Source organism: Gorilla gorilla, chromosome 13, assembly GCF_029281585.2.
Source record: "Gorilla gorilla gorilla isolate KB3781 chromosome 13, NHGRI_mGorGor1-v2.1_pri, whole genome shotgun sequence".
Taxonomy (NCBI): domain Eukaryota; kingdom Metazoa; phylum Chordata; class Mammalia; order Primates; family Hominidae; genus Gorilla; species Gorilla gorilla.
The window spans coordinates 101,948,099-102,092,277 of NC_073237.2; the positions used below are offsets into that span (position 1 = coordinate 101,948,099).

Below are 144,179 nucleotides of genomic sequence, written 5' to 3' on the forward strand. Positions count from 1 at the left end.
ACTCACTTCCCAGAATTGTAATCTTCGTTTCGGAACTGCTCTCGCACGGCAGCTATACTTCTCAGTACCTGCTTTTGTACCATTATGTGCGTTTTTTCTCTTTTTATAAAAAAATCTCTTTCAGGGAACGCATAGTTCTTGAGGGCAGGATATTACTGTTTTATTTTTATATCTCCAGTAAGTCACAGTGTGACTTGCACTGTGGTTGCTCGATAAATGTTAGGTGAATGACATCAATTTACAGAAATAAATCCAACTCTGAGCGTCTCCCCTTGAGGACCGTGAGGACCGTGTTTTGTTCATCTGCACGCTCTCCAGGTCCTGCACTGCGCCCAGGACCAAGAAGACGCTGGACCCTTACTAGGAGAACCGAGGCAAGAGCCGCTGGAGCCGCCGGGAACCCGCTCGCCCCTCCCACCCGCCTAGCGCCGGTGAGCCTGCGGCTCCCTCGAAGCGCGGCCCCGCCCCTCGGCGCCAGGGCGCACGCGCGGAGCTGGAGCCGGCGCGGAGGAGCGGGCAGCCGCGGCTGTGCCCTCGCCTACTCTTCATCGCGCGCGCGCGGGGAACCAGTAGCCGCGGCTGCTTCGGTTGCCGCGGTCGGTGGTCGTTATGGATTCTCCATGGGACGAATTGGCTCTGGCCTTCTCCCGCACGTCCATGTTTCCCTTTTTTGACATCGCGCACTATCTAGTGTCAGTGATGGCGGTGAAACGTCAGCCGGGTGAGTGCGGGGCGCCGCGGGCCGGACCCCTCAGAGTGCTCTGACGGCGAGGACCGTCTAAGTCGGGTGGGTCGGGTGGGCGGCTGAGTGGCCGCTAGCCCAGACAGTTCGATGGTAGAGTTGGAGGGGCGCCAAGGGCCGGTTGGTCTGACTTACTGAGTGCAGATGGGGAAACAGCGCGGGGGAGGACGGAGGCTCTAGTACTCCTCAAAGGAGGCGTGACCTGGGGTCCGCGACGCGGTAGCCTGGGCGAGCAGGGCCGACCTTGCCAACCGCCCGCAGAAGTCCCAGGACTGACAGAAGCTGCCGCAGCGTTTCGGAACCACAGATATCCGCGCCAGCCCAGGGCTTGGGCGGCCTCCTCGCGGTACCGCCACTCGCTCGCAGTGTTTGAAAGTCACGTGAGGAGACAGCAGGTTTCTGACTCAGTCTCTTGGAGTAATAGATGGTTGCGGACTACTCTCCAGTTATGAAAGTTGTACAAGCACTGAAACAAAAAGCCTCCTGTAGCCAGACCAGGATTCCCCTTCACGCAGTGTCCTAACACCCTGCCTAGCATGTGAGAAGCGAGTGCGTTCCCCTTTTCACAGTCACGACGGACACTGTACAAGCAAGAGTTACCTGGCGTAGTTTCACTATCTGCAGAATGGGGATATAGTCTTGAAACAGCATTTTGAGTTCTTTTAGCAATGCGATCAAGGGACAGTAGTTGTATTTTATTGGATTTTACACCAGGGTGCCTTTGCTCTAATACTGCTTTACTTTTGTAGTTATTCTACTGTCCTTTTAGTTGTATGGACCTCTTCTTTCTTTGAGGTCAGACATTTCTTTGCCTACTTTCTTTGTGTTCTTGCTGTCTTTCTTTTTTTTTTTTTTTTTTTTTATTGATCATTCTTGGGTGTTTCTCGCAGAGGGGGATTTGGCAGGGTTACAGGACAATAGTGGAGGGAAGGTCGGCAGATAAGCAAGTGAACAAAGTTCTCTGGTTTTCCTAGGCAGAGGACCCTGCGGCCTTCCGCAGTGTTTGTGTCCCTGGGTACTTGAGATTAGGGAGTGGTGATGGCTCTTAACGAGCATGCTGCCTTCAAGCATCTGTTTAACAAAGCACATCTTGCACCGCCCTTAATCCATTCAACCCTGAGTGGATACAGCACATGTTTCAGAGAGCACAGGGTTGGGGGTAGGGCCACAGATCAACAGGATCCCAAGGCAGAAGAATTTTTTCTTAGTACAGAACAAAATGAAAAGTCTCCCATGTCTACCTCTTTCCACACAGACACGGCAACCATCCAATTTCTCAATCTTTTCCCCACCTTTCCCCCCTTTCCATTCCACAAAACCGCCATTGTCATCATGACCCGTTCTCAATGAGCTGTTGGGTACACCTCCAAGACGGGGTGGTGGCCGGGCAGAGGGGCTCCTCACTTCCCAGTAGGGGCGGCCGGGCAGAGGTGCCCCTCACCTCCCGGACGGGGCGGCTGGCCGGGCAGGGGGCTGACCACCCCCACCTCCCTCCTGGACGGGGCGGCTGGCCGGGCAGAGGGGCTCCTCACTTCCCAGTAGGGGCGGCCGGGCAGAGGCGCCCCTCACCTCCCGGATGGGGCAGCTGGCCAGGCGGGGGGCCGAACCCCCACCACCCTCCCGGACAGGGCGGCAGGCTGGGCGGTGGGCTGACCCCCCCACCTCCCTCCCGGACGGGGTGGCTGGCCAGGCGGGGGGCTGACCCCCCACCTCCCTCCCGGACAGGGCGGCAAGCTGGGCGGTGGGCTGACCCCCCCACCTCCCTCCCGGACGGGGCGGCTGGCCGGGCTGAGGGGCTCCTCACTTCCCAGTAGGGGCGGCCGGGCAGAGGCGCCCCTCATCTCCCGGACGGGGCGGCTGGCCGGGCGGGGGGCTGACCCCCCCACCTCCCTCCCGGACGGGGCGGCTGGCCGGGCGGGGGGCTGACCCCCCCCCACCTCCCTCCCGGACAGGGCGGCTGGCCGGGCGGGGGGCTGACCCCCCCACCTCCCTCCCGGACGGAGCGGCTGGCCGGGCAGAGGGGCTCCTCACTTCCCAGTAGGGGCGGCCGGGCAGAGGTGCCCCTCACCTCCCGGACGGGGCGGCTGGCCAGGTGGGGGGCTAACCCCCCCACCTCCCTCCCGGACGGGGCGGCTGGCCGGGCGGGGGGTTGACCCCCCCACCTCCCTCCCGGACGGAGCGGCTGGCCGATCAGAGGGGCTCCTCGCTTCCCAGTAGGGGCGGCCGGGCAGAGGCGCCCCTCACCTCTCGGACCGGGTGGCCGGCCAGGCGGGGGGCCGAACCCCCACCTCCCTCCTGGACAGGGCGGCAGGCTGGGCGGTGGGCTAACCCCCCCACCTCCCTCCTGGACGGGGCGGCTGGCCGGGCGGGGGGCTGCCCCCCCACCTCCCTCCCGGACGGGGCGGCTGGCCGGGCGGGGGGCTGACCCCCCCACCTCCCTCCCGGACGGAGCGGCTGGCCGGGCAGAGGGGCTCCTCACTTCCCAGTAGGGGCTGCCGGGCAGAGGCGCCCCTCACCTCCCGGACGGGGCGGCTGGCCAGGTGGGGGGCTAACCCCCCACCTCCCTCCCGGACGGGGCGGCTGGCCGGGCGAGGGGGCTCCTCACTTCCCAGTAGGGGCGGCCGGGCAGAGGTGCCCCTCACCTCCCGGACGGGGCGGCTGGCCGGGTGGGGGGCTAACCCCCCCACCTCCCTCCCGGACGGGGCGGCTGGCGGGGTGGGGGGTTGACCCCCCCACCTCCCTTCCGGACGGGGTGGCTGGCCGGGCGGGGGGCTGACCCCCCCACCTCCCTCCCGGACGGAGCGGCTGGCCGATCAGAGGGGCTCCTCACTTCCCAGTAGGGGCGGCCGGGCAGAGGCGCCCCTCACCTCTCGGACCGGGTGGCCGGCCAGGCTGGGGTCCGAACCCCCACCTCCCTCCTGGACAGGGCGGCAGGCTGGGCGGTGGGCTAACCCCCCCACCTCCCTCCCGGACGGGGCGGCTGGCCGGACGGGGCGGCTTGCCGGGCGGGGGGCTGGCCCCCCCACCTCCCTCCCGGACGGGGCGGCTGGCCGGGCGGCGGGCTGGCCCCCCCACCTCCCTCCCGGACGGGGCGGCTGGCCGGGCGGGGGGCTGACCCCCCCACCTCCCTCCCGGACGAGGTGGCTGCCGGGCGGAGATGCTCCTCACTTCCCAGACGGGGTGGCTGCCGGGCGGAGGGGCTCCTCACTTCTCAGGCGGGGCGGCTGCCGGGCGGAGGGGCTCCTCACTTCTCGGGCGGGGCGGTTGCCAGGCAGAGGGTCTCCTCACTTCTCAGACGGGGCGGCCGGGCAGAGACGCTCCTCACATCCTGGACGGGGCGGCAGGGCAGAGGTGCTCCCCACATCTCAGATGATGGGTGGCCGGGCAGAGCCGCTCCTCACTTCCCAGATGTGATGGCGGCCGGGAAGAGGCGCTCCTTGTTTCCTAGATGGGATGGCGGCCGGGCAGAGAGGCTCCTCACTTTCCAGACTGGGCAGCCAGGCAGAGGGGCTCCTCACTTTCCAGACTGGGCAGCCAGGCAGAGGGGCTCCTCACATCCCGGACGATGGGCGGCCAGGCGGAGACGCTCCTCACTTCCCAGACGGGGCGGCAGCGGGGCAGAGGCTGCAATCTCGGCACTTTGGGAGGCCAAGGCAGGCGGCTGGGAGGTGGTTGTAGCGGGCCGAGATCACGCCACTGCGCTCCAGCCTGGGCACCATTGAGCACTGAGTTAACCAGACTCTGTCTGCAGTCCCGGCACCTCGGGAGGCCGAGGCTGGCAGATCACTCGCGGTTAGGACTGGAGACCAGCCCGGCCAACGCAGCGAAACCCCGTCTCCACCAAAAAAATACGAAAACCAGTCAGGCGGGGTGGCGCGCGCCTGCAATCGCAGGCACTCGGCAGGCTGAGGCAGGAGAATCAGGCAGGGAGGTTGCAGTGAGCTGAGATGGCAGCAGTACCGTCCAGCTTCGGCTCGGCATCAGAGGGAGACCGTGGAAAGAGGGGAGAGGGGAGAGGGGAGAGGGGAGAGGGGAGAGGGAGAGCTCTTGCTGTCTTTCATCTGCCTTGCCCTACAGATAGTTGATGAGTGAGGTCTGGAGGATGATGCTGTATCTTTCTTATGGACTACTTACTGGTTTTAAAAAATCCTTAGACCTCAGAAATATTTTTCATTTATGTTGAAGTTTGTAGCTCAGTTTAAATCGTTGGTACAAATTTTGACCTGGATGAGGATGGTATTACTGCATTAAAGTAGAACGCATTATCTGCATAAGATATTATTTCCTTGATTTGAAAAAAGTAAGTTTTGTTGCTACTACATGTTCAGAATTTGATTAAAAAAATTTTTTTTTGTATAGGCTGAATCAGATGTTCACATTGTGGTCCAGGGACCCATGGGATTCTCTGACACTGCCAGTTTAAAATTACTTTCATAATAATATGCAGATGTTATCTTTTTCACTCTCATTTTTTCAGAAGTGTACAGTGGAGTTTTCCAGAGGCTACCTGAGTTGTGATACTGTAACAGAAGGAAGTAGATATGAGAATCTAACAGTTTTCTATTTGAAGCCAGACATTTGTTAAAATGTACACAGTGTGATTCTTCTCACTAAATGTTTTTTGTTTTGGAAAAGTTATTTTTCATAAAGAATACATTATCATTATTATTATTATTATTATTTTTGGGACGGAGTCTCTCTGTCGCCCAGGCTGAAGTGCAGTGGCGCGATCTCGGCTCAATGCTGCAACCTGTGCCTCCCGGGTTTAAGCGATTCTCCTGCCTCAGCCTCCCGAGTAGCTGGGATTACAGGCGCCTGCCACCACGTTCGGCTAATTTTTGTATTTTTAGTAGTGGAGACGGGGTTTCGCCATGTTGGCCAGGCTTGAAGGATACATTATTTATGGTAACATTTAATACATTTACTTTTTAAAAAATGAAAACATGAAGAACAATTGTTGCATAGTGGACAGGTCTATGCAGTCCTATCCCCAAAGGCTGAGGAAGCTGAGAGGCTGAGGAATCCAGTTTCTTAGAAACCTTTAAAAGGGACTTAAGAACAGAAGCCATATCTTGGGTGGCCCCAAGGAGATTGTGGATCACCCCATTACCCGACCCCCAACCCCCAACCAGAGATGTGTAGGACAGTTGCTTAAGAGCAGGATTTATGGTAAGTGAAATAGCGTCAAGGTTGTTTGACCTAAGGGCAAGATCGGTAAGTGTATACTTTTACACAAGGAACAGTAGATAAAATATAAATCTTAGAGGCAGTCCCAGAACTGGGGTTAATCATAAGTCAACATGGCGGATGTTGGAGTTGCTTTAGCCGCCACAACTATTTAAAATTTTCTCAGTTATAATTTCTAAGATGCTAAGTATTGATACTTGTAGCCAACATAAACAAAACCTTTTGGGGTTGTCAAGAAATTTAAGTCCGATTTTTTAAAAGATGTAATTCACATAGAATCTGTTCACCATTTTTAATAAAAAGTTCTGTGTTTTTGGACAGACACATGCAGTCATTCAACTACCATCACAATCAAGATACTGAACGGTTTCCTCACCCACCCCAAATTCCTTCCTGCACTTTTGTGTAAGCTGTCCCCTATCCTTGGCAAGCATTAATCTGTTTACTAATTTTTAGGGATGTAGAGGGCTCCTAAGATTCCATAATTTGAGAACCACGTGATTATTGAATACTTATATAGTATCATACAGTACCAGTACTTGTAAAGAGGTAAAAATGATGGAATTCAGACACAAGAGTGAACAGTGTACCTGTTTAGCCTTTTACCCGAAGTGTGTTAGACTGCCCATTTCCTTTGACAGTTCTATTATTGGTCTTCAATATCTTGCCATTCTGATGATCAGAAAACAATTTTTCATTTATGTTTGTCATGGTACTCATGAGTTTGTGCCTCTTATTGGTCATTTGTATTTCATGTAAATTGCTTAATTTTTTTTTGTCCATTTTCTTATTGGGCTGTAGGTTATTGTCTTCTATTTACTGTCTTTGTGGATCATGGATATTCATTCTATTTATGTCTGTAGTCCTTTTTTCCCATAACTCTTGCTATCTTTTAACTTTGTTTATATTGTCTTTTATGGCAGAAGTTTAAAAAATTTCATAATATTTTTACTTTTTCATAAAAAAATCTATTAATTTTTTTCTCCTATGTCACTATTGGGATTTGTATATTTTAAGAAGGGGTTTCTCAGGCCTAAGGTTATAAAAATACTCGTCCTTGATCTTTTTTTAAAAAATCCTATAGTTCTATAAAAGTATAGGTTCGTAATCTATCTGCAGTATTTTTTGTTGTATAGATGGTCCTTTGCAAGTCTGGTCATGGCTGGATAGAACAGTTGGAACTCAATGATCTCAGCAGAGTATGCTCTATGCTCATTGAACTGGTTCTGCTCTAGACCTTTACTAAGATCATCCCACGTGCACAGACCTCTGGAATGTCCTTAGTTCTTGTTTGTTTTCTTTAGCGTCCCATTTTTTTTTTTTTTTCTGTGAGCTACTGAAATCCTTCCAGTGAATTCTTTATGGCTTAAGTTTGTTGGTTTTTGCTGCTTGTAGCCAAAAACCCGGGTTCCATTTCTTTTTCTAGCCTCTTATATATTAAAGAGTGTTTTGTTGAATACTAATGATAGTGAGTGACTTTGTCTTACTCCTGATATTCCTGAATTTAATGAGAATGCTTTTAAAGTTTTCTCAAGAGTGATGTTTGCTATAGGTTTTTATGAGGGACACTTTAAGGAAGTTTTACTTTATTCCCAACTTTCTAGGATATCCCTATATCTTTACACCATCCTGGTGGAGAAGGTGACATGTTTTATCAAGTGCTATTTTTTTTTCAAAATCTATTGAGATCATATTGTGTTTCCCATTTAAAAATGTAACGTAGTGAATTACATTATTACGTTTTTTAAAAAATGATGAATCATCCTTATATTCTTGGACTAAACTACTTGATACATTATTTTAATTCATTAGGGATTTTGATTTGGCAGTACTTCATGTAAAATTTTTGCATTTATGTTTATAATAGAAATGAGCCTATTAGGTTATTTTGTTGTGTGACCCTCAGTTTGGGCCCAAGGTTATGCTATTTTTGTAAAATAGATTGGGAAGCTTTCTATTTTTTAAGCTTGGAATGGTTTATTTAATAGGCATTGCTTGTTCTTTGATATTTGGTAGACTTGAACTATGTAGTTTTATGTTTCTTGGTATATTTTAATGGGTAAATCTTATTTTTTTCCCAATCCAGACTTAAGTCATTTTGGTAATTTATGTCTCTCTCAGGAATCATCTATTTCTTTTAGACTTCCAAGTCTATTGGAGTAAATGTTTACATTATATTGTAGAAAATTTGTCCGGATTCTTTGGTAGTTAATTCTTAAATGTTATCTATTTCACTTGAATCTTCTGGATCTTAATCACTTTATGTCCTATGGTAATTTTTTTACACCCCATATATGTCTTTTTTTCTTCTAACTCATTTTGAATAAGATACATTTGTTCAGGCTCTGTCAGTAGATGGAGTGAGTAGCTTGTATTACTCTCTATTTATGTGGTCAGCATTCCTTTTTCATAGTCAGAACTGAAGCTAATATGTGTGTACTCCTCCTACTCCAACACCACTTCTTTTAGATTTTTACTTAGAATATGTATGCATTACTTAATTGGCAACTTTTTCCTATCCCCCCAGTGATTGATTCTCTAGAACTCACACCTACAGTAAACTGTAATTCTCATATATACTACTGCCAGAGTTCTTCATATATTTACCCTCTCAGACGTGTTACTCCTTGAGACTTTATTTTGGTATGCACTCTACCACTAACAATACCTCACTCCGTACTTTCCCACCATTTATATCGGATCTTTTGTACTGTCTGCCTAGATCTTAAAAAATGCCACCAGAGGCAAAATGATAAAGGGGATTAACTCTTTTCTGCCTAAGGTGTGAAGGACTGCATCCCATTTTTGTTTGGTTCAGGTTTTCGGCTTTAAAATCCCAGGAAAGATAATACTCCTCCAGCCTTCTATGTAACTTTTGCTTCATAAGCAAAGACATAAAAGACATCAGGTAATACAAGTGGGATTAATTTTTTTCTTTGTTTACCTCCATTTGTCTCGTGAACAAACATGTGAATCCTCCTGAACCCTTGCGTGTGATTGGCTATAGTTTTCAGTTTGGGCTGATAGTGTAAGTTTTTTTTGTTTGTTTGTTTGTTTTTCTTTTCTCTGTCTCCTGGGCATTTTATTAGGAAGTTGGAATATGCTGTTTTGGTGGTTGCTAGTGAGAAGCCATTTTAACAGGAAGTTTACATCATTACTTTTAATCTATCTTATCTTACATTTTAAATGTCTCTTAAGTCTTCATTAAAATAAACACATTTCTTCAATCCTACATTCACATCAAACCACCATTTTATATAAGACTTGCTGACTACAGTAATTTCTATTACACACAAAATGTATTGTTTTACTCTAAATTCTGCCATGACTATTCTGCTAACCTCTCTCAAGTCATACATAATTAATTTTAGCAAATATTCATTGAAACTCTGTATTGGGCATTATATTAGATGTTTAGGATACTGCAATGAAAGATGCTGTTGTAGCCCTAAAGAGACTTATTGGTGCTTTTTCTTTATTTTTGATAGTGTCACATAAGGTTGCACTACCTTTTCTACACAATAATAGTAGCCATCATTGATTTTAGATACTGGGAGAACATTTCAGTATGTTAATTCTATTCCTCACACATTCCTGTAAGGTAGGTATTATTTAACTCATTTTATAGATGAGGAATAGTTTTAAGGGATAAAATAACCTCCCTTAAGTCACATGGTTTAGTAAATTATGGAGCTAGTTCTTGACTCCAGATCTGGTTAATTCCAAAATTTCTTACTATTCTGTGCCTTATCTTTGCATGACCATTTACTGTTCCTGGTTTCAATAATTAGCAATTTCTCAATAAGGTGTCACTTGACATGGTTATTTTCTTCAATGATTTCTGTCGTTTCTATGAATTAAATCCTGGAATAAAGTTTGTCATTGTTCCTTTCCTGTAATTTGTGGGAGATGAAAGTTTGTAAGTCTAGAATTTATCAGTTCTGGGCATCCTGGAAAGGTGGCAGCAGTGGTGGCAGCTGAGTTTTGCAATATCATTATGAATCCCCATGTAAAAACAGGGAAAAGTGCAAAAGTCATAAATGTACAGCTCAGTGGATTTTCAAACACACCCATATGCAGATAAAAATAGAACATTTATGACACTCCCCAAAGCCTCTTTGTTACATGATTTAAAGAGCCAGAGGCCATGTGCACGGGTTCACATGGCCTGTGGAGGAAACACCTGAGCAGTGTTTCCTCCACAGGGGGTCTCAGTTTGGGCTCTAAAGAGCTCCTCCACCAAGTTTCTAAATTTTAATAATTTCAGCCTATTGTTCCCCCAGAGTAGTAACTGCTTTCTGGAACTGAACTCTGTGATAACATAGTATTTACTTTTTGCCTTTTCAATAACCTAGTTAACAATTTTATACCTACTGAGTTCTATTTAAATAATGGTATTTTCTATCTCCTGACTGGACAGAAACCCTGGAGTAGGGTTTGAACTTCCTACTTTCTGGTTTGCATATATCTTATTAAGATAACTAAAGTACTTGCTACTTGCCACTCTTCAGACCCGGTCAGTGTAATGTCATCAGTGCAGCAGATCAGTGTGATGTGTGATCTCTCAATGTGATCAAAATCTCTGGACTATTTTAGAGAGCAAGAGTGTTAACATAGACCTGAAACAAGACCGTAATGGTTGAACAAAGCACAAAGTGCTTCTGAGATTTTTTGCAAATTAATAGGAAGAAAAAAGCATTTGCTTCCAAGTTATAAGAATTGTGTTGATTTGACCCCGTAAAAATACTACATCTTGAATACTAGCTGCAATTAGAGTCACGACTTTTCTGTGTTTATAATTCATAGCTATTCTCCAAGATCCATCTGTCTTATATTTAGATCAAACAGGTAAGTTAGTGGAATGTGATAGCTATCACCACCTTTTTGTCTTTGGTTGTGGCACCAATTTCTGTGGTATTGTTTTTGGTTATTTTGTTGGTGAGGAGAGGAATATCTAGGGGCTTCTATGTGGTCCATTATACCATATTGCTCCTTATGCCATAAATCAGAGAATCTATATGGGCATTGAGTCAGTTGCCAAGTATGTCTGTTCTAATTACTCATTAAGGAACTGGGGAATAACTACAAGGTGAGTATGTGGATCTACCTGGCCCACTATGATTCAAACTTGATCTAAGGCTGGGTGCAGTGGCTCACGCCTGTAATCCCAGCACTTTGGGAGGCTGAGGCAGGAGGATCACTTGAGGCCAGAAGTTTGAGACCAGCCTGGCCAACATAGTGAGACCCCATCTCTGAAAAAATTTAAAAAAATTTAAAAACCAAAAAAATCCCCCAAACTTGATCTAAAACTCCTTGAATTGTGTCATAGATAATCTGTAAGCCTCTGTTGCCTACGTGATTATTTTTAAATAATTTTGATGAAAAAGCATACTTGAGGCATATAGGATATGTTGTTCATTTTTCTCTCTTTTTAAAAAGAAGATAAATCTATAAAGGGGAAAGACTAAAGCAAAAGTAAACTAATATGCAATTTAAAAATATGTAATATGTAGAGTTGAAGTTTTAAGAAGGCTAGGACATTCCCATGCTTCTTTCTAGAAGTTATGTCAGCCACTAGCAAGTTGAATGTCAACTGTTTTGAAAATAGCTACAGTGCAAGTAGTTCTTAAAAACAGGGACACACTCTGGAACTAAAATAGACTGAGTACAAGAAAATAAAGAAGTCGTGTATGCAGTGCATTAACAAAATATCTTTCTAACTTTTGTTATAACTGTAAGTTCATAAAACTATTAAGCGTAGTCTAATGATTCATTTTGCCAGAATTTGGGATTATTTTGTAGATGTGATTTTAAGTGTATTTATGGAAGTACAGTGTGACTTTATTTTTCTTTGTAGCTTTCATTTCATGATGAAGTTATTTATTTATTATTTTTGATACAGGGTCTCACTCTGTTGTCTAGGCTGAGTGCATTGGCACTATCATGGCTCACTGCAGCCTGGAACTCCTGGGCTCAAGTGATTCTTCCACTTTAGCCTCCTGAATAGCTGAGACTACAGGTGTGTACTATCAAGCCTGGCTAATTTTTTATATTTTGTGGAGACGGGAGTCTTGCTATATTGCTCAAGCTTGTCTCGACCTCCTGGACTCAAGCAATCCTCCCAGCTCAGCCTCCCAAACCAAAGTGTTGTGATTGCAGGTGTGAGCCACCATGCCTGGCTGAAAGTATTTTGATATTAAAGTTCATATGTAATTATTTGCATTTTAAACATCTTATATTTGGAATTAGATTTAGGTCTGAATGTGACAAATGTTGCTAAGAATTTTGGGGAAAATAATTCTATTGATAGCGTATTTCAAACATCTTAAGGTAGGACAGAGAAATTTCTTTTTTCTTTTCTAAATGCCAGTACATTAAAATAAAATAATTTGAGTTGGAAGCCAGGTGTGGTGGCTCATGTCTGTAATCCCAGCAGTTTGGGAGGCTGAGGCGGGTGAATCACTTGAGGCCAGGAGTTCCAGACCAGCCTGGCCAACATGGCGGAACTCTGTCTCTACTAAAAATACAAAAATTAGCCTGGTGTGGTGGCGCGTGCCTATAATCCCAGCTACTTGGGAGGCTGAGGCACGAGACTTGCTTGAACTCAGGATGCTGAGGTTGCAGTGAGCCGAGATCACTCCACTGCACTCCAGCCTTGGCAACAGAGCGAGACCCTGTCTCAAAATAAATAAATAAGTAATTAAGTAAATAAATAAATATAGTTTGAGTTAGAGACATTGTTCATATCTAGAATGTTTTATTGGCCTTTTTTTGGGTGTTTTTTGACTTTGACATTTAAAAAATATAAGCCAGTTGTTGTTGTTGTTTGTTGTTTGTTTTTGTTTTCTCAGAGTAGCCCTCAGTTTGGGTTCGTCTGATTCGATTAGTTCAGGTTGTATATTTTTGTTAGAAATACCACAGAAGTGGCCGGGCTCGGTGGCTCACGCCTGTAATTCCAGCACTTTGGGAGGCCGAGGTGGGTGGATCACAAGATCAGGAGTTTGAGACCAGCCTGGCCAACATAGTGAAACCTCGTCTCTACTAAAAATACAAAAATTAGCTGGGCGTGGTGGCAGGCGCCTGTAGTCCCAGCTACTTGGGAGGCTGAGGCAGGAGAATTGCTTGAACCCAGGAGGTGGAGGTTGTGGTGAGCCAAGATCGCATCACTGCACTCCAGCCTGGGGAACAGAGCGAGACTCTGTCTCAAAGTAAAAAAAAAAAAAAAGAGATACCACAGAAGTGATGATGTGTTCTCAGTGTATCATATCAGGAGTTACTTGATGTTATTTACTGTTATTTACAGTGATGTCTGCAAGGTTTCCCCCACTCTCAAGTTATTATTTTCCTCTACAATTAATAAGTAATTAGTTAAGACTCGTGTTGAGGTAGTATAAATATCTATTCCTAAGAAACCTTTCACCTTTAGGTTTATTTTGTTACTCTGTTTCTCACCTGTCTTGTTGAAAGCTTAGTTTATTTATTTCAGCTTCTTTATTTTCCAATATACTTAAGATTGTAAATTTTTCTTAATAAATCACTTTGACATATTGTCTGGGAGTACTTACTGTAGGGTTTGGGATGGAAGGAGACAATAAGTGAGAATATCGTTTATAATAATCCATTACTAGGAAACTGGCAATGACAGCCTAAACAGAACAGAGTATTTTAAAGGTGCCAAAGTGCCAAAAATCACCCATTAACAAAATGTTTCCAGTCTTGCTTTAAAGAAGAAAAGATATGATTTTTAATGATTTTCACTGGCACACATATGAATAATAGTTGTTGAAAATTATGAATTTAAGAAGTTTATTTGTTTAGTGCAACTTGTACTTTGGGGCTTGTTTAATAAATGTATAATGATCACAGACCATATTTTACTTTACCATTTCAGGAGCAGCTGCATTGGCATGGAAGAATCCTATTTCAAGCTGGTTTACTGCTATGCTCCACTGTTTTGGTGGAGGAATTTTATCCTGTTTACTGCTTGCAGAGCCTCCATTGAAGTTTCTTGCAAACCACACTAACATATTACTGGCATCTTCAATCTGGTAAGCTGCCAGTATGGTGACCTATGTGACATTAAACAATTGTGTTGTAAATTGTTAGTAAAATGAATTTTTTTTCTTTGAACAATATTTTATGTGCTTGAAAAGTTAATGCATCTGCAAGGAAGGAACCCAAATAATGCTAAAGGGGGTTTTTTTTTTTTTTTTGAGACGGAGTCTCGCTCTGTTGCCCAGGCTGAAGTGCAATGGCATGATCTTGGCTCACTGCAACCTTCACCTCCTGGGTTCAAGTGATTCTTCTGCCTCAACCTCTGGAGTAGCTGGAATTACAGCACCCACCCTCATGCATGGCTAATTTTTGTATTTTTGTAGAGACGGGGTTTCACCATGTTGGCCAGGCTGGTCTTGAACTCCTGACCTGAGGTGATCTGCCCGCCTCGGCCTCCCAAAATGCTGGGATTACAGGCGTGAGCCACCGCACCCAGCCGTGCCAAAGGCTTTAAGTGTAAAGTATATCTCTTTCTTTTTTGTCTTCCCTTATCTTCTCCCAGAAGCAATTATTGTCTGCCATTGTCTTATGTACCTTTTTTGTTGTTGTTGAGACATAGTCTTGCTATGTGCAAGACTGCAAGTGCAGTGGCGCGCTCTCAGCTTGTTGCGGGATGCAGAGGATTAGAGAGACCAGTATGGGTGAATACAGGAGGATATTTATTGTGAGGTACACACCGGCTCAGTGGATTTACCTCCAAAAAGCTGGGCCTTGAATAAAGACAGAGCGAGGTTTTTATAAGCGGGCTTATAAGAGCAAAACAGAGGTAGTTAATCATATAGTGCATAACTTGTGGCCTTGCATAGCTGGTGGCCTTTTAGCTGTGTCAAAAGAAAAACAAGAACTGGCTAAATACAGGCATTTGTAAAACACCGTTATGCTTAAGAGGCAAGGGAAAGGAGTAACAATAAAGGAATTTGTCTTTCTCTTTTTTTTTTCCTTAACCTTGCTCTGGAGGGGGCGGGGGTGTCTGGAGCCCATTCTTCTGTCCTTGGCTTTTTGGACAGTGTTATAACTGTTCTTGAATTGAGCTGCTAAGCAGAGGAAAATTTTTTTTTTTCTTTTTAATCCTTATTACAGGCTCACTGCAACCTCCACCTCCTGGGTTCAAGCGATTCTCCTGTCTCAGCCTCCCAAGTGGCTGAGATTACAGGCATGCACCACCACGTCTGGCTAATTTTCTGTATATTTAGTAGAGACGGGGTTTCACAATGTTGGCCAGGCTGTTCTCAAACTTCTGATGTCAAGTGATCTGCCCGTCTCAGCCTCCCAAAGTGCTGAGATTACAGGCATGAGCCACCATGCCCAGCCTGTCTTATGTATCTTTAATAGAAGCATTTCCAATATGAAAGGGCATTAAGTATTTAGCCCTAGAGTTTATCTTGTGAACCTAACTGATACACGCAGATATACAACATGATAAAATCATGTATGTGACCAACTGAAACTAACCAAAAAGTCCAAATAATCATGGCTCATATTTAATTATTCTGCTCATACTCTGTTGATTTTATGAGATCTTTAAATTTTATAATTTTGAAGTGAAGAAAAAAATGTTACCCGGAATTGCTTTGAATTCTTGCAAATCCAAATTCGTTATCCTTAAGAGGATTGATCCATCAAGTTTAAAAAAATCTATAATACAAATTATAGTGTTTTTTTATGTATAAAGCAGAAACTGTTTTCAGTTAAGAACCATATCATTAAATATATAACAGGAACACTTACAGTTCATTTTTATTGTGATAATTTTAAAATGAATATGTAACCAGTTCTAAAAGGGATATTACAAATAATAGTAGCAATGGGAAAAAGTAATCCTGGGAACCTATGGCAGTGTTGAGTTGTTACCATATGTCAGTTAAGTTCTTTATATTCATTGTCATATTTAATCAGAGGAGTACTATAAGGTAGCTATTATTATTTCCATTTGACAAATGATAAAATTGAGGCATAGGGAAATGCTGCTATAACTTTCTTGTCTAGTAAGTGGTTGAGCTAGAATCAAAACAAGAAGTTTTTAACTTTAGAGTCTTCACACTTTGTAGCCACTATCTCTCACAGATTTGTTTAACCATCTCTTAAAGTGTAGTCTTCCAGTTGCTATGTGTTTTAAAAAACTTTCCCAAAGACTTTTATTTCTATAACAATATTTTTAAAAGTTATTAGCATTTTGGAAGAATTTTTTGATGTGTATAGATGCTGAAACTATACAAAAAGGAAGATATCCAGAATTTGATACTTTCTGTTATTTCTATTTCTGTTCCTATAATACTAACCTCCTTGATGATTGCAGGAGCTTCCTAAGTGGTCTTGCTGCTTCTTTGATTATCCCTTTGAGTCTATTCTTTATTCTTCATGGAGCAGACAAAATTATTACAGTTGGCCTTCTATACCCATGGGTTTTGCATGCTTGAATTCAACCAGCTGCAGATCAAAAATATTTGGAAAAAAATCCAATAAAAAATAACAATGCAACAATAAAAATAATGCAAATAACAATAATGTGTAACAACTATTTATATAGTATTTACACTGTATTAGGTATTATAAATAATCTAGAGATGATTTAAAGTGTAGTGGAGGATGTGTGTAGGTTATGTACAAATCCTCTGCTATTTTATATAGGGGCTCTCACATTCACAGATTTTGAAGGAGAATCCTGAAACCAGTCCCCTACAGATACTGAGGGACAGCTTAAGTTAGAACATGTCACTCATGTGCTCAGTAATTTCTTACCTTATTAAGAACAATATCCCAAACTTTTACCATGGCCTGTAAAACCCTGCAAAATATTCGCTTTCTCTTTCTTTTATGTAACGTCTTACAACTCTATTCTTTCTCAGTTTGCTCTAGTCACATGAGCTTTGCTATTTCTTGAAGGTTCCAACGTAAGGTATTCTTCTACCTCAATGCCTTTGTACTTGCTTTCTTCTCTTTGTAATCTTTTTTTCCTCAGAAGTCTCATATTTTGTTTTATCAGAGAGGCCTTCCCTGACTAAAGTGGCACTTCCTCTCCCATGACTATCACATCATCCTTCTTTATTTTTCTTCTTAGAATTATTGCTATCCAACATGTTATCTGTTGATTTTTTTTTATGTTGCTTTAACTATACTGGAATAATAGCCCATCAGAGAGTGAGCCATCATGCCTGGCCCCTGGCTAATGTTTAAAATTTTTATATTTGTTGAGATGAGGTCTCACTATGTTTCCCACATTGGCTATTTTTTTTTTTTTACTGTCAAAGTTATTTATTCACTATACATAGAACATGTCCCCTATAAAATGTACATGTAAATCACTAAAAAGTAAAATTTGGTGAACATTTTCTTAATTACAGAACATACTACATCAGTTGGGATAATAGCTGTCTACCTTAAAATAATCTAATTATAGCACCCAGTCTCCTTTATATCTAATGCAAAGTTAAATACTTATTTTGGGGGTTATTTCCTAGTATGTGTTTGGTGAGGCTGAGTAAACAATTTAATACAACTCCAGTATATTACAGTCACTGCACAATAAATCAGTTTATTACAGATTAAAACAAATCATTTTTAAATTAGTTGTAATAATGGGATCAGACAAACACTGGATAATTTTAAATGGCATATAACCACACAATTACTTATCTTTGGTAGTATATTGGGTTCTATAATTATATTAAGATATGAAAGGTGTAAAATATTGTAATGAATAATACATCGCAAACAAGACAATTAGGCCATACTGTAATCATTCACTAGATTGTACTCAGTAGACATTTACTGAATAAGGGAATTATCTATTTTTCTCCTCAATTAACCAGTACAATGTTTTGCTCACAGTGTCAGCGCTCAATAAATATTTGCTGAACATACTGACTAGGATAGAGGTGAGAAGAGATGGGCCCTCTTAGCTGGATGTCGAATATAATTAGAATTTACCTGGGAAGGAGAGTAGTTAAGGAAGATGTAAACTGCATGTGGTGTACAAGTAAATAAACGCAGATGCCAACAAAGCAAATGATTAAGCAGAAAACACTGACACCAAAATAAACAAAGGCAAGATTTGCCAATAATGGCAAAAATGGAACTTTTATATTGGACCATACCTTTTCCCACCTAAATCAGTTTGAGGCAGGCCAACAGAGGCACTGTAAGAGACTACGGCTGTCTTCTTTGATATTCAGACATCCTAGTTTCCAATAATTTATTATGGACCTATTACCCATGAATCAATATACACTTATTCATATTTAGGGATTAGTTTCTGCAAGTACAAAGTTGAATGTCCTTTTATTTGTCCTAAAATGCTTACTTTCAAACTTGAGGGGACTTCAATTATTCCATGTAGTTTTCGATAACATTCTTTCATCTTTTCAGACCAGAGTCAAAATATTTGTACAGTATTCATACTGCAGCACCTTCCACACACCCCTTTGTCACTTGAACTGCCCTTCTTTGGTTCTTTTTCCACTTTCAGATCTTTCTTGAAGTCTAGTAAGCACAACTGTACTGGATATTCCAGCTACAGTTTGGTCTGTCATTGTCGGAATGGCTTCTGCTACTCCGTGGTCTTCCAGCCAGTCTATTTCTAGGATTATATGATCTTCTATAGTTGTTATGAAAAGACTGACTTCTTGATCTCCTTCTTTCATAACTTCAGCTTCTAGGACGTCTGTATCTGTTATAATCATCATAGCGTGAAGAACTGTACGTATTCCTCCCTTCCTTGGCTTTCATCTGATTTGGTGTCTTCCGATCCCCCTGGGCAAACTGTATTTCAGTCTGCCCTCCACAAATCCACTTTCTGTCCAAATTATATAAAGTGTCTTCAGCATCACGAACACCCTCAAATTGAACAGAAGCAAATCCTCTCTTGGACGGTGAGTATGGAAATCAAGTGGAACATACACATCAACTATAGGATCGTAACGACCAAATTCACACCGTAAATCTTCAGACCTGGTGTCGTTGGCTATGTTCCTGACAAACAGAGATGTGTTGGGGGGACGGCAGGTAGTGGGACACGAAGGCTGCGTGTCTCCACTGGGTGCACTAACGGGCCCAGCAAACCGTCCATGGCTCTGGCTGCCAAGCCTCAGACACACACAGCCAGAGGGCTCCGCTATGGCAACCGCCTCTTTTCCTGAGACTTCACTCCCACCTCCGCTGCCCACCTCCTACCTCTGCGCAAAGCTGGGACCACAGTGGTTCTTTCTTTCCTGCCTGGTTCTTTCCAGGCAGCTGGTGATTTTTTTAAATGCAAAATTTCAAGTAATACTGAATTAGGTACAAAAAGTATTTATAAAGTTATGCAAAATAGAATTGTGATATAATGAAGTTATATATCCATCATTTAGATTAGGAAAAAAATTGTCACTTAAATAAATCTTTGTATTAAAAAGTGAAAATAGCTGGGCACGGTAGCTCAGGCCTGTAATCCCAGCACTGTGGGAGGCCGAGGTGGGCGGATCACCTGAGGTCAGGAGTTCGAAACCAGCCTGGCCAACATGGTGAAACCCTGTCTCTACTAAAATTACAAAAATTAGCTGAGTGTGGTGGCCTGTGCCTGTAGTCCCAGCTACTTGGGAGGCTGAGGCAGGAGAACAGCTTGAACCTGGGAGGTGGGGGTTGCAGTGAACCGAGATCGTGCCACTGCACTCCAGCCTGAGTAACAGACCTAGACTCTGTCTCAAAAAAAAAGAAAAGAAAAGAAAAAGGAAAATACAGAAAACCACAAAGCCAAACATAAGACCTAATGAATTATTATAGGGTACATCCTTGTAACCACTACCCAAATCAAGAAATACAACTTTGTGCCTGGGACAGTTGCTCACGCCTGTAATCCCAGCACTTTGGGAGGCCGAGGCATCGCTTGAGCCCAGGAGTTCGAACAACATGGTAAAACCTGGTCTCTACCAAAAATTAGCTGAGTGTAGTGACGCATGCCTGTAGTCCCAGCTATTTGGAAGGCTGAAGTGGGAGAATCACCTGAACCCTGGAAGTCGAGGCTGCAGTGAGCTGTGATTGCACCACTGCACTCCAGCCTGCAGGTAGGAGTGAGATCCTGTCTCCAAAAAAAAAAAAAAAAAGAAAAGAAAAGAAATACAACTTTGTCACTTACCTCCTTATCTTAGAAGTCCTTTTTGTGTGTCCCATTCCAATCATAACCCCCTTCTCTCTCTTTTTTTTTTTTGGAGACGGGGTCTTGCTCTGTCGCTCAGGTTGGAGTGGAGTGGCTCTTGGCTCACTGCAATTTCTGCCTCCCAGGTTCAAGCAGTTCTTCTGCCTCAGCCTCCTGAGTAGCTGGGACTAAAGGTGCATGACACTATGCCCAGCTAATTTTTGTATTTTTAGTACAGCTGGGGTTTCACCACGTTGGCCAGGCTGGTCTCGAATTCCTGAGCTCGAGTGAGCTGCCTGCATTGGCCTCCCAAGGTGCTGGGATTACAGGCTTGAGCCACTGTGCCCGACTGACTTCCCACTTCAAATAACCATTATGATAACATACCAGTATCCTGACTTTTATGGTAATCACTTTTTTGAGTATTTTAACAATTTTATCACTCAGTGCTTATCCTTAGATACTATAGTTTAGTCATGCCTATTCAAAAATTTCATTTGTTTCTTAAGCTTTTTAAAAAAATGGCTACCCCTTCATTTCTTTCTTTTCCTTAAACTTTATCTGTTGAAGAACCAGAGCCAGTCGATTTGCATTTTTCCATAGTCCAGAGTTTGCTGATTGCATAATCATGGTATAGATCATTATATTCTTCTGTTCTTTATGTTTCCTCACAGTTGGAAGATTGATGCAGAATCCAAATCAGATTTAGGGCTAGATCCCTTTACCAAGACTTCTAAGAGGTCCCATTTTGTGACATTAGCACCCTTTTACATTTAGTGCCTATTAATTAGGAATTGCAAAATGAAGATCGTCTAGTTTTATCTTTTCTTCTTATTTATTAGTTGGAATATTACTATAAATGATGACAGCCGCAGGCCATCTGGTGTGGCTGCTGCCATCATGTCAGCTGCTTCAGGGAGGGCACAGGGAGAAGGCGGACAGCCCCACACCCCCCACAGCCCACCAGCCACCCTTGGGGTCTCCATGATGGGGCTGGGCCAGGCTGGTTCCAGCACCGGCCGAGGGGGAGCTTCAGGTCGCCCCTGAGCTTTGGGGCCACAAAGGGAGCTTGCATGGCAATGTTGCCCCTGTCCCGGATGCCAGCCCAGGCCCAGTGAGGACCTGGAGCCCCCACCCTAGGCTGTGAGGGGACTTGGCCCAGTGCCATGCACCACTGAGCAGAGGGAGCTGGGGACATGCGGGAGCCCTGCCCCTTCCAAGTTGGTGGGGCTGGAGCTCCCCAGGTGCAACTGCCGCTGCCCAAGTCATGGCTGCAACCCAGGCACCCCTCTGCTCTTGGGAGCCAGGAGTAGGCAGTAGAGGGCGGGGCTGCAGCCTTCAAGTAGTGGCTGCAATCCCTGACCTGCCGCTCCATGGAGCAGGCAGGATCCCCGCTCCAAACCCCTCCCCGACAGCTGCAGCCCCCCAAACCGGGGCTGCAGACCCAGGCATACCTGCACTCTTGTGGGGTCTGGGAAGGGCCCTCTTGCTGTTGCAGGCTTGGAGGTGTCTGCTCCCGCTGCCTGGCCTCTCCCCAATCTTGGAGCAAGGTTGGGGCTGGGTTGGGGCTGAGCCTAGGCGCTGTCACAGCATGGCTGGGTGTGCCATTGCTTGGGGCAGTGCTGACGTGCCAGCCCCCTGCCACCTTGGCCCCCTCTGGACTTTGGGTGCTGAAGAGTGCGGGAGGGGAAACTGAGGAGTGGCTGAGGGTGGCCAGGCGCTGGCCTGCAGGTGCACCTTGGTGCCAACAGCCTGGACATGATGGATGACGCGGGAGGCAGACAGGCTCCTTGGGGGAAGGGGGTGGGTTCCCAGTGAAGCCCCACCTTCAGGCTCGGGCAGGTCTGAAGCCTGGAGCTGGGCTGCCAGTCCTGCCACCAGAGGCGGAACTCATAGTGCCTTTTCCTGGGCCTACCCATGGCTTCCCATGGCTGCTCGTGGACAAATCAGCATGCATTTCTCTCTTCTGAGGCCCATAAAAGCTCTGGGCTCAGCCAGGGCAGGGCAGAGTAGGAAGAGTTGACTGGCCAGTTGCAGAGAGGACCTACCCTCTTTGGGGCCACCTCTGCTGAGAGCTGTAGACATGGGGATGACCAGCTGCAGGGAGGAGCTACCCTCTCTGCTGAGAGCTGAGCACAGAGGAGTTACCCTCTCTGCAGGGCCTCCTCTCTGCTGAGAGCTGCAGATGTGGGGATGACCAGCTGCAGAGAGGAGCTACCCTCTCTGTTGAGAGCCGAGCACTTGTTGGGATGACCTGCCTACAAACCGCAGAGAGGAGCCTCCTCCCTGCTGAGAGCTGCAGAGACAATGGGAGGACCTGCTTGCAGAGAGGAGCCACCCACCTTCCTCTCTGCTGACAGCTGCACACTCAACAGGATGACCTGCCTACAAAGAGGAGCTACCCACTGTGGGTCTTCTCTGAGCTGCTCTAACACTAAACAAAGCTTCTCTTTGTCTTGCTCACCCTCCACTTGTCTGAATACTTCATTCTTCCTGGACGCAGGACAAGAGCTTGGTCAAGGGTGCCACCAGCCACAAAGGTTTCTGCCCAGAAAAGTGACATCCCAAAGATCCCAAAATACAAATAGATACTTCCTGTTTATCATCTATTTGGAAACCAGCTATACATTTCATACTGGAAAGGTAATGCTTGGTTCTTTCCCTTCATTTACCAGTTTTCAGTATAATGAACTGGATCTCTGTCATCGTCTAAAGATACCAGCTTAAATAAAATAATTATGAGCTCATGGACTAACCGTATTTCATTGGTTTCAATAAAATTTCAGTTATTTTCATATCGAAGCTCAAATTATCCCATCTTCAGCCAGTGGAAGCCTCTTCAGATAGACTCCTGAGACAGATTTTGAATTAGTTTACTTTCTACCTGGTGTTGTAAGATTCATCGTGTGCTTTTCTTCTGGAATCACTTGTTTCTCTAAGACCTTCTGGTTTCTTTTGGTGAGCAATGGCATTTCAAGACCACAATTTGATTGCTAGAGACGCTCACTGTTATTGGGTTGATCATTATGTCTAGGCCTTTTTAGTGAACAGAGCTAGGAAAAATGAAGATAAAATAACTCATGACTTCATATTCATATTTCTAATTCAAATTCAGGACCATATAGCTTTTTAAAATTTTTTCCCTGTTACATATATATCTCCTTTCTTCCACCCTAAGAATTTGGATTCTTAAGGACATAGGATGTGATTAAATTAATATATTCTAACATTACTGATTTTTTTCTGTATTATGCACACAGTAGTCTTAGAGTAATGTTAAAGACTACCAAAGCAATGATTACAGAATATTATTATTGCATATGTTCTATTAATTCTCCCATTTTAACAATAAATGTACTATTTTACACTGTCATTTTAAATGTATTACTCCATTTTCTTCTGGCTTAAAGCACTGCTGTGAAAGTCTGGTGATCTTTTAGTTTTCTTTCTCTTTTAAGATCTTTTTTTTCTAGATCCCTAAAGATTTATTTTTTCATTAAGGTCCAGTCATTTAAATAAAATATCTTGGTGTTCGTTGTTGTGCGACAGTATTCTCTTCTACATGGTGTGTTCTTTTTGGTACCTACACTTTTTTTTTAATTGAGAAAGTAATACTAGTATTTATATTCTTCCTTTGCATTGGTTAAGAACTCTTATTATTGGTATATTGGCTCTTCTTTGCCTTTCTTCAAGGATTTTTAAAAAATCTATATTTCTAAAAAAATTAACCTGCTTTTCACTTGTTTTTCTCTTTTCTCTTTTCTCCTGCTGTTTCTTTGAAGACACTATCTGTTATGTTTCTCTTTGTGTTTTCTGGTTTGTTTTTTATTTTGGAAATGATTTTTTTTCTTTTATCTCTTACTCTCCTGAGTGTTGAATCTTTGGTTCTCAGTTTTGCTTCTTCTTATGTGTGTTCTTTTATGTCTTATATGACTTTCTTAATGTCTTTAGCTTGTTTTGAAATCGTAGTTTACAGTTTTGATCTGTTTTGTTTGCACATTTTCCTGAGTGCTTACATTGTCTATAGGGATTTATTCTGCTTATTTTTTTTCTTGTAATAACTTTGTATAGGATTTGATCTTGATACTTTTGGTCATTTTTATATGAAATTGGCTTTCATAAACTTGCAGAATGTGGTGGAAATATTTTCTTGACTTCACAGAGCTCCTGCTTTTGTTTTTATGTAGTGTTCAAAAGATGAGGACCTGCTTTTTGATATTTCTTGGATCTCTTACCTTCCTTGGCTTGGTGTGGACCTTTTCTTTCTTCTGTTCTATTCTGCTCAGGCTTGATTCTTCTCAGTTTCTTCTCAGTGTGGGGCTTATTATAGAAGAGAGCCCTGGTGGGTCAGTTTCAAAAGCTTAAAGCTCAGAGGGACTAAATTGTTCCAGCCCTTTCAGAACTTCTTATCATGGGCTCTTTGTCTTATCTGGTATTAGAGATGCCAGAACCTCTGTCAGTTGTAGCATTTGTGTGTGTGTGTGTGTGTGTGTGTGTGTGTGTGTGTGTGTGTGTGTGTGTGTGTGTGTGTATTTCCAAATGAGTCTGCTCTGCTTTCCAGTGAATACCCGTTAGCTATTTTGGTATGATTTTGGTCTTAAGTTCATCAGTTGCCACCTTGTTGCTTTCTTCTTTCTGCCAAGTAGTACAGTGTTGTGGGTGTTAGTGATTTTTCTCTACCCACTTGCATTTTGGGGTTTGAGGGGATACCTTGTCACATAGTTTTGTTGTAAGTACAGTTGACCCTTGAACAACATGAATTTGAACTGTGTGAATCCACTTATGTGCAGATTTTCTTCTGCCTCTGCCACCCCTGAGATAGCAAGACCAACCCCTCCTCCTCATCAGCCTACTCTTTGTGAAGATGAAGAAGAATGGAGACTTTCATGATGATCCACTTCCACTTAATGAATAATAAGTACATTATCTCTTCCTTAACATTTTCTGTGGCTTAATTATAAGAATACATCGGGGACAGATAGGGGACAGTGAAAAAATTATGTAATACATGTAACATAAAAAAATCTGTTAATCACCTGTTCATATTATTGGTAAGGCTTGTGGTCAACAGTAAGGTATTAACAGTCAGATTTTGGAGAGTCAGAAGTTATATGTGGTGTTTTGATTGCATAGGGGTTGGCATCCCTAACCCCCATGTTGTTGAAGAGTCAACTATTGTGCATGGGATTTTGGTTTTCCTGTCTTGTTTCTCTGTATGTTTTTATGGGAATTTGAAGAGTATCAGAATGTATGCAGCCACTACCATCTTCTCAGAACCCTTACCATTAGTTTTTATGTCCCTTCTATGGTCTCCTCCCATTCCATCTCTTTTCTTCCGCCTTCAGAAGTAACCATTATCTTCAACTTCATGATGCCCAGAGAAATAACTAGAAGCAATAAAGATGCTCATCCACAGAAGAAAAAATATGGATATTAATATAATGGCATTACCTAATAGAGTTTAAGAATCACTTTCCTAAAATAAATCTTTAAGCATATAACAAGATAAAATGTTGCTTATGTACAGATATGTGCAAGAATGTTTTTAGAAACACTATTTATAATAGGGAAAACTGGGAACAACTCTCTGTCAGCAGAGAAATGATGGATAAATTATGGCATATTAATTCTGTTATGGTAAATACTGGTGAAAATTAGTAATTATAACCACACACAATAAGAATAAATCTCAGGAATAGAGCTTAAACAGAAAAATACATATGATTCTATTTATAAAACCTTTAACAACTATATTGTTTATGGATATAAACATATGCTAAAACTACATAAAACTAAGATTTGTATTCAGCATTATGTTACTAAGATTCATCTGTGTGTTTGTATGTAGCTGTAGAACATAACTTCCCCCTGCTGTATAGTCCATTATATTAATATCTATATTTTATTCTTTTGTTGATGGCAGTTTTCTTGGTTCTAGGTGTTTTGTTAGGCATTACAAAACAACAATAATAGCAATTACATAGCATTTACTGTGTCCCAGTTTTCTAAGTATTTTGCTTATATTATCTCACTTAAACCTGACAAGAACCCTGCGACGTAGGTATTATTTTATTCAATTACGTGTTAAAAAGCATGTAATTGAGGCATGGAGGGGTTAATAACTTGCCTAAGGTGTCACAGTTACTGAGTAGTTGAAGCTGGGATTCCAACCTGGCGCAGCTAGTCCTTTAATCTGTACTTACACAGTATATTGGTTTGTACTCTGGAAACAGGAATGTTATCTTTGTCTTCAGAGATCCTATAAAATTATGGCTTAAAGACATAGTGTATTTCACTATTTTCTTTTTCAAAGTTTTCATATTTAGAACAAATTTGTAATCTTTGCTTCATTTGAGGTTTTTTTTTTTTTTAGATGGGGTCTTGCTGTTGTTGCCCAGGCTGGAGTGCAATGGCACGATCTCGGCTCACTGCAACCTCCACCTCCTGGGTTCAAGTGATTCTCCTGCCTCAGCCTCCCAAGTAGCTGGGATTATAGGCGCCCACCGCCATGCTGGCTAATTTTTGTGTTTTTTAGTAGAGATGGGGTTTCTCCATGTTTTGTCAGGCTAATCTTGAAGTCTTGACCTCGTGATCCTCCCGCCTTGGCCTCCCAAAGTGCTGGGATTACAGGCATGAGCCACCGTGCCCTGCCCATTTGATTTTAATTTGAGAGATAAAATGATGTTAGAAATGTTTTTAAACAAGCAAGCAAGGTAATCTTTAGTACAGTAGCTCACAGTGTATACATCTGGAAATTAGCACCATCTACTGGCAAAGAGAAACAATAACTTGGTATGTCATAGTATTGTGTACACTTTCATAGGTTTTATTTGTTTTGAAAAGCTGTTCCCGGGGGAAATAAATATTTTATAATTTTTTAGTATGTTTATTTTTGTTTCCTATATATTTTTCTTAAAATTCCAAGTATCAATTACTTATATATGGCACATTTGTGTAACCGAGACTACATTTAGATGAGGAAAAATACAACGAAAGTTATCATTTTATAGTTGTCATTCTGTCTGTATTTGTCAAAGCATGTACAAAAAATTTTCAATTTGTTGGAGTGATAAGAGCAAGAACAAAGCTGTCATACTGGACTAACATGAACTGTATTTAGTTTATCATTGTGTTTTGTCTTAGTTAAGTGATACTGTCTTCGATAGAGGAGTGGAATTGATAGTAGAGTGAAAACAGAGTTCTCAGTGACTAAGCCTGGGAAGCTTCTCTCTGCCTAACTTTTTGTATATACCTAAATTCTACTCTCACTTATTCTTAAACTGGTTGAAATTTCATTTGTTTGTGGCCTAGGGTCTTGTTTGTATCCCGTTTGAGACGTTTATTCTTTCGTTATTTTTTCTCTCCATTAACTTAACCTATACAAGTTAAATGTATGAGAAGTCAGTTGTTTTCTCATTCCACTTCCTCTCTCATTTTGTGATATGTTTTCTTTAGGCACTTTACAAGTTAAAGTTACCTTGGATATGATAATTTTAGTTAAAGGTGAAATTATGTTTACAGAAGGGTTACAAGGTTATTACCTAATAAGTGTTGGTTGAGGGATTTATTAAAAGAATTTTAAAGGCTAATTTGTTATAGAGCAGGAATGGTTGTTGAGTGTGCCATTGGTCTGATATGTTTACTTGTAAGTCTACTGAGCACAATAAACAATTGTTCTTTTGCCCTGTGGCTACTTAACTCTCAAATGGAAACAGTTTTTTTGTTTAAAATGTTATCTTATTGTAGGTGTGCTTTAGAAAGATCTGATTAAATAGAAGAGTTGCAATAATTGCAAATTTTTTTATGTCTTATAGTATAATGTCACATAGTTGAATACAGAAGTCCAAGATTGCTATTGTTATAGTATAGGTTTTTAACTCACATTAAAGTTAGGCTTAGTGTAAGGAATGAAAATGGGTCATTTATAACATTCTTTTGGTTGTTTTTTTGAATATTTTACTTTTGGGTGCTCATTACTGCTAAGGTGAAAACAAATCCCCCTTTCTTAATGTAATCTATAATAGATATAAAAATACATTTAAAAATTAAGTGTGTATACTTTTCCCCCATTACCTAACCAACTTCTTAGAAATTAGTTCTATATTCAAAGAGAGAACTATACAGACTTTCAAATTTTCTATGAATGTGTAAAAATTTTAAATCATACTAGTTGTTTTTAAAAATTTTATAGAACATGTACAATTTTAAAGCCATACAAATGGTCTTCAGAAATCTTTTTACTACTCTCAGATAGTTTATTCTTTTTTCTCAAACTCTTTAATTATCAACTAATGCTTTGATTTGCTGTATTTTGGATTTTGAATCCAGATTGACTGCTAATAAATGATTTAATTCAGGGCTACTTTTCATCATGCTGAGTTTTAGGTTAGAGGGTAACAAGATGAATGATTCCTGTCATCTAAGAACTATTATAGTTCATTATGAGCATTATAGCCTTTATTTTATATTATAAAGAATAATGTAGAAAGAGCTATTTTTAGGCATAGGAACCAATTGGTTTAGTTTTACAGACCCATCAGAATGTAGTCTGAGCTGAGATGATAAAATAAAATAAGAATCCCAGAGTCAATGACTATGGTAATATTTGAGTGGCACCTTGAAGAATAGGAAGGAATTGGTAAGTGGAGATAAAGAAGAAAGGGTGCTTTAGGCTAAACAGACTATTGTATCTTTTTATTTAGTCGCCGAAGCAGTATTTTGGCAAACATTTCATATTTCATGAACATTGAAGAATTCTGACTTTATAAATCGTGAATTGCAATAAGATTAATAGCTTCTTTTAAAAGAGATATGATATTCTTTCATGCCATGTCTTTTATTTACCCCGTTAGAAAGAAGATATGTTCTACTTTAAGCACAAAATTGTCAGCCAGAGTATTTGGAGAATGGAGAGAAAAAAGCAGTATGTTTTCCAATAGATCTTACTGCTAGTATTTGAATAGATGCTTAGAACAAATGAAGTTTAAAAAAATAATTTACCATAGATGGGATGAATTATTTTTAGTCACAGTTTAATTTGGTTAAAACTTAAGCTTAGTGAACTAAATTAAAGAACAGCTTCATATTCTTTCAGCTGTATAGAAATGTGTTTTTCCTTAATACAAATCTGCCTCCTTGTGAGCCGTCATGTACCTTTGTATAGATTGTAGTTTATGTCCTGCACAGTGGGGCACAGGTGAATATGTTAGTTGAGATTGAAATGTAGCCCTTGCTGTTACCAAAGGACCCTTTCTCTAATTCATTTTCCCAGAGGACAAAGACACTGTGTAGGAGTTCCTACCCCTGGAAATGATTATACATTTGTTTTGTTACTGGATTCAGCACTTAGCTTCTAGAACAATATAGGCAGAAATTAAGAGCTCACTAAATATTTCATATATCTATAAAGTATTCAGAAGTCCACAATTTACACTCTTCTCTGATCATGACTTTTTGGCAGATGACATATGTTTCATGTGATTTAAAAAATTGCCTCCCTACCCAAGTTGTGCTTTTATTGAAATCAAGTTAAATGTTTATATGGAAAATTCCATTTGTTGTGTTTTGCCAAATTGTTATTGCTGTTAGGTTAGATTTTAATTTCTGTTCTTCTGATTCCATTAATATATTAAAATGTTACATTTTATTTTCAGGTATATTACATTTTTTTGCCCGCATGACCTAGTTTCCCAGGGCTATTCATATCTACCTGTTCAACTACTGGCTTCGGGAATGAAGGAAGTGACCAGAACTTGGAAAATAGTAGGTGGAGTCACACATGCTAATAGCTATTACAAAAATGGCTGGATAGTCATGATAGCTATTGGATGGGCCCGAGGTAATATTGACAATATGTGTTCATAAATATTCTGTTGTTGGTGTATTATTAATACCATTACTGAACAATTCTCTAGTTACATTAATGGATCACATACTTTAATAACAGAGACTTTTTGGAAGGTAAAAACCTTGTTTCTGTTGGCTGGTAAAGTTAATTCAAAACTAGTACTAGTCATAAGCCATTATTTTGAGACTGAGTGTCTTATGATAGAAAATTTTTATGATTGGTTTGATTAAGATCCCCAGAACCAGAAAGATTTATAGTTAATTAAGGTATAGTGCCTCTGTAAATAAAATAAGTTTACATAAGAAATTATGTGGTACATGTGAATAAAAAATATTGCTCTGTCTTTTCTGTGTTTTTTTCATTCAGAATTACTAGAAATAGTAAATATGATTGACTATGGGTTCATGATCATTGAACTTTACATCACTTGCCTTTTTGTTTTGCATGTAGGAATTGAACAAATCTCTGTAACCTCTTTTTACAGTATACTGCACCTGAAACCGGTCATATCAGGAAAGGAAATGATAAAGCAGAGGATTTTATTTTTCAGTTCTGAAACAAACCTCTAACCATATCTTTGTGCCCGAGGCCCCAGTTTTAACAGTTGACATGCTGGTGAAAGGGAAGAATTGCAGTTGTTTTAGTACCCTAAATGTACAAGGCAACTTTTTTCTTCTTTCCAAGAATTATATTTTGGGAATCCTCTTGGAATGTTTTATCAGGTGATAGAATTATGGCTCCCTTTAAATATGTTTTACAGGAAAATTTGGCCAAATATTCTTGTTTTATTTTCATATTTTTAGGTGCAGGTGGTACCATTATAACGAATTTTGAGAGGTTGGTAAAAGGAGATTGGAAACCAGAAGGTGATGAATGGCTGAAGATGTCATAGTAAGTTGGTATAAATTATACTGAGACCTACATGTTTATCCTTAGATCTTACCAAATTACTTTATAAGAACATTTTAGGGACTTTAAATGTGGGTGGAATATAGCTGAAAAAATAAATAGTAATGATAATGGGAAGAGAACTAGCAAATTTTGTTCTTTTAAAAAGTCTGCTTTCTCAAATGTAGTATGAAATATATGTTTTCCTTCTCTGTGGGTTTCTCTCCTTAGAAAACAAAACCAAACAAAAACCTCTAGATTATAGTAGAATTGTGGGAAAAGTATATATTTATGAAGTGAAAGCTACGTAGGAATAGACTTCTCTGGATGAAAATGAATTGGTGATAGGCTCTTGGCATTTTCATTAATGACTATGACATCATCCAGATTTCAGGCTATATATGTAGTTCTGATAGTAAAATGTCAAGTTTATGGGATCAAATCAATACATTATCATAAAGTGCTTTGAGTTGCTTTAAAAAATGTCAGTTGAGCTTAATTACAGATTAAAATAAGAGAAAGATTAGAGAAATAACCCATTGTGTGATACAGACTGCCTTTTGCACCTATTTAAGATAATCTGTTCTCTGAAGACACTGACTTAGTCTTATTTATTACTTTTTTAAAGAGACAGATTCTCTTTCTGTTGTTCAGGCTTTAGTGCAATGGTGTAGTCATAGCTCACTGCAGCCTAGACCTCTTAGGCTCAAGTAATCCTCCCACTTCAGCCTCCCAAGTATTAATAGTTGGGACTACAGGTGTGTGCTATCATGCCTGGCTAATTTTTGTATTTGTATTTTTTTTGAGACAGAGTTTTATTCTGTCACCCAGGCTAGAGTGCAGTCACTGCAGTCTTGATCTCTTGGGCTCAAGTGATCCTTCCACCTCAGCCTCCTGAGTAGTTGTGACTACAGGCATCTGCCATCATGCCCTGCTACTTTTTAAAATTTTTGTAGAGACAGGGTCTCATCTCAGTATGTTGCCTCGGCTGGTCTTGAATTCCTGGGCTCAAGCCATCCTTGTACCTTGGCCTCCAAAAGTGCTGGGATTACAGATGTGAAGCACCACACCCAGCTAGTATTTTTATTTTTGTAGAGATGGGGTCTTGCTGTGTTGCCCAGGCTGGTCTTAACTTTTGCCTCAAGTGATCTTCCTTCCTTAGCCTCCCAAGGGGCAGGGATTACAGGCATGAGCCACTGTGCCTGGCCGAACTCAGTCTTTATTTTGTTTTGAGTCAGAGTTTCGCTCTTGTCACCCAGGCCAGAGTGCAATGGCGTGGTCTCGGGCTCACTGCAACCTCCGCCTCCCAGGTTCAAGCAGTTCTCCTGCCTCAGCCTCCTAAGTACCTGGGATTTCGGGCGTGTGCCACCACGCCCAGCTAATTTTTGTATTTTTAGTTGAGATGTGGTTTCACCATGTTGGCCAGCCTGGCCTCAAACTCCTGACCTCAGATGATCCACCCACCTTGGCCTCCCAAAGTGCTGGGATTACAGGCTTGAGCCACTGTGCCTGGCCCAGACTCAGTCTTAAATAAGTCACAGATACATTTCTCATGTACCTAAAAATGAAGTAGAGAAGTATAGTTACTGTTCCCATAATTCAAGAAGGAAAAGACTTAGAGAATGGTGGCTATAATAAGCAAGGTGAGGAAAGACTTCATGTAAAAATAAGCTCATTTTCTAATTTAAATTGGATTAAAAATAGATTATAATGGATTGAAAATGAAGGTTGAGGCTGGGCACGGTGGCGTATGCCTGTAATCCTAGCACTTTGGGAGGCCGAGGCAGGCAGATCGCCTGAGCTCAGGAGTTCGACACAGCCTGGGCAACATGGTGAAACCCCGTCTCTACTAAAAATACAAAAACTAACTGGGTGTGATGGCATATACCTATAATCCCAGCTATTCAGGAGGCTGAGGCACGAGAATCACTTGAACCTGGGAGGCAGAAGTTGCAATGAGCTGAGATCGCACCACTGCACTCCAGCCTGGGTGACAGAGGCGAGACTCTGTCTCAAAAAAAAAAAAAGAAGAAGGTGGAAAGGCAGTACAAGTGATGAAGTACATTTGTGTGAACTAACAAATTTTGGGATATTTAACTTGAAAAATACCCCTTTAAGTTTGAATGAAGTAGTTTAGAAATAGAACAAAGGAAGCTTTGATTAATGATAAGTTATAAATAAGATATTCTTGATATTCAGGGGAGATTTTTCTCATTTTGAGTATATGCCTTGAAACACCTTCCATAAAACATTTTTTTGGGCTTTTATAACCAAAATCAAATTATGTTTCTACTTTGTTCAGAAACCTTGCATTGATTCCTCCAAACGGCCTATAAGGCCCTCCAAATGTGCCTTTCCTCCTTTCCAGTTTGCTTTGATTTCATCTCTTGTTATTATCTCCCTTGCTCACTCTACTCCATGCTTGAGCAAGTCAAGTATGGTCTAGTTTAGCACTAGCTTTTGTCACTACCTAGAACGATTTTTCTTAGATGGCTAACTCCCTTATCTACTTTGCTCAAAGTATTTTCTCAATGCTTCCTTCTCAGTGAGGACTACCCTGCTTAAAATTGCAACACCTCGTTCTATTTTACTTTTTTTACAACATTTATCACCTTCTAACATATTATGTAATTTACTTAATCATTATGTTTATTCTCCCCTCCCCTTGGCTCCTCCTCCCACCCTTCAAAGAATATAAAATGCTAGGGACAGAGATTTTTGTCTCTTTTGAATGCTCTTGTGTCCCAAGCACCTAGCACATAGTAGATAATACATACTAGATGACTGTATGAATTATCAACAACTGGGTCAAGTGAGATAGGTCACTGGTTCATTATGATGGTTTGTGTTTATGTATATAGTCATGTGTTGCTTAACGATGGGGATATGTTCTCAGAAATGTGTCATTTCATCATTGTGTGAATGTTATCAAGTATACTTACACAAACCTAGGTGGTATAGCCTACTACACACCTAGGCTATATGGTATAGCCCATTTCTGTTAGGCTACAAACCTTTACAGCATGTTACTGTAGTGACTACTATAGGCAATTTTAACATAGTGGTAGGTATTTGTGTATCTAAACATATCTAAACAGAAAAGATGTGGTAAAAATATGGTCTGAAAGATAAAAAATGATACACTTGTATAGGGTACTTAGCAAGAATGAAGGTGGCAGGACTGGAAGTTGCTCTCTGTGAGCCACTGAGCAGATGGTAAGTGAAGACCTAGGACATTACTGTGCACTACTGTAGACTTTATAAACACTGTACACTGAGGCAACACTAAATGTATAGAAAAAATTGTTCTTTAATAATAAATTAACCTTAGCTTACTGTAACATTTTTCTTTTTTAAAAAATTTCCCTTTACTTATTTTTAAAATTTTTTAAGTATTATGGGTACATAATAGTACATATTTATGGGGTACATGTGATATTTTGAACCAGGCATGCAGTGTGTAATGACATCAAGGTAATTGGGATATCCATCACTTCAAGCATTTATCATTTCTTTGTATTAGGAACATTCTAATTCTACTCTTTCAGTTATTTTGAAATGTACAATAAATTATTGTTAACTATATTGTACTACTATGCTACCAAATACTGGATCTTATTCCTTCTAACTGTAATATTTTTACTTGATAAACTTTAAAATTTTAAAAACTTTTTGAAGCTTTCGTAGTAACACTTAGCTTAAACACAAACACATTATACAGTTGTACAAAAATATTTTCTTTCTTTGTATTCTTATTCTATAAGTGTTTTTCTGTTTTTAAGATTTGTTTTTTACTTTTTAAACTTTTTTTGTTAAAAATGAAGACATAAACACACACATTAGCCTCGGCCTACGCAGGGTCAGGATCATCAATGTCATCATCTTCCACCTCCACATCTTGTCCCACTTGAAGGTCTTAGGGGCAATAATGCACATGGAGCTTTCATCTCCTATAATAACAGTGCCTTCTTCTGGAATATTTCCTGAAGGATCTGACTGAGGCTGTTTTACAGTTCACTTAAAAAATAATAAATAAAAAATAAATAAATAATAGAAAGAGGCCAGGTGCAGTGGCTCATGTCTGTAATCCTAGTACTATGGGAGGCTGTTGCAATCTCTATCTTTTAATTGGAGGGCTTGGTCCAATTAATTTGTAACGGGGTGATAAAATATATGAGTATATATGTTGTATTAAAATAACATAATTATTGATATGGTTTCATTTAGGTCTATGATTTTATTATTTATTGTTTCCTCTAGTCCTTTTTTGCCTTCTGTTGAATCCAAGAGAATATTTGTAGGAATTCCATTTTAATTTACTTGTTGGCTTATTAGCTATACTTCTTTGAATTATTATTTTTACTGGTTGTACTAGCAATTATATCTTCAATTTTTCATAGACTACTGAGAACATTATACTGCTTCATATTCATCATCTCACATAGTTTCTTATTTTGTGTGTGTGCAGCAGGAGCAGCCACAGTCTACCCATTTAACAAAGATCCTGAATACATTACACTATAATTAGCTATAGTCCTTGTGTTATACATTAGATCTTTAGACTTGTTCATCCTACATGTGTGCTTCTTTGTATCCACTGACCTATATTTCACATTTCCTCCCCGGACCCTGCCCACTGGTAATTGCTGTTGTATTCTCTGTCCTTGTATATTTGACTTTTTTTTCCCTGAGATCCCATGTATAAGTGAGATCATGCAGTAATTTTCTTTCTGTGTCTGATTTATTTCATTCAGCATAATGTCCTCTAGATTCATCCATGTTGTAGCAAATGGCAAGATCTCCCTTTATAAGGCTAAATAGTATTCCATTGTCTATACAAGGTGACTATCTCTTATTTGAAGTCGTTGGGACCAGAAGTGTTGTGGATTTCAGATATTTTTGGATTTTGGAATATTTGTATTATATACTTACTTGGTTGAGCATCCCAAATTCAAAAACCTGAAGACCAAAATGTTCCAATGAGCATTTCTTTTGATCATGTTGGTACTCCAAAAGTTTAGTATTTTAGAAGATTTAGAATTTCAGATTTTTGGATTAGGGATGCTCAACCTGTATATATCACAGTTTCTTTATCCATTCATCTGTTGATATGGTTTGGGTGTTTGTCCCCTCCAGCTCATGTTGAAATGTGATTCCCAATGTTGGAGGTGGGGACTGGCGGGAGGTGATTGGATCATGGGGGTGGATCCCTCATGAATTATTTATTACCATCCTCTTGTGATAAGTGAGTTCTTGTTCACTGAGTTCACACAAGATCTGGTTGTTTGAAAGTCTGGTTCCTTTCCCTCCTCGTTCTCTTGTTCCCAGTCTCACCATGTGATGTCCTCCCTTTTTGCCTTCTGCCATGATTGTAAGTTTCCTGAGGCTCTCACTAGAAGCTGGGCAGATTTTGGTGCCACTCTTGTACCTCCTGCAGAACTGTGAGCCAATTAAGCCACTTTTCTTTATAAATTACCAAGCCTCATGTATTTCTTTTTTAAAAATTATTATTATTATACTTTAAGTTCTAGGGTACATGTGTACAATGTGCAGGTTTGTTACATAGGTATACATGTGCTGTGTTGGTTGGCTGTACCTATCAACTCGTCATTTACATTAGGTATTTCTCCTAACACTATCTCTCTCCCAGCCCCCCAGCCCCCAACAAGCCCCCGTGTTTGATGTTCCCCTCTCTGTGTCCATGTGTTCTCATTGTTCAACTTCCACTTGTAAGTGAGAACATGCAGTGTTTGGTTTTCTGTTGTTGTGATGGTTTGCTGAGAATGATGATTTACAGCTTCATCCGTGTCCCTGTAATGGACATGAACTCATCCTTTTTTATGGCTGCATAATATTCCATGGTGTATATGTGCCACATTTTATCCAGTCTATTATTGATGGACATTTTCGTTGGTTCCAAGTCTTTGCTATTGTGAATAGTGCTGCAGTAAACATACGTGTGCATGTGTCTTTACAGCAGCATGATTTATAATCCTTTGGGTATATACCCAGTAATGGGATCACTGGGTCAAATGGTATTTCTAGTTCTAGATGCTTGAGGAATCACCACTGTCTTCCACAATGGTTGAACTAATTTACACTCCCACCAACAGTGTTCCTATTTCTCCACATCCTCTCCAGCATCTGTTGTTTCTTGACTTTTTAATGATCGCCCTTCTAACTGGCGTGAGATGGTATCTCATTGTGGTTTTGATTTGCATTTCTCTGATGACCAGTGATAATGAACATTTTTTCATATGTCTGTTGGCTGCATAAATGTCTTCTTTTGAGAAGTGTGTGTTCATATCCTTTGCCCACTTTTTCATGGAGTTGTGTGATTTTTTCTTGTAAATTTGTTTAAGTTCTTTGTAGATTCTGGATATTAGCCCTTTGTCAGATGAGTAGATCGCAAAATTTTCTCCCATTCTGTAGGTTGCCTGTTCACTCTGATGGTAGTTTCTTTTGCTGTGCAGAAGCTCTTTAGTTTAATTAGATCCCATTTGTCAATTTTGGCTTTTGTTGCCATTGCTTTTGGTGTTTTAGTCATGAAGTCTTTGCCCATGCGTATGTCCTGAATGGTATTGCCTAGGTTTCCTTCCAGGGATTTTATGGTTTTAGGTCTAACATTTCAGTCTTTAATCCATCTTGAATTAATTTTTGTATAAGGTGTAAGGAAGGGATCCAGTTTCAGCTTTCTACATATGGCTAGTCAGTTTTCTCAGCACCATTTATTAAATAGGGAATCCTTTCTCCATTGCTTGTTTTTGTCAGGTTTGTCAAAGATCAGATGGTTGTAGCTGTGTAGTGTTATCTCTAAGGTCTCTGTTCTGTTCCATTGGTCTACATCTCTGTTTTGGTACCAGTACCATGCTGTTTTGGTTACTGTAGCCGTGTAGTGTAGTTTGAAGTCAGGTAGCTTGATGCCTCCAGCTTTGTTCTTTTTGCTTAGGGTTTTCTTGGCTATGCAGGCTCTTTTTTGTTTCCATATAAACTTTAAAGTAGTTTTTTTCCAATTCTGTGAAGAAAGTCATTGGTAGCTTGATGGGGATGTCATTGACTCTATAAATTACCTTGGGCAGTATGGCCATTTTCACGATATTGATTCTTCCTACCCATGAGCAAGGAATGTTCTTTCATTTGTTTGTGTCCTCTTTTATTTCGTTGAGCAGTGGTTTGTAGTTCTCCTTGAAGAGGTCCTTCACATCGCTTGTAAGTTGGATTCCTAGGTATTTTATTCTCTTTGTAGTAATTGTGAATGGGAGTTCACTCATGATTTGGCTCTCTGTCTGTTCTTGGTGTACAGGAATTCTTGTGATTTTTGCACATTGATTTTGTATCCTGAAAATTTGCTGAAGTTGCTTATCAGTTTAAGGAGATTATAGGCTGAGACGATGGGGTTTTCTAAATATACAATCATGTCATCTGAAAACAGAGACAATTTGAATTCCTCTCTTCCTATTTGAATACGCTTTCTTTCTCTTTCCTTTTTGCCCTGGCCAGAGCTTCCAATACTATGTTGAATAGGAGTGGTGAGAGAGGGCATCCTTGTCTTGTGCCTGTTTTCAAAGGGAATGCGTCCAGTGTTTGCCCATTCAGTATGATACTGGCTGTGGGTTTGTCATAAATAGCTCTTATTATTTTGAGATACGTTTCAGCAATACCTAGTTTATTGAGAGTTTTTAGCATGAAAGGCTGTTGAATTTTTTTGAAGGCCTTTTCTGCATTTATTGAGATAATCACGTGGTTTTTTTGTTGGTTCTGTTTGGATTACGTTTATTGATTTGCGTATGCTGAACCAGCCTTGCATCCCAAGGATGAAGCCAACTTGATCGTGGTGGATAACCTTTTTGATGTGCTTCTGGATTTGGTTTGCCAGTATTTTATTGAGGATTTTTCCATCCATGTTCATCAGGGATATTGGCCTGAAATTCTCTTTATTTGTTGTTGCCAGGCTTTGGTATCAGGATGATGCTGGCCTCATAAAATGAGTTAGGGAGGATTCCCTCTTTTTCTATTGATTGGAATAGTTCCAGAAGGAATGGTACTAGCTCCTCTTTGTACCTCCTGTAGAATTTGGCTGTGAATCCATCTGGTCCTGGACTTTTTTTGGTTGGTAAGCTATTAATTATTGCCTCAATTTCAGAGCCTGTTATTGGTCTATTCAGAGATTCAACTTCTTCCTGGTTTAGTCTTGGGAGGGTGTATGTGTCCAGGAATTTATCCATTTCTTAAAGATTTTCTAGTTTATTTGAGTAGAGGTGTTTATAGTATTCTCTGATGGTAATTTGTATTTCTGTGGGATCGGTGTTGGTATCCCCTTTATCATTTTTTATTTTGTCTATTTGACTCTTCTCTCTTTTCTTCTTTATTAGTCTTGCTAGCCATCTATCTATTTTGTTATCTTTTCAAAAACCAGCTCCTGGATTCATTGATTTTTTTGAAGGGTTTTTTGTGTCTCTATCTCCTTCAGTTCTGCTCTGATCTTAGTTATTTCTTGCCTTCTGCTAGCTTTTGAATGTGTTTGCTCTTGCTTCTCTAATTCTTTTAATTGTGATCTTAGGGTGTTGATTTTAGGTCTTTCCTGCTTTCTCTTGTGGGCATTTAGTGCTATAAATTTCCCTCTACACACCACTTTAAATGTGCCCCAGAGATTCTGGTACGTTGTAGCTTTGTTCTCATTGGTTTCAAAGAACATCTTTATTATTATTATTATTATTATTATACTTTAAGTTCTAGGGTACATGCGCACAAAGTGCAGGTTTGTTACATATGTATACATGTGTCATGTTGGTGTGCTGCACCCATTAACTCGTCATTTACATTAGGTATTTCTCTTAATGCTATCCCTTCCCCCTCCCTCTCACCCCACGACAGGCCCTGGTGTGTGAGGTTCCCCACCCTGTGTCCAAGTGTTCTCGTTGTTCAACTTCCACTTATGAGTGAGAACATGTGGTGTTTGGTTTTCTGTCCTTCTGATAGTTTGCTCAGGATGATGGTTTCTAGCTTCATCCATGGCCCTACAAAGGACATGAACTCATCCTTTTTTATGGCTGCATAGTATTCCATTGTATATATGTGCCACATTTTCTTAATCCAGTCTATCATTGTTGCACATTTGGGTTGGTTCCAAGTCTTTGCTATTGTGATTAGTGCCACAATAAACATACGTGTGTATGTGTCTTTATAGCAGCATGATTTATAATCCTTTAGGTATATACCCAGTAATGGGATCGCTGGGTCAAATGGTATTTCTAGTTCTAGATCCCTGAGGAATCGCCACACTGTCTTCCACAATGGTTGAACTAGTTTACAGTCCCACCAACAGTGTAAGAGTGTTCCTATTTCTCCACATCCTCTCCAGCACCTGTTGTTTCCTGACTTTTTAATGGTCACCATTCTAACTGGCATGAGGTGATATCTCATTGTGTTTTTGATTTACATTTCTCTCATGACCAGTAATGATGAGCATTTTTTCATATGTCTGTTGGCTGCAAAAAAGTCTTCTTTTGAGAAGTGTCTGTTCATATCCTTCACCCACTTTTCGATGGGGTTGTTTGATTTTTTTTTTTTGAGACGGAGTCTCGCTCTGTCACCCAGGCTGGACTGCAGTGGCGCGATCTCGGCTCACTGCAAGCTCCGCCTCCCGGGTTCACGCCATTCTCCTGCCTCAGCCTCCCGAGTAGCTGGGACTACAGGCGCCCGCCACTACGCCCGGCTAACTTTTTGTATTTTTAGTAGAGACGGGGTTTCACCTTGGTCTCGATCTCCTGACCTCGTGATCTGCCTGCCTCGGCCTCCCAAAGTGCTGGGATTACAGGCGTGAGCCACCGCGCCCGGCCGTTTGATTTTTTTCTTGTAAATTTGTTTAAGTTCTTTGTAGATTCTGGATATTAGCACTTTGTCAGATGGGTAGATTGCAAAAATTTTCTCCCATTCTGTAGGTTGCCTGTTCACTCTGTTGGTAGTTTCTTTTGCTGTGCAGAAGCTCTTTAGTTTAATTAGATCCCATTTGTCAATTTCGGCTTTTGTTGCCATTGCTTTTGGTGTTTTAGACATGAAGTCTTTGCCCATGCGTATGTCCTGAATGGTATTGCCTAGGTTTCCTTCCAGGGATTTTATGGTTTTAGGTCTAACATTTCAGTCTTTAATCCATCTTGAATTAATTTTTGTATAAGGTGTAAGGAAGGGATGCAGTTTCCGTTTTCTACATGTGGCTAGCCAGTTTTCCCAGCACCATTTGTTAAATAGGGAATCCTTTCCCCATTTCTTGTTTTTCTCAGGTTTGTCAAAGATCAGATGGTTGTAGATGTGTGGTGTTATTTCTGAGGCCTCTGTTCTGTTCCATTGGTCTGTATCTCTGTTTTGGTACCAGTACCATGCTGTTTTGGTTACTGTAGCCTTGTAGTGTAGTTTGAAGTCAGGTAGTGTGATGCCTCCAGCTTTGTTCTTTTTGCTGAGGATTGTCTTGGCAGCGTGGGCTCTTTTTTGGTTTTGTGTGAACTTTAAAACAGTTTGTTTGAATTCTGTGGAGAAAGTCATTGGTAGGTTGATGGGGATGACACTGAATCTATAAATTACCTTGGACAGTATGGCCATTTTCACAATATTGATTCTTCCTGTTCATGAGCATGGAATGTTCAAAGAACATCTTCATTTCTGCCTTCATTTCGTTATTTACCCAGTAGTCATTCAGGAGCAGATTGTTCTGTTTCCATGTAGTTGTGAGGTTTTGAGTGAGTTTCTTAATCCTGAGTTCTAATTTGATTGTACTGTGGTCTGAGAGACAGTTTGTTATGATTTCTCTCCTTTTGTATTTGCTGAGAAGTGTTTTGCTTCCAGTTATGTGGTCAATTTTAGAATAAGTGCGATGTGGTGCTGAGAAGAATGTATATTCTGTTGATTTGGGGTGGAGAGTTCTGTAGCTATCTATTAGGTCTGCTCAGCTCTGGGCCTCATGTATTTCTTTATAGCAACACAAACAGCCATCTCTTGATGGACACATAGGTGGTTCTCCTATCTTGGCTATTTGAATTTGGTTTACTAATATGGTATTGAGGTTTTTTACATCAATTTTCATGAGAGATATTGGCTTGCAGTTTTCTTTTTTCTTTCTTTTTTTTTTTTGCGGTGTCTTTGGATTAGGCATGAGCTGATGCTGGCCTCTGAAAGTGTGTTAGGCATATTCCCTCTAGCTGTGTTTCCTTGGAAGAGTTTAAGAAATATTGATATTAATTCTTTTTTGAAAGTTGGTAGAATTCAGCTGTGAAGCCATCTAGTTCTGCACTTTTTATTCCCTTGGGAGACTTTAAGTTTATATTCCAGTCTCTTTGTTTGTTATTGACCTGTGCAGGCTTTGTACTTTTTCCTGATTTAATCTTGGTTGGTTGGTTTTTTTAAGGAATTTATTCACTTACTCTAGGTTATCCAGTTTGTTGGCATATAATTGTTCATAGTAGTTGCTTATTATTCTTTTTATTTCTGTGGTGTCTGTTGTAATGTCTCTACTTTTATTTCTGATTTTATTTAAGTCTTCTATGTTTTTTGCTGAGCGTAGCTAAGCATTTGTCAATTTCGTTTAGATTTTCAAAAAACCAACTCAGTTTGATTGATTTTTTTCCCCTATGTTTTTTCTATTTGATTTATTTCTGTATTCTTTCCTTCTTTGTGCTAATTTTGGGTTTACTTTGTTCTTTTTTTATTTCCTTGATGCATAATGTTAGTTATTTATTTGAAATATTTCTTTTTTTAATGTAGTTATTTATTGCTATAAACTTCCCTCTTAGACCCACTTTTGCTGCATCATGTAAGTATTGGTATATCTTATTTCCATTGTCATTTGTTTCAGAATATTTTTAAATTTCCTTTTTGATTTCTTCTTTGACCCGTTGGTTGCCCAGGAGCATCCTGTTTAGTTTTCACATATTTTTGAATTTTCTAAAATTCCTCCTGTTGTTGATTTCTAATTTTATACTATTATGGTCAAAATGACACTTGATGTGACTTTAATATTATTAAATTTGTTAGGACTTGTTTTGCAGCCTAGCATGTGGTCCATCCTGGAGAATGTTTTATGTGCACTAGAGAAGAATGTGTATTTTGCTGTTGTTGGATGGAATATTCTATAGATGTTTATTAAGTCCATTTGGTCTAAAGTATAGTTCACATTCAGTATTTCTTTATTAATGCTTTCTCTGGTTGATATGTGTTGAAAGTGAGGTATTGACGTACCCTACTATTATTGTATTGCTGTTTCATCCCTTCCTGTCTATTAATATTTGTTTTATATATTTAGTTGCTCCAATGTTGGGAACATATATATTTATAATTATTATGTCCTCTTGATGAATTGACTTTTTTATCATTAAATACTGACCTTTGTCTTTTCTGAAAGTTTTTGACTTGACATCTTTTTTATCTGATATAGGTATACCCAGCTCTGCTCTTTTTTGGTGACCATTTGCATGGAATATGTTTTCCATTTGTTTACTTTCAGCCTGTGTGCATCCTTAAAGCTAAAGTGAGTTCCTTGTAGGCAGCATGTAGTTGGATCTTTTTTTTTTTTTTTGGTCAGTTCAACCATTATATATCTTTTTTTGGGAATTTAATCCATTTAAATTCATCCTAGAAGAGGGATTTTCTCCTGCCATTTTGTTAATTGTTTTCTGTTTATTTTGTAGATCCTTTGTTCCTTTCTTCCTCTTGTTGTTTACCTAGCTTTATTTCATTTTTCTTTCTCTAATTTGCATATTTACTGTATTTTTTGTGTGGTTACCATTGGGCTGACATTAAGAATCTTTCAGTTAAAACAGACTATTAGACTATTTCAAGCTGATAACAACTTAACTTTACTCACATAAAAGTACTCTAGACATTTTCCCTATCCTTAATTTATATTTTTGTTGCCTTAATTTACTTTTTTACCTTTTGTGTGTTCCTTAACTTTGAATTATAGCTGTTGTTTTTGACCATTTTGGCTTTTTATATTTATACTGGAAGATTGAAAGATTTATATAGCACCATTACAGCACTGGGGTATTTTGAGTTTGATTTTGAAGTTACTTCTAGTTGTGAATTATATACTTTCACATACTTTCATGATAGTAATTATTGTCCCTTTGCTTTCAGTTGTGGCACTCTTAAGCATTTCAGTAAGACTCGTCTAGTGGTGATGAATTCCCTCAGCTTTTGCTTATCTGGGAAGGTCTTTATGTAACTTTAATTTCTGAAGAATAGCTTTGCTGGGTATAGTATTTTTGGCTGCAGTTGTTTTCTTTCAGCTGTCTAAGTGTATCATCCCATTTTCTCTTGGCCTGTAAGATTTCTGTTGAGAAGTCAACTAATGATCTAATGGAGATTCCCTTGTATGTGACATGTCTGTTTTCTCTGGATGTTTTTAGAATTCTCTCCTTGCCTTTTACTTTTGACAGTTTGGTGATTATGCATCTTGGTAAAGATGTCTTTGGGTTGAACCTGTCTGGGAAGTTTTGAGCTTCCTGGATGTGGATATCAGTATCTCAACCAAGACTTGGGAAATTTTCAGCAATTTTCATTTATTAAAAAAATTTTTTTTGGAGACAGTGTCTTGGTCTGTTGCCCAAGCTGGAGTGCAGTGGCATGGACATAGCTCACTGTAATCTCGAACTCTTGGGGTCAAGTGATCTTCCCCTCCTCAGCCTCTCAAAAGTAGCTGGTATTTAGAGATTGCTGCACCATGCCTGACTAACTAAAACACATTTTTTTTGTTTGTTTTTTTTGGTAGAGATAGGATCTCACTGTGTTGCCCAGGCTTGTCCTGAACTGGCCTGAAGCAGCCCTCTCATTTTGGCTTTCCAGAGTGCTGGGATTACACGTGGATTATTTTATTAAATAAGCTTTCTGTCCCTTTTACTGTCCCTTCTCCTTCTGTAGCTTTCATAATGTGAAAATTTGTTTGCCAGATAGTGTCCTATAAGTCCCATAGGCTTTCTTTACTCTTTTTCATTCTTTTTCCTTTTTCCTCCTGACTGATTAATTTCAAAAACTTGTTTTCAAGTCACAATTCTTTTTTCTACTTTTCTAATCTGCTATTGCAGTTCTATTTTTTTTTTAAATTCATTCATTGGATTCTTCAGCTCCAAGATTTTTGATTGGTTCTTTTTAAATGATTTCTGTCTCTGTTGAGCTTCTAATTCACATAACTAATCGTTTTTCTGGTTTTGTTGAATTATCTATCTGTATTCTCTTGTGTCTCACTGAGTTTCCTTAAGATCATTATTTGAATTCCTTTTTAGGCAGTTTATAACTTTTCATTTCTTTGGGGTCAGTTACTGGAGAATTACTGTGTTTCTTTTGTGGTGTCACATTTCCTTGCTTTTTCCTATTTTGTGTGTCCTGTCCAGCATTTATATCTGTACATCTGGTGGAATAATCACCTCTTCCAAACTTTACATAGTGGTTTTCATAGGGAAAGGCTTTCACCTGTATGTACCAGTTGGGCAGGTTATGGTGACTCTTGTTCTGAGTGGGCACACTGGTGTAGTTTCTGTGCAGCTTCTTTAACTATAATCAATGTCATTGATGACCTTGGGTGCCTAAGTGGCTTAAGCTTTTAAGAGCTTGTGGCAGCAGTACTGGCAGCATGAATTGTTAGGATCCTCAGTTGCAAGGACTTTTGGGGTCCTCTAGTTGTTGTTTTCCCAACAACAGGAGGGATCCTAGCTGAGGGGATCCTTCTTGGTGTCTGATCTGACATGGCCCACAGGCAGTCACAGCAGTGCTGGGCTGCAGGGTGCGTGCTTGGATTGGCCGTGGGGCCAATGTGCTGAGCTTGAAACTTCTGTAGCACCTTGGGCTGCACATTTACTCTATGAGGTCAGAGTAGATGCAGATCGGCCACAAAATTAGGGTCTGTGATGCTGAGGTTCACCACAGCAGTTTGTTCCCACGGGGCAGGGATGTAGCTGTGACTCTAATCCTGGGGGCAGGGCACAGAACTGGCATAGCTCTGGAGAAGAAGGGGTGCTCCAGAGGCCTGAGTCGCAGGGAGTAAGAGTCCCAGAGTCAAGAGTACACACCAGAAACTCAGCCCTGGGGCATGAGGCACTATGCAGTGGGGACTCTGGACCCTGGGCTGGTAGTACATGGCAGAGGCCCAAGTTTTGTCAGACCATGTGCAGCAACAACAGTTACCCAATAATGGTGGAGCACAGCTGTGTCTTGGGCCCTGGAGGGCAAGCAGTAAGTAGCACAATGACGACTCTACTCTCTGAGGAAGTGGGATGCCTCAGCAGCGTAGACTCTGGGGACTAGTCCAGTTCTGTGGAAGTAGGGTGTTGCATCCGTTCCACCTGGAAGACAGGGTGGTTCAGCTCAACCAATGCTCTATTTCCCTGGGATGCGGGGCCCTGCATGTTTCAGGTGCCAAGGGGGATCAACTGCTTGGCTAGACCAGTGCACGGGTTCCCTGGGAATTGGGGTGCCACGTCAGCTCTGGTGCTGCTTTGGCTCAGGTGTCAGAGGTGTGACTGCTCTGCTTGGCCAAAGTCCTTATTTCTCAGAAGGTGAAGTGCTGCATTAGCTTAGACCCTGAGGAGTAGGACACAGAAACAACTGGGATGCAGGGGATGGAGTGGCTCCATAGCAGCTTGACCCCAAGGGTAGGGCATTGTAGCAGGTAGGCTTGAGGATGGCAGGTCACCAGACAGGCATGGTACAGTGACAACAAAACCTCAGGGATGGAAGGGTACAGTAGCTATTTGCCTACAGAGCAGGATGCACTCCCAGAGAGGCTCTGCTTTCAAGATGGTGTAGCACAGTAGGAGGTTGGGCTACAGAAGATGAGGGAGGTGTAGGATTCTTCCTTGGAGTGAACACAGCCATATGGACTCTGAACAATTCCCTCAGCTGGGCTCAGTACCTATGAGGTCTGCAGAAGTCCACAGTGGTGAAGACTGTGGGTGTTCACGGTGGTGGTGAGGGTTGTTGGGGTTCTGTTGTTTACCTTTTCTTGGAAGAGAGAAGTCCCTCCTGGTTTCAAGCTGACCCTGTCAGGGGAAGTAGTGGTGGAGACAAGGTCTTTTCTTCCCTTCTCTACGTGGCCATACTGTGTTTTTGTGCTCTATATATAGAGTTGCTTCTACTCCTTTACTGCATTCTGGTACTTTCCTTTAGTTATTTTCATCAAGATGTAGTTATTTATTGTTTTGTTTGTTTGTTTTGGGGTGGGGGACAGTGTTAGGAACTTGTAGTTGGCCACCTTGCTAACATCACTCTATTTTCTTGTTTCTTATGCTTTTGATGTCAATTTTTGATGTCAAGAAGAATCCATTGACAAATCTAAGGTCATGAAAATTTTCCCATGTTTTCTTTTAAGAGTTATCTTAAAAGAAGCTCACAGATCCATATGAGTTAATTTTTCCTTTCTTTTTTTTTTTTTTTTTTTTTGAGACAAGGTCTCACTCCGTCGCCCAGGCTGAGTGCAGTGGTGCTGTCACAGCTCACTGCAGCCTCAACCTCCCAGCCTCAAGCAATGCCCCCATCTCACCCTCCTGAGTAGCTGGGACTACAGGCATATATTGCCACACCCAGGTAATTTTTATTTTTTATTTTTTGTAGAGATGGAGTCTTACTATGTCACCCAGGCTAGTCTCAAACTGCTGGATGCAAGTGATACTCCTGCTTAGGTCTCCCAAAGTGCTGGGATTATAGGTGTGAATCACTGTGCCTGGCCTGAGTTAATTTTTATATATCATATGAATAGGGGCTCACCTTCATTCTTTTGTATGTAGTTGTATAGTTGTCCTAGCACCATTTGTTGAATTCTTTTCCCACTGAATAGACTTGGTACCCTACTAGAAAATCAACTGAGCATAGATGTATGGGTTTATTTCTAGACTGTCTGTTCTATTCCATTGTCTATATGTTTATCATTGTGCTAGTGCCATACCATTTTGATTACTGTAGCTTTTTAGTTAAGTCCCCAAATTAGGCAGTGTGTGTCCTTTAACTTGGTTCTTTTTTTTTTTTTTTCCCAAGATTGTTTTGGCCATTCAGGGTCCCTAGTAATTTCACGTGAATTTGAGGCTTCCTTAAAAATCCTAGGTAATTTTTTCCATTTCTGCAAAACAAAAAAAAGTAACCAAGTGAAAAACAAAAACAGTGATGGAATTTTGATAGACATAACATTGACCCTGTAGATGGCTTTGGGAATTATTGCTGTCTTATAACAATATTAAGTGTTCCTTTTTCTTTTTTTAGACAGAGCGTCACTCTGTCCCCAGGCTGGAGTGCAGTGGCGTGATTTCAGCTCACTGCAACCTCTACCTCCTGGGTTCAAGTGATTCTCCTGCCTCAGCCTCCCAAGTAGCTGGGATTACAGTCAGGTGCCACCACGCCAGTCTAATTTTTGTATTTTTAGTAGAGAAAGGGTTTCACCATGTTGGTCAGGCTGGTCTCGAACTCCTGACCTCAAGTGATCTGCCCACCTTGGCCTCCTAAAATGTTGGGATTATGGGCATGAGCCACCATGCCTGGCCGGTTTTAAGTCTTCCAATGTATGAACATGGGATAGCTTTCTATTTAATTACGTCTTTTTAAACTTTTTTTTTTTTTTTGAGACAGAGTCTTGCTCTGTCACCTAGGCTGGAGTGCAGTGGTGCGATCTCGGCTTACTGCACCCTCTGCCTCCTGGGTTCAAGTGATTCTCCTGCCTCAGCCTCCCGAGTAGCTGGGATTACAGGTGCACACCACCACACCCAGCTAGTTTCTGTATTTTTAGTAGAGACGGGGTTTCACCATATTGGCCAGGCTGGTCTCGAACTCCTGACCTCAGGTAATCCACCCGCCTTGGCCTCCCAAAGTGTTGGGCTTACAGGTGTGAGCCACCACTCGTGGCCTTAAACTTTTTTCAGTAATGTTTTATAGTTTTTAGTGTGCAAGTCTTCCACTTCCTTCATTAAATTTATTCCTAGGTGTTTTTTGTTTTTTTTGAAACAGGGTCTTGCTCTGTTGCCCAGGCCAGAGTGCAGTGAAGTGATCTTGGCTCTCTTCAATCTCCCTGTCGTCCTCCCAGGCTCTAGTGATCCTCCCATCTCAGCCTCCCAGGTAGCTGGGACCACAGGCATATGCCACTGTGCCCAGCTAATTTTTGTGTTTTTTGTAGAGACCAGATTTCACCAGGTTGCCCAGGCTGGTCTTGAACTCCTGAGGTCAAGCGATCCACCCTCTTAGCCTCCCAAAGTGCTGGAATTACAAGCATGAGCCACCACGCCCGGCCCCTAGGTATTCTTTAAATGCTAGTACGTGGAATTGTTTCTTAATTGCCTTTCATATTGCTTATTGCTGCCAGTTCATTTAATGAAAAAATCTAGTCCTGCCAGAAACAAAGTCAAGTTGTCCCCTGTCCCCACAAGTAACTCTTTTAGAGTGTTTTCCTTCTTTTCCTTCTCCACCCCCAAGTTTTAAGAAGTAAAATAACGTATTGTGGAAAATTTGGGGAAATGTTAACATAAAAGAAACTTCTAATCTATTGTTTAGTGACAATTTCTGTTAATGTGTCAGTATATTTCTATATTTTTCTGCATAAATATATTTTTACAGTAAATAAATGCAGTAAGACTGAATAATGGTTTCTAAAGTTCTAATGGTGTTTAACCTTTGGAACCTGAAATGTTACTGATATGGGAACATGTTCTTTGCATATCTGCAAATTAAAAATCTAGAGATGAAGAGGTCCTCCTGGATTTCTGGTGGGACGGAATGCAGTCACATGTATCCTTATAAGAGGAAAACAGGGAGATTTGACCACACATCTGAGAGATTAGAATGCTATAGCCACAAGCCAAGGTAGCCACCAGAAGCTGAAAAAGACAAGGAATGGATTCTCTCCTAGTGTCTCCAGAGGTAGTGTGGCCCTCCTGATGCTGATTTTGACTGATACTGATTTTAAATTTCTCTGTTTTTAAACCACTGAACTTGTTATAATTTATTACAGTAGCCACAGGAAAGTAATAGAGATTTTGGTACAGGATGTGGTGTGCTGCTGTAACAGATACCTGGGATTAGATAATTGGTGGAGGCTAGAGGAATTTTGATGTGCGCAGTAGAATTATGGATGTTAAAGGCATTTCTGGTGAGGGGTCCGAAGGAAGGGAGGAGCGTATTAGAGCCTATAAATTTATAGTCTTTGATAATACATATATTGTTATAAGCAAAATGTACATGTAGGAATATTGTTAAAGGTGCTGGTGAAGACTTCGAAGGAAATAAGTAACATGATATTGGGAACTGGAGAAAGGTTATCCTTGTTATATTGTGGTGGAAACTTAGCTGCATAATTGTTTGCCACAGTTGTGTGGAAAGCATAACTTGTGATCAGTGAATGTGGATATTTTTGCTGAGGAAATTTCCAAGCAAAGTGTTCCAGGTACAGCCTGGTTTCTTCCTGATGCTTATAGTAAAGTGTAAGAGGGAAGAGTTAAATTGAGGGAATAAATGCTACTAACCAAACAAATAAAACCCCTCAAAACCAGGACTCAATCATTTGGGAAATTCTCAGCCTATTGAGATTGCAAAGTTGATAAAACTGAGATTCACTCTGGAGAGAAGTGAGGGTGTGGCTGGTCAACTTTTCCTAGTGTTGAAGGGATTGGATGTTTCACTCATGGATCCATTCAATTGTTACAGCAGAAGCCAGGGATAGAGAGGAGGTTATCCAAGAAAGATCTGTGGAAGACTCTCTTTGCCTAGTGACATGGATTGCTGTGCATACACAGGAGACCCACTGGGGATTTGGAAATATTGAATCAGAAGAAACACTGCCATCTTGGACTGAAAGGAGAAAAACAGGATTAAATGAAAGAAGGCTGTCAGACTTCTAAAATTCTGCATGCCAGAATCAGGCTGATAAAACTGCTCAGCTGCAAACATATGCTTGAAAAAGAAAGGGAAAGGAAGAATGACTTCATGGTAGGAGCTACAGGCCTAGAGGCCTGTGGCCAGGCCCATAGGCTGGATTCAGGTGCATAGGTCAGAACCACCAATGTAGAGGTTGAAGCTGTGGACTCACCTCAAGCCACAGAAGATTATTCCCAGGCTTTGAATCCTAATGGAATTTGCCCTTCTGGATTTCAAAATGGCTTGGGACTGTTGAACCTTTATCCTCCTCTTTTCTCCCTTTTGGAATGGCAATATCTTTAACTGTTATTCAATGCTTATTTCACCATTGCATTTTGGAAGCAGATAACTTGTTTGCTAGTTTCAGAGGAAACTAATATAGTAAGCATAAGAATTTTCTAAATGCATTCTAATCTTTTAAACAAATCCATACTCCAATTTAAAATGGACTTTTTCCTAAATTTAAGCCCTTCTCCAATGCCTTGCCCCAGTGCATTGTCTATGAAATCCTTGTTCCTTAGATTCAACCCTTAAGAGAATACAATCCAAAATGGTAGATGTGTATGCCAAGGTGATGCTCATAATGAGCCACTGTGGTGCAGAAAACAAATAGTGAGAAGGAAAGAGTAGCAGAATAACCTTAAAACAGATATAATTCCATGTTTTTATCTTATCCTTTTAAATTTTTAATTTTGTGTACATTTTATAATACAGTTATACATATAATTTCCAAATTAATTGATAACCATAATTTGGGAATGTTGTAAAACTTTTTTTTTAACCAATAGGAATGTACAATCAAAAAGGTTTAGAGACCACCGTTCTAAAACATGACTGTTGGCAGTGCATTTGGTGGTCCCGCTGTTCTGTTTCTTGCTTCAACAGTGTTTGGATGGAACAGATCTGGGGACTAAAGAAAAAAACAAATAAGAAGAAAACAATAAAATAAAACATGACTGTTACCCAATCATATTGTTAAGCGAGATCCAGAACCTGAAAAAGACAAGGAATGGATTCTTTCTTAGAGTCTCTGGAAGTAGTGTGGCCCTACTGACACTTTGATTTTAACTGAGTGATACTGATTTTAAATTTTTCTGTTTTAAGCCACTGAATTTGTTGTAATTTATTGCCATAGCCACAGGAAAGTAATACAAGTTTGGTCTGTTGTCCAAACCGCATCCTGTTTTGAACTCAGTCCTTAGCTTGCAATAATTAAATAAATAAAATAATAAAATGGCTTATAGGAACCTTTAGATTTGTCCTGTTTTGCAGTGTGGCATTCTTAGAGTTTATCATTTATCTTTTTTACTTGTAAGATAGAGAGTTAGACAATGATTTGTTACTGAGATATACTTTAAATATGTGGCAAATACATAACATGAAGTAATGCTTCTTATTTGGTAAATTAGTATCTTATTTTAGACTTTACAATTTAAGCATTAATATATTAGCTAAAACTAATATGCTGTCCTGGAGTTAGCTAAATGATGGGCTGGAGATGGCTTTTATCGTTTTATGAGAACCAGTTGTGTACATCTCTCCTCTTCCATACAGCAGCCTGACATTGGCCATGATGTGAGTATTTACATCATGGAAATGGGCAAATGCTAAAAATCCGGGCTTTCTTTTCCTGCAGTCCACCCTGTGAGCTTTTTAGCACTGTAAGGTTTTTAATGACTAATTCCAAATCATGCTGTACAATGTGGAACTTTGAAATCCTTTATGAAAAAATTGTTATATAGCCAAATATGTTTCAGAAATATTGTATATAGAAATGTACTCTTTTTGTTGGAGGGTCAGAATATGTATGGTTATTCTAAAATCTATAGTTTATGATGTGAGGAAAGGTATTTAACTTTGTATAACTCAGCATTTTCTTTTTTTTTATTTTTGCTAAGTTTAATTCCTTTGTTTGACAAAAGACATCATAAATAAATACCAAAACCGTGGGTTGGGATAAAATATTTATAATGGCTAAAACCAGCAAAGAATTCGTATGTAAAATATAATTTATATATAAAATCATAAATTAACAAGAAAAATATAAACAATAGAAGAATGGATGAAGGCTGTGTACAATTTACAAAAGATAATCCTGAATAACTTGAAATTTATAGGAGTAAAAAATGAGACATGTATTCATAGATTTTCTATTCTTTCAGTTGAATATGAGGAGTATATAGGAAGACAGTAAATGAGTATTGTCAACCTGCCATTTTTAACTTATAACCTGTTATTTTGCATCAATAATCTGAATATTTTTGCAAAGAATAGGATCGTAGCACTGTCTACGTATCCAAGTATGAAGGCATACTTGGGATGAATATATACTCAAGCTGCTTTTACTTTCCATCTAGTCCTAAGAAAAGATATTTATTGATTGTTTTAGCAATGTAATTTCTTTTTTTTATTTTTTTGTTTTTTATTTTTATTTTTTATTATACTTTAAGTTTTAGGGTACATGTGCAGAATGTGCAGGTTTGTTACGTATGTATACATGTGCCATGTTGGTGTGCTATACCCATTAACTCGTCATTTAACATTAGGTGTATCTCCTAATGCTATCCCTCCCCACTTCCCCCACCCCACGACAGGCCCTGGTGTGTGATGTTCCCCTTCCTGTGTCCATGTATTCTCATTGTTCAGTTCCCACCTATGAGTGAGAACATGTGGTGTTTGGTTTTTTTGTCCTTGCGATAGTTTGCTGAGAATGATGGTTTCCAGCTTCATCCATGTCCCTACAAAGGACATGAACTCATCATTTTTTATGGCTGCATAGTATTCCATTGTGTATATGTGCCACATATTCTTAATCCAGTCTATCATTGTTGGATATTTGGGTTGGTTCCAAGTCTTTGCTATTGTGAATAGTGCCGCAATAAACATACGTGTGCATGTGTCTTTATAGCAGCATGATTTATAATCCTTTAGGTATATACCCAGTAATGGGATCGCTGGGTCAAATGGTATTTCTAGTTCTAGATCCCTGAGGAATCGCCACACTGACTTCCACAATGGTTGAACTAGTTTACAGTCCCACCAACAGTGTAAAAGTGTTCCTATTTCTCCACATCCTCTCCAGCACCTGTTGTTTGCTGACTTTTTAATGATCACCATTCTAACTGGTGTGAGATGGTATCTCATTGTGCTTATCATTTGCATTTCTCTGATGGCCAGTGATGATGAGCATTTTTTCATGTGTCTGTTGGCTGCATAAATGTCTTCTTTTGAGAAGTGTTAGTTCATATCCTTCACCCACTTGTTGATGGGGTTGTTCGTTTTTTTCTTGTAAATTTGGTTGAGTTCTTTGTAGATTCTGGATATTAGCCCTTTGACAGATAAGTAGATTGCAAAAATTTTCTCCCATTCTGTAGGTTGCCTGTTCACTCTGATGGTAGTTTCTTTTGCTGTGCAGAAGCTCTTTAGTTTAATTAGATCCCATTTGTCAATTTTGGCTTTTGTTGCCATTGCTTTTGGTGTTTTAAACATGAAGTCCTTGCCCATGCCTATGTCCTGAATGGTATTGCCTAGATTTTCTTCTAGGGTTTTTATGGTTTTAGGTCTAACATTTCAGTTTTTAATCCATCTTGAATTAATTTTTGTATAAGGTGTAAGGAAGGGATCCAATTTCAGTTTTCTACATATGGCTAGCCAGTTTTCCCAGCACCATTTATTAAGTAGGAAATCCTTTCCCCATTTCTTGTTTTTGTCAGGTTTGTCAAGGATGAAATAGTTGTAGATGTGTGGTAGTATTTCTGAGGCCTCTGTTCTGTTCCATTGGTCTATATCTCTGTTTTGGTACCAGTACCATGCTGTTTTGGTTACTGTAGGCTTGTAGTATAGTTTAAAGTCAGGTAGCATGATGCCTCCAGCTTTGTTCTTTTGACTTAGGATTATCTTGGCAATGCGGGCTCTTTTTTGTTTGCATATGAACTTTAAAGTAGTTTTTTCCAATTCTGTGGAGAAAGTCATTGGTAGCTTGATGGGGATGGCATTGAATCTATAAATTAAGTTGGGCAGTATGGCCATTTTCACAATATTGATTCTTCCTACCCATGAGCATGGAATGTTCTTCCATTTGTTTGTATCCTCTTTTATTTCATTGAGCAGTGGTTTGTAGTTCTCCTTGAAGAGGTCCTTCACATCCCTTATAAGTGGGATTCCTAGGTATTTTATTCTCTTTGAAGCAATTGTGAATGGGAGTTCACTCATGATTTGGCTCTCTGTTTGTCTGTTATTTGGTGTATAAGAATGCTCATGATTTTTGCACATTGATTTTGTGTCCTGAGACTTTGCTGAAGTTGCTTATCAGCTTAAGGAGATTTTGGGCTGAGACGATGGGGTTTTCTAAGTATACAATCATGTCATCTGCAAACAGGGACAATTTGACTTCCTGTTTTCCTAACTGAATACTCTTTATTTCTTTCTCCTGCCTCATTGCCCTGGCCAGAACTTCCAACACTGTGTTGAATAGGAGTGGTGAGAGAGGGCATCCCTGTCTTGTGCCAGTTTTCAAAGGGAATGCTTCCAGTTTTTGCCTATTCAGTATGATATTGGCTGTGGGTTTGTCATAGATAGCTCTTATTATTTTGAGATACGTCCCATCAGTACCTAATTTATTGAAAGTTATTAGCATGAAGGGCTGTTGAATTTTGTGAAAGGCTTTTTCTGCATCTATTGAGATAATCATGTGGTTTTTGTCATTGGTTCTGTTTATATGCCGGATTATGTTTATTGATTTGCATATGTTGAACCAGCCTTGCATCCCAGGGATGAAGGCCACTTGATCATGATGGGTAAGCTTTTTGATGTGCTGCTGGATTCGGTTTGCCAGTATTTTATTGAGAATTTTTGCATCGATGTTCATCAGGGATATTGGTCTAAAATTCTCTTTTTCAGTTGTGTCTCTGTGAGGCTTTGGTATCAGGATGATGCTGGCCTCAGAAAATGAGTTAGAGAGGATTCCCTCTTTTTCTATTGATTGCTATAGTTTCAGAAGGAATGGTACCAGCTCCTCCTTGTACCTCTGGTAGAATTTGGCTGTGAATCCATCTGGTCCTGGACTTTTTTTGGTTGGTAAGCTATTAATTATTGCCTCAATTTCAGAGCCTGTTATTGGTCTATTCAGAGATTCAGGTTCTTCCTGGTTTAGTCTTGGGAGAGTGTATGTGTCGAGGAATTTATCCATTTCTTCTAGATTTTCTAGTTTATTTGCGTAGAGGTGTTTATAGTATTCTCTGATGGTAGTTTGTATTTCTGTGGGATCGGTGGTGGTATCCCCTTTATCATTTTTTATTGCATCTATTTGAGTCTTCTCTCTTTTCTTCTTTATTAGTCTTGCTAGCAGTCTATCAATTTTGCTGATCTTTTCAAAAAACCAGCTCCTGGATTCATTGATTTTTTGAAGGGTTTTTTGTGTCTGTATCTCCTTCAGTTCTGCTTTGATCTTAGTTATTTCTTGCCTTCTGCTAGCTTTTGAATGTGTTTGCTCTTGCTTCTCTAGTACTTTTAATTGTGATGTTAGGGTGTCAATTTTAGATCTTTCCTGCTTTCTCTTGTGGACACCTAGTGCTATAAATTTCTCTCTACACACTGCTTTAAATGTGTCCCAGAGATTCTGGTATGTTGTGTCTTTGTTCTCATTGGTTTCAAAGCACATCTTTATTTCTGCCTTCATTTTGTTATGTACCCAGTAGTCATTCAGGAGCAGGTTGTTCAGTTTCCATGTATTTGAGCAGTTTTGAGTGAGTTTCTTAATCCTGTAACTCAGCATTTTCAACACTTTTTAAAGTGTTTTAACAAAACTCATTTTTGCATTACATCTATTAATAACCCATTATGTTAATGTTTTGCAGTGCACTCTTTGAGAAAGATAGAGATATGTCATATTTGTTACTTGCTGATTTAAAATGTGTTTTATTTTCAGCCCTGCCAAGGTAACCCTGCTGGGGTCAGTTATCTTCACATTCCAGCACACCCAGCATCTGGCAATATCAAAGCATAATCTTATGTTCCTTTATACCATCTTTATTGTGGCCACAAAGGTAAGAATTCAAAGTACCTGTAATTATTACAAATCCTGTATAACTATTCCCCTTTGATACAATTTTGCATGCTGGGCAAGTAAGAGTAACATTTATTTATTATCTAAGAGGAATAATTTGGGGAGCTTTACTCAGCACATCCATTGACTTTCTGAAACTTAGCTTTTCTGTGATTTCTCATTTGCTTTATGCTAGGGCTATCAGGAAACAGTGGCAGATAGCCTAGTAGTATATTGGAGAAGACAGAGTAGTGGAAATAGCCAAGGCTGATCAGAGACTGCGAAGATGATACTGTCTCATTTGTAAAATGAGGCACTTGAGATAGATATTCTCTGAATTTCCTTTAAGCTCTAAAATTTCAAATATTTTATATTAGGACATATTTGTAGTCATTCTTTCCTATTACTATTGCCTGGGTCGAAGCTTTATTCCTTCCTGAAGATAGGTTAGAGACAGGCAGTCTTGGGTTCAAATCCCAGTTTTGCTGCCTAGTCCCTGAATAGGCAAGCCACTTAATGTCTCTGAATCCTGATTTTCTCATCTTCATTGTACGATTGTTGAGAGGATTGGAGAGGATGCGTGTCTTTCTGTCACTGTATCTCATGTATCTTACGAATTTTGTTTGCAGCTGTATCATGAGGCTAATTCTGACTATTCATACCATGATTAAGTATTGTTCCCTATTCACAAGTAGACGATTGATTTTGTAATAAGATTATTATTTAAGTCTAGAAAATTTTATGGCCACCTCTATTTTAGACTAGATATTTTTGGCTAAAAACTTATCTACAGGATTTTTAAAAGGAAAACAGGATAGATTATATAAATATGTGTCTTAGAATGAAGTCACTGTATGAATCATTTATTTTTGTTTCAGTAGTCTCTGAATTGGAAATGATCTGTGGCTGTAATTCAGGTAACAAATATTGGAGGCAAAATCTCTTCACATGTAGTCTCTTCCAGTCCTCAAATTTTGAGCTGTGTATATTTTTTCTAACAGCTTTATTGAGATATATTTTCCATACTGTGTTAGTCTGTTCTCATGCTGCTAATAAAGACATACCTGATACTGGGTAATTTATAAAGCAAAAGAAGTTTAAGGAACTCACATTTCCACATGGCTGGGGAGGCCTCACAATCATGGTGGAAGGCGGAGGAGGAGCAAAGGCACATCTTACATGGTGGCAGGCAAGAGAGCTTGTGCAGGGGAACTCCCATTTATAAAACCATCTGATTTTGTGAGACTTACTATCCCAAGAACAGCACAGGAAAGACCCTCATGATTCAGTTACCTTCATCTGGCCCTGCCCTTGTACAATTCAAGGTGAGATTTGAGAGTGGAGATATGAGTGATGTATGGTTTGAGCCAAACCATATCACATATCATACAATGCACTTAAAGTGTATAATTGAATAGTTTTTTAGTATATTCATGGAGTTGTGCAATTATCACTACAAATCAGTATTAGAACATTTTTATCACTCCAAAAAGAAACATCGTATTCTTTAGAAGTCATTTCACGTTTTCCCCAATATTTCCAGCTATAGGCCATTTATTTATCCACTCATCAGTTGATGGACATTTTGATTGTCTCACTTTTTGGCTAATATGGATAATGAGCTGTGAACATTCATGTAAAAATTTTTGTGTGGACATGTGATTCATTTCTCTTGAGTATATCATCTGTGAATGGAATTTTTAGGCCATATGTTAATTCTGTTTATCCTTTTGAGGAACTGATACATTGTTTTCCAAAGTGGCTTTATCTTTTTATATTCCCACCAGCAATGTATGAGATTTCCAATTTCACCACACCATTACCAGCACATATTGTTGTCTTTTTTATTGTAGCCACCCTAGTGGGTGTGAAGTGGCATCTCATTGTGGTTTTGATGTACATCTGAGTATCTTTTTTGTGCTTGTTAGGTATTTGTATATCTTCTTTGGAAAAATATCTAGTCAGATCATTTGCCCGTTTTCAATTTATATTTTGTTTTAGTGTTGAGTTGTAAAATTCTTTTCATATTTTGGATACTAGAATCTTACCAGACTTAATGATTTGCAGATATTTTCTTCCATTCTGTAAGTTTTTTTTTTCACTGATAGTTTCCTTAGAAGGATAAACTGGTAAAATTTTGATGAAGGCCGGGCACAGTGGCTCACACCTGTAATCCCAGCACTTTGAGAAGCTGAGGTGGGCAGATCCCCTGAGGTCAGGAGTTTGAGACCAGACTAGCCAACATGGTGAAACCCCATCTCTACTAAAAATATAAAAATTAGTTGTGCGCGCCTGTAATCCCCGCTACTCAGGAGGCTGAGGCAGTAGAATCACTTGAACCAGGGAGGCAGAGGCTGCAGTGAGACGAGATTGCACCACTGCACTCAAGCCTGGGCAACAGAGAAAGACTCTGTCTCAAAAAACAAAAAACACACATTTTTTTTATGAGTCCAATTTACCTATTTTCTCTTTTATTATGTATTCTTTGTGTGTCATAGCTAAGAAACCATTGCCAAATCTAAGGTCATGAAGATTTACCTCTATATTTTCTTCAAGAGTTTTATAGTTTTAGCTCTTGTATTTAGTTTTTATGATCTGTTTTGAGTTAAGTTTTGTGTATGGTATGACGAACAGTCCAAGTTTTCTCATGTGGATATATAGTTGTCTGAGCACTATTTATTGTAAAAACATTTCTTTTCCTTTGTGAATTGCCTTTACAATCTTGTCAAAAATCAGTTGACTGTAAATTTGAGGGTTTATTTCTAGATTCTCAATTTTATTCCATCCATATGTGTGCCCGTCCTTATGCTATTACCATTATGTCTTAATTGTTGTAGCATTGTAGTTAGTTTTGAAATCAAGACGTGTGACTCTGGTAGGATCCAAGATGGCTGATTAGAAGCAGCTGTGGTCCATGGCACTCATGGGGAGAAGTGAAAAGGGGCAAGTGAATTCAGCACCTTCAACTGAAATATCCAGGTTCTTGCATTGGGACTGTCTAGGCAGACAGCTTAACCCATGGAGAAGGAAGAAAAGCGGTGAGGTGGGGGACCATGGCCTACCTGGGAGCAGCATGGAGCCAAAGGAACCCCCATTGCCAGCCAAGGGAAGCAGTGAGTGATTATGCAACCTTGCCCAGGGAACCACGCTTTTCTCATGGACCTTTGCAACCCGTAGATCAGGAGATCCCCTCGTGAGCCCATGCCACCAGGGTCTTGGGTCCGATACACAGAGCTGTGTGGAGTTTTGGCAGAGCAGCTGCTCAGGCATACACAGAGACCCAGGAGTTTATATACTGTGGCCCTGGAGTGCTTAGCAAGTGAGGAAATCTATCTGTACATATTCCTAGGAAGAGGGCTGAATCCAGGGAACCAAGCAGCATTGTGCTGCAGGCCCCACTTCCATGGCATCTCATAATTTAAGACCCACTGGCTTGGGTTCCAGCCTGCCAACAGCAATAGGCTGGAATCTGCCTGAGACAGGTCTTGAGTTCCTGGGGGGAGGGGCGGCTGGCATCTATGCAGTTTGGTAGACTCAGCCGTTCCAGCCTTCCAGCTTTGGAGAATACAAACAGTCCAGATGAGGAAGGGTCCCCCACAATGCAGCACAGCTGCCTTGGCAGATCATGGCCAGACTGCCTCTTTAAGCAGGACCCTGATTCATTCCTCCTCATTGGGCAGGACCTTCCTGTGGGGCCTTTAGCCACTTCAAAAGGGTTCTATTGGGACGTAGCTCTCAGCGGGAGGAGTGGCCGCCATTTTTGTGGTTTGGTAGACTCAGCTGCTGTAGTCTGCTGGCTTTGGAGAATACAAATGTTACAGATGAGAAAGAGTTGTGCCACAATGCAGCACAGCTGCTTTGCTAGATCATTACCAGACTGCTTTTTTAAGCCGGACCATGATCCATTCCTCTTCACTGGAGAGGACCTCCCTACGGGGACTTCATCCATTCCAGCCAGGGTTCTCCAATCTCCCCCTGCGATGGAGCTCCCAGAGGGAGGGGCAGTCACCATCTCTGTGACTCAGTTGACTCATCCATTCTAGGCTGCCAGCTTTGGAATGCCCAAATGGTTCAGACAAGGAAGGTCTCCCCCAGTGCAGCACACCTCTACCAAAAAGCAGCCAGACTGCTTTTTTAAGTGGGTCCCTGATCTTGTTCCTCCTGACTGGGTGAGACCTCCCAACAGGGATCTGTAACCACCTCCTACAGGTGTGTTCGGTCTGGCAGCAGGTCAGAACCCACCGGGGGCAGAGCTTCCAGAGGAAGGAGCTGGCTGCCATCTTTGCTGTTTCATAGCCGTCACTGATGATACCTCCAGGTTTGGGAAAAACCAAGGTAACAAGGGTCTGGAGTGGACCCTCAGCAAACCGCAGCAACCCTATGGTAGACTGGCCTGACTGTTAAACAGGAGACAACAACAACATAAACAAAAAAGGCCCCACAAAAACCCCATTCAAAAGTCAGCAACTTCAAAGATCAAAGGTAGATAAGCCCACAAAGATGAGAAAGAATGCAAAAATGGTGAAAACTCAAAAAGCCAGAGTGCCTCTTCTCCCCAAAATGATTGCAACATCTCTGCAGCAAGGGCATGGAACTAGGCTGAGGCTGAGACGCCTGACTTGACAAAAGTAGGCTTCAGAAGGTGAGTGATAATGAGCTTCACTGAGCTAAAGGGGCATGTTCTAACCCAATGGAAAGAAGCTAAGAATCATGATAAAACGATAAAGGAGCTGATAGCTAGAATAGCCAGTTTAGAGAGGAACAGAATTGACCTGATGGAACTGAAAAACACAACATGAGAACTTCACAATGCAATCACAAGTATCAACAGCAGAATACATGAAGCCGAGGAAAGCAGCTCAGAGCTTGAAGACTGTCTTTCTGAAATAAGACAGGCAGACAAAAATAGAGAAAAAATAATGAAAAAGAATGAACAAAATCTCTGAGAAATAGGGGATTATGTAAAGAGACAGAACCTATGATTGGAGTACTTGAAAGAGACGAGGAGAATGGAACCAAGTTGGAGAACATACTTCAGGATATCATCCAGGAGAACTTCCCCCACCTAACAAGACAAGCCAACATTCAAGTTCAGGAAATCCAGGGAACCCAGTTAGATACTCCACGAGAAGTTCAACCCCAAGACACATAATCATCAGATTCTCCAAGGTCGAAATGAAAGAAAAAATGTTAAGGGCAGCCAGAGAGAAAAACCAGGTCACCATCAAAAGGAAACCCAGCAGACTAACAGTGGACCTTTCAGTGGAAACCCTGCAAGCCAGAAGAGATTGGGGGCCAATATTCAATATTCTTTTTTTTTTTTTTTTTTTTTTTATTTTTTTTATTATTTTTATTTTTTATTGATCATTCTTGGGTGTTTCTTGCAGAGGGGGATTTGGCAGGGTCACAGGACAATAGTGGAGGGAAGGTCAGCAGTTAAACAAGTGAACAAAGTTCTCTGGTTTTCCTAGGCAGAGGACCTTGCGGCCTTCCGCAGTGTTTGTGTCCCTGGGTACTTGAGATTAGGGAGTGGTGATGACTCTTAACGAGCATGCTGCCTTCAAGCATCTGGTTAACAAAGCACATCTTGCACCGCCCTTAATCCATTCAACCCTGAGTTGATACAGCACATGTTTCAGAGAGCACAGGGTTGGGGGTAAGGTCACAGATAACAGGATCCCAAGGCAGAAGAATTTTTCTTAGTACAGAACAAAATGAAGTCTCCCATGTCTACCTCTTTCTACACAGACACGGCAACCATCTGATTTCCCAATCTTTTCCCCACCTTTCTCCCCTTTCTATTCCACAAAACCGCCATTGTCTTCATGGCCCGTTCTCAATGAGCTGTTGGGTACACCTCCCAGACGGGGTGGTGGCCGGGCAGAGGGGCTCCTCACTTCCAAGTAGGGGCGGCCGGGCAGAGGCGCCCCTCACCTCCCGGACGGGGTGGCTGGCCGGGCGGGGGGCTGACCCCCCCCACCTCCCTCCTGGACGGGGTGGCTGGCCGGGCGGGGGGATGACCCCCCCACCTCCCTCCCGGATGGGGTGGCTGGCCGGGCGGGAGGGCTGACTCCCCCACCTCCCTCCCAGATGGGGCGGCTGGCCGGGCGGGGGGTTGACCCCCCCCACCTCCCTCCCGGACGGGGCGGCTGGCTGGCCGGGCAGAGGGGCTCCTCACTTCCCAGTAGGGGCGGCCGGGCAGAGGCGCCCCTCACTTCCCCGACGGGTCAGCTGGCCGGGCGGGGGGCTGATCCCCCCACCTCCCTCCCGGATGGGGCGGCTGGCTGGGCGGTGGGCTGACCCCCCCACCTCCCTCCCGGACGGGGTGGCTGGCCGGGCAGAGGGGCTCCTCACTTCCCAGTAGGGCGGCCGGGCAGAGGCGCCCCTCACCTCCTGGACGGGGCAGCTGGCCGGGCGGGGAGCTGACCCCCCACCTCCCTCCTGGACGGGGCGGCTGGCTGGGCAGAGGGGCTCCTCATTTCCCAGTAGGGGTGGCCGGGCAGAGGCGCCCCTCCCCTCCCGGACGGGGCGGCTGGCTAGGCGGGGGGCTGACCCCCCCACCTCCCTCCTGGACGGGGCGGCTGGCCGGGCAGAGGGCCTCCTCACTTCCCAGTAGGGGCGGCCGGGCAGAGGCGCCCCTCACCTCCCGGACAGGGCGGCTGGCCGGGCGGGGGGCTGATCCCCCCACCTCCCTCCTGGACGAGGCGGCTGGCTGGGCGGGGGGCTGACCCCCCCACCTCCCTCCCGGGCGAGGTGGCTGCCGGGCGGAGACGCTCCTCACTTCCCAGACGGGGTGGCTGCTGGCCGGAGGGGCTCCTCACTTCTCAGACGGGGCGGCTGCCGGGCGGAGGGGCTGCTCACTTCTCAGACGGGGCGGTTGCCAGGCAGAGGGTCTCCTCACTTCTCAGACGGGGCGGCCGGGCAGAGACGCTCCTCACATCCCAGATGGGGCGGCAGGGCAGAGGTGCTCCCCACATCTCAGATGATGGGCGGCTGGGCAGAGCCGCTCCTCACTTCCCAGATGTGATGGCGGCCAGGAAGAGGCGCTCCTCACTTCCTAGATGGGATGGCGGCCGGGCAGAGACGCTCCTCACTTTCCAGACTGGGCAGCCAGGCAGAGGGGCTCCTCACATCCCAGACGATGGGCGGCCAGGCGGAGACGCTCCTCGCTTCCCAGACGGGGGGGCGGCTGGGCAGAGGCTGCAATCTCGGCTCTTTGGGAGGCCAAGGCAGGCAGCTGGGAGGTGGTTGTAGCGAGCCGAGATCATGCCACTGCACTCCAGCCTGGGCGCCATTGAGCACTGAGTTAACGAGACTCCGTCTGCAATCCCGGCACCTCGGGAGGCCGAGGCTGGCAGATCACTCGCGGTTAGGAGCTGGAGACCAGCCCGGCCGACACAGCAAAACCCCGTCTCCATCAAAAAAATACGAAAACCAGTCAGGCGTGGCGGCGCGCGCCTGCAATCGCAGGCACTCAGCAGGCTGAGGCAGGAGAATCAGGCAGGGAGGTTGCAGTGAGTTGAGATGGCAGCAGTACCGTCCAGCTTCGGCTCGGCATCAGAGGGAGACCGTGGAAAGAGAGGGAGAGGGAGACCGTGGGGAGAGGGAGAGGGAGAGGGAGAGGGAGGGAGAGGGAGAGGGAGAGGGAGAGGGAGACTCAATATTCTTAAAGAAAAGAATTTCCAACCCGGAATTTCATATCCAGCCAAACTAAGCTTCATAATTGAAGGAGAAATAAGATCCTTTTCAGACAAGCAAATGCCGAGGGAATTCATCACCACCAGGCCTGCTTTGCAAGAGCTCCTGAAGGAAGCACTAAATATGGAAAGGAAAAACCATTACCAGCCACTACAAAAACACACTGAAGCACAGACCAGTGACACTATGAAGCAACCATATAAACAATTCTGCAAAATAACCAGCTAGCATCATGATGATAGGATCAAATTTACATAACAACAATACTAACCTTAAATATAAATGGGCTAGAGGCCCCAATTTAAAGACACAGAATGGCAGGCTGGATAAAGAGCCAAGACCCATCAGTATTCTGTCTTAAAGAGACCCATATTCCATGCAAAGACACACATAGGCTCAAAATAAAGGGATGGAGGAAAATTTATCAAGCAAATGGAAAACAGAGAAAAGCAGGGTTGCAATCCTAGTTTCAGACAAAACAGACTTTAAAACTAATGAAGATAAAAAAAGACAAAGAAGTGCATTACATAATGGTAAAGGATTCTAAATATATATGAACCCAATACAGGAGCACCCAGATTCATAAAGCAAGTTTTTAGAGATCTACAAAGGGACCTAGACTTCCACACAATAATAGTGGAAGACTTTAACACCCTACTGACAATATTAGATCATTGAGACAGAAAATTAACAGAGATATTCAGGACCTGACCTCAGCTCTGGATCAAGCAGAGCTGATAGATATCTACGGAACTCTCCACTCAAAAGCAACAGAATGTACATTCTTCTCATTGCCACACAGCACTTAATATAAAACTGACCACATAATTGGAAGTAAAACACTCCTCAGCAAATGTAAAAGAACTGAAATAATAACAGTCTCTCAGACCACAGATCAAATTAGAACTCAAGACTAATAAATGCACTCAAAACCAGACAACTTCATGGAAATTGAACAACCTGCTCCTGAACGACTCTTGGGTAATTAATGAAATTAAGGCAGAAATTAAGAAGTTGTTTGAAACTAATGAGAACAAAGAGACAGCATACCAGAATCTCTGTGATGCAGCTAAGGCAGTGTTAAGAGGGAAATTTATAGCACTAAATGCCCACATAAAAACCTAGAAAGATCTCAAGTTAACAACCTATCACCTCAACTGAAAGAACTAGAGAACCAAGAGGAAACCCCAAAGCTAGCAGAGGACAAGAAATAATCAAGATCAGAGTTGGACTGAAGGAGATAGAGACACAAAAATCCCTTCAAAAAAATCAACAAATCCATGAGCTGGTTTTTGGAAAACGTTTATAAATAGACTGCTAGCTAGACTAATAAAGAAAAACAGAGAAGAATCAAATAAACACAATCAGAAATGATAACACTGACCCCACAGAAATACAAACAACCATCTATATAGAGAATACTGTACTATATACTATAAGCAGAGGATACTAGAAACACCTCTATGCAAATAAACTAGAAAATCTAGAAGAAATGGATAAGTTCCTGGACACATACACCCTTGCAAGACTGAACCAGGAAGAAGTTGAATCCCCAAATAGACCAGTAATTAGTTCTTAAATTGAGGCAGTAATACATAGCCTACCAACCAAAAAAAGCCCAGGACCAGATGGATTCACAGCTGAATTATACCAGAGGTACAAAGAATTGCTGGTGCCGTTCTACTGAATCTAGTCCAAAATATTGAAAAGGAGAGACTCCTCCCTAACACCCACTGGGGCCTGTTGGGGAGGTGGAGGGAGGGAGAGCATCAGAAAAATAGCTAATGGATGCTGGGCTTAATACCTGTGTTATGGGATGATCTGTGCAGCAGTCCACCATGGCACACATTTACCTGTGTAACAAACCTGCACATCCTGTACATGTACCCCTGATGTTAAATAAAAGTTGAAGAATGAAGAAAAATAAATAATAAAAAAGAAGTGTGACTCCTCTGAGTTTGTTGTTCTTTTTCAGAATTGTTTGACTATTCTGGATCACTACCATTGCCATATGAACTTTAGGAACAACTTCACAATTTCTGCAAAGAAGCCAGCTCTTATTTTGATAGGGATTGCTTTAAATCTGTAAATTGATTTGAGAATAATTGTCATCTTAACAATAATGTTTCCTATTCATTAACACAAGAGTTCTTTTGATTTAGTTGGGCCATCTTTGTTTTCAATATACGAGTCTTACAGTTTTTTTGTTAAATTTATACCTAAGTATTTTATTCTTCGATTTTATACTAAATACAATTGTTTTAAAATTTCACTTCCGGGCTGTTTATTACAAATATGTAGAAATACAATTGATATTTGTATATTGATTTTGTATCCTGCAACCTTGCTGAACTCATTTGTTAGTTCTAATAGATGTTTTAAAAGGCAGATTCCTGGCTGAGCGTGGTGGATCATGCCTGTAATCCTAGCACTTTGGGAGGCCAAGGTTGGCAGATCCCTAGAGGTCAGGAGTTCGAGACCAGTCTGGCCAACATGGTGAAATCCTATCTACTAAAAATACAAAAACAGAGGTTTCAGTGAGCCGAGATCGCGCCGTTGCACTCTAGCCTGGGCAACAGAGCCAGACTCTGTCTCAAAAAATAAATAAATAATAAAATAGAAGGTCGATTCCTTAGGATTTTCTATATGCAGGATCATGGCATCTGCAGATAGAGATAATTTTACTCTTTACTTTTCAATCTGCAAGTCTTTAATTTTCTTGCCCAGTTGTCCTGGCTAGAACCTTCACTATAGTGTTGATAGAAATGGAGAGAATGAGCATTCTTGTCTTTTTCTTGATCTTAGGGAGAAAGCATTTGGTATTTCACTATTAAGTATAATGTTGGCTGTGGGTTTTTCCTAGATGCCTTTTAGTAGAGTAGGAAGTTAGTTCCCTTCTACTCCTAGTTTGCTGAATGGGTGGGAGCTGTATTATTTTTGAGTTTCTAACTTTAATCTTTAAAGAAAATGAATGTGTATTATGGGTTTGGTAAGAATAAATAGCACTGGTATCTTACATTTTCTTGAGTTACAGCATCAATTTTTGTTCATAGCCTAATTTGTGGAATAAAAATGATAATTTTTCTTACAATTGTTGCTGGATGTAAAGTTCTGTATTTTAACACCCAAACTTAAACACCATACTGCAATGTAATAATAATAAAGATATTTAAAAATAGGAAAACATACAATGTTGAACTTCTCTTATAATATTTCTCAACATTTTCCTAATTATAAAGTATATCCACCAGTTTCTAAATAGAATATTCATTTTTAACTAATTCATTTGCCTAAATCCCATTTAGATTTTACTGATACTGATAATATATTTAATAATCATAATGATTTTTTTATCTTTTATATTTTATTTCAATAGTTTTTGGGGAACAGGTTTTTTTTGGTTACATGGATAAGTTCTTTAGTGCTAATTTCTGAGTTTCGTACACCTGTCACCTGAGCGGTGTATACTGTACCCAATGTGTAGTCTTTTGTCCTTCATCTCTCTCCCACCCTTCCCCCCAAGTCCTCAAAGTTCATTGTATCATTCTTATGCCCTTGCATCCTCACAGCTTAGCTCCCACTTATAGAGAACATGTGATATTTGGCTTTTCGTTTCTGAGTTACTTCACTTTGAATAATGGTCTTCAACTCCATCCAGGTTGCTGCAAATGCCATTATTTTATTATTTTGTTCCTTTTTATGGCTGATTAGTATTCCATGGTGTATACATACCACATTTTCTTTATCTACTTGTTGGTTGATGGGCATTTAGGCTGGTTCCATATTTTTGCAATTGCTAATTGTGCTATAAACATGAGTTTGCAAGTGTCTTTTTCATATAATGACTTCTTTTACTTTGTGGAGATACCCAGTTGTGGGATTACTGGATCAAATGGTAGTTCTACTTTTAGTTCTTTGAAGAATCTCCATACTGTTTTCCATAGTGATTGTACTAGTTTATATTCCCACCAGCAGTGTAAAAGTGTTCCGTTTTCAACACATCTACACCAATATTTTAAAAATATTTAAAAATAAAAATTATTTGAAAAAACATTGAGAAGTGTCGGTTATCTATTGGCTGCTAAGTAAAAGGAGTAATTGTGAAATAGAGCTGTTGTGAAATAAAGCATAAGGAACGGTAAAGAATGACTAAAACTGAAAAGAGGCTGTTGGGTTTCGAAATTAAGAGATATTTGGTGACCTTAGTAAAAGCAATTTCAGTGGACTGGTAAGGGATAGAAAAATGATTGTAATCAATTGAGGTGAATAAAAAAGTGAAGATGAAGAGTATAAACTATTTTAAAGGGATTTGGAGGGAGTATAAACAGGAATAAAACTTGGGAGAGCAGTTTGGCAATATCTGACAAGGTTGAAGATTCACTCATCTTGTGACCTGTTAACTCTATTTTTAGGTATAACCAACAGCAGTGTTTCCCAAGGTATGGTACAGGGCACAACTTTTTCAGGACCACTTTAAAAAAATTCTTCAGCAGATGCTATTCAAATCGGCAGCAGGGCCAGTGGTTGTGCTGAGACTCGCTACTGCCTGGGCCGCTGGGCCTGAGTGTTGCCTTTGCTGCCATGGACACCAGTGGGCACTGACAGACCTATGGAGAGTTGGGGTGTGCCTCCCAGGCCTTATCTGGCCACCAAGCTGGAATGCCCTTCAGGCGGGCATGTATTATTAGTCCTACTTTACCAGTGTGGACACTGAGGCTCACAGACGTTAAATCCTTCTAAAGACACATCTACAGCAAGTGGCAGAGCTAGAATTCAGATCTTCCTGGTATGGCGAGCTTACATGGATTCTGCTACTTATGGAATGAAATTACCACATCTTTTCGAGCAGGAATGCCTCTAAGAAAACACAGACAACACTTTAAAAAATATGGCAGTTGTTTCACAGCAGGAGAAGCAGTGGATTGGCTTTATGACCTATTAAGAAATAATAACAGTTTTGGTCCTAAAGTTACAAGACAACAGACTATCCAACTGTTGAGGAAATTTCTTAAGAATCATGTAATTGAAGATATCAAAGGCAGGTGGGGATCAGAAAATGTTGATGGTACTAACCAGCTCTTCAGATTTCTTGCAACTTAGCCATTTAAAACTCTGCCACGAAGACATCCAGAATTGAGAAAAAACAACATAGAGAACTTTCCCAAAGATAAAGATAGTATTTTTAAATGACGAAACTTATCTTGTAGAACTCCTAAAAAGCATGGATTACATTTATCTCAGGAAAATTCCGAGAAAATAAAGCATGAAATAATCAATGAAGATCAAGAAAATGCAGATGATAATAGAAAACTAAGCCAGGAAGATGTTGAAGAAATGTGGAGATATGTTATTCTGATCTACCTGCAAGCCATTTTAGGTGTGCCATCCCTAGAAGAAGTCATAAATCCAAAACAAGTAATTCCCCAATATATAATGTACAACATGGCCAATACAAGTAAACATGGAGTAGTTATACTACAAAACAAATCAGATGACCTCCCTCACTGGGTATTATCTGCCATGAAGTGCCTAGCAAATTGGCCAAGAAGTGATGATATGAATAATCCAACTTATGTTGGATTTGAACAAGATATATTCAGCACAATCACAGATTATTTTCTAGATCTCCTTGAACCTCTCCTTACTTTTGAATATTACGAATTATTTGTGAACATTTTGGTTGTTTGTGGCTATGTCATAGTTTCATATAGATCCAGTGGGATACATAGAATCCAAGATGATCCACAGTCTTAAAAATTCCTTCACAATTTGAATTCCTTCAAATCAATGGAGTGCCTTCTTCTCAGTCTGCTTCATAGAGAAAAAAGAAGAATCAGATTCTACTGAGAGACTACGGATAAGCAATCCAGGATTTCAAGAAAGATGTGCTAAGAAAATGCAGCTAGTTAATTTAAGAAACAGAGGAGTGAGTGCTAATGACATAATGGGAGGAAGCTGTCATAATTTAATAGGGTTAAGTGGTATGCATGATCTGTCCTCTAATAGCAAACTAAGTTGCTGTTCTTTGGAAGGAATTGTAGATGTGTCAGGGAATTCAAGTAAAGAGGCATCAAGTGTAAAGAGGCATCAATCTTCCAAACATAGAAGGACAAAATACTAAACTGTTTTTAGAGTCTAAGCCCAAACAGGAATTCCTGTTGAATCTTCATTCAGAGGAAAATATTCAAAAGCCATTCCGTGCTGGTTTTAAGAGAACCACTACTTTGACTGCTCAAGACCAAGAGGAGTTGTGTAATGGGAAATGCAAGTCAAAACAGCTTTGTAGGTCTCAGAGTTTGCTTTTAAGAAGTAGTACAAGAAGGAATAGTTGTATCAATACACCATTGGCTGAAATGATCATGAAACCAAATGTTGGACAAAGCAGCACAAGTGTGCAAACAGCTATGCAAAGTGAACTCGGAGAGTCTAGTGCTGCAATCAATAAAAGACTCTGCAAAAGTTCAATAGAATTTTCAGAAAATTCTTTACTTCCAGCTTCTTCTGTGTTGACTGGTACACGAAGTTTGCTGCAACCTCATTTAGAGAGGGTTGCCATCGATGGGCTACAATTGTGTCGTTTGTTACTTCCGCCACCAAATTGTAGAAAGCTTCAACTTTTAATGCGTATGATTTCCCAAATGAGTCAAAATGTTGATATGCCCAAACTTCATGATGCAATGGGCATGAAATCACTGATGATACATACCTTTTCTCGATGTGTGCTATGCTGTGCTGAAAAAGTGGATCTTGATAAGCTTCTGGCTGGAAGATTAGTTTCTTTCTTAATGGATCATCATCAGGAAATTCTTCAAGTACCAACTTATTTACAGACTGCAGTGGAAAAACATCTTGAATACTTAAAAAAGGGACATATTGAAAATCCTGGAGATGGACTATTTGTTCCTTTGCCAACTTATTCATACTGTAAGCAGATTAGTGCTCAGGACTTTGAAAAGCAAAAAGTTTCTACCTCTCAAGCTGCAATTACAGAACTTTTAGACAATGTTATTAAAAACAAGAGTTTACCTCTAAAGGAGAAAAGAAAAAATCTAAAACAGTTTCAGAAGGAATACCCCTTGATATATCAGAAAAGATTTCCAACCACGGAGAGTGAAGCAGCACTTTTTGGTGACAAACCTACAATCAAGCAACCAATGCTGATTTTAAGAAAACCAAAGTTTTGTAGTCTAAGATACTAACTGAATTAAAAATTATGTAATACTTGTGGAACTTTGATAAATGAAGCCATATCTGAGAATGTAGCTAATCAAAAGGAAGTCTGTTATTAATAAGGTATTTCTAAATAAGCACATTATGTAAGGAATTACCAAAATAGTTATCAATGTGAGACTCCTAGGAGACTAACTAGATCTCAACTGAGAGCACATAACAATAGGTGATACCAAATACTTTTTGTTTTTAACACAGCTATCCAGTAAGGCTATCATGATATGTGCTAAAATTTTATTTGCTTGAATTTTGAAAATTGAGCTGTGTTCATCAAGATTAAACTATAATTCTGTTTTTAAAAGAAAATTTATCTGCATATGTGCAAGTTCTGAGATATTAGCTAATGAATTAGTTGTTTGGGGTTACTTCTTTGTTTCTAAGTATAAGAATGTGAAGAATATTTGAAAACTCAGTGATATAATTCTCAGCTGCCAAATGTTGCACTCTTTTGTATATTCTTTTTCCACTTTTAATCTATTTATATATATATGTATGTTTTTAAAATACGTGTATATTTTATCAGATTTGGTTTTGCCTTAAATATTATCCCCAACTGCTTCAGTCATTCATTTGTTTAATATATGTATGTTTTGAATTCTAATTTGCATAATCTATTAGAAGATGGGGACGTAAAAGAAGTATAAGGCAATCATATATTCATTCAAAAGATACTTATTTAGCAACTGCTATGTGTCTTTCATTGTTCCAGATATGCGGAGACAGTGATAAATAAAACATATAATCTCTTCTGTGAGGTATTTATTTTTAATCAAGGGAGATACACCTATCAGATGCTTAAAATAACAACATTACCTACTGCAGTCAGGGCATATAGAATCATTCAGCTCAAGACTGACTTCTATGATGATGGAACAGGTCTCTAAGCTAGTGGTTTTCAAATTGGTGCACATTAGAGTCACCCGAGGAGTTTTAAAACAGCCTATATGCCCAGGGCCTAACTTATACTAATTAAATCTGAATTTTAGGGATGTTGTATAAGGATTAGTATTTCTTTTAATCTAGGTGATTCCAGTATTCAGCCAACTGTGAGAATCAGTGTCCTAAATGCTTTTTATAAACATTTTTATAAGTGTCAAGATGGTGGCACATTGACTTTATTTTTTCATTGGAAGAAAATGCCTGCCGAGTATAAATGCCTCTCATCTTAAAACAAGGTTCTTCAGGTTTCTGCTTGATCGACTTGGTACAAACTTGAAGCAAGTCGCCTTCTATTTTTTACTCCAAGGTTTAATATCTATTCCTTAAGTGTAAAGAAATATATAATGCCTGGGTTGCAATAAAATCTTAATGTTTAATGACTATTCTCATTTCTCAATATAATTTCATAATATTTCTCTATAAAATGATAGTGTTCCATTTAACATTACTGATTTTTATTAAAAATCTGGACAGAAAATTATAAATATGACTTTATCCTAGAAACTGGCTATAAAAATTTTTTTTTAAATTTATTATTATACTTTAAGTTTTAGGGTACATGTGCACAATGTGCAGGTTAGTTACATATGTATACATGTGCCATGCTCGTGCGCTGCACCCACTAACTCGTCATCTAGCATTAGGTATATCTCCCAATGCTATCCCTCCCCCTCCCCCCACCCCACAACAGTCCCCAGAGTGTGATGTTCCCCTTCCTGTGTCCATGTGTTCTCATTGTTCAATTCCCACCTATGAGTGAGAATATGCGGTGTTTGGTTTTTTGTCCTTGCGATAGTTTACTGAGAATGATGATTTCCAGTTTCATCCATGTCCCTACAAAGGACATGAACTCATCGTTTTTTATGGCTGCATAGTATTTCATTGTGTATATGTGCCACATTTTCTTAATCCAGTCTATCATTGTTGGACATTTGGGTTGGTTCCAAGTCTTTGCTATTGTGAATAATGCCGCAATAAACATACATGTGCATGTGTCTTTATAGCAGCATGATTTATAGTCCTTTGGGTATACACCCAGTAATGGGATGGCTGGGTCAAATGGTATTTCTAGTTCTAGATCCCTGAGGAATCGCCACACTGACTTCCACAATGGTTGAACTAGTTTACAGTCCCACCAACAGTGTAAAAGTGTTCCTGTTTCTCCACATCCTCTCCAGCACCTGTTGTTTCCTGACTTTTTAATGATTGCCATTCTAACTGGTGTGAGATGGTATCTCATTGTGGTTTTGATTTGCATTTCTCTGATGGCCAGTGATGGTGAGCATTTTTTCATGTGTTTTTTTGGCTGCATAAATGTCTTCTTTTGAGAAGTGTCTGTTCATGTCCTTCGCCCACTTTTTGATGGGGTTGTTTGTTTTTTTCTTATAAATTTGTTTGAGTTCATTGTAGATTCTGGATATTAGCCCTTTGTCAGATGAGTAGGTTGTGAAAATTTTCTCCCATTTTGTAGGTTGCCTGTTCACTCTGATGGTAGTTTCTTTTGCTGTGCAGAAGCTCTTGAGTTTAATTAGATCCCATTTGTCAATTTTGTCTTTTGTTGCCATTGCTTTTGGTGTTTTAGACATGAAGTCCTTGCCCATGCCTATGTCCTGAATGGTAATGCCTAGGTTTTCTTCTAGGGTTTTTATGGTTTTAGGTCTAACGTTTAGCACTGATCCCACAGAAATACAAACTACCATCAGAGAATACTACAAACACCTCTACGCAAATAAACTAGAAAATCTAGAAGAAATGGATAAATTCCTTGACACATACACTCTCCCAAGACTAAACCAGGAAGAACTTGAATCTCTGAATAGACCAATAACAGGAGCTGAAATTGTGGCAATAATCAATAGCTTACCAACCAAAAAGAGTCCAGGACCAGACAGATTCACAGCCGAATTCTACCAGAGGTACAAGGAGGAACTGGTACCATTCCTTCTGAAACTATTCCAATCAATAGAAAAAGAGGGAATCCTCCCTTACTCATTTTCTGAGGCCAGCATCATCCTGATACCAAAGCCGGGCAGAGACACAACCAAAAAAGGGAATTTTAGACCAATATCCTTGATGAACATTGATGCAAAAATCCTCAATAAAATACTGGCAAAACGAATCCAGCAGCACGTCAAAAAGCTTATCCACCATGATCAAGTGGGCTTCATCCCTGGGATGCAAGGCTGGTTCAATATATGCAAATCAATAAATGTAATCCAGCATATAAACAGAGCCAAAGACAAAAACCACATGATTATTTCAATAGATGCAGAAAAGGCCTTTGACAAAATTCAACAACCCTTCATGCTAAAAACTCTCAATAAATTAGGTATTGATGGGATGTATCTCAAAATAATAAGAGCTATCTATGACAGACCCACAGCCAATATCATACTGAATGGGCAAAAACTGGAAGCATTCCCTTTGAAAACAGGCACAAGACAGGGATGCCCTCTCTCACCACTCCTATTCAACACAGTGTTGGAAGTTCTGGCCAGGGCAGTTAGGCAGGAGAAGGAAAGAAGGGGTATTCAATTAGGAAAAGAGGAAGTCAAATTGTCCCTGTTTGCAGACGACATGATTGTGTATCTAGAAAACCCCATTGTCTCAGCCCAAAATCTCCTTAAGCTGATAAGCAACTTCAGCAAAGTCTCAGGATACAAAATAAATGTACAAAAATCACATGCATTCTTATACACCAACAACAGACAAACAGAGAGCCAAATCATGAGTGAACTCCCATTCACAGTTGCTTCAAAGAGAATAAAATACCTAGGAATCCAACTTACAAGGGATGTGAAGGACCTCTTCAAGGAGAACTACAAACCACTGCTCAAGGAAATAAAAGAGGACACAAACAAATGGAAGAACATTCCATGCTCATGGGTAGGAAGAATCAATATCGTGAAAATGGCCATACTGCCCAAGTTAATTTACAGATTCAATGCCATCCCATCAAGCTACCAATGACTTCCTTCACAGAATTGGAAAAAACTACTTTAAAGTTCATATGGAACCAAAAAAGAGCCCGCATCGCCAAGTCAATCGTAAGCCAAAAGAACAAAGCTGGAGGCATCACACTACCTGACTTTAAACTATACTACAAGGCTACAGTAACCAAAACCGCATGATAGTGGTACCAAAACAGATATAGATCAATGGAACAGAACAGAGCCCTCAGAAATAACGCCGCATATCTACAACTATCTGATCTTTGACAAACCTGAGAAAAACAAGCAATGGGGAAAGGATTCCCTATTTAATAAATGGTGCTGGGAAAACTGGCTAGCCATATGTAGAAAGCTGAAACTGGATCCCTTCCTTACACCTTATACAAAAATCAATTCAAGATGGATTAAAGAAACTGGCTATAAAATTATTGGACCAAATTGAATTCTTTCTAAGGCATTTGTATGTTAAAACTTTTTTTGTTTATAGATATGTAAAATGTGGATTATTTTGCAAATTGAGATTAAAATTATTTGGGGTTTAGTAACAATTTAAAAAATGCTTTAGCAAAGTAGCATTTAATATTTATTGATGAAACCATTAGAAATGAGCTCCTTTAAAAATTTTTAAAAGTCAACTTTTTAGAAGTATAATTTATGCATATTAAACTATATTCATGGATAATAAAGTACCTTCAGTCTAGGAGTACATTTTGATGAGTTTTGACAAATTTGTATACCTGTGTAACTACTACCACAGTCAATGTATGAAACATTCCTATCACTTTGGAGCATTTCCTTGTACCTTACTCTAGTAAATCCCAGCCACTACCCATAGCCCCAGTATACCATTTATCCACTTTATATCACTACAGATTAGAGTTGTCTTTTCTGTAGTTTCATATAGAGTCATATAGTATGTACTCATTTTGTTTTTGAGATTTACCCATGTAATTACATATTCCTAAGTAGTATTAGGTACCAGAATTTGTTTTTCCAGTTATCTGTTGATGGGTTTTGGTGTATTTCCAGCTTTTGATTATTTGAATAAGGTTGTTATAAATAAAGCTGCTATGAATATGTGTACATATATGTCTATACATAGACACATATTTTCTTTTTTTTCTTTTTTACTTTTTTGAGACGGAGTCTTGCTCTGTCACCCAGGCTGGAGTGCAGTGGTGTGATCTTGGCTCACTGCAACCTCCGCTGCGTGGGTTCAAGTGATTCTCCTGCCTCAGCTTCTCGAGTAGCTGGGAATATAGGTGTGTGCCACCACGCCTGGCTAATTTTTCATATTTTTAGTAGAGACGGGGTTTCACCATATTAGCCAGAATTGTCTCGATCTCCTGACCTCATGATCCGCCTGCCTCGGCCTCCCAGTGCTGGAATTACAGGTGTGAGCCACTGTGCCCAGCCAGACATGTATTTTCGTTTCACTTAATAACTAGGAGGAGAATTGCTAGGTCATCTGAAAAGCATATGTTTAACTTTTTAGGAAACTGCCACACTATTTTGCAAAATGGTTGTATCATTTTACATTCCCACTAGCAATGTATGAGAGTTCTGATTGTCCTAGATCCTTGTTAATTATTTGGTATTATCAGTCATTTTAATTTTAGCGTTTTATAGGTATGAAGTGATATCGCATTATAGTTTTCTTTTGCATTTCTGTGATGGCTAGAGATTTGAGCGTCTTTTCATGTGTTTACTGGCCACTCATATATGATCTTTTGAATAGTGTCTGTTTAAATATTTTGTCCATTAAAAATTGTATTATTATTGAGTTGTAACAGTTCTCTGTATATTCAGGATGTCAATCCTTGGTGAGATATATGTATTGCAAGTAATTTTCTCCCAGTTTATGCTGTTCCTTTTTCTTTGTTTAGTGTTGTCTTTAGAAGAGCTGAAGTTTTAAATTTTGATGAAGTTTATTTTACTAGATTTTCCTTTCATGGCCCTTCTTTTTGTGTCCTATTTAAGAAACTATTTTATTCCTCAAGGTTTTGAAGAGTTTTCACCTGTTTCTTCTAAAAGTTTTATAATTTTTGCTTTTTTTTCTGTTTTCTTTTTTTTTATTATTATACTTTAAGTTCCGGGATACATGTGCACAATGTACAGGTTTGTTACATATGTATACATGTGCCATGTTGGTGTGCTGCACCCATTAACTCGTCATTTACATTAGGTGTATCTCTTAGTGCTATCCCTCCCCCCTCCCACACCCACGACAGGCCCCGGTGTGTGGTGTTCCCCACCCTGTGTCCAGTTGTTCTCATTGTTCAATTCCCACCTACGAGTGAGAACATGCGGTGTTTGGTTTTCTGTCCTTGCTCAGAATGATGGTTTCCAGCTTCATCTATGTCCCTACAAAGGACATGAACTCATCCTTTTTACTTTTAGAGTCTGTGAACCGTTTCAAATTAAGTTTTATGAGTCCTACAAGGTAAGGGTCAGGTTTTTTTTTTTTTCCTCCATATGAATATGAAGTTGTTACAACACTGTTTGTTGAAAAGACAGTTCTTTCCCTCATTGAATGATCTTGCCACCTTTGTTGAAAATCAGTTGGCTTGACCTATGTGGGTCTATTTCTAGACTATATTCTGTTCTATTGATTTATATGTCTATTTCTAGCCAATACTAAACTGTCTTAATTAACATAACTTTATAGTAAGTCTTAAAATCAAGCAGTACAGTTTCTCCAACTTTATTTTCTCAATATTTCTTAGGATAGTCTACATCTTTTATATTTCTAAATAAGTTTTATGATTAAGTTGTCACTTCCTATGGAAAAAACGCCTTCTGGAATTGTTTTTGAGATTGCATCTATAGATTAATTTGGGAAGAAATCAGATCTTAAAAAGATTTAGTCTGTTGATCTCTGAACATGGTATGTTTCTCCATTTATTTAGGCCTTTAAATTTTTGGAGTACTATTTTGTGGTTTTCATTGTTTTATATGTATCTTGTTAAATTTAAATTTATCCTGAAGTAGTTCATATTTTTGGATGCCTTTAGAAGTAGTAGTTTTTCAAATTTCAATTTGGAATTTTACATTGCTTGTATGTACATTGCTTGTAAGAACAATCTTACACATTGTTCTTGTATCCTGTGACCTTGCTAAATTGCCTGTTGGTTCTGGTAGCTTTTGTGTAGATTCTTTAGCATTGTCTATATACATGGTTTTGTCTATGATAAAGATAGTTTTACTTTTTGCTTTTCAACCCCGATGCTGTTTTTTTCCTTGCCTTATTATATTGGCTAGAATGTCCTGTACAATGTTGAAGAGAAATGGTGAGTAGACATCTTTATTTTGTTTGTGACCTTAGTGGGAAAACATTCAGCCTCTTACCTTAAATAAGATATTAGCTATTAAGCGTCTTATACATATCCTTTATGAGATTAAGGAAGTTCTCTTTTATTTCTAGTTTGCTGAAAGTGTTTATCATGAATGGGTGTGGGATTTTGTCAAATGCTTTGTTCTGTATCATTTAAAATAATCATAGGGGTTTTCTCCTATGTTCTGTTAATATAGTGGATTACATTGATTGATTATTGAAATGCTACATAAATCTTTCATTCCTGTGATAAACCCCATTTAGTCATGATGCGGTATCCTTTTTGCATATTACTGAATACATTTTTTAAAATATTTTCAAGGATTTTTTTCCTGTGTGCTAATGGATATTGGTTTGTAGTTTTCTCTGTAATTTTTTTCTCCTTTTTGTATTAACATAAAATTGGGCTCATTAAATAAATGGAAAAGAATTTCTCTATTCTCTGAGTTTATGTAGGTTTGATATTATTTATTGGTAAATGTTTGATAGATTCACTAATGAAGTCATTTGGGCCTAGAATTTTCTTTAAAGGAAGGTTTTTGATAACAATTTCTTACATAGATATAGGGCTATGCAGATTTTCTATTTTACTTGTGTCTGTTTTACTAAGTTATATTTATTACGGAATTTGCCATTTCACTTAAGTTTTTTATTGTTGGCATGAAATTGTTGATAATAGTTTTTTGTTATCCCTTTAATGTTTGTAGAATTTGTGGTAATGTCTCCACTTTCATTCCTGATATTGGTAATCTGTGTTTTCTTTTTCTGTCTTTTAAAATCACTCTACCTAGAGGTTTGTCAGTTTCATGGATTTGTTTCAAAGACCCAGCTTTTGGTTTCATTGGTTTTTCTGTTTTAGATTTCATTAATTTCAGGTCTTTTTCATATCCTTCCTTCTGTTTACTTTGGGGTTTACTTGGTTCTTCCTTTACTATAAAGAAAAGATTGATAAATTTGACTCCATAAATTGTTTTTTAAAGTTGCATGGCAAAAGCCACTGTGGACAAAGTCAAAATATAGCTATCAAATAGCTGTGATAAAATACTTACAACATATATCAGAGGGCTGGTATGCCTGATATATAACAATCTCTTAAAAATTACGGGATAAAGGACCAAAACCTGATGGAAAAGTTAAAGAAAGTTATCAACAGACAATTCACACAGAAAAGATCAGGAAATGTTCCTCAAACATATTAAAAAATGTGGAACTCATACTTGAGAAACATTAATTAAAATAACACTGAGATACCATTTCTCATTCATCAAAACTGGCACAAAATTTTAAATTTGTATTTTATTTTAGTTTTGAGACAGGGTCTCGCTCTGTTACTCAGGTTGGAGTGCAGTGGCATGATCACGGCTCACTGCAGCCTTGACTTCCCAGGCTCAAGTGATCTTCCCACCTCAGCCTCCTGAGTAGTTGGGACTACAGGTGTGTGCCACCATGCCTGGCTAATTTTTGTATTTTTTGTACAATTTTGGTTTCACTATGTTGCCCAGGCTGGTCTCAAACTTGGACTCAAGCAACCTTCCCGCAAACGAAAAATTTAAAAGTCTGGCTACACATTCTGTTGATGAGGCTGTGGAGAATCAGGCACTCCTGCAAATGTTCTTTTTCAGTGTTTTCTGGATTTCTTCTGTGTTTGTGTTTTTTTCAATGTATTTTTAGCTATTCTTGTATATTGATATGAACTTTAATAGCAGTTTGTCTAGCTCTGTAAAAAACCATGTTGATATTTTTATTGCAATTGTGTTTATTGTTTATTGCAATTTATAAGCTAATTTAGGGAGGCAGTTATAGGAAGAAAAGCATGGAATGAGACAGGAGTGAGGACAGAGCCATAAAGTTCTCTAATATTTAGAGAAGGGAAATCTAGAATGGGAAATGGAAAAGGGGTGGTTGATGAGAGTTTTAAGGAGGAGGAGATAGTTTTAAGGAGCGTAGATGTGCTGAATACTGATGAGAAGTGTCTTCAGGTAATGTATTGTTTAATACATGAATGAGGGATACTGTTCTTAGGCCCTTTTGGGGATCCAAATGATCATATATACATTGAATAAGGTGTAATGTATACATTTTATTCATTGATGCATTGAATAAGATGTAATGTATTATTGAATACATGAATGAGGGACACTGTTCTTAGGTGCTTTTGGGGATATGAATGATTATATAAACATTGAATAAGACCCAAATCCTATTCTTAAGATATTATTGTCTAAAAAGGAGCAGGAGATATGCTAACTTGACTTTTAAACTTTATGAGGAGAGGTACTAAGTTTGCAGTATTCATCACTGCATCCTTAGCATTGAGTCTAGTGTATATAGTTGATTTTTAATATGTATTTGTTGACTGACAAATGATCAAAATGCTCTTTCACAGGTTTATTTAATTATTCCACACTTAAAGATATACATTGAATAAGGTATAATGTATACATTTTATTCATTGATGCATTGAATATTATTCCACACTTAAAGATATATACCAGAAATGAACAGTTCATTCACCTAGGTTTTTTTTTTACATTTGTTAAAATGTAAACCCTATGATTTTAATTTATTTGAATCATTCATGTTAATAATTAGCGAAGTCTGAGGGAATAACATAATCTATGGAGAAAGCATAGAGTGATCAGAAAACCTACTTGAATATGCCATGTGCCGTTAGGGATTCATTTTAGGGCCAAGTGACTTTCATTGGAAGATACTGATAAGGGCCTATTGGAATAGACACGAGTTACACTGAAAAGGATTATTTGAATTTGGGCAGGTGGAGACAGGAAGAAGTATGTTCTGGATGAAGAGAGAGATTAATTGTGCAAATTTTTCTTATATAGATATATTTCAGTATGCTTTGAATTATTGCTATGAAGTAGATGTTATATTTATTCATTCAGTGTATTCTCAGTGCTAGGCACTATAGAGAATATCAAAGTAGGTATAAGTGCCATATTGTGTGTCACATTTTACTGGACATTTTGAAATGGTGTAACTTGAGATATAAAGAATGTGGCAGAGCTTTAAACAAATTTCTTTACCTGAATTAATTTATATTTTAGGATATGTTGAAAATGCCAAAATATTTTTAGGGCTTCTATTTTCTTTTGTTTCCTCTCCTTTTTAAGTAAGAGACTATGAAGCCAAATACTATTTAATTTAGGTAATATACTTTTTCTTTTAATAGTTTGCTAAATAAGGAGACAGTTTTATATTTTATTTGTAAAAGAATAAGGATTTATTCTATTTGTCACAAGTACGTTTGTCACCTTGTTAAATCAAGGTCTGATAAGAGGCTGAATTCACAAAATTTTGTCCTTGAACCTCATGTGTCTATCTCAGCAGTAATTTCTGATGCCAGCAATACTTCTCAACTGAGTGACAAGTCTTTTGGGAGTGGAGATTCTATTAAAACACTTGACTTTGAAAAATACTTATTATAGTTCATGTTCTCAGAAAATATTTTAAACCCTGACACTCTTCTCTTTTGGATTTTGTAAAAAAGACGTTGCTGTTTTCCTGACAGTAGACCATTGTTTTTGATTGGAATTCTATTATATTTTATTTGCAGTTCCTTAAGTCAAGCTATGACCGAGGTAATTTTGCTAGTGTATCTCATTGTAACTATTTATTCTAAGGAATAATTTAATATAAAAAAGTCCTTAGATCTTATCCAATAATGGCATAAACTTGGAGGTTAATGTTATATTTGGACTCCTCATTTTACATTCTCTCCAGGTGTGTACACTCATATTTATGCATTTACCTTTCACTTGTATGATAAATGACTTCCAGATCTATATCTATTATTTAAATGTTCCTGGGAAATCTCTATTACTGCCCTTTCTCTTCTTTACTGTTTGGTAATTACTGATTTACTTGCCTGTCTCTGGCTAGTCTGTAAGCTCCTTGAGGGCAGGGATTACATTCAACATCTTCTGGAAGACAGTTAATGCACAAGCAGAATATTTTAATCATATTGTTAGTTTTAGACTTAGTGCTGTATTGTACTTCAGTTTGCCCTTCTACAGTGTAACCCTTTTGGGGTCTTACTTTAAGCCTGAAGTACATCCCTGGGCAGTTTCACCTTGTCTGACCTTGAATTCCAACTTATCTTCCCAGTAGCAGGCAGCTGGCTGCTAAAGTATCTGCTCAGCTCTTTGGCCTGTCAGCTATTGCTGTCTGCTAGGCTTTTGGATTCTCTTCCTTCTTATGTATGCAGAGTTTAGGGATTGGTAAATTCCCCCAGGGCGAATTGCAGGAGGATTTTAGGGCTCACTTCCATGCGATATCCTCCTCTTTGGGCTGTATTGACCTCAGGTCCTTACAGCTTTGGCCTTCTCACATTCCACCCTATGGCTCCTTATCCCCCCTGGACTTCTGCTTTCTATTCCCCTGTGCTGTGAATTTAGGTACATATCTTCACAAGAAAAAGCAAGGGTAAATGTGGAACTCACTTTATTCAGCTTTTTTTCTCTTGAATAGTAGCCCCATCAGGTTCTGCCTATTTCAGTTGTTTCCTAGTGTCTTTTAGCAGTTACTTTATGTACTTCTGTCTTTTGTTGATTTTGGTGAGAGACTGAGTCCTGATATAAGCTATTTAATCATGACTGGCCTGAAGTCCATGGGTATGTATTTAAAAAAAATTTTTTTAAAAATTGAGTTCAAATTCACATAAAATTAGCTGTTTTAAAATACAGATTTCAGTGACGTTTAGTACTCTCACAATGTTGTGTGTGGATGTGTTTTTAATTTATATAAATGATAGTACACTATGGCTCTTGTTTTGTGTCTCATTTTCACCTAACAGTATGTTGTAAGAATTTTTCACTTTTTCTTTTCTATTCTAAATATTGCATAGCATGCATTTAACTTATCTATTCCTTTTCTGATGAATATATACTTTTCTTCCACCTCCCCACACTGTATTGCAACTAGTGAGAATTTATTCTTGATACCATTTTCCCCAAGCAGGTAGGTTATGTAGGGGTCTTCTTTGAAAATTTGATCCCCAGAATTTCTAGTTTGAGTCATTATCTGTGTTCTGGAGGAACTGACTCTTGGGGAAATTCCTGGATTCTTTTGAGCTGTTCTAGACTTGAAAGTTCTCCTCCCAGATTTATTTTGGCATTAGCCTAATTTCTTGAGTGTATCTAAACATCTGTGAACACTGTGCATTTTGCCACATAAAGGAATAGGAGCACTCTCTACCCCTTGAGGTCTTGGTTCCTTTATATAAAAATATATGTGGAAAAAATTGGGGGACATTCTACAATCTGTTGAGGGTAGCATTCTGCAAGTCACTAAAAGTCTGTGACTTTAGATGATGATAGTCAGTGTATTTAGTAATTGAACTCAGAATCTGGATATTGCAAACTTCTTTACCACTTATTAGCTTTGTGACTTTGGGCAAGTTATTTAACCTCTCAGAGCCTTGGTTCCACATCTCAATGATGAGGGTAATAATAGAATAGTTGTTGGGTTAAAGTTAAAGAGAACGACAATGTAAAGCACTTATCTTAGTTCTGACACATGTTAAATGCATAGTAATGTTGATATTTTATCTTACTTCCTTTGAAGTAAGATACTTCTACTCATTTGGCACCCCAAAATATGGTACCTTGTATTATTTTTAATGAGTTGTGTTATTTTCCATTAAGTAGAATCTCATGGAGAACAGAGATTTTACCAGAATCTAGCTTAGATTGCTTCTCCTGGAGATTACATTAATAATGCATTTTGATTTTTTTTCCTTTTGTTTCTCTCTCTTGAGAAACAGAAATCATTTGTATTTAAATTCAAAATTAAACTTTTTTCCCCCAGATAACCATGATGACTACACAGACTTCTACTATGACATTTGCTCCTTTTGAGGATACATTGAGTTGGATGCTATTTGGCTGGCAGCAGCCGTTTTCATCATGTGAGAAGAAAAGTGAAGCAAAGTCACCTTCCAATGGCGTTGGGTCATTGGCCTCAAAGCCGGTAGATGTTGCTTCAGATAATGTTAAAAAGAAACATACTAAGAAGAATGAATAAATTTACGTGATGAGCTCTACAAGGCCAAAAATTTTTTTTCTTATCTACCTGTTAGATTGTGCTAATTTTTCTATGTATGTGATGTGAAATGAAGACTATATATATGGAATGGAGGTGACAGAAAGAAAGAAATTCTTTGTTTGAGGGAGACTTCCCCTTTCTGGATTGTAATTGTTGAGTGTGACGAGTGTATCATGTGATTATGCTTTACTGGTATAAGAGATTCTTTTGTGATTATTTGAATAGTTTTATATTAATAAAAGAAGACAAAATTTTTTAAATGTTAGAAAAAGCAGATTTGTCATTGCAAAGTAACAAAAATTTTAAGCTTCTAAAAATGTAGATATTTTCGTATTTTTAAAATTTGCATCTATTTGAGCTTTAGTTCAGCAGAATTAAATTTTTACTTGACATTATCATTAAAATTGCTAGGTATGGAGAACAATTCCTATTTTATTTTGAACACTGAGAAGAGTAAACTTTTCCTAAAACACTTTATATTATAAATGAAAATAAATTGCTAGTTTATATTTTAGATATAAACATCATATTTTTTATTAATACCTACATCAAATGGAAAATATCTGAAATTTTTTTTCCATAGCAGGTATTTTCTACTAGAAGTAGTTTTACTACTTTTCATTTAGAACAGAGTATGAGTCTTAATCTGAAGTCTTTTTCATGCCCTTGTTTTAAAAAAACTACTTTTTTTTGCCTCAAAAAAATCAAGGGTGTAATTTTTAATAAATTGTTAATCCTATGTTTTGTAATTTTCATTTTAGGAGCTTGACTTATTTTTTTCTCTCTCATAAAAACACATTTGTTTTAATTGTAGGAGAAATTACTTTTCTCAGCATTTTGCATGTTCTTTCTAATCTTCGTTGGTCTGAATATATTGGTGGTAATTACTGTAATTATTCAACAAAAAGTATATCCGTTCAAAAATTTTTCCACTATGTCTTTTTTCTAGTTGCTACTGTTTTAGTTTTCTAGTTGAATATCTCTGACAAGCTTTCATATGGTTTTGTTATATTTTCATCTACATGTAATGTGTTATTAATTTTATTAAATGAAAACTAATCACCTTCATGTGGAAATGCTCTGAGAATTGTCCTTAGGCATTTGGTAGTAACCAGCTAACCAAGAAGAAACAGAGAAACCAGAACTTCATATGGCAGTCCATTTAGATGAAGAATGATGATATAAAATCTGGTTCCCTCTTAGCAAAATAAAAAACAAACAAGAAAAGATACTAAATGATGTTAATTTTCTTACTTTATTATTTAGAAGTCCAGTTATAATATTACAACTCTGTGACATAGTTTCTTTTACCAAAACCATGAACCTACTCCCCGTGTCAGGTATTTTCGATGGTTTAGAAGTACTCGAGTCACGTTCAAGTTAGAAGTTTTTTGTTGTTGTTGTTATTTTAAATTTTTAACAAATATAAACACCAGCAGATACTATTACTTGCTTAAAAAATTGGGAGGGGGCACTTTTCATAGTCTTGGAGTGCTAAGAAGTTTATTTTTAATATTGTGACAGAAAGCTTTAAGTATTTAAGAGCTCTGTGTTATATTTGATACTCTTACAGTTAAAAACTTTTCAAAATTAATACATTGTTAATTATTGACCAGTTTTGAAGTTTCGGTTTAACTGTAGTTGAAATGGAAGGACTCTTGTTTTACACTTGTATTAAAGATAAATTTATTAAAATAAGTTATTTAGCACCAATGGAGTATTACATTATTTTTATGTGTGTTTTATATTTTTCTTGAGGTAGAGTTTCAGAACTCATCTAGTGTTTTGACTAATATAGTATATATTCAGTGATTACTGTTCAAATGGGACATTGGTAGAAACTTTATTAATCTATGCAAGTATCCTATAACCCTCAATTCAAGGCTCTTTTGTAAAAAATGTACTGGAGAACATGGCTTAGGCCTGAAACCCATCCTGAATCTATTCAGGTCACCTGTAGAGTCTTGACTTGGATTTGCAAAGCAGATTGTTAGAGTCCTTACCCAATGTGAAGCGTGAATAAGGCCTATAGGCCTGCCTCACACAGCTAATCAGAGGTGGCACTGAGAAAGTCAAGTCCTAATAGGTCTCCTTAAAAAAAAAAGGAGACAAAAAGCTGGCAAGAACATGAGCCAGCTTCCCTCAGTGCTGTCACTCTCAAGTAAAACATGGCCAAATGAATATCAAACTGGTTTATCAGATTAGTCACTCTTCCTTACTGAGGGAGTATCAAGTAAGGGCTGGAGAGAGACCAGATATGTGGAGTTGTTGGCTTTCAGTGGAAATGGTAGCCTCCCTGTGGGTAGAGACCAAAAGGTAGAGAGATGACAGAAGGGAGACTCTGATTAGTGTATTTCTTTTTTTGTCTATTCCTTAAAGCCCGGACACCTTTCCATTAAAATCTACTTCAAATCACAAGTTGATTACAATTGAGTGGAACATTCCATGTTGTAAATGGAATAATGTGTTCAGAATGCTCTTTCTTTCCCCCCAGTAAAGCCCTTTATAGTGTTTGCCCCAGGTGTAATTCACATCCTTGGTAATATTCATTCAGTTGTTTATTCAACAAATATTGAGTACCAGTTATGGGTCAATCATTGTCCTAGGCTCTGAAGATAAGAGAAGACAAGAAAAATGCTTTCTCCCTTGGAGTTTATATTCCAGTGGCGGAGAGACAGATAATAAACAAATATACTCTTGTGGTGGCAATAAAAGTTATGAGTAAATATTAAGTAGGACATAAGGATAAAAAGTGAGGGGAATGGGATTGTTTGTTACAATAGGACTGCCAGGCCTTTCTGTTAACATTGCATTTTAGCAGAGACCTGAAGGACATGAGGGAGCAAACCATGTAGACTTGTGGGTAAGTGTAAGGTTCATACTGATCCTTCATATACTTGATTTAAAGCATATATTCCCCCCAAATAATTGAATTTATCTTTCTTTTTTTTTCTTTGTTCTTTTTTTTTTATTATTATACTTTATGTTTTAGAGTACATGTGCACATTGTGCAGGTTAGTTACATATGTATACATGTGCCATGCTGGTGCACTGCACCCACTAACTCGTCATCTAGCATTAGGTGTATCTCCCAATGCTATCCCTCCCCCCTCCCCCCACTCCAACACAGTCCCCAGAGTGTGATATTCCCCTTCCTGTGTCCATGTGATCTCATTGTTCAATTCCCACCTATGAGTGAGAATATGCGGTGTTTGGTTTTTTGTTCTTGTGATAGTTTACTGAGAATGATGATTTCCAATTTCATCCATGTCCCTACAAAGGACATGAACTCATCATTTTTTATGGCTGCATAGTATTCCATGGTGTATATGTGCCACATTCTCTTAATCCAGTCTATCATTGTTGGACATTTGGGTTGGTTCCAAGTCTTTGTTATTGTGAATAATGCCACAATAAACATACGTGTGCATGTGTCTTTATAGCAGCATGATTTATAGTCCTTTGGATATAGTCCTTTGGGTATATACCCAGTAATGGGATGGCTGGGTCAAATGGTATTTCTAATTCTAGATCCCTGAGGAATCACCACACTGACTTCCACAATGGTTGAACTAGTTTACAGTCCCACCAACAGTGTAAAAGTGTTCCTATTTCTCCACATCCTCTCCAGCACCTGTTGTTTCCTGACTTTTTAATGATTGCCATTCTAACTGGTGTGAGATGGTATTTCATTGTGGTTTTGATTTGCATTTCTCTGATGGCCAGTGATGATGAGCATTTTTTCATGTGTTTTTTGGCTACATAAATGTCTTCTTTTGAGAAGTGTCTGTTCATGTCCTTTGCCCACTTTTTGATGGGGTTGTTTGTTTTTTTCTTGTAAATTTGTTTGAGTTCATTGTAGATTCTGGATATTAGCCCTTTGTCAGATGAGTAGGTTGTGAAAATTTTCTGCCATTTTGTAGGTTGCCTGTTCACTCTGATGGTAGTTTCTTTTGCTGTGCAGAAGCTCTTGAGTTTAATTAGATCCCATTTGTCAATTTTGTCTTTTGTTGCCATTGCTTTTGGTGTTTTGGACATGAAGTCCTTGCCCATGCCTATGTCCTGAATGGTAATGCCTAGGTTTTCTTCTAGGGTTTTTATGGTTTTAGGTCTAACGTTTAAGTCTTTAATCCATCTTGAATTAATTTTTTGTATAAGGTGTAAGGAAGGGATCCAGTTTCAGCTTTCTACATATGGCTAGCCAGTTTTCCCAGCACCATGTATTAAATAGGGAATCCTTTCCCCATTTCTTGTTTTTCTCAGGTTTGTCAAAGATCAGATAGTTGTAGATATGCGGCATTATTTCTGAGGGTCTGTTCTGTTCCATTGATCTATATCTCTGTTTTGGTACCAGTATCATGCTGTTTTGGTTACTGTAGCCTTGCAGTATAGTTTAAAGTCAGGTAGTGTGATGCCTCCAGCTTTGTTCTTTTGGCTTACGATTGCCTTGGCGATGCGGGCTCTTTTTTGGTTCCATATGAACTTTAAAGTAGTTTTTTCCAATTCTGTGAAGAAAGTCATTGGTAGCTTGATGGGGATGGCATTGAATCTATACATTACCTTGGGCAGTATGGCCATTTTCACAATATTGATTCTTCCTACCCATGAGCATGGAATGTTCTTCCATTTGTTTGTATCCTCTTTTATTTCCTTGAGCAGTGGTTTGTAGTTCTCCTTGAAGAGGTCCTTCACATCCCTTGTAAGTTGGATTCCTAGGTATTTTATTCTCTTTGAAGCAATTGTGAATGGGAGTTCACTCATGATTTGGCTCTCTGTTTGTCTGTTGTTGGTGTATAAGAATGCTTGTGATTTTTGCAATTGATTTTGTATCCTGAGACTTTGCTGAAGTTGCTTATCAGCTTAAGGAGATTTTGGGCTGAGACAATGGGGTTTTCTAGATATACAATCATGTCGTCTGCAAACAGGGACAATTTGACTTCCTCTTTTCCTAATTGAATACCCTTTATTTCCTTCTCCTGCCTAATTGCCCTGGCCAGAACTTCCAACACTGTGTTGAATAGGAGTGGTGAGAGAGGGCATCCCTGTCTTGTGCCAGTTTTCAAAGGGAATGCTTCCAGTTTTTGCCCATTCAGTATGATATTGGCTGTGGGTCTGTCATAGATAGCTCTTATTATTTTGAGATACATCCCATCAATACCTAATTTATTGAGAGTTTTTAGCATGAAGGGTTGTTGAATTTTGTCAAAGGCCTTTTCTGCATCTATTGAAATAATCATGTGGTTTTTGTCTTTGGCTCTGTTTATATGCTGGATTACATTTATTGATTTGAACATATTGAACCAGCCTTGCATCCCAGGGATGAAGCCCACTTGATTATGGTGGATAAGCTTTTTGATGTGCTGCTGGATTCGTTTTGCCAGTATTTTATTGAGGATTTTTGCATCAATGTTCATCAAGGATATTGGTCTAAAATTCTCTTTTTTGGTTGTGTCTCTGCCCGGCTTTGGTATCAGGATGACGCTGGCCTCAGAAAATGAGTAAGGGAGGATTCCCTCTTTTTCTATTGATTGGAATAGTTTCAGAAGGAATGGTACCAGTTCCTCCTTGTACCTCTGGTAGAATTTGGCTGTGAATCTGTCTGGTCCTGGACTCTTTTTGGTTGGTAAGCTATTGATTATTGCCACAATTTCAGCTCCTGTTATTGGTCTATTCAGAGATTCAAGTTCTTCCTGGTTTAGTCTTGGGAGAGTGTATGTGTCAAGGAATTTATCCATTTCTTCTAGATTTTCTAGTTTATTTGCGTAGAGGTGTTTATAGTATTCTCTGATGGTAGTTTGTATTTCTGTGGGATCGGTGGTGATATCCCCTTTATCATTTTTTATTGTGTCTATTTGATTCTTCTCTCTTTTTATCTTTATTAGTCTTGCTAGCGGTCTATCAATTTTGTTGATCCTTTCAAAAGAACAGCTCCTGGATTCATTAATGTTTTGAAGGGTTTTTTGTGTCTCTATTTCCTTCAGTTCTGCTCTGATTTTAGTTATTTCTTGCCTTCTGCTAGCTTTTGAATGTGTTTGCTCTTACTTTTCTAGTTCTTTTAATTGTGATGTTAGGGTGTCAATTTTGGATCTTTCCTGCTTTCTCTTGTGGGCATTTAGTGCTATAAATTTCCCTCTACACACTGCTTTGAATGCCTCCCAGAGATTCTGGTATGTTGTGTCTTTGTTCTCGTTGGTTTCAAAGAACATCTTTATTTCTGCCTTCATTTCGTTATGTATCCAGTAGTCATTCAGGAGCAGGTTGTTCAGTTTCCATGTATTTGAGCGGTTTTGAGTGAGATTCTTAATCCTGAGTTCTAGTTTGATTGCACTGTCGTCTGAGAGATAGTTTGTTACAATCTCTGTTCTTTTACATTTGCTGAGGAGTGCTTTACTTCCAAGTATGTGGTGAATTTTGGAATAGGTGTGGTGTGGTGCTGAAAAAAATGTATATTCTGTTGATTTGGGGTGGAGAGTTCTGTAGATGTCTATTAGGTCTGCTTGGTGCAGAGCTGAGTTCAATTCCTGGGTATCCTTGTTGACTTTCTGTCTCGTTGATCTGTCTAATGTTGACAGTGGGGTGTTAAAGTCTCCCATTATTAATGTGTGGGAGTCTAAGTCTCTTTGTAGGTCACTCAGGACTTGATTTACGAATCTGGGTGCTCCTGTATTGGGTGCATATATATTTAGGCTAGGTAGCTCTTCTTGTTGAATTGATCCCTTTACCATTATGTAATGGCCTTCTTTGTCTCTTTTGATCTTTGATGGTTTAAAGTCTGTTTTATCAGAGACTAGGATTGCAACCCCTGCCTTTTTTTGTTTTCCATTTGCTTGGTAGATCTTCTTCCATCCTTTTATTTTGAGCCTATGTGTGTCTCTGCACATGAGATGGGTTTCCTGAATACAGCACACTGATGGGTCTTGACTCTTTATCCAATTTGCCAGTCTGTGTCTTTTAATTGGAGCATTTAGTCCATTTACATTTAAAGTTAATATTGTTATGTGTGAATTTGATCCTGTCATTATGATGTTAGCTGGTGATTTTGCTCGTTAGTTGATGCAGTTTCTTCCTAGTCTCAGTGGTCTTTACATTTTGGCATGATTTTGCAGCGGCTGGTACCGGTTGTTCCTTTCCATGTTTAGCGCTTCCTTCAGGAGCTCTTTTAGGGCAGGCCTCGTGGTGACAAAATCTCTCAGCATTTGCTTGTCTGTAAAGTATTTTATTTCTCCTTCACTTATGAAGCTTAGTTTGGCTGGATATGAAATTCTGGGTTGAAAATTCTTTTCTTTAAGAATGTTGAATATTGGCCCCCACTCTCTTCTGGCTTGTAGGGTTTCTGCCGAGAGAACCGCTGTTAGTCTGATAGGCTTCCCTTTGTGGGTAACCCGACCTTTCTCTCTGGCTGCCCTTAACATTTTTTCCTTCATTTCAACTTTGGTGAATCTGACAGTTATGTGTCTTGGAGTTGCTCTTCTCGAGGAGAATCTTTGTGGCGTTCTCTGTGTTTCCTGAATCTGAACGTTGGCCTGCCTTGCTAGATTGGGGAAGTTCTCCTGGATAGTGTCCTGCAGAGTGTCTTCCAACTTGGTTCCATTCTCCCCATCACTTTCAGGTACACCAATCAGACGTAGATTTGGTCTTTTCACATAGTCCCATATTTCTTGGAGGCTTGGCTCATTTCTTTTTATTCTTTTTTCTCTAAACTTCCCTTCTTGCTTCATTTCATTAATTTCGTCTTCCATTGCTGATACCCTTTCTTCCAGTTGATTGCTTCGGCTCCTGAGGCTTCTGCATTCTTCACGTAGTTCTCGAGCCTTGGTTTTCAGCTCCATCAGCTCTTTTAAGCACTTCTCTGTATTGGTTATTCTAGTTGTACATTCGTCTAAATTTTTTTCCAAGTTTTCAACTTCTTTGTCTTTGGTTTGAATGTCCTCCCGTAGCTCAGAGTAATTTGATCATCTGAAGCCTTCTTCTCTCAGCTCGTCAAAGTCATTCTGCGTCCAGCTTTGTTCCGTTGCTGGTGAGGAACTGCGTTCCTTTGGAGGAGGAGAGGCGCTCTGCATTTTAGAGTTTCCAGTTTTTCTGTTCTGTTTTTTCCCCATCTTTGTGGTTTTATTTACTTTTGGTCTTTGATGATGGTGATGTACAGATGGGTTTTCGGTGTGGATGTCCTTTCTGTTTGTTAGTTTTCCTTCTAACAGACAGGACCCTCAGCTGCAGGTCTGTTGGAATACCCTGTCGTGTGAGGTGTCAGTGTGCCCCTGCTGGGGGGTGCCTCCCAGTTAGGCTGCTCAGGGGTCAGGGGTCAGGGACCCACTTGAGGAGGCAGTCTGCCCGTTCTCAGATCTCCAGCTGCGTGCTGGGAGAACCACTGCTCTCTTCGAAGCTATCAGACAGGGACATTTAAGTCTGCAGAGGTTACTGCTGTCTTTTTGTTTGTCTGTGCCCTGCCCCCAGAGGTGGAGCCTACAGAGGCAGGCAGGCCTCCTTGAGCTGTAGTGGGCTCCACCCAGTTCGAGCTTCCAGGCTGCTTTGTTTACCTAAGCAAGCTTGGGCAATGGAGGGCGCCCCTCCCCCAGCCTGGCTGCCGCCTTGCAGTTTGATCTCAGACTGCTGTGCTAGCAATCAGCGAGACTCCGTGGGCATAGGACCCTCCGAGCCAGGTGCGGGATATAATTTCGTGGTGCGCCGTTTTTTAAGCCGGTCTGAAAAGCGCAATATTCGGGTGGGAGTGACCCGATTTTCCAGGTGCGTCCGTCACCCCTTTGTTTGACTTGGAAAGGGAACTCCCTGACCCTTGCGCTTCCCAAGTGAGGCAGTGCCTCGCCCTGCTTCGGCTCGCGCACGGTGCGCGCACCCACTGACCTGCGCCCACTGTCTGGCACTCCCTAGTGAGATGAACCCGGTACCTCAGATGGAAATGCAGAAATCACCCGTCTTCTGTGTCGCTCACGCTGGGAGCTGTAGACCGGAGCTGTTCCTATTCGGCCATCTTGGCTCCTCCAATTTTACTCTGTAGTTTGTAACAGACATACTTCTTAAACAATTTATTATTTTACAGTTTTTTCTGTTGAGGTAAGGTTTGCATACAGTAAAATGCACAAATAGTAAGTGTGCATACCATGAGTTTTGAAAAATGCATACAACTTTATAACCTAAACTTCTACTTAGATATGTTACTAGCACTTCTGGAAGTTCCTTTCCAGTTAACTCCCCTACAACTGAACTTAATATAACTGAGTCATGCAATATGTTCTCTTTTGTGTAGACTTCTTTACAACTCAGCATAATGCCTTTGAAATCATCCGTCTTGTTGCATTTATCAGTAGTTCATTCCTTTATAATTGCTTAGTAGTTTTACTCTATGGATATACCACAATTTTTATCCATTGATGCACATCAGTTCTGTTTCTTGTTTGGAGTTATCTGAATAAGTTACTCTGAACATTTTTGTATAAGTCTTTGGTGAACATTTTGGTGAATGATTTATATTCCTTTGGGCACATACCCAGTAATGGGATTGCTGGATTGAATGGTAGTTATAAATTCTTTGAGAAATCTCCAAACTGCTTTCCACAATGGCTGAAGTAATATACATTCCTACCAGCAGTATGTAAGTGTTCTCTTTTCTCGGCAGCCTCACCAGCATCTGTTATTTTTTTTACTTTTTAATAATTGCCTTTTTTTTTTTTTTGAGATTGTTTTTTTTTTTTGAGTTGCACTCTGTCACCCAGGCTGGAGTGCAATGGCACAATCTCTGCTCACTGCAACCTCCGCCTCCCGGGTTCAAGCGGTTCTCCTGCCTCAGCCTCCCAAGTAGCTGGGATTACAGGGTGTGCCACCACACCTGGCTAATTTTGTATTTTTAATAGAAATGGGGTTCCACCATGTTGGCCAGGCTGGTCTTGAACTTCTGACCTCAGGTGATTCACCCACCTTGGCCTCCCAAAGTGCTGTGATTACAGGCATGAGCCACCACACCCATCCAATAATTGCTTTTCTGACTGATGTGAGATGGTTATCTCGCTATGGGTTTGATTTCTATTTCTCTAATGGTTAGTGATATTGGGCATTTTTTCATATGCTTGTTGCCACGTGTATGTCGTCTTTTGAAAAGTGTTGATGTTCTTTGCCACCACCCTGCAGTCCCCCCCCCCTTTTTTTTTTTTGAGACTGAGTCACACTCTGTTGCCCAGGCTGGAGTGCAGTGGTGCAGTGGCACAATTTTTGCTCACTGCAACCTCTGCCTCTTGAGTTCAAGTGATTCTCGTGCCTCAGCCTCCTGAGTAGTTGCGATTTCAGGCATGCACCACTGTGCCTGGCTAATTTTTATATTTTTAGTAGAGATGGTGTTTCACCATGTTGCCCAGGCTGGTCTTGAACTCCTGGACTCAAGCAATCCACCCACCTCGGCCTCCCAAAGTTCTGGGATTACAGGTGTGAGCCACCGCCAACCCAGTCCTTTGGCCGTTTTTTTTTTTTTTTTTTAAGAGAAATGCTCATTTAATGCCACTGTGTTCCAAACGGAAATCTTAAGTTTTTCTGTAAGCAATGGTGAATCTCCTCATTAATGCCATCAATATATACATACATACATAACATACATACATGCATGCATATATATGTTTCAACTTCTATCTGTATCTGTCATCTAACTATATATATAGATATATAGATATTTTCATTTTAGGTTCAGGAGGTACATGTACAGGTTTGATACATTTGTATATTGCATGATGCTGGGATTTGGGATATGATTGATCCCATCACCCAGGTATGGAGCACGGTATCCAATAGGTAGTTTTTCAGCATTTGCCCACTTCCAGTTCTCCCCTAATAGTCCCCACTGTCTGTTGTTCCCATCTTTGTGTCCATGTGTACCAAATGCTTAGCTCCCACTTATCAGTGAGTATATATATTTGGTTTTCTGTTCCTGTGTTAATTCACTTAGCATAATGACCTCAAGCTGCATCCATGTTACTGCAAAGGACATGATTTCATTCTTTTTTACTGCTTTTTAGTATTCCATGGTGTACATGTACATTTTCTTTTTTTTTAATTACACTTTAAGTTCTAGGGTACATGTGCACAACGTGCAGGTTTGTTACATTTGTATACGTGTGCCATGTTGGTGTGCCGCACCCATTAACTTGTCATTTACATTAGGTGTATCTCCTAATGCTTTCCCTCTCCTGTCCCTCCACCCCACAACAGGCCCCAGTGTGTGATGTACCCCTTCCTGTGTCCAAGTGTTCTCATTGTTCAGTTCCCACCTATGAGTGAGAACATGTGGTGTTTGGTTTTTTGTCCTTGCAAAAGTTTGCTGAGAATGATGGTTTCTAGCTTCATCCATGCCCCTACAGAGGACATGAGCTCATCCTTCTTTTATGGCTGCATAGTATTCCATGCTGTATATGTGCCACATTTTCTTAATCCAGTCTATCATTGTTGGACATTTGGGTTGGTTCCAAGTCTTTGTTATTGTGAATAATGCCGCAATAAACATACGTGTGCATGTGTCTTTATAGCAGCATGATTTATAATCCTTTGGGTATATACCCCGTAATGGGATGGCTGGGTCAAATGGTATTTCTAGTTCTAGATCCTTGAAGAATCGCCACACTGTCTTCACAATGGTTAAACTAGTTTACAGTCCCACCAACAGTGTAAAAGTGTTCCTATTTCTCCACATCCTCTCCAGCACCTGTTGTTTCCTGACTTTTTAATGACTGCCATTCTCACTGGTGTGAGATGGTATCTCATTGTGGTTTTGATTTGCATTTCTCTGATGGCCGGTGATGATGAACGTTTTTTCATGTGTCTGTTGGCTGCATTAATGTCTCTTTTGAGAAGTGTCTGTTCATATCCTTTGCATACTTTTTGATGGGGTTGTTTGTTTTTTTCTTGTAAATTTGTTTAAGTTCTTTGTAGATTCTGGATATTAGCCCTTTGTCAGATGAGTAGATTGCAAAATTTTTCTCCCATTCTGTAGGTTGCCTGTTCACTCTGATGGTAGTTTCTTTTGCTGTGCAGAAGCTCTTTAGTTTAATTAGATCCCATTTGTCAATTTTGTCTTTTGTTGCCATTGCTTTTGGTGTTTTAGACATGAAGTCCTGGCCCATGCCTATGTCCTGAATGGTATTGCCTAGATTTTCTTGTAGGGTTTTTATGGTTTTAGGTCTAACATTTCAGTCTTTAATCCATCTTGAATTAATTTTTGTATAAGGTGTAAGGAAGGGATCCAGTTTCAGCTTTCTACATATGGCTAGCCAGTTTTGCCAGCACCATTTATTAAGTAGGGAATCCTTTCCCCATTTCTTGTTTTTCTCAGGTTTGTCAAAGATCAGATAGTTGTAGGTGTGTGGTATTATTTCTGAGGGCTCTGTTCTGTTCCATTGGTCTATATCTCTGTTTTGGTACCAGTACCATGCTGTTTTGGTTACTGTGGCCTTGTAATATAGTTTGAAGTCAGGTAGCATGATGCCTCCAGCTTTGTTCTTTTGACTTAGGATTATCTTGGTAATGCGGGCTCTTTTTTGTTTCCATATGAACTTTAAAGTAGTTTTTTCCAATTCTGTGAAGAAAGTCATTGGTAGCTTGATGGGGATGGCATTGAATCTATACATTACCTTGGGCAGTATGGCCATTTTCACGGTATCGATTCTTCCTATCCATGAGCATGGAATGTTCTTCCATTTGTTTGTATCCTCTTTTATTTCCTTGAGCAGTGGTTTGTAGTTCTCCTTGAAGAGGTCCTTCACATCCCTTGTAAGTTGGATTCCTAGGTATTTTATTCTCTTTGAAGCAATTGTGAATTGGAGTTCACTCATGATTTGGCTCTCTATTTGTCTGTTATTGCTGTATAAGAATGCTTGTGATTTTTGCACATTGATTTTGTATCCTGAGGCTTTGCTAAGTTGCTTATCAGCTTAAGGAGATTTTGGGCTGAGACAATGGGGTTTTCTAAATATACGGTCATGTCATCTGCAAACAGGAACAATTTGAGTTCCCCTTTTCCTAACTGAATACCCTTTATTTCTTTCTCCTGCCTAATTGCCCTGGCCAGAACTTCCAACACTATGTTGAATAGGAGTGGTGAGAGAGGGCATCCCTGTCTTGTGCCAGTTTTCAAAGGGAATGCTTCCAGTTTTTGCCCATTCAGTATGATATTGGCTGTGGGTTTGTTGTCATAAATAGCTCTTATTATTTTGAGATACGTCCCATCAATACCTAATTTATTGAGAGTTTTTAGCATGAAGGGTTGTTGAATTTTGTCAAAGGCCTTTTCTGCATCTATTGAGATAATCATTTGGTTTTTTGTCTTTGGTTCTGTTTATATGCTGGATTACGTTTATTGATTTGCGTATGTGGAACCAGCCTTGCATCCCAGGGATGAAGCCCACTTGATCATGGTGGATAAGCTTTTTGATACGCTTCTGGATTCGGATTGACAGTATTTTATTGAGGATTTTTGCATCAGCGTTCATCAGAGATGTTGGTCTAAAATTCTCTTTTTTTGTTGTGTCTCTGCCAGGCTTTGGTGTATCAGGATGATGCTGGCCTCAAAAAATGAGTTAGGGAGGATTCCCCCTTTTTCTATTGATTGCTATAGTTTCAGAAGGAATGGTACCAGCTCCTCCTTGTACCTCTGGTAGAATTTGGCTGTGAATCCAACTGGTCCTGGACTTTTTTTGGTTGGTAAGCTATTAATTATTGCCTCAATTTCAGAGCCTGTTATTGGTCTATTCAGGGATTCAACTTCTTCCTGGTTTAGTCTTGGGAGAGTGTATGTGTCCAGGAATTTATCCAATTTTTCTAGATTTTCTAGTTTATTTGCGTAGAGGTGTTTATAGTATTCTCTGATGGTAGTTTGTATTTCTGTGGGATCCGTGGTGATATCCTCTTCATCATTTTTTATTACATCTATTTGATTCTTCTCTCTTTTTCTTCTTTATTAGTCTTGCTAGTGGTCTATCAATTTTGCTGATCTTTTCAAAAAACCAGCTCCTGGATTCACTGATTTTTTGAAGGGTTTTTTATGTCTCTATCTCCTTCAGTTCTGCTCTGATCTTAGTTATTTCTTGCCTTCTGCTAGCTTTTGAATGTGTTTGCTCTTGCTTCTCTAGTTCTTTTAATTGTGATGTTAGGGTGTCAATTTTAGATCTTTCCTGCTTTCTCTCGTGAGCATTTAGGGCTATAAATTTCCCTCTACACACTGCTTCCAATGTGTCCCAGAGATTCTGGTATGTTGTGTCTTTGTTCTCGTTGGTTTCAAAGCACATCTTTATTTCTGCCTTCATTTCGTTATGTACCCAGTAGTCATTCAGGAGCAGGTTGTTCAGTTTCCATGTATTTGAGCAGTTTTGAGTGAGTTTCTTAATCCTGAGTTCTAGTTTGATTGCACTGTTGTCTGAGAGACAGTTTGTTATAATTTCTGTTCTTTTACATTTGCTGAGGAGTGCTTTACTTCTAACTGTGTGGTCAATTTTGGAATAAGTGTGATGTGGTGCTGAGAAGAATGTTTATTCTGTTGATTTGGGGTGGAGAGTTCTGTAGATGTTTATTAGGTCTGCTTGGTGCAGGGCTGAGTTCAATTCCTGGATATCCTTGTTAACTTTCTCTCCGTTGATCTGTCTAATGATAACATCTAATGATGTTGAAGTCTCCCATTATTATTGTGTGGGAGTCTAGGTTTGTTTGTAGATCTCTAAGGACTTGCTTTATGAATCTGGGTGCTCCTGTATTGGGTGCATATATATTTAAGATAGTTAGCTCTTCTTGTTGAATTGATCCCTTTACCATTATGTTATGGCCTTCTTTGTCTCTTTTGATCTTTGTTGGTTTAAAGTCTGTTTTATCAGAGACTAGGATTGCAATCCCTCCCTTTTTTTGTTTTCCATTTGCTTGGTAGATCTTCCTCCATCCCTTTATTTTGAGCCTGTGTGTATCTCTGCACATGAGATGGGTCTCCTGAATACAGCACACTGATGGGTCTTAACTCTTTGTCCAATTTGCCAGTCTGTGTCTTTTAATTGGAGCATTTAGCCCATTTACATTTAAGGTTAATATTGTTATGTGTGGATACGATCCTGTCATTATGATGTTAGCTGGTGATTTTGCTCGTTAGTTGATGCAGTTTCTTCCTAGCATCAATGGTCTTTACAATTTGGCATGTTTTTGCAGTGGCTGGTACCGGTTGTTTCTTTCCACGTTTAGTGCTTCCTTCAGGAGCTCTTTTAGGGCAGGCCTCGTGGTGACAAAATCTCTCAGCATTTGCTTGTCTGTAAAGTATTTTATTTCTCCTTCACTTATGAAGCTTAGTTTGGCTGGATATGAAATTCTGGGTTGAAAATTCTTTTCTTTAAGAATGTTGAATATTGGCCCCCACTCTCTTCTGGCTTGTAGGGTTTCTGCCGAGAGAACCGCTGTTAGTCTGATAGGCTTCCCTTTGTGGGTAACCCGACCTTTCTCTCTGGCTGCCCTTAACATTTTTTCCTTCATTTCAACTTTGGTGAATCTGACAGTTATGTGTCTTGGAGTTGCTCTTCTCGAGGAATATCTTTGTGGCGTTCTCTGTATTTCCTGAATGTGAACTTTGGCCTGCCTTGCTAGATTGGGGAAGTTCTCCTGGATAATATCCTGCAGAGTGTCTTCCAACTTGGTTCCATTCTCCCCATCACTTTCAGGTACACCAATCAGACATAGATTTGGTCTTTTCACATAGTCCCATATTTCTTGGAGGCTTTGTTCGTTTCTTTTTATTCTTCTTTCTCTAAACTTCTCTTCTCGCTTCATTTCATTCATTTGATCTTCAATCACTGATACCCTTTCTTCCAGTTGATCAAATCGGCTACTGAAGCTTGTGCATTCGTCACGTAGTTCTTGTGCCATGGTTTTCAGCTCCATCAGGTCATTTAAGGACTTCTCTACATAGACTGGTTATTCTAGTTAGTCATTCGTCTAATCTTTTTTCACGGTTTTTAGCTTCTTTGCAATGAGTTCAAACTTCCTCCTTTAGCTTGGAGAAGTTTGATTGTCTGATGCCTTCTTCTCTCAACTCGTCAAAGTCATTCTCCATCCAGCTTTGGTCCGTTGCTGGCAAGGAGCTGCGTTCCTTTGGAGGGGAGAAGTGCTCTGATTTTAAGAATTTTCAGCTTTTCTGTTCTGTTTTTTCCCCATCTTTGTGGTTTAATCTACCTTTGGTCTTTGATGATGGTGACGTACAGATGGGGTTTTGGTGTGGATGTCCTTTCTGTTTGTTAGTTTTCCTTCTAACAGTCAGGACCCTCAGCTGCAGGTCTGTTGGAGTTTGCTGGAGGTCCACTCCAGACACTGTTTGCCTGGGTATCAGCAGCGGAGGCTGCAGAACAGCGAATATTGGTGAGCAGCAAATGTTGCTTCCTGATCGTTCCTCTGGAAGCTTCGTCTCAGAGGGGTACTCGGCAGTGTGAGGTGTTAGTCTGCCCCTACTGGGGTGTTCCTCCCAGTTAGGCTACTCTGGGGTCAGGGACCCACTTGAAGAGGCAGTCTGTCCGTTCTCAGATCTCAGACTCCGTGCTAGGTGTACCACTACTCTCTTCCAAGCTGTGAGACAGGGACATTTAAGTCTGTGGAGGTTTCTGCTGCCTTTTGTTTGGCTATGCCCTTTCCCCAGAGGTGGAGTCTACAGAGGCAGGCAGGCCTCCTTGAGCTGCAGTGGGCTCCACCCAATTCGAGCTTCCAGGCTGCTTTGTTTACCTACTGAAGCTTCAGCCATGGTGGCCAACCCTCCCCCCCAGCCTCGCTGCTGCCTTGCAGTTTGATCTCAGACTGCTGTGCTAGCAATGAGCGAGGCTCTGTGGGCGTGGGACTCTCTGAGCCATGTGCGGGATATAATCTCCTGGTGTGCTGTTTGCTAAGACCGTTGGAAAAGTACAGTATTAGGGTGGGAGTGACCTGATTTTCCAGGTGCCATCTGTCACTCTTCCCTTGGCTAGGAAAGGGAATTCCCTGACCCCTTGCACTTCCCGGGTGAGGTGATGCCTCGCCCTGCTTCGGCTCACACTCAGTGGGCTGCACCTACTGTCCTGCCCCCACTGTCCAACGAGCCCCAGTGAGATTAACCTGGTACCTCAGTTGGAAATGCAGAAATCACCCGTTTTCTGCATCGCTCATGCTGGGAGCTGTAGACTGGAGCTGTTCCTATTCGGCCATCTTGGAACCTTTTATTGTTTTTTGCTTGTCAATTTGTTTAAGTTCCTTGTAGATTCTGAATGTTAGACCTTTGTCAGATGCATAGTTTGCAGATATTTTCTCCCATTCTGTAGGTTGTCTGTTTACTCTCTTGATAGTTTCTTTTGTTTCCCAAGGCAGATGTCCAGAATGGTGTTTCCTAGGTTATCTTCCAGAGTTTTTAGTTTTCAGTTTTACGTTTACTTCTTTAGTCCATCTTGAGTTGATTTTTGTATATGGTAAAAGGAAGGGGTCCAGTTTTAATCTTTAGGATATGGCTAACCAGTTATCCTGACACCATGTATTAAATAGGGAATCCTTTCCCCATTGTCTGTTTTTGTCAACTTTGTCTAAGATTAGATGGATGTAGATGTGCAGCTTTATTTCTGCGTTCTCCAATGTGTTCCGTTGGTCTGTGTGTCTGTTTTTGTACTAGTATCATGCTGTTTTGGTTACTATAGCTTTGTAGTATAGTTTGAAATTAGATAGTGTGATGCCTCCAGCTTTGTTGTTTTTGCTTAGGATTGCTTTGGCTATTTGGGCTCTATTTTGGTTCCATATGAATTTTAGAATACTGTTTTCTAATGCTGTGAAAAATGTTGTTGGTAGTTTGATAGGAATAGCATTGAATCTGCAAATTGCTCTGGGCAGCATGGCTATTTTGCCAATATTGATTCTTCCTATCCATGATCATGGAATGTTTTTCCATTTGTGTTGTCTCTGCTTTCTTTCAGCAGTGTTTTGTAATTTTCACTGTAGACATCTTTCACCTTCCTGATTAGCTGTGTTCCTAGGTATTTTATTATTTATTATTGTTATTTTGTGGCTATTGCAAATGGGACTGAATTCTTGATTTGGCTCTCACTTGGACATTATTGGCATCTAGAAATGCCACTAATTTTTGTATGTGATTTTGGTGCCTGAAACTTTTCTGAAGTTGTTTATCAGATCTAGGAGGCTTTCAGCAGAGACTGTGAGGTTTTCTAGGTATAAAATCATATCATCTGCAAAGAGAGACAGTTTGACGACTTCTTTCCCTATTCAAATGTCTTTTATTTCTTTCTTTTGCCTGATTGCTCTGTCTAGGACTTCCAGTACTGTGTTGAATTGGAATGGTGAGAGCAAGCATCCTTGTCTTGTTTGGTTCTTAAGGGGAATGCTTCCAGCTTTTGTCTGTTTAGTGTGATGTTGGCTGTGGGTTTGTCATAGATGGCTTTTGTTATTTTGAGGTATGTTTTTTCGATGCCTAGTTTGTTGAGGATTTTTGGCATGAAGGTATATTGAATTTTATTGAAAGTGTTTTCTATGTTTGTTTAGATGATCATGTGTTTTTTAAGTTCTGTTTATGTGATGAGTCACATTTATTGATTTGTTTATATTGAACCAACCTTGCATCTTGGAATAAAGCCTACTTGATCATGGTGGATTAGCTTTTTGATGTGGTGCTGGATTCCTTTTGCTAGTATTTTGTTGAGGATTTTTGTGTCTGTGTTCATCATGGATATTGATGTAAAGTTTTCTTTTTTTGTGTGTTTTTGGTGGGTTTTGGTATCAGAATGATGCTTGCCTCTAGAATGAGTAAGGGAGGAGTCCCTCATTCTCAGTTTTTTGGAATAGTTTCAGAAGGAATACTCCTTGCGGTATTCACAGTAATATTGTTGTCTCCCCCATTGGATATTAGGAACAATTTCACAAGGGGGGTGTACACCTCTTGTGATATTGGGAGTAATATCATCCTTTTTCCCCATTGATATTAGGAAAAATATCACAGAAAAGGTGTACACCCCATGTGATACTGGAAGTAATATAATCCTCTCCTTTCCTAAATATTAGAAACTATATCACAGAATAAGTGTACACCTTCTCGGAAATTGGGAGTAACATCATCCTCTCCACTGCTCGATGTTAGGAACAATATTGCAGAGTGGGGGTGTACACCCCCTGCGATTTTGGGAGTAATATTATCTTCTCTGCCCCGACCCCGGATATTAGGAACAATATCACAGGAAGGTGCACACCCCCTTCGCTATTGGGAGTAATATCATCCTCTTTCTCCTTGGATATTAGGAACAGTATTACAAGATGGTGTGTACATCCCCTGCGATATTGGAAGTAATATCATTCTTTCTCCCTCTTTATTTTAGGAACAATATCACAGGGGTTGTGTACACCCCCTGCGTTACTGGAATTAATGTAATCCTCTTACTGGATACTAAAAACAATATCACAGGAGGGGCGTACACCCCCTGAGATATTGGGAGTAATATCATTTCTTCCGCCCTGGATATTAGAAATAATATCTTTGGGGGTGCACTCCCCCAGTGATATTGGGAGTAATATCATCCTCTCCCCCCTGGATATTAGAAATAATATCACAGAAGGGATGTCCACCCCCTGCAATATTGGGTATAGTATCACCCTCTCCAAACCTGGATAGTAGGAACAATGTCACAAGGGAGGTGTACACCCCCTGCTATGTTGGGGGTAATATCATCCTCTCCACCCCTGGACAGTAGGAACAATATCTCAGGTGGTGGTTACACCTCCTGCGATATTGGGAGTAATATCATTCTGTCCCCACCTGGATATTAGGAACAATATAACGGGGGGGTGTACACCCTCTTCAATATAGGGATTAATATCATCCTCTCCCCTGTGGGATATTAGGAGCAGTATCACAGGGGGTTGTACACCTCCTGCGATATTGACAGTAATATTATAGTCTCTCTCTATAAATATTAGAAACAATATCACAAGGGGGTGTACGCCTCCTGCAATATAAGGAGGAATATCATCCTCTCCCTCCAGGGATATTAGGAACAATATCACAAAAGTGTGTACACCCAATGCAATATTGGTAGTAGTATCATCCCCTCCCTCAAATATTAGGAGCAGTATCACAAAGGGAGTGTACATCCCCTGCGATATTGGGAGTAATGTCATGCTCTTCCCTCTGTATTTTAGGAACAATACCACAGGGGGTTTGTACCCCATCTTCAATATTGGAAGTAATATCTACCTCTCCCCACGTGGATATTAGAAACAATATCCCAGGGGGTCTGTACACCCCCATCAATATTGGGAGTAATATCATCCTCTCTCCCCTGGATACTAAAAACAATATCACGGGGGGGGGTGTACACCCCCTGCGATTTTGAGAGTAATAGCCCCAAATATCGCAGGGGTTGTACAGCCCCCCTTTGATATTGTTCCTAATATCCAGGGTGGGAGAGGATATTACTCCCAGTGTCGCAAGAGGTGTACATTTCCCTGTGATATTGTTCGTAATATCCAGGGGTATATTAAACCCAATATGGAAAGGGTTGTACACACCCCTGTGATATTTTTCCTAATATTCAGCGGGGGGAAGGGGGAAGAGACTGATATTACTCCCAATATTGCAGGGAGTGTACACTCTTCCTGTGATATTGTTCCTAATATCTACGGGGGGAGAAAGTAATATGACTCCTAATATCACAGAAAGTGTACACCCCTTCTGTGATATTGTTCCTAATATCCAGGCGGGGGAGAGGATAATATTACTTCCAAAATCACAGGGAGAGTACAATTCCCCTGTGATATTGTTCCTAATATCCAGGGATGGAAAGGATAATATTACCCTCAATATCGCATGTGGCTTTTAATAACCAGGGCTGGGAGAGAGGGGTGATATTACTTTCCATACGGATGGGGTGGACACCCCCTGGCATATGGCTTTTAATACCGAGAAGGAGGGGGGTGATATTACTCCCAATATGGCGATAGGTAGACACCCCACTGGCATATGGCTTGTAATACCCAGGGGGTGAGAGGGGGCTGATATTACTCCCCATATGGCGAGGGGTGGACACCCCCCTGGCATGTGGCTCTTAATACCCATGGAGAGAGACAGGGGTGATATTACTCCCCATATGGCAGGGAGTGGACAGCCCCCTGGCATATGGCTCGTAATACTCAGGGTGGGGAGAGGGGGGTGATATTACCCCCCATATGGCGGGGGGTGGACGTTCCCCTGCGATATTGGGAATAATATCACCCCCCTCTCCACCGCTGGATATTACAAACTATATGGCAGGTGGGGTGTACACACCCCGCAACTTTGGGACTAATATTATCCTCCTCTCTGTTTTTTAATATTAAGTGTAATATTACAGGTGGGATGTACACCCCCGGCGTTATTGGGGGTAATATCATTTTCTCCCCCCTTGGATATTAGCAACAATATCACAGAGGTGGTTTACAACTGCTGCATTATTGATAATATCATCCTGTCCTTACCTAAATATTAGGAACAATATCTTTGGGGTGGTGTACACCCCTTGCAATATTGAAAGTAATAACATCCACTCCGCCTTCCCGTGATTATTAATTACAAGTCACAGGGATGTGTACAACCCCTCGGATATTGTAAGTAATATCATCCTCTCCTCCCCTGTATGTTAGGAAGAATATTACAGGGGTATGTGTACATCCTCTGCAACATTGGGAGTAATATCATCTTCTCCGCCCTGAATATTAAAAACAATTTCACAGGGGATTGTACACTCCCTGCGATATTTAGAGTAATATCATATTCTTCTTCCCTGGGTATTAAGAACAATATTACGGGGGGGTTTACACCCCCTGCGATGTTGGATGTAATATCACCCTCTCTTTCCCTGGATATTAGGAAAAATATCATGCAGGGGGTGTACAACAACTGCGATATTGGGAGTAATATAATCTTTCGCCCCTGGATATTAGGAACAATATCACAATGGTGGTGTGCACAGCCTCCGCTCTTGGGAGTAATATCAACCTCTGCCCCCCGTGAATATCAAAAACTATCGCAGGAGGAGTGTGCAGCCGCAGCACTATTGGGAGTAATATCATCCTCTTTCCCCCTGGATATTAAAAACAGTATTTCAGGAGGTGTGTACAACCCCTGCGATATTGGGAGTAATAACACCTTCTTACCCATTGGATATTGAGAACAATATCACAAAGGAGGTGTACAAACTTTGCGATATTGTGTGTAATATTAACCTCTCCCAACCTGGATATTAGGAACAATATCATGGGGGGCGGTGTACACCCTTTGTGGTATTCACAGTAATATCATCGTTTCCCCCATTGGCTATTAGGAACAATATCACAAGGTGGGTGTACACCTCCTGTGATATTGGAAGTAATATCATCCTTCCCCCCCGTGGATATTAGGAACAATATCGCAGAAAAGGTGTACACCCACTGTGATATTGGAAGTAATGTCATCCTCTCCTTTCCTAAATATTAGAAGCTATATCACAGAAGAAGTGTATATCTTCTCGGAAATTGGGAGTCATCCTCTCCACCACTCAATATTAGAAACAATATCACAGGGGGGTGTACAGCCCCCCTGCGATATTGGGAGTAACATCATCTTCTCCCCCCCTGGATATTAGGAACAATATCGCAGGAAGGTGTACATCCTTTTCACTATTGGGTTGGGAGTAATATCATCCTTTCCCTCCCTGGATATTAGGAACAATGTCCCGCGGGGGTGTACAACCCCTGCGATATTAAGAGTAATGTCATCCTCTTTCACCCTGGAATTTGGAACAATATCACAGGGGGAGTGTACACTCCCTGCGATATTGAGCGTAATGTAACTCTTTCCCAATTTGAATATTAGAAAAAATATCAGGAAGGAGGTACACCCTTTGTGATATTGGGAGTAATATCATCTTCTCCCCGCACCGGACTGTAGGAACAATACCGCAGGGTGGGTGTGTACACTCCCTGCAAAATTGGGAGTAATATATTACTCCACCTTCTGGATATTAAGAGCAATATCACATGGGGGTGTACACATCCTGCAATACTGGGAGTGATATCATTCTTTTTCCCACCCCGGATATTAGAAACAATATCATGGGGTGGTGTATTCCCTCTTGTGATATTGACAGTTATATGATTTCTCCATCCTTGGATATTTGGAACAATACCACGAGAGGGGTGTACAAACTCTGCGATATTGGGAGGAATAGCATCCCAACCTGGATATTAAAAACAGTATCACAGGGGGGCTGTACACTCCCTGTGATATTGGGAGTTATATCATCCTCTCCCTATTTGGATATTAGGAAAAATATCACAGTGCGGGTGTACAACCCCTTCAATATTGGGTGTTATCCCCTCTCCCCCTGGATATTAGAAACAATATCACAGGTATGTGTGCACCCATTGCGACATTGACAGTAATATCATTCTCTCCCCCCATGGATATTAAGAAGAACATCAGACGGGGGATGTACACCTTCTGTGATATTGAGAGTAATATCACCCTCTCCCTTTTGGATATTAAAAAGAATATCACAGGGGGTGTGTACACCTCCTTCGATATTGGTGGTAATATCATCCTCTCCCGTACTTGATATTAGAAACAATATCACAGAAGGGGTGTACACCTTTTGTGATACTGGGAGTAATATCATCTTCTCCTCTTCTAAATATTAGGAACTGTATCAAAGGAGTAATGTACACACTCTACGATATAAAGAGTAATATCATTCTTTCTCCACCTGGATATTAGGAACAATATCACAATATTAGAAGTAATATCATCCTCTAACCCCTGGATATTAGGAACAATATCGGGGGTGGACATATCCTGTGATATTGGGTGTAATATTATCCTTTATGCCTCTGAATATTAAGAACAGTATCACAGGAAATGTGTACACCTTCTGCGCGATTGGGAGTAATATCATTTTCTCCCCCCATGGATATAAGAAACAATATAATGGGGGGGAGTGTACACCCCCTGCGATATTCGAAGTAATATTATCCTCTTTCATTGTCAATATTAGGAACAATATCCCAAAGACGGGGTGTAACCCCCCTGCGATATTGGGTGTAATATCATTCTTTCCTTCCCTGTATATTAGGAACAATATCACAGGAAGCCTGTACCCCCCCCTGTGATATTGGAATTAATATCATCTCCCTTACTGGATATTAAAAGCAATATCGCAGAGGGAATGTAGGGGGTGTACACCTCCTGTGATATTGTGAATAATATTATATACTTTCAACCTCCATATTAGGATCTATATCACAGAGGAGGTGTAGACTCTCTGCGATATTGGGAGTAATATTATCCTCTCCCCCCTTGGATATTAAAAACAATATTTCAGGGGGGTGCACACCCTCTGCAATATTGGAAGTAATGTCATCCTCTGCCCCCCTGTATAATAGAAAAAATATCACAGATGGGGTGTACACATTCTGCGACATTGGGGGTAATATCACTTTCTCTGAACGTGGATATTAGGAACAATATCACAAGGTGGGTGTACACCCCCTGCGGTATTGGTAGTAATATCATCCTTTTTCTCCCTGGACAGGACAATCTATATGACAGAGGGGCGTACACTCCCTCTGATATTGGGGGTAATAACATCCTCTCCCCCCTGAATATTAGGAACAATATCACATTTGGCGTGTACATCCCCTGCCATACTGGAAGTAACATCGTTCTCTCTTCCCATGGTTATTAGGAACAATATCTCAGGCGGTGTGCACACCTCCTGCGATATTGGGAATAATATCATCCTGTCCCAACCTGGATATATTAGAAACAATATCACGGGGGGGTATACACCCTCTTCAGTATTGGGAGGAATTTCATCCTTTTCCCCCGGGGATATTATAAACAATATCACAGGGAGGTGTACATCCTTTGCGATATTGACAGTCATATTATCGTCTCCCCCCTTGAATATTAGGAACAATATCACAAGAGGGGTGTATGCCCCCTACGATATTGGAAGCAATATCATCCTCTCCCCCCTGGGATATTAGGAAAAATATCACAGAGGGGTGTACACCCCCTGAGATATTGGTAGTAGTATCCTCTCACCCTAAATATTAGAAACAATATCACAAAGGGGGTGTACGCCCCCTGCGATATTGGGAGTAATGTCAACTTCTACCACCTAGATATTAGGAACAATTTCACAGGAAGTGTGCACACCACCTGGAATATTGGAAGTAATATCAACCTTTCCTTACCTGGATATTAGGAAAAATATCAGGGGGTTTACCCCCCCTGCGATATTGGGAATAACATCATCTTGTCTACTACTTGATATTAGGAACAATATCGAAGGTGGTGTACACACCCTGCGATATTGGGAGTAATATTACCTTCTCCCCCTGGGATATTATAAACAATATCATGGGGGTGGTGTACACCCTCTGAGATGTTGGGAGTAATATCATCTTCCCTTTCCCTGGATATTAGGAACAATATCACAGAGGTGGTGTACATTTTCTGCTAAATTTGGAGTAATATCATCCTCTTTTAACCTGGTTATTGAAAACAATAGCACAGGGGAGGTGTACACCCCCTGCGATATTGGGAGTAATAACATCCTCTCCCCACCTGGATATTAGGAACAATATCACAATATCACAATATTACAGTTGGGATGTATTATTCCCAACATTTTGCAATGTTGGGAATAATATCCTCTTCTTTCCCCCTGGATATGAGGAAGATTATCACAGGGCTGATAAACACCCCCTGCCACATTTGGAGTAATATCAACACCCCCGGATATTAGGAACAATATCACATTGGTGTGTACACCCCTTGCCATACTGAAAGTAATATCATCCTTTCCCCCACTGGATATTAAGAGGAATATCACAGGGGTGTGTACAACCTCTGCAATATTGGAAGTAATATCATCCTCTCTACCCTGGATATTAAATATCACAGGAAGTGTGTACCCCCCCTGCAATATTGGGGCTAATGTTATCCTCTGCCCCCCTGGATATTAGACACAATGTCACAGGGGTGGTGTACATCCCATGTGATATTGGGAATAGTATCATCCTCTCCCCCTGGAATGCTAGATAGAATATCTAGCATTGTGATATTGGTAGTAGTATCATCTTCTCACCCTTAAATATTAGGTACAAAATTACAAAGTGGGTGTACACTCCCTGCGATATTGGAAGCAATGTCATGCTCTACCCCCTAAATATTAGGAACAATACCACAGGGGGTGTGTACACCACCTGCAATATTGGAAGTAATGTCAACCTCGTTCCACCTGGATATTACAAACAGTATCACACGGGTGGTGTACACCCACTTTGATATTGAGAGTAATATCATCCTCTCCCCCCTAAATATTAGGAACAGTATCACAAAGGGTGTGTACACCCCCTGCGATATTGGGAGTAATGTCATCCTCTCCTCCCTGTATATTAGGAAAAATACCTCACGAGGGTGTACACCCCCTGCGATATTGGGAGTAATATTATCTTCCCCCCTGGATATTTGGACCAATATCACAAAAGGGTGTACCCACCCTGTGATATTGGTGGTAATATTATCTTCTTCGCCCCCGGATATTACAAACTATATCAAAAGGGGAGTGTACACCCTCTGTGATATTGGGAATAAGATCATTCTTTTTCATTCTGGATATTAGGAACAATATTACACGGGGGGTGTACACCCACTGTGATATTGGGAGTAATATTTTCTTCTTCCTCCCTGGATATTAAAAATAATATCACAAGGGTGGTGTACACCTTCTGCGATATTTGGAGTAATATCATCCTCTCCCAACTTGGATATTAAAAACGTTATCACAAGGGAGGTGTACATCCCCTGCCATATTGGTAGTAATAACATCCCCTTCCACCCTGATATTAGGAACAATATCACAGGGGCGTGTACACCCCTTGCAATATTAAGAGTAATAACATCTTCTCTCCACCTGGGTATGTGGAAGAATATCACAGGGTGGGTGTACACCTACTGCGATATTAGGAGTAATATAATGCTCTCGCCCTGTAAATAGTAGGAACAATATTACATTGATGTGCACATTCTTTGTGATATTGAAAGTAATATCATCCTTTCCGCCCCCTGGATATTACGAAGAAGATCACAGGTTGGTGTACACCTTCTGCGATATTGGGAGTAATATCCTCCCAATTAAATTAAAACAGTATCATACATTAAATCCAGATACATTAAAAACAGTATCACGGGATGTGTGAAACCTTCCTGCGATATTAAGAGTAATATCCTCCTCTCACCCGCTGGATATTAGGGATGAAATCACAGGGACGTAATATCATCTTCTTCCCCTCTGGATATTAGGAATAATATCACAGGAGGGTTGTACACCTCCTGCGATATTGGAGTAATATTCTGTCCCCCCTGAATAGCGGGAACAATATCACAGGAAGAGTGTACATTCCCTGCAATATTGACAATAATATCATCCTCTTCCCCCTTGGATTAGGAACAACATCATAAGGGGGGTGTACACCCTCTTCGATATTGGGAGGAATATCATCCTTTCCTTCCCTGGATATTAGGACAATATAACAGGGTTAAGGTACACCCCCTGCAATATTGGGAGTAATGTCATTCATTCCTTATAAATATTAGGAACAATATCCCAAAGAGTTTGTACATCCCCTGCGATACTGGGAGTCGTCTCATACTCTCCCCTCTGGATATTATGAAAAATGCCACAAGGGGTGTGAACATCCCCTGCAATATTGGGAGTAATATCAACCTCTTCCCTTCTGGATATTAGGACCAGTATCAGACAGAGTGTGTACACACACTGCGATATTGGGAGTAATATCATCCTATTTCCACCTGGATATTAAATACTATATCACAAGGGAAGTGTACACTTCCTTCAATATTGTGTGTAATATTATCCTCTCCCACCTTGGATATTGGGAACAATATCATACCGAGTTGTACACCCTCTGCAATATTGGAAGTAATATCATCTTCTCCCCCGCCTGCATATTAGGAACAATATCACGAGAAAAGTTGTACACCCCCTGCAATATTAAAAGTAATGTCATCCTGTCTTCCCCTGAACATAAGAAACAATAACACAGGGGGGTTTACAACCCCTGCGATACTGGGAGTAATATCATCTTCTTCTCCCCTGAATATTAGGAACAATATCACAGAAGGCATGTACATCCCCTGTGAAAATGGGGGTAATATCTTTTTTTTTTTTTTTTCATACGGAGACTTGCTCTGTCGCCCAGGCTGGAGTGCAGTGGTGCGATCTCGGCTCACTGCGAGCTCTGCCTCCCGGGTTCAAGCCATTCTCCTGCCTCAGCCTCCCGAGTAGCTGGGACTACAGGCACCTGCAACCACACCCGGCTAATTTTTTGTATTTTTAGTAGAGACGGGGTTTCACCGTGTTAGCCAGGACGGTCTCGATCTCCTGACCTCATGACCCGCCCGCCTCGGCCTCCCAAAGTGCTGGGATTACAGGCGTGAGCCACCGCGCCCGGCCAGTAATATCATTTTTATCCTCCAAAATATTAAAAACAATATCACCTGGGGGGTGTACATCCTCTGCGATATTGAAAGTAATATCATCTTCTCCCCATTTGAATATTAGGAACAATATACCAGGGGTTTGTACACTCCCTGCGATATTGGAAGTAATATCATCCTCTCCCCCCTTGAATATTAGGAACAATATCTCGGGGGGGTGTACACACTCTGAGATATTGGGAGTAATATTATCTTCTCCCTCCCTGCATATTAGGAACAATATCACAGGGTTTGGGTACACCTTATGCGATTTTGGGAGTAATATCATCCTCTCTCACCCTGGATATTAGGAACAATATCACAGGGGAGGTGTACACCCCATGCAGTATTGAGAATAGTATAATTCTCTCCCCCCCCCGGATATTAGAAACAATATTACAGGTGGGTGTACACCCCTGCAATATTGGGAGTAATATCGTCTTCTCTCTCTCCCCCTGGATATGAGGAAGAATATCACAGGTTGGGTGTACACCCCCGTGATATTTGGAGTAATATCATCCTCTCCCCTCCTGGATATTAGGAACAATATATCGCATTGATGAATACACCCCCTGCAATATTGAAAGTAATATCATTCTTTCCCCCCATGGATATTAGTAATAATAGCACAGGAGTGTGTACACTGTCTGTAATATTGGGAGTAATATCATCCTCTCCTCCCTGGATTTTAAAAACAATAGCACAGGAAATGTGTACCCCTCTGCAATATTGGGAGTAATATCATCCTCTCCCCTCACGCATATTAGGGACAATATCACAGGGTGTGTACACCTCCTGCGAAATTGGGAGTAATATCATCCTTCTCCCCTCTGGATATTAGGAACAATATCACAGGGGGAATGTACACCTCCTGCAATATTGGAATAATATCATGCTCTCCCCACCTGAATATTAGAAACAGAATCACAGAAGGGGCGTACACCCCTTGCGATATTGAGAGTAATACCGTCCTCCCTTCCTCAGAATATTAGAAACAATATCACGGGGGGGGGGTGTGTAGCCCCTGCAATATTGGGAGTTATATCATCCTCTGCCCCTCTAAATAGCAGGAACAATATCAAAGCGGGAGTGTACACCCTCTGCGATATTGATAGTAATATCATTGTCTCCCCACTTCGATATTAGGAACAATATCACAAAAGGGGTGTACACCCCCTGCGATATTGGGAGTAATATTATCCTCTCTCCTCCTAAATATTAGAAACTATATCATAGGGGTGGTGTACACCCCTTGCAATACTGGAAGGAGTATCATTCTCTCCCTCCTAAATATTAGTAACAATATCCCAAAGAGGGTGTACACACCCTGTGATATTGGGAGTAATATCATCTTCTCCCCACATGGATATTAGGAACAATATCACAGGGATGTGTGCACCCCCTGAGATATTAAAAGTAATATCATCCTCTTCCCCCATCGATATTAGGAACAGTATTACAAGGTGGTGTGTACATCCCCTGAGATATTGGGAGTAATATCCTTTCTTCCCCTGTATATTAGGAACAGTATCACAGGGGGCGTGTACACCTTCTGTGTTATTGGAATTAATATCATCCTCTCTCTTACTGGATATTAAAAACAATATCACAAGAGGGGCATACACCCCCTGAGATGTTGAGTGTAATATCATATTCTTTCGGCCTCGATATTAGGAACAATAGCACAAAAAAGTGTCCACTCCCTGCGATACTGGGAGTAATGTCATCTCTTTCCCCCCTGGATATTAGAAATAATATCTTCAGGGATGCTCACCCCTTACGATATTGGGAGTAACATTATCCTCTCCTACCTGGATATTAGAAAAAATGTCGCAGAAGTGGTGTCCACCCTCTGCAATATTGGGCATAGTATCATCCTCTCCAAACCTGGATAGTAGGAACAATGTCACAAGGGAGGTGTACACCCTCTGCAATATTGGGAGTAATAGCATTCTCTCCCTCCCGGACAGTAGGGACTATATCACAGGGGGTTTTGTGATATTTGGGAGTAGGATCATCCTCTCCCCTGGATATTAGGAACACTATCATATTTAAGGTGTACACCACCTGCCATATTGGAAGTAACATCATCCTCTTTTCCCGTAGTTATTAGGAACACTATCTCAGGCGGTGTGTACACCTCCTGCGATATTGGGAGTAATATCATCCTGTCCCCAACTGGATATTAGGAACAATATCACGGGGAAGTGTACACCCTCTTCAAAATAGGGAGTAATATTATTTTCTCTACCCCGGGATATTAGGAAGAGTATCACAGGGCGTTATACACCCCCTGCGATATTGACAGTAATATCATAGTCTCCCCCTTTAAATATTAGGAACAATATTACAAGGGGGTGTATGCCCCCTGTGATGTAAGGAGGAATATCATCCTCTACCTCCTGGGATATTTGGAACAATATCACAAAAGGGTGTTCACCCAATGTGATACTAGTAGTAGTATCATCCTCTCACCCCTAAATATTAGGAGTAATATCCCAAAGGGAATGCACAATCCCTGTGATATTGGGAGTAATGTCATCCTCTACCCCTTGGATATTAGGAGCAATATCACAGCGGGTGTGTACCCCACCTTCAATATTGGAAGTAATGTCAACCTCTCCCCACCTGGATATTAGGAACAATATCACGGGGTCAGTACACCCCCATTGATATTGGAAGTAATATCATCCTCTAGCCCCTAAATATTAAGAACAATATCACAAAGAGGATCTACAGCCCCTGTGATATTGAGAGTAATATCATCCTCTCCCCCTTGAGTATTAAAAAAAATCACAGGGATGTGTATGACCTCTGCGATATTGAAAGTAATATAATCGCCTCCTCCCCTGGATATTAGGTAGAATATCACAGGTGGTGTGTACACCTGCTGGGATATTGGGAATAATATCATCCTCTCTCCCCTGGATATTAAAAACAATATCATGGGGGGGTGTACACTCCCTGTGATACTGGGAGTAATATCATCCTCTCCCCCCTAAATATTAGGAACAATATAACGTGGGGGGGGGTGTACACTTCCTCGGCATTGGGAGTAATATCATCTCTCCCTCTGGATATTAGGAACAATATCACAGAGAGGGTGTACAATTCCAGCTATGTTAAGAGTAATATCTTTTTCTCCCCCACTGAATATTAGAAACAATATTATAGGAGAGCTGTACACCAACTGTGATATTGGGAATGATATCATTCTCTACCCCCTGATTATTAGGAACAATATCACTGGGGGTTGTACACCACTTGTGATATTGGAGGTAATATCATTCGCTCTTCCCCAGGATATTAGGAACAATATCATAAAGGGAGTAGACTCCCTGCTCTATTGAGAGAAATATTATTTTCTCCCCATCTGGATATTAGGAACAATATCACATATCATCCCCTTCCAACCTGGATATTAGAACAAATATTACCCCCTACGACATGGGAGTAATATCATCCTCTACTTCCTGGATATTAAAAAGAATATCACAAAGGGAGTGTACACCACAGCGATATTGGGAGTAATATCATACTCTCCCCTCCTGGGTATTAGGAACCATATCGAAAAAGGGGGTGAACACTCCCTGCTATATTGGGAATAGCAGCATCCTCTCCATGCCTGGATATTAAAAACAATATCATGGGGGGTGAGGTTTACACTCCCTTCGATATTTGTATTAATATTATCCTCTCTTCCACTGAATATTGGGAGCAATATCACAGGGTAGGTGTAAACCCCCTGTGATAGTTACGGTAATATCGTCATTTCCCACATTGAAAAATACCAATATCACAAGTGAGGTTTACACTCCCTGCGATATAGTGAGTAATATTATCCTCTCAATTTTTAATATTAGGAACAATACACAGGGGGGATGTACACTGTGATATTGGGAATAATATCATCTTCTTCCTCACTTGTTACTAGGAAAAATATCACAGGGGCGTGTACGCCTCCTGAGGTATTGGGAGTAATATCATCCTATACACCCCCACCCCCCGCGATTTTGGCAGTAATATTGTCATCTTCCGCCCTGGATATTAGGAACAATATCACAAAGAGGGCATACACATCCTGCGATATTGGGAGTAATATTATCCTCTGCCCCCCTCGATATTAGGAACAATATCACAGGGAGGGTGTACATGGCCCGTAATATTGGGAATATTATCCTCTCACCCGTAGGATACTAGGAACATTATTATAGGGATCTGTAAACCCCTTGTGATACTGGGAGTAATGTCATCCTCTCCGCCCCTGGATATTAGGAACAATATCACAGAGGGGGTGTACACCTCCTGCGCTATTGGGGATACTATTGTCGTCTCCAGCCGTGGATATTAGGAACAATATTACAAAATGGGTATACAACCCTGTGATAGTGGAATTAATATCATTTATTCTCCCCCTGGATATTATAAACAAAATCAGGAGGGGGGAGGTGTACACCCCCTGCGATATTGGAAGTAATGTCATCCTCTTTCCTCCTGTATATCTTGAAACGTATCACAGAAGAACTGTACAGCTTCTCTGATATTGAGAATAATATTCTCCTCTCCTCCACTCGATATTAGAAACAATAATGCAGGTGGGGTGTACCCCCTCTGTCATACTGGGAATAATATCATTGTCTCCCCCCCATGGATATTAGGAACAATATCACAGGAAGGTGTACACTTCCTGTGCTATTGGGAGTAATATCATCCTCTCACCCTCTCTATATTAGGAACAATATCTTAGGGAGTGTGTACAATCCCTGTGATATTGGGAGTAATATCCTCTCCCCCGCTAAATATTAGGAACAATATTACGGGGCAGTGTACACCCCCAGCGATATTGAACGTAATATAACCCTCTTGCAACCTGGTTATTACAAACAATATCACAGGGGCGATGTGCATTCCCTGTAATACTGGGAGTAATATCAACTTCTCCCCCCATCCCGGGGCAGTTGGAACAATATTACAGAGGGGGTTTACACCTTCTGTGATATTGGGAGTAATAGCATTCTCTCCCTTCTGATTATTAGAAACAATATTACATGAAGGGTTTACACCTCCTACAGTAGTAAGAGTAATATCCCCTTCCTCCACCCTCGCATATTAGGAAAAATATCAGGGGGGTGTATACCCCCCGTGAAATGGACAGTAATATCATCTTCTCCCTCCTTGGATATTAGAAGAAATATCACACGGGAGGCATACACCCTCTTCGATATTGGGAGTACTCTCATCCTCTCCCCACATGGATATTACTAACAATATCACAGGGGGGTGTACACCTCCTAAGATATTGGGCGTAATATCCTCTTCCCACCTGGATATTGGCAACAATATCATAGGGAGTGTGTACATTCCCTGCGATATTGAGAGTAATATCATCCTCTCCCCCCTAAATATTAAAAACAACGTCACAGAAATGGTGTACAACCCCTGCGATATTGGTACTAATATCATCATCTCTCCCCCTTGGATATTGGAAACAATATCACAGAAGGGGTGTACACTCCCTGGGATTTTAGGAGTTATATCATCTTTTCCTCCATTGATATTAGAACTATAAAAAGGAGTGGTGTACAGACTCTGCAATATTAAGAGTAATATTCTCTCCCCACCTTGATATTAGGAACAATATCAGGGGGAGTGTACATCTCCTGTGCTATTGGGGGTAATATCTCTATTACCCATAATATTGGAGGTGTACGTCTCCCCTGTGATATTAGGAACAATATTACAAGGAGGATATACACCCCCTGCAATATTGGAAGTAACATCCTCCTCTCTCCCCCTGGATATTAGGAACAATATCACAGGGGGTGTGAACAGCCTTGTGATATTGTTCGTAATATTCAGGGGAAAAGATATTATTTTTGATAATGTAAATACCCTGTGTGTACAACATCGGTGATATTGTTTGTAATATCCAGGGGTAGAGAAGATAATATTACTTCCCATGTTGGTGTACACCCCTTTGTGGTATTGTTCCTAATATTCAGGTGGGGAAGGATGATATTACACTTCATATCACAGGGGGTGTACACCCCCCTGTGATATTGTTCATAATATACAATGGGGCAGGAAATGATATTACTCCTCAGTATTGCAGAGGGTGTAGACTTCCCTGTGATATTTTTCTTAATATCCAGGAGGGGAGAGGATAATATTACTCCTCATATCGCAGGGGGTGTACACCCTTCTGTGATATTGTTCGTAATAACTGGGGAAGGAGAAGATAATATTACTCACCATAATTGCAGGAGGTGTACACCCCCTGGTGATACTGTTCGTAATATCCAGGGGAGAGAAGATTATATTACTCTCCATATCACAGGAGGCTTACACACTCCAGTGATACTGTTTGTAATATCCAGGGGGGAGAGTAAAATATTACTTCCCATATCGCAGGGTGTGTACACGCTCCAGTGACATTGTTTATAATATCCAGGGGGGAAAAGAATAACATTACTCCCCATATTGCAGGGGGTGCACACCACCCTTTGATATTGTTTGTAATATCCAGGGAGAAAGAGGATAATATTACTCCCCATATTGCAGGGGGTGTACCCCCCCGTGATATTGTTCATAATATCCAGGTGTGGTGAGGTGGATATAACTCCCCATATTGAAGGGGGTGTTCACCCCACTGTGATATTGTTCATAATGTCCAGAAGGGGAGAGGATAATATTACTCCCTTATCACAGGTGGTGTACATCCCCCTGTGATATTATTCAAAATAGACAGAAGGAGAGAGGGTGATATTACTTCCCTGTGATATTGCTCATAATATCCAGAAGGGAAGGGATGATATTACTCCCCATATCACAGTTGGTGTACACCCCCCTGTGATATTGTTCATAATATCTAGGGGGGAGAGAATAACATTACTCCAAATATCACAGGGTGTGTATATTTTCCTGTGATATTGTTCATAATATCTAGGGGGGAGAGAATAACATTACTCCCAATATCACAGGGGGTGTACATTTTCCTGTGATATTGTTCATAATATCCAGGAAGGGAGAGAATGATATTACTCGCAATATCATAGGGGGTGTACACCCAACTATGACATTGTTTGTAATGTCCAGTGGAGAAAGAATAATATTACTTCCAATATCACAGACGGTGTACACTCCCATGAGATATTCTTCATAATACCCAAATGGGGAGAGGATGATATTCCTGTGAATATCGCAGGAAGTGAACACCCCACTGTGATATTGTTTGTTATATCTGGGGGGAAGAGGATGGTATTACTTTTAATATTGCAGATGGTGTACCACCCTTTGTGATATTTTTGATAATATACAGTGTAGGAAGGATGATATTACTCCCAATATCTCAAAGAGTGTTCCCCTTCTGTGATATTGTTTGTAATATCCAGGAGGGTAGAGAATGATATTACTCCCAATATCGCAGGGGGTGTACACCTTCTGTGACATTGTTCCTAATAGCCAGCAGGAAAGAGGAAGATATTGCTCCCAATATCACACGGGGTATACACCCCCTTGTGATATTGTTCCTTATATCCTGGGAGGGAGATGATGATACTAGTGGCAATATTGCAGGGGGTGTACCCCCCCCGTGATATTATTCTGAATATCCAAAGGGGGAGAATATGATATTGCTCCCAATATCACAGGGGGTGTACATCCTCCTGCTATATTGTTTCTTATATTTGGGGGAAAAGGGTGATATTTCTGCCAATATTGTGGGGGCTGTATACACCTCCTGGGATATTGTTCCTAATATTCTGAAGGGGAGAGCATAATATTACTCTTAATGTCGCAAGGGGTGTACACCTCCCCTGTGATATTGTTCTTAATATCCATGATGGGATGCTGAGACCAGCCCAGTCAGAGAGACCCTAACCCAGCAGCACTAGAGGAATTAAAGACACACACACAGAAATATAGAGTGTGGAGTGGGAAGTCAGGGGTCTCATAGCCTTCAGAGATGAAAGCCCCGAACAGAGATTTACCCACATGTTTATCGACAGCAAGCCAGTCATAAAATTTACTCAAAATATTCCTCACGTGAAATAAAGGGATGGGTCAAAATAAAGGGATGGGCTCTGGCTAGTTATCTGCAGCACGAACATGTCCTTAAGGCACAGATCGCTCATGCTATTGTTTGTGGTTTAAGAACACCTTAAGCAGTTTTCCACCCTGGGTGGGCCAGGTGTTCCTTGCCCTCATTCTGGTAAACTGACAACCTTCCAGTGTGGGCATCAAGGCCGTCACGAGCATGTCACAGTACTGCAGAGATTTTGTTTATGGCCAGTTTTGGGGCCAGTTTATGGCCAGATTTGGGGGCCTGTTCCCAACAATGGGAGAAGATGATATTATTCCCAATATTGCAAGAAGTGTACAGCCTCCTGTGATATAGTTCCTAATATCTAGGTGGGGAGAGGGTAATATTACTCCCAATATCGCAGGAGTTGTAAAACCCCTTAGATATTTTCCCTACAATCCATGGGGGAGAAAATGATATTACTCCCAATACTGAAGAAGGTGTACACACCCTCTATGACGTTGTTCCCAGTATCCACGTTGGGAGATGATGATATTATGCCCAATATCACAGGAGATCTACACCCACTCTGGGATATTGTTCCTAATATAGAGGGGGGAGAGGATGATATTACTCCCAATATCACAAGAGCTGTACACCCCTTCTATGATATTGTTCCTAATATCCTAGGGAAGAGAGCATGATATTACACCCAATATCGCAGGGGGTGTACACCCACCCAGTGATATTGTTGTTAATGTCCAGGAAGGGAAAGGATGTTATTACTTCTGATATCGAAGAGGTGGTACTGACTCCCTGGTATATTGTTCCTAATATCCAGGGGAAGAGAGGATAACATTTTGCCCAATATTGCAAGGGATGTACACCCCCACTGTGATATTGTTCCTAATATCCAAAGGTAAAGAGGATGATATTACTCCCAACAGGGGGTGTACACCCATCTTGTGATACTGTTCTTAATATTTAGGGGGAGAGACAATGATAGTACTGTCCCTATCGCAGGGATGGAAAATACCCCTTTGATATTGTTTTTAATATTTAGTGGGGGAGAGGATGATATTAATTCCAATATCACAGAAGACACACCCCCTGTGATATAGTTCCTAATATCCAGGGGAAGAGAAATATGACTCATAATAAGGCGAGGGGTGTACAGCCTCTCCATAATATTGTTCCTAATATCCAGGGGGGATTAGAATGATATTACTCCCAATATCATAGAGGGCGTACACCCCCCTGTGATATTGTTCCAAATATTTATGTTGGGGAGAGGATGATATTACTCTCAATATCTCAGAGGGTGTACACCCTTCCTGGGATATTGTTTCTAATATCAAGTGGGGGAGAGGATGATATTGCTCCCAATATTGCAGGGGGTATACACCCCCTGTTATTTTCTTCCTAATATCAAGGTTGGGAGAGAATTATATTACTGCCAATATCGCAGGAGTTGTACACTCCACCTGTGGTATTACTCCTAGTATCCAGGGAAAGAGAGAATGATATTACTTCCAATAGTGGAGGAGGTGTACACACCTCTGTGAAATTGTTCCTAATATCCAGTGGGCGAGACGATGATATTACTGGCAGGGGGTGTGCACCCCTTCTGTGATGTTGTATTTAATATCCAGGAGGGAGAGGATTACATTACTCCCAATATCACAGTGGGTGTACACCAACTCTGTGGTATTGTTCTTAATATCCAGGGAGGGAGAGGATGATATTGCTGTCAATATAGCCAGGGGTGGACACCCCTTCTTCGATATTGTTCCTAATATCCAGGGAGGAGAGCATGGTATTAATCCCAATATCGCTAGTGTATACACCCCTTTTTGATATTGTTCCTAATATCCCGGGGGAGAGTCTATGATATTACTGGCCATATCACAGGGTGTGTTCATCACCACTGTTATATTGCTTCTTAGTTCAAGCAATGAGGAAATCGATATTCCTCCCAAAATGGAATGGGCTGTACACCCCCCATGAGATATTGTTCCTAGTATATCCCCTGGCTATTTTCGTAGGGGAATGAGGCACCTCCCGCGATACCGGGAGTAATAGCACTCCCCTCTCCCCCTTGGCTATTATGATCCACATCGCAGGGGGGTGAGGCACCCCCCGCAATATGGGGAGTAATAGCACCCCCTCTCCTGCCCTGGCTTTTACAATCCACTTTGCAGGGGGTGAGGCACCCCCTGCGATACAGGGAGTAATAGCACCCCCCTCTCCCACCCTGGCTTTTATGATCCACAGTGGACTCATAGCCTGTTAATGATATTTTGAGTAATATCATCTCCCCCTCTGGAAATCATGAACTATTTCACAGACGGGTGTACACCCTCAGTGTACAGAGGGTGTACACCCATCTGTATTGGGAATAATATCATCCTCTTCTTCCCTGAATATTAAGAACAGTATCACAGGAGTGTTTCTACTCCCTGCAATATTGGGTGTCATATCCTCCTCTCTCACGTTGAAATGAGAAGCAGTATCACTAGGGGCGTGTACACCTTCTGTGATATTTAAAGTAATATCATCCTCTTCCCTCCAGGATCATGGGAACAATATCCCTGGGGGGTGTACACTTTCTGTGATATATGTAGTAATATCATCCCCTCCGCCTTGGAATATTATTAAGGACCTCTCACACGGGGGTGTACAACCCTGCAGTATTGGGAATATGATTATCCTAGCACCCCCCTGCTTATTTGGAAAAATATCAGAGTGAGTGTACACTTCCTGCGATATGGGGATTAATATCCTCTTCTCCCTTTCTGGATATTAGAAACAATATCACGCGGGGGTTTACACTTTCTTCGATATCTGGAGTAATGTCATCTTCTCCTTTTTTTATTATTATTATACTATAAGTTTTAGGGTACATGTGCACAATGTGCAGGTTAGTTACATATGTATACATGTGCCATGCTGGTGCGCTGCACCCACTAACTCGTCATCTAGCATTAGGTATATCTCCCAATGCTATCCTTCCCCCTCCCCCCACCCCACAACAGTCCCCAGGGTGTGATGTTCTCCTTCCGGTGTCCATGTGTTCTCATTGTTCAATTCCCACCTATGAGTGAGAATATGCGGTGTTAGGTTTTTTGTTCTTGTGATAGTTTACTGAGAATGATGATTTCCAATTTCATCCATGTCCCTACAAAGGACATGAACTCATCATTTTTTATGGCTGCATAGTATTCCATGGTGTATATGTGCCACATTTTCTTAATCCAGTCTATCATTGTTGCACATTTGGGTTGGTTCCAAGTCTTTGCTATTGTGAATAATTCTGCAATAAACATACGTGTGCATGTGTCTTTATAGCAGCATGATTTATAGTCCTTTGGGTATATACCCAGTAATGGGATGGCTGGGTCAAATGGTATTTCTAATTCTAGATCCCTGAGGAATCGCCACACTGACTTCCACAATGGTTGAACTAGTTTACAGTCCCACCAACAGTGTGAAAGTGTTCCTATTTCTCCACATCTCTCCAGCACCTGTTGTTTCCTGACTTTTTAATGATTGCCATTCTAACTGGTGTGAGATGGTATCTCATTGTGGTTTTGATTTGCATTTCTCTGATGGCCAGTGATGGTGAGCATTTTTTCATGTGTTTTTTGGCTGCATAAATGTCTTCTTTTGAGAAGTGTCTGTTCATGTCCTTCGCCCACTTTTTGATGGGGTTGTTTTTTTCTTGTAAATTTGTTTGAGTTCATTGTAGATTCTGGATATAAGCCCTTTGTCAGATGAGTAGGTTGCAAAAATTTTCTCCCATTTTGTAGGTTGCCTGTTCGCTCTGATGGTAGTTTCTTCTGCTGTGCGGAAGCTCTTTAGTTTAATTAGATCCCATTTGTCAACTTTGGCTTTTGTTGCCATCGCTTTTGGTGTTTTAGACATGAAGTCCTTGCCCATGCCTATGTCCTGAATGGTAATGCCTAGGTTTTCTTCTAGGGTTTTTATGGTTTTAGGTCTAACATTTAAGTCTTTAATCCATCTCGAATTAATTTTTGTATAAGGTGTAAGGAAGGGATCCAGTTTCAGCTTTCTACATATGGCTAGCCAGTTTGAATGGCAAGAACAATATCTCAGGAGGGATGTACACCCCCTGCCATATTGGGAGTAATATTATGCTCTTCCCCTCTTGATATTAGGAGCAAAATCCCAGCGTGGGTGTACACCTCCTACTACATGGAAAGTAATACCATACTCTCCCTTCGTGAATTTTAGGAACAATATCACAGGGTGGGCGTACACAGCCTGCGATATTGAAAGTAATATCATCCTCTCCCCCTCCGGATATTAGGAACACTATCACAGAAGGGTTGTACACTCTCTGCGATATTGGGAGTAACATCATGTTCGCCTTGCCTGAATATTAGGAGCAATATCCCCAGTACACCCACTGTTATATTGGGAGTAATGTCATACTCTACCCCTTGGATATTAGGAGCAATATCACAAAGTGGGTGTACACCCATGGCGATATTGGGGATAATATCATGCTCTCCCTCCCTGGATATTAGGAACAATATCACAGATGGGTGTACACCCCTTGCAGTACAAAGAATAATATTATCTTCTCTTCCTTTAGCTATTAAGAACAATATCACATGGGGGGTGTACACCCCCTGCTCTATTGATAGTAATATCATTCTCTCTTATTCTGGATAGTAGGAAAACTATCGCAGGCGGGGTGTACAACCCCTGTGATATTGAGAGTAATATCATCCTCTCCCAATGTGGATATTAGGAACAATATCACAGGTGGCATGTACACTTCTTCAATATTGGTAGTAATATCATCCTCTCCTCCCTGGATATAAGAAACAATATGACAGATGGGGTGGACACCCCCCGTGATATGGAGTAATATCCCACATTGGATATTAGGATCCATGGTGGACACACAGCGTGTTTACAATTTTGTGAGTAATATCTCCCCCTCTAGAAATTACAAACAATATCAAAGACGGGTGTACACCCTCTGCAATATAAGGAGGAATATCATCCTCTCCTCCCCTGGATATTAGGAACAATATCGGAGTGTTTATAAGCTCTGCAATGTGGGGAGTAATATCATCCTCTCCCACGTTGAAATTAGTATCAATGGGGGCGTGTACACCCCCTGCGATATTGAAAGTAATATCATCCTCTTCCCTCCTGGATCATGGGAACAATATCACTGGGGGGTGTACACTTTCTGCGATATTGGGAGTAATATCATCTTCTCCGCCTTGGAATATTAAGGACAATATCACGGGGGGGGGTGTACATCTTCTGCAATATTGGGAATAATAGTATCCTCTCTCCCCCTGCATATTAGGAAAGATATCACAGAGTGGGTGTTCACCTCCTGCGATATGGGGAGTAATATCGTCCTCTCCCCTTCTGGATATCAGGAACAGTATCACACGGGGTGTACACTTTCTATGATATTGGGAGTAATATCAACCTCTCGGCCTTTGAATATTAGGAACAATATCACAGGGTGGATGTACACCCCCTGCCATATTGGGAGGAATATCAGCCTCTTCCCTCCATGCATATTAGGAACAATATCCCAGGGTGGTTGTACACCTCCTGGTCTATGGGGAGTAGTATCATCCTCTCCCTTCCAGGATATTAATAACAATATCACAGGGTGGGTGAACACAGCCTGCAATACTGGAATTATTATCATCCTCTCCCCCTCCGGATACTAGGAACAATATCACAGAAGAGGAGTACACTCCCTGCAATATTGGGAGTAATATCACAGGCTTCTTCCGTGAATATTAAGAGCAATATCAACTGGGTGGCTGTACATTCACTGCTATGTTGGGAGTCATGTCATTCTCTACTCCCTGGATATTAGGATCAATGTCACAGGGTGAGTGTACACCTACTGCGATATTAAAACTAATATCATGCTGTCTGTCCCTGGATATTAGGAACAATATCACAGGTAGGTATACACCCCCTGTGGTATTAGGAGTAATAATATTATTAATTATTAAACATCAATTATCAATTTTAATAATATCAATGTTAATATTAATCAATAGTGTAACATTATTAATTATTAATTACTTTAAATTTATTATTATGCATGAATAAAATTATTACTATTAATGTCATTTATCAATAATATTAGTTATTAATCTTAATATTAATTATTATTTTGTTTCCAACATTACTTATTATTGATTTAATTAAGTAACATTAATTACTGATATCATTATTTTATTATTAATAGTGATTTAATAGTGATATGACTATTATTAATAGTAATCATTAATATTGTAACCAGTATTAATTTTTACTATGTTTATTGCAATTATTAATATAATGGTTACTATTAATTTTTATTATATTTATTAATATTAATAATATACTTTTTCCTGATATCCGGAGGGGATAGGATGATCTTACTTCCAACATCGCAGAAAGTGTACGCCCCTCTATGATGTTATTCCTAATAGCCAGGGGGGGGTAGAGGATGACATTATTGAGAATATCGCAGTGGGTGTACATCCCTTCAGTCATCTTGTTCCTAATATCCTGGGTGGGAGAGGATGATATGACTCCCAATATAGCAGGGGGCATAGACCTTCCCCGTGATATTGTCCCTAACATCCAAAGGTGGAGAGGATGATATTTCTTCCAATTTCGCAGGGGGTGTACAACACCCCTGTGATATCGATCCTATTATCCTGGGGGCGAGAGGATATCAGTCTCAATACTGCAGGAGGTGTACACTCCCTAGTGATATTGTTCCTAACATCCAGGGATGGAGAGGATGATATCACTCCCAATATAGCAGGGGGTGTACACCGCTTCTGTGACACTGTTCCTAACAGCCAGCGGGGGAAAGGAAGATATTACCCCCAATATTGCAGGCGGTGTACACCCCCTTGTGATATTGTTCCTTATATCCTGGGAGGGAGATGATGATACTAGTGGCAATATCCCAGGGGGAGTACACACCTACTGTGATATTGTTCCGAATATCCAGAGGGGGAGAAAATAATATTACTCACAATATCGCAGGGGGTGTACATCCTCCTGTGATGTTGTTTCTTATATTTGGGGGGAGAGGATGATATTACTCCCCCTGCGTGTACACACCCCCTGCAATATTGTTCCTAATATCCCAAAGCGGAGAGCATAATATTACTCTCAATATCTCAGGGGGTGTACAACTTGTTTGTAATATTGTTCTTAATATCCGTGATGGGCGAGGATGATATTACTCCCAATATCGCAAGAAGTGTACAGCCTCCTGTGATATAGTTCCTAATATCTAGGTGGGGAGAGGATGATATTACTGCCCATATCGCACAAGTCGTAAAACCCCTTCGTTATTTTGCATACAATCCCGAGGGGAGAGGATGATATTACTCCCAATATCGAAGAGGGTGTACAATCTCCTGTGACATTATTCCCAATATCTACATTGGGAGACGATGACATTAAGTCCAATATTACAGGGGATATTGTTCCTTATATCGAGAGGGGGAGAGGATGATATTACTCCCAATATCGAAGGAGCTGTACACCTCCCCTGTGATATTGTTCTTAATATCCTAGGGAAGAGAGGATGATACTATACCCAATGTCGCAGGGGGTGTACAGCCACCCAGTTAATATTGTTCTTAATGTACTCCACCTCCCTCCACCAGGGATATTGTTCCTACTATCCAGGGGAAGAGAGGATAACATTGTGCCCAATATCGCAGGGGGTGTACACACCCTCTGTGATGTTGTTCCTAGTATGCAAAGGTAGAGACGATGATATTACTGGCCATATCGCAGGGGGTGTACACCCTTCTGTGATATTGTTTTTGATATTCAGTGGGGGAGAGGATAACACTAATCCCGATATCGCAGAAGGTGTACAGACCCCTGTGATATAGTTCCTAATGTACAGGAAAAAGAGAATAATATTACTCTCAATATCGTAGGGGGTGTAACCCCCCCCCGTATATTGTTCCTAATATGCAGCGGGGTAGAGGCTGATATTACTCCCAATATCGCAGAAGGTGCACACACACCTGTGATATAGTTCCTAATATCCAGTGGGAAAGAGGCTGATATTACTTTCGATATTGCAGTGGGTGTACACCCCCCGCTGTGGTATTATTCCTAATATCCAGGTGGGAAGAGGATGATATTGCTGACAATAACGAAGGGGGTGTACACCTCTTCAGTGATATGGTTCCTGATATTCAGGGGGTGAGTGGATGATATTACTCCCAATAACGTAGGAACTGTACACCCACCCTTTGATTTTGTCCTTAATAACCACATGGGGAGAGGTGATATTACTCCCAATATTGCAAGGGGTGTACACCCCACCCGTGATATTGTTTCTTATATCCAGGAAAGGAGAAGATGGTATTACTACCAATATTGAAGAGATGTACAGCCCCCCCATGGGATATCGTTCTAAATATACAGGTTGAAAGAGGATGAGATTACCCCGATATAACAAGGGGTGTACACCCCGCCTGTGATATGAATCATAAAATCTAGAAGAGGAGAGAATGACATTGCTTCCAAAAATACACGGGGTGTACACCCCCCCGTGATATGGTTCCTATCATCTAAAGGAAGAGATGATGTTAGTACTCCCAATACCGCAGAAGATGGACATCCCGCGATATGGGGAGTAATAGCACCCCCCTCTCACCCCTTGGCTATTACGATCCACGGTGGACTCATTGCCTGTTAACGATATTTCGAGTAATATCATCTCCCCCTCTGGAAATTATGAACTATTTCACAGATGGGTGTACACCCTTTGTAGTTTTGGCAGTAATATCATACTCTCCCTCCCTAAATATTAAGAACAGTATCCCAGGAGTGTTTCTACTCCCTGCGATATTTGGTGTCATATCCTTCTCTCCCACGTTGAAATGAGAAACAATATCACTGGGGGCGTGTACACCTTCTGTGATATTTAAAGTAGTATCATCCTCTTTTCTCCTGGATCATGGGAACAATAATCACTGGAGCGTGTAGACTTGCTGCGATATATGTATTAATATCCCCTCCGCCTTTGCATATTAAGAACAATCTCACACGGGGGTGTACAACCCCTGCGATATTGGGAATATTATTATCCTCTCACCCCCCTGCATATTAGGAAAAACATCAGAGTGAGTGTACACCTCCTGCGATATGGGGATTAATATCCTCTTCTCCCCTTCTGGGTATTATGAACAATATCACGCTAGGGTTTACACTTTCTTCGATATCTGGAGTAATGTCATCCTCTCCTTTTTTGAATGGCAAGAAGAATATCACAGGGAGGATGTACACCCCCTGCGATATTGGGAGTAATATTATGTTCTCCCCCAACTTGATATTAGGAACAAAATCCCAGCGTGGGTGTACACCTCCTACTATATGGAAAGTAATATCCTCTCCCTTCCTGGATTTTAGGAACAATATCACAGGGTGGGTGTACACAGCCTGCGATATTGAAAGTAATATCATCCTCTCCCCCTCCGGATATTAGGAACAATATCACAGAAGGATTGTACGCTGTCTTCGATATTGGGAGTAATATCATTTTCGCCTTCTCTGAATATTAGGAGCAATATCCCCGGGTGGATGTACACCCACTGTTATATTGGGAGTAATGTCATACTCTACCCCTTGGATATTAGGAGCAATATCACAAAGTGGGTGTACACCCACGGCGATATTGGGGGTAATATCATGCTCTCCCTCCCTGGATATTAGGAACAATATCACAGGTGGGTGTACACCCCCTGCAGAATAAGGAATAATATTATCTTCTCTTCCTTTAGCTATTAAGAACAATATCACATGGGAGGGGTACGCCGCCTGCTGTATTGGGAGTAATTTCATTCTCTCTCATTCTGGATAGTAGGAATAATATTCCAGGCGGGGTGTACAACCCCTGTGATATTGAGAGTAATATCATCCTCTCCCAAAGTGGATTATAGGAACAGTATCACAGGGGGCATGTACACTTCTTCGATGTTGGTAGTAATATCATCCTCTCCCCCCGGATATAAGAAACAATATGACAGGCGGGGTGGACACGCCCTGCGATGTGGGGAGTAATATCGCTTCCTGGATATTATGATCCACGGTGAACACACAGCGTGTTTATGATATTGTGAGTAATATCATCTCCCTCTCTAGAAATTACGAACAATATCAAAGACGGGTGTACACCCTCTGCAATATAGGGAGGAATATCATGCTCTCCCCTCCTGGATATTAGGAATAATATCAAAGGAGTGTTTATAACCCCTGAGATACTGGGCGTAATATCATCCTCTCCCACATTGAAATTAGGAACAGTGTCCCTGGAGGCGTGTACACCCCCCGCGATATTTAAAGTAATACCTTCTGCCCTCTGGATCATGGGAACAATATCACTGGGGGGCGTATACTTTCTGCGATATTGGGAGTAATAACATCCTCTCCGCCTTGGAATATTAAGGACAATATCACAGGGGGGTGTACATCTTCTGCAATATTGGGAATAATAGTATCTCTCTCCCCCTGCATATTAGGAAAGATATCACAGAGTGGGTGTTCACCTCCTGTGATATGAGGACTAATATCATCTTCTCCCCTTCTGGATATCAGGAACAATATCACACGGGGGTGTACACTTTCTATGATATTGGGAGTAATATCAACCTCTCGGCCTTTGACTATCAAGAACAATATCACAGGGTGGATGTACACCCCCTGCCATATTGGGAGTAATATCAGCCTCTTCCCTCCATGCATATTAGGAACAATATCCCAGGGTGGTTGTACACCTCCTGCTCTATGGGGAGTAATATCATCCTCTCCCTTCCAGGATATTAATAACAATATCACAGGGTGGGTGAACACAGCCTGCAATACTGGAATTATTATCATCCTCTCCCCCTCCGGATACTAGGAACAATATCACAGAAGAGGTGAACACTCCCTGCAATATTGGGAGTAATATCATATCTTTCGTGAATATTAAGAGCAATATCACTGGGTGGCTGTACATTCACTGCTGTTGGGAGTCATGTCATACTCTATCCCCTGGATTTTAGGATCAATGTCACAGGGTGAGTGTACACCTACTGCGATATTAAAACTAATATCATGTTCTCCATCCCTGGATATTACGAACAATATCACTGGTAGGTGTACACCCCCTGAAGTATTAGGAGTAATATTATTGTTATTAACCATCAATGATCAATTTTTATAATATCAATGTTAATATTAATTACTAGTATATTATTAATGATTAGTAATTATTTTAATTACATTCTGTAAGACTTTAAATATTAATATTATTCATCAAAACATTAATTATTAATCTTAATATTGAATATTATTTTATTATCAATGTTATTTATTGATTTAAGTAACATTAATTACTGATATTATTTTATTAATAATGATATTGCTATTAATAGTAATCACTAATATTTATAATCAATATTAATTTTTACTATCATTATAATTATTAATATCAAAGATTACTATTAGTTTTTATTATATTTATTAATATTAATAATTAATATTATTCTTCCTGATACCTGGTGGCAAGGGGATGATATTACTCCCAATATCGCAGAAAGTGTACACCCCTCTATGATGTTATTTCTAATAGGGGGTAGAGGATGACATTACTCAAAATATCGCTGTGGGTGTACATCACTTCCGTCATCTTCTTCCTAATATCCTGGGTAGGAGAGGATGATATTACTCCCAATATCGCAGGGGGTGTAGACCTCCCCTCTGATATTGTCCCTAATATCCAAAGATGGAGAGGATGATATTTCTTCCAGTTTCGCAGGGGGTGTACACCACCCCTGTGATATTGTTCCTAAAATCCAGGGGGCGAGAGGATGATATTAGTCTCAATATCGCAGGAGGTGTACTCTCCCTAGTGATATTGTTCCTAATATCCAGGGACGGAGAGGATGATATCACTCCCAATATAGCAGGGGGTGTAACACCCCTTCTGTGATATTGCTTCTAATTTCCAGAAGGTAGAGTGTGATGTTCCTCCCAATATAGTAGTGGGTGTACCCCCGGCCTGTGATATTTCTCCGAATATTCAGGGAAACACAGGATGATAAACCCCAAATCTCGCAGAGTGTACACCCATTGTGTAATATTGTTCCTAATATACGAAGGTGGAGAGGATGATATTAGTTTCAATATCGCACGCTGTGTGCACACACCCTGTGAAATTGTTCCTAATATCCAGGAGGAAAGAGAATGCTATTAATCGACGTTCCACATCGCGGGGGGTGCCTCATCCCCCGCGATATGGGGAGTAATAGCAGCCCCCTCTCCCCACCTGGCTATTACGATCCACATCTCAGAGGGGTGAGGCACTTCTTGCGATATGGGGAGTAATCGCGCCCCCCTCTCCCCCTCTGGCTGTTACGATCCACATCTCAGCGGGGTGAGGCACCCCTCTGCGATATGGGGAGTAATAGCACCCCACTCTGCCCCCCTGGCTGCTACGATCCACATCGCGGGGGTGTGAGGCACCCCCGGCGATATGGGATGTAATAGCACCCCCCCTCCCCTGCTGGCTGTTACGATTCACATCGTGGGGGAGTTAGGCACCCCCCGCAATATGGGGAGTAATAGCACCCCTGTCTCCCACCCTGGCTGTTAATCCCCATCAGATGGGCAGTTTGCAAATATTTCCTCCCATTCTATCAGATGTCACTTCAATTTGTTGATGGATTTTTTTGCTTTGCTGTGCAGAACCTTTTTGTTTTGGTTGCTTGTGCTTGTGGAGTATTACTGAAAAAATGTTTGCCCAGACTAATGTCTTGTAGAGTTTCCTCAGCGCTTTCTTTTAGTAGTTTCATGGTTTGAGGTCTTAGATTTAAGTCTTTAATCCATTTTGATTTGACTTTTTGTGTATGATGAGAGATAGGGGTCTGGTTTCATTCTTCTGCATATGGGAATCCAGTTTTCCCAGCACCATTTATTGAAGACACCGTCCTTTCCCTAATGTAAGTTCTTGACATCTTTGTTGAAAATGAGTTCACCATAGATGTATGGATTTATTTCTGGGTTCTCTATTCTGTTCCATTGGTCCATGTGTTTGTTTTTATGTCAGTATCATGCTATTTTGGTTAGCATAACTCTGTAATACAATTTGAAGTCAGGTAATGTGATTCCATCAGTTTTATTCTTTTTGTTCAGGATAGCTTTGGCTATTCTGGGTCTTCTGCGGTTCCATATAAATTTTAGGATAGTTTTTTCTATCTGTTGAAGAATGTCACTGGTATTTTGACAGGGATTGCATTGAATCTGTAGATTGCTTTGGGTAAGATGAACATTTTAATAACATTGATTCTGCCAATCCATGAACATGGAATATGTTTCCATTTTTTGGTGTCATTTTCAATTTGTTGCATCCATGTTTTATAGTTTTCATTGTAGAAATCTTTTACTTCTTTCATTTAGCTAATTCCTAGGTATCTTATTTTATTTGTAGCTATTATAAATGGGATGAGTTTCTTGATTTCTTTTTCATATTGTTCATTGTTGGCATCTAGACATGCTACTGATATATGTATATTGATTTTGTATCCTGCAACTGTACTGAATTTGTTCATCAATTCTGATAGAATTGGTGGAGTCTTTAGGTTTTACCAAATATTAATATAAGATCATGTCATCTGCAAACAATGATAATTTGCCTTCTTCCACTCCAATTTGGATGCCCTTTGTTTCTTTCTCTTGTCTGCTTGCTCTAGCTAGGACCTCCTGTACTATGTTGAATAGCAGTGATGAAAATGGTCATTCATGTCTTTTTCCAGATCTTACGGTCAGACTGGCTTTCAGTTTTTCCCTGTTTAGTATGATACCAGTTGTGGGTCTGTCATATATGGTTTTTATTGTGTTGAGGTATATCCTTCTATACCCAGTTTTTTCAGAGTTTTAATCATGCAGGGATGTTGAATTTTATCAAATGCCTATTCAGCATCAATTGAAATGATTATATAGGTTTTGTTCTTCATTGTGTCTATATGATTTATGACTGATTGATTTGCATATATTGAACAATCCTTGCATTCTTGGGAAAATCCCAGTTGATCATGATGAATTACATTTTTAATGTATTATTGACTACTGGTTGTTAATATTTTGTTCAGGATCTTTGCACTGATATTCATCAGGGATATTGGCCTGTAGTTTTCTTTTTTTAATGTATTTTTGTCTGGTTTTGGTATCAGGATAATACTGGCCTTGAGAAATGAGTTTGGAAGTATTCCTTCCTCTGTTTTTTTGAAATAGTTTGAGTAGAATTCCTATTAGTTATTCTCTAAATGTTTGGTAAAATTCAGCAGTGAAGCCACTGAGTCCCAGGCTTTTCTTTGCTGGGAGACATTTTATTATAGCTTCAATCTCATTACTTGTTATTGGTCTCTTCAGATTTTGGATTTCTTCATGGTTCAATCTTGGTAGATTGTATGCATTTAGGGATTTACCCATTTCTTCTAGGTTCTTTAATTTATTGGCATATAGCTGCTCATAGTAGCCTCTAATGATTCTTTGAATTTCTGCAGCCTCACTTATACTGTCTCCTTATTCATCTATAATTTTATGTACTTGGGTCTTCTCTCTTTTTTTCTTAGTATTGCTAAAGATTTGTTGATTTTGTTATCTTTTCAAAAAACAACTTTTCATTTCATTAATATTTTGTGTTTTTTGTTTCAATTTTGTTTTTGCTGTGATCTTTTTAATTTTCTTTTTTCTTTTTCTTCCCTCCTCCCCTTTTTTTTGCAATTTTTATTCCAGCATTGAATCTGATCTTTATTATTTATTTCTTATTTATTTATTTAGAGACAGGTTCTCACTCTGTTGCCCAGGCTGGAGTGCAGTCACACAATTTCAGCTCACTGCAGCCTTTGCATCCCAGGCTCAAGCAATCTGCCCATCTCAGCCTCTTGAGTAGCTGGGACTACATGCACATGCCACCATGACTCGCTAATATTTTTGTATTTTGTGTGTGTGTGTGTGTGCAGAGATGGGGTTTTACCAAGTTCCCCATGCTGGTCTTGAACTCCTGAGCTAAAGTGATCTGCCTGCCTTGGCCTCCCAAAGTGCTGGGACCACAGGCCTATGCCACTGCACTCAGCCTATTTCTTTTCTTCTACTAATTTTGGGTTTGGTTTTCTTTTGCTTTTTAAGTTTTTTAAGATGTATTGTTGGGTTGTTTGAAGTTTTTCTACTTTTTTTGATGTAGGCACTTATTGCTATAAACTTTCCTCTTAGTACTGCTTTTGCTGTATCCATAGGTTTTGGTATTTTTTTTTCCATTTTCATTTTTTTCAGAAAAATTTTAAATCTTTTTCTTAATTTCTTCATTGACCCACTGCTCATTCAGGAACATATTGTTTGATTTCCATGTGTTTGTGTAGTTTCCAAAATTTCTCTTGCTATTGATTTCTGGTTTTATCCCATTGTAGTCAATGAAGATATTTGATATAATTTCAATTTTGTTTGAAATTTTTAAAACTTGTTTTGTGACCTAACATATGGTCTATTCGTGAGAATGATCCATGTGTTAAGGAGAAGAATGTGTATTTTGCAGCTGTTGGATGAAATATTCTGTAAATATCTATTAGATCCATTTGGTCTATAGTGCAGATTAAGTCTGAGGTTTCTTTGTTGATTTTCTGTCTGGATGATCTGCCCAGTGCTGAAAGTGGGGTGTTGAAATCTCCAGCTATTACTGTATCAGAGTTTCTCTTTCTCCTTAGCTCTAATTGCTTTGTAATCTGGGTGCTCCAGCGTTGGGTGCATGTATATTTACAATTGTTATATCCTCTTGACCCCTTTATCATTACATAGTGACTTTTTTGGTCTCTTTTTATAGTTTTTGTCTTGAAATCTATTTTGTCTGATGTTAGTATAGCTACTGCTGCTCTTTTTTGGTTTCCATTGGCATGGAATATCTTTTTTCATCCCTTTGTTTTCAGTCTCTATGTGTCTTTGTATATGAAATGTGTTTCTTGTAGGCAATAGATAATTGATCATTGGGTCTTTTTTTTAAAATCTATTTCAGCCACTCTGTGTCTTTTGATCAGAGAGTTTAGTCCATTTACATTCAATGTTATTATTGATAAGTAAGGACTTACTCTTGCCATTTTGTTATTCATTTCTGGTTGTTTTGTGGTCTTCCTTCTTTCCTTTTTTCCTGTCTTTCTTTTAGTAAAGGTGATTTTCTCTGGTGGTATGTTTTAACTTCTTGCTTTTACTTTTTGTGCTCTTTGATTTGACATTACCAGGGGGCTTGCAAATAATATCTTATAACCCATTATTTTAGACTGATGAAAACTTAACACTCATTGTACAAGCAAAGAAAATAACAAGTAAAGAGAAAACTAATAAAAACTAAAATTTAACTTCATCCCTCTGCTTTTTAACTTTCTGTTGTTTCTATTCACATCTTATTGTACTGTCTATGTCTTGAAAAGTTGTCGTAGTTGTAATTTTTGGTTAGGTTCATCTTTTAGCTTTCCTACTCAAGATATGAGTAGTTTACACACCACAATTACAGTGTCATAATATTCTGTGTTTTTCTGTGCACTTACTACTACCAGTGAGTTTTGTACTTTCAGATGATATTTTATTGTTTCATTAACATTCTTTTCTTTAGATTGAAGAACTTTCTTTAGCATTTCTTGTAGAACTGGTCTGGTGTTGATGAAATCTCTTAGCTTTTGTTTGTCTGGGAAAGATTTTATTTCTCTTTCATGTTTAAAGGAAATTTTCATTGGATATACTAATCTAGGATAAAAGTTTTTTTTTCCTTCACCACTTGAAATATGTCATGCCGCTTTCTCCTGGCCTATAAGGTTTCCACTGAGAGGTCTGCTGCCAGTATTGGAGCTCCTTTGTATGTTATTTGTTTCTCTTCTTTTGCTGCTTTTAAGGTCCTTTATCTTGGACATTTGGGAGTTAGATTATTACACGTCTTGAGGTAGTCTTATTTGGGTTAAATCTGCTGGGTGTTCTATAACCTTCTTGTACTTTGAATATTGATATCTTTCTCTAGGTTTGGGAAGTTCTCTGTTATCATCCCTTTGAATAAACTTTGAACCCAGATCTGCCTACCTCCACTTTAAGGCCAATAACTCTTTGATTTGTCCTTTTGAAGCTATTTTCTAGATCTTGTGGGTGTGCTTCTTTCTTTTTAAATCTTTTTTTCTTTTGTCTCCTCTGACTGTGTATTTTCTTTTGTCAGTTTTTGTTTTTGTTTCAGGCAGGATCTTGCTCTGTTGCCCAGGCTGGAATGCAGTGGTGTGATCATGGCTCACTGCAGCCTTGACTTCATGGGCTCAAGTGATCCTCCCACCTCAGCCTCATGAGTAGCTGGAGCTACAGGCTCATGCCACCATACTCGGATAATTTTTGCATTTTTTTGTAGAGATGGGGTTTCACCATGTTGCCCAGGCTGGTCTTGAACTCCTGGGGTCAAGTGATCCACCCACCTTAGCCTTCCAAAGTCAGACCCAAAGCCAGCACAGCACTGGGTCTCACTCAAGTCCTACAGTGACCACTGCCTGGCTACTGCCTATATTCACTCAAGACCAAGGAGCTCTACAATCATTAGGTCATGAATTTAGCCAGGTTTTTATCCTTCCTTTCATGGTGGAGAGTTCCCCCTCAGACCCAGGTGGGTTCAGAAATGCCATCCAGCAGCCAGGGCCTGAAATTGGGAACCTTAAGAATCTATCTGGTGCTCTATTATACTGTTACTGAGCTGCCACCCAAGCTGCAAGACAAAGTTCTTCCCAGTCTTCCCCCTCCCCTTTCCTCAAGCAGAGGAGTCTCTCCCTGTGGCCACCACTGCCCGAGGCCCACAGCGAGTACTGCCTGGCTACTGCCAATGTTCACTCAAGGCCCAAGGGGTCTTCATTCAGCTTGTAGCAAATGCTGCCAGGCCTGGGGCTCTCCCTTAAGATGAGTGGGCTCCTCTCTGTGCCAGGGCAGGTCCACAAATGCTGTCCAGAAGCCAAGCCCTGGACTTAAGGACCCCAGGAGCCTGCTTGGTACTGTACCCACTGTGGCTGAGCTGGTATCCAAACTACAAGACAAAGTGCCCTTTACTCTTCCTTCTCCTTTCCTTAAGTAGAAGAGTCTCTTTCCACAGACTTCACAGCTGGGAATGTGCTAGGTCACACCTGAAACTGGCATGACTCTGAGTCTCCCCCAAGGCCCACAGTGAGTGCTACATGGTTACCCCTGCTCATGATTCAGGGCCCAAGGGCTCTTTAGTCAGCAGGTGATGAATCCTGCCAGGACTGGTTCCTTCCTTTTCTCTTTCTGCCTTAAAGGCAACAAGTTCCCTTCTGGCCCAGTGTATGTCTAGAAATGTCATCTGGGAGCTAGGGGCCTCACAACTGTGCCCAATGGCCTATTCTATTGTGAATGAGATGGTATCCAAGTTGTAAGACAAAGTTCTCTTTACTTTTCCCATCCTCTCCTCAAGCAGAAATGAGTTTCTCCCAAAGCTGCAAGGTGCACTGCCTGGGGTTGAGGAGGGGTGGCAGAAGCACTCCCTTGGCTGCTACAGCTGGTGTCTCACCAGGTCGCATGCATCCCTAGTCTACTGACTCTGAGCTCAGCAGTGCACCAGGACTTGTCCAGGAATTGTACTCCTTGTGGCCTAGGCTGCCTTTCAAGTTCATTTAGGATTCCAGAGCACTTTAGCCTATGATGAAGAGGCTTGCTAGAACTCAGGTTCTGACTGCTGGGACGTATAATTACCCTCTGGCTAGGGCTGGTCTAAATGCTTCTTCCTTGGGCACTGGCTGAGCTCTGCCTGGTGTTGCTTTCTGCTGTGACAGGGCAGCACTGAGTTCCAATGCAAAGTCCTACAATCAGTGCTGTCTCCCTCCCCCAAGTTCACAGATTCTGTCTCTGCACCATATGGCTGTTGCCAGGTGATGGGAGAGGGTATAAGCAATTCAAGACTGCCTTTCCTACCCTCTTCAGTGCCTCCTTCCTAAATATGATGTTAAAACCAGGCACTGTGATCGCTCACCTGTTTCGTGGTTCTTATGAAGGGACTTTTTCCCCCCACCATGGATAGTTTTTCAATTTGGTGTTCCTGCAGTGGAGATGATCTCTGGAGGGTTCTATCTGGCCATCTTGTTCTGCCTTCCTCCAGAAATTTTAAACTTTAATAAATTCCAACAACATTATTTTCCTTCATGGATTATACTTTTGGCGTTACATCTAAAAAGACATAATTAAACCCAAGGGCACATAGTTTTTCTCTTATGTTTTCTTCTAGAGGTTTGATGGTTTTGCATTTTACATTTAGATTTATGGTTCATTTCGAAGTAATATTTGTGAAAGATGTATGGCCTGTGACTTTGTTATTATTATTATTTTTTCATGTGTATGTCCATTTTTTTCCAGCAGCATTTGTGGAAAAGATGATTCTTTGTCCATTGAACTGCCTTTGTTTGTTTGTCAAAGATCATTTGACTCTATTTGTGTAGGTCTATTTCTGGGCTTTCTATTCTGTTCCATTGATATATGCATCTATCTTTTTGCCAGTACAGTCTCTTTATTATTGTAGCTTTACAGTAATATACATTTTTGGCGACCATGTTTTTAATGTTTTCAATGATTGTTTTTCAGTTGATTCTCTTGTGATTTTTTTTCGTTTTTACCAATATATTCACAAAATTCACCTGAACTTCCAGGGCAATATTAAATAATGGTAATTGTATGCTCAGTGGCTCTCATACTTGGGTATTCACACAATTCAGCTGCTATGATGGTTAATATGGCTAGTTTTATGTGCCAGCTTGGCTAGACTATAATATTCACTAATTTAATCAAACACTAATTTAGATGTTGGTATGAAGGCAATTTGCAGATGTGGGTTACATCTACAATTAGTTGACTTTAATTAAAAGAGGTTACCCTTGACAATGTGGATGAACCTCATCCAATCAAGTTAACTGCTTAAGAATAAAAACTGAATTTTTCCAGAGAAGAAGAAATTCTGCCTTAACACTGCAAATCGACTGCTGCCTGAGTTTCTAGCCTGGCCTTTAAAGATTTTAGACTTGCCAGCTCCGTAACTGTGTGAGCCAGCTCCTTAAAATAAATCTATGTATGTATGTTTGTATGTATCCATTCATCTATCCATCCATCCATTTATCCTATAAGTTCTGTTTCTCTGGAGAACCCTGACTGATACAGCATCCAAAAGAATAAAATCCATAGGAATAAATTTAATGAATAAGGTAAAAGATTTGTGCTTGAAAATTATAACATTGCTGAAAAAATTTAAGAAGATCTAAATAAATGAAAAGATATATTCCATGGTTATGCATAGCAAGACTTACCATTTTTTAAATGATTATACTTCCCAAAGCAATCTACAGGTTCAAAGCAATCGCTATCAAAATATCAATAATTACTTTTGCAGAATTTGAAAAGCTTATTCTAAATGCATATGGAGGTTATGCACGAGTTCAGTAACGTGAGCATCCACTCACCAAGGTTGACTTGGCTACAGGCACTGACAAGTGCCCAATTTGCCAACAGCCAGAGAACAATACTGAGTTCCCATTGTGTCACCATTCCCCAGGGTGATCAGCCAGCTACCTGGTGGCAGGTTGATTACACTGGATTGTTTCCATTATGGAAGGAGCAGCATTTTGTTCTTACCAGAATAGATGTAGTCTGAGTGAAGATTTGACATCTTTGCTTGCAATGCTTCTACCAAGACTATTGTCTGTGCTGTGTTAGGCCATTCTTTTGTTGCTATAAATAAATATTCAAGGATGAGTAATTTATGAAGAAATAAGGTTTAGTTGGCTCATGGTTCTGCAGGTGTACAGGAGGCATGGCTTTGGCACAGGCTTCTGGGGAGGCCTCAGGGAGCTTTTACTCATGGCACAAGGCAAAATGGAAGCAGGCACATCACATGGCAAGAGAGAAAGGGGGAAGGCGCCACACACTTTCAGACAACCAGATCTCCCAAGAACTCCTTATCACAAGGACAGTACCAAGCCATGAGGGATTTGCCCCCATGACTGAAACACCTCCCACCAGGCCCCACCTCCAACCTTGATGATTGCATTTCAGTGTGAGATTTGGGTGTTAGAAATAAGCCAACCATATCATGTGGACTTACAGAATGCCTTATATGCATAATCCATTATATGTGTAATTCCACATGGCATTGTTTCTGATCAGGGAAGTCACTTCAGAGCAAACAAGGTGCAGCAGTAGGCCCATGCTCATGAAATTCACTGGTGTTACCATGTCCCCCATGTTTCTCTCTTGTGTCTCATCTCTGCTCTTTACTGATTCAGGGACCTAAGGTCCTAAGCCCAAGTGTTGTAGGAAGAGCACATTTCAGATAGGGACTCAGAACACCCTTTACAACATTTTAAAACTGGGTTACAGAAGTTTTAGTTTCAGCAGTTCCTAATTACCTTAAAGAAGGCAATTTCCACATGTCTTATAAAAAACCAGTTTGAAAAATCTACTCTAGAAAAAGCAAGGAAAATCAGTAACATTGCAGCCTGCTTTTGGATTCTTTCATCTCTGCATAGGGTGGCACTGAAGTTACAGACTTACATCCTCCCTCATTGAGGAAGACTTGTCAAACCATCTCTGGATGGACAGACTGAGAGAAATAGACTCAGGGCTGTGGCTATGTACACTCTCCCATTTCCTTGCCAGAAATCTTGCCTTTCCCATCCCCGAGCCCATAGACTGTTCTTAGTTAGATGGCATTGGCAGAAAGATGCTGGGATCTCAGCCATGCATGGTAGAAAATATAAGCAAGCTGGGGCTGAGTACAAGCCAGGAAGATTAACTCATCAATGAGGAGGCTCCTTGTGAAGGACACTTCAAAGACTACTATTTAATTGGGGCATAACCACTTGTATTAATTGGATAGGCCAACTGCAGTAACTAAGGTTCGTGAGTGTATGATGACTCATGAACAGTCCAAAATAGTTCCAGTTGGTGGATAACTATGCTTCACCCAGAAATCCAGGGATCCAGGCTGACAGGATCTACCATCTTTAATACATGACTTTCAAGGTTGCCCTGGACATCAACACCAAGCCACTAGAAGGGAAAAGTGGTCACATAGGAGGTTTTTATGGGACAGACCTGGAACACTACTTCTCATGTTCCTTTGGTAGAACTGAATCATATGTCCACATCCAACTGCAAGGGAGACTGGGATATAGGCCCAAGAAGAAGAGGAAATAAATTTCATGAGGAACAGCAATCTCTTACACAGTGTCTGTGCCCAGGGGATGGTGATGTGCTGTCTGGATTAGGGCAGCAGGAGCTAAAGACAAGATTTTGCTGAAATTCAGACAAGAGGCAGCATTTTCTTTTGAATGGTTCTGCCTGGCTTAGAGTAAGACCTAGCCAGTTGCAGGTGTGGGAAATTGTTTTGGTGGTGGGAATGTTATGGATGTTAATGTCCAGGCCCTGGGGAAAGGGATTGCAAGAATGAAGTAGGGTGGAGTTCCTGAACCTAAATCACAAGGACTAAGATTCAAGTCCAGGTTCTAGTGATGATATTGAAGGCCAATAATGTGGACAGAGATTTAGACAAAGGCTTACAT

At 40.3% G+C, this 144,179-nt stretch overlaps 1 protein-coding gene and 2 pseudogenes across 2 annotated transcripts; 2 read left to right on the forward strand and 1 right to left on the reverse strand.

Annotated features, from left to right (window-relative positions):
* The first annotated feature begins 295 nt into the window (after positions 1 to 295).
* Positions 296 to 86,671, forward strand: TMEM38B (transmembrane protein 38B). Of its 2 annotated transcripts, none has more exons than XM_004048401.5 (6): positions 296 to 721; positions 13,821 to 13,977; positions 29,747 to 29,931; positions 30,744 to 30,831; positions 56,627 to 56,744; positions 84,722 to 86,671. In XM_004048401.5, exons 1-6 carry the CDS (start codon positions 610 to 612, stop codon positions 84,935 to 84,937), a joined length of 876 nt encoding a protein of 291 aa, XP_004048449.1. In that variant the 5' UTR covers positions 296 to 609; the 3' UTR covers positions 84,938 to 86,671. The 2 variants fall into 2 exon arrangements, with proteins under 2 accessions (XP_004048449.1, XP_018889770.1); XM_019034225.4 differs by lacking the exon at positions 296 to 721 and adding an exon at positions 10,303 to 10,777.
* LOC109028155 (serine/arginine-rich splicing factor 10-like) lies at positions 18,271 to 22,012 on the reverse strand (annotated as a pseudogene).
* Positions 68,484 to 72,074, forward strand: LOC101125487 (DEP domain-containing protein 1A-like; annotated as a pseudogene).
* Positions 86,672 to 144,179: the final 57,508 nt, after the last annotated feature.

What these genes read in the sequence shown, in the direction of transcription:
- TMEM38B (XM_004048401.5), top strand. Translation starts at nt 610, where the DNA reads ATGGATTCTCCATGGGACGAATTGGCTCTGGCCTTCTCCCGCACGTCC. An exon ending in TTACTGGCATCTTCAATCTG is followed by an intron (nt 13,978 to 29,746) that starts GTAAGCTGCCAG and finishes TTTTATTTTCAG; the next exon opens with GTATATTACATTTTTTTGCC. An exon ending in TCTTTATTGTGGCCACAAAG is followed by an intron (nt 56,745 to 84,721) that starts GTAAGAATTCAA and finishes TTTTTCCCCCAG; the next exon opens with ATAACCATGATGACTACACA.